The sequence below is a fragment of the Urocitellus parryii genome, chromosome 4 (genome assembly GCF_045843805.1).
Source record: "Urocitellus parryii isolate mUroPar1 chromosome 4, mUroPar1.hap1, whole genome shotgun sequence".
NCBI classification, from domain to species: Eukaryota; Metazoa; Chordata; class Mammalia; order Rodentia; family Sciuridae; genus Urocitellus; species Urocitellus parryii.
In genome coordinates, this window is record NC_135534.1 from 106,502,455 (window position 1) to 106,644,184 (window position 141,730).

At 53.0% G+C, this 141,730-nt stretch overlaps 1 protein-coding gene across 1 annotated transcript; it reads right to left on the reverse strand.

Moving 5' to 3' along the window:
* Positions 1 to 37,977: 37,977 nt before the first annotated feature.
* On the reverse strand, positions 37,978 to 99,468 carry Nectin1 (nectin cell adhesion molecule 1). The gene is made up of 6 exons (XM_026403506.2): positions 99,335 to 99,468; positions 54,006 to 54,356; positions 53,180 to 53,482; positions 52,794 to 52,911; positions 51,184 to 51,335; positions 37,978 to 41,835 (listed from the first exon to the last, which is right to left on the reverse strand). Exons 1-6 carry the CDS (start codon positions 99,411 to 99,413, stop codon positions 41,288 to 41,290), a joined length of 1,551 nt encoding a protein of 516 aa, XP_026259291.2. The 5' UTR covers positions 99,414 to 99,468; the 3' UTR covers positions 37,978 to 41,287.
* Positions 99,469 to 141,730: the final 42,262 nt, after the last annotated feature.

Sequence of the window (141,730 nt, forward strand, 5' to 3'; positions counted from 1 at the left end):
CCTCATGTGGTGCTCTGGCCACATGGCTGCCAGGCCCTGGCACTGCCCGAGCTCTCATGGAGTCTGCAGGCCTGTGGGCCCACACAGCCTCCCAGGGCCCTCTCCACCTGGCCTCGAGTTGGCTCGGGAGATGCCCCCTGAGCCAGGCCTGAGGGTTTGGGGTTACTGGAGGGTGGCCTCCTGGGTTGGTTCTCTCCCTGTTGGAAGAGAGCCGTGTGGGAACAGGACTGGCCCGGAGCTTCCCAACCCCCAGCAGGACGGGGAGTTCACAGTCTGGGAGCCCCTTGGCCTCCTGGAACTTCTGGGCCCTGAAGGGAGGCAAAGGGGCTTGGCCACACCCAGGTCACCCAGGCCCTGAGGGGCCAGCAGAGGCTGTGGTCTGGTCCACGTTGCTGAGCCCCTTAGGAGATCTACCACGATGGCTGAGATGGTGGGGGGTAGCAAGAAGGACCTTGGTTTTGAGTCTGGAGGGGATATGGGTGCTGGGAAGGTGGGGAACCGCCACCTGGGGTCAGCTCCCCTGCACTGAAGGCTCTGCTTCCCAGCGGAAGAGGGGTCTCTGGCTTGTGGCCTGGCTGGTGCTGAGCCTGGGAGGCCAAGGGGGAGTCTAGGAGCTTCTGTGAGAGGATGGGGAATGTGTGGGGGTGGAGGGCACCCCCCATCCAGGCTGCTCACCCCAGGGCTCTCACTCCACCGTTCACCCTTGAGCTCACCCCAGGAGTGGGGCTGATGGAAGTGAGGCTGAGGACCTGGAGGTCTACACCCCGCAGTAGGAGACTCGTTCCCTGGCCGGCCTGCATGCAGCAGATGGGTGCAGGGTACATGCGCAAGGAGCACAGTGGCCTCTCGCAGGGCTGTGTGGGCAGCAGAGCCCAGGGAGGCCAGCGGAAGGCGGCTGGAGGGGTGAAGCCAGGCACAGGTGGGCGGCCAGCTCCAGGCAACTGTCTTCTGGTATCAGCTCTGGGGTCCTGGGAGTGGGGTCCTCATCCTGGAGTTCTGGGGAAAGAGAGGAGAGGAAGAGGGAGGCAGAGGAAGAGCACTGGGGTATTGGATGCCCTGCCTGCTCCAGGCCCTGCAGCCAAACACCCTCACTGTTCACCTCTGTCCTTTCCACCCTCTCTGTGAGCCTGGGAGGTGGTCCTTATTCTCCCCCTCCATGCAGGTGAACTCCACCCAGGTCACGCATGAGTCATCAGGAGCAGGGACCAGTTTCTCCCCCGCACCAGAGTCAGGGGTCCAGAGGAACAGGTGGGAGAAGGGCAATCTCTCTGGAGAGGGGAGTGGGAGGCTGTGGGGGTAGTGAGTTCACTCCCGGGGCCCCGAACTGATATTCCTTTGGCTTCTCACCATCCTGAGCCCTGGAGAGGATGTCTGAGGGCGCTGGCCACTCTGTTCTGCCTCCCACCTCCACCCAAGTTTCTCCCTGTGGGAGCTGAACTTGGCGCAGGCTCCCCATCCATTCATTGTGTGGTGGTGGGGCGCATTTCCTGGTCTTCCCAGCAGGGGAGCCCTGCCCTCCAGCTGCTGTTCCCAGGGTCTGACAAGCCAAGGGGGGCAAAGCATCTGGAGTCTTCATTGTCCTCTAAGGATGGTGGGGCCAGAGTGACTGACCTAATGTCTGGCCAGCCTGCCTACCTCTGGGGAAGGCCTCCCAGTTCTCTTTCTCTCTGCTTCTGTCCGACCTTTGGGGATTCTGGCCTCCCATGAGGTTGAATTAGATGAGACCTAGACTTAGGCCATTAGGCTCCTGAGTCCCTCCCTCAGGTCTGGAGAGAAAGGACACCATCTGAGAGGCAGAGGAGCAAAGGCCACCCTCAGGAAGGGAAAGAAACCCCCAGCAAAGGTCTGGGATGGCGGGTCTGGCCTGTGCGGCTCGGTCTGCAGACCACTCAGGACTCAGGTGTTTGCCAGGCCACTGGCTTCTCAGGGCAGCACTGTCCTTCTGCTTGCCCTCCTTCTCTGTGCTGGCCACCTTGGGCAATGGGCTGTTTGGGGCTCCATGCAGGTTGCCCTGGGCTGGGGAATTCAGGAACCAGGAATTTTTCTTGCCCATCTCACCACCTAGCAGATCCCATGATCCTGTTTCAAAAATACCCATTGCTGTGTGCGCCTGTGTGAAGGGGCGAGGCCACACCCTCTCGGTGCCTTGTCTGTGCTGTCCAGTGTGGCAGCTGCTAGCTGCTCGTCTCTAAGATAAAATTGAATATCATGATCACAATTAATGACATCAGTTCCTTGGTGGCACTGGCCACAGTTCTAGGGCTCAGTGGCCTCATGTGGCTGGAGGCTACATAGGAGACAGCACAGGTATGGCTCCCACTGCTGCAGGCAACTCTGCTGGTCCGCCTTGTGCCAGCCTCTCAGCACCTGGGGTGCTGAAGTCCTGATTGTGGGTTGTGCAGCCAGGAGATTGGGCAGGGTCAGGTGTGTGGGGTGCTGCCACAGGCAGCCCTGGCACCAGGGAGTCGGGGAGGGGCATGGGAGAAAGAGGGTGGATGTCCAAGGAGGCGCCAGGGAAGGGCCTGGGCCAGTGCTGGCACGTGGATAGGAGGCAGGTGGTGCCCAGCTGGGCAGCCGGCAGTATGGAGTCTCGCCTATGCGCCTTGGATCCGAGCGTCCACACGCTTGTTTACAACCTGGGAAGAACAATCCCCATCACTTGGTGAAGGGAGGAGAACTTGAGAGGATGCAGGTTAGCTTCCCGGCTCGGTCACTACTCATTGTGTGACCTGGGGGCAGGTTCCTTCATCTCCGGAGCCTGGGTCACTTGCTTGGTGAAACAGAACCATCGAGCCCTTCGCCCTCCCGGCCTGGGGTTGCATGGGGTTCGGAAGGCAGTGAGTGTCCTCACCTGCCCGCTGCCGGGAGTGCACAGCCCAGAGCTCAGCGCCTCCTGTCTCTCTGATCCTGCGTGATCCGAACGCCAAGGTCCTTGAGATCTACCTCCTCAGTTCTCAAAAATTATAATGTGCATGGAGTCTGCCTCCTAAGGAGGATCTGAGGCAGCAGCTAACCCGTTATTTTACAAATGAGAAAACAAGCTTCAGGCGGGTTAGCGACTTACTCAAGCCACGTCATCCCCTAAGTTCCCTGATGTTCAGAGCCAAGAGCAGTTTTTAAGAGCAGTCTCTGCCTCAGCCCCACCTTCCATCCCATCCAGATGCCAACAGCTCCTAAGGGTGTGGGGCTGGCTGAGGGAGGAAGAGGTCTGGGGCCAGAGGCTCAGGGAGCATGGCTGTGGGCCAGGAGTCCTGTCAGGGCAGAGTGGATGTCTGGCCAGAAGATGACGGGGACTTTGAAGTGGCCACTGCCTCTTGCAAGGCCCAGGCCCAGAGAGTGGGTTCAGATGGAGCCTCTGTGTGGAGTGGGGCCCAGAACTGGGGACCTTAGGACACTATCCTTCAGGACAGCAGCAGGCCTTACTCCTTGGCACACACTCTCATTCCACATACTCTTATGTTGCAGGACTTTGTAATACTTGTAATAACAATAATGTTAAGAGAAACAGTTATTGAGCACCTACTATAAAAACAGGCATGGTGCTAGATATTTTACCTGTATTCTCTCTTTTATTTTTGTACCAGGGATTGAACCCAGGGATGCTTAACCCACTGAGCTGCATCCTCATCCTTCTTTTATATTTAATTTAGAGACAGGGTCTCACTAAGTTGCTTAGGGCCTTGCTAAGTTGCTGAGTCTGGCTTTGAACTCTCGATCCTCCTGCCTCAGCCTCCTGAGTTGCTGGGATTATAGGCATGCACCACTGCACCTGGCTTGCATTCTCTCTTTTAATTCACTCAACAATCCTGAAATTTAATAATAGCCCTATTTGTAACGTGATGTAACTTTGGTTCAGTGCCTTGCCTAAGGTCACGCTGTCAGGAGTCACCAGGCCATGTCACTTTTCAGCTGGTTCTGTAAATCCCCAGTATTGGAAGTTTCCCCCTAACCTAGTGATCTCTCCAGTCCAGGGCTTTGCTGGGAATGTGCTTCCCAGGGGGCTGGGATGCAGGACCCCAGCCTGTCAGGGAGAGTTACGGTCTGACAAGGGGTAGGGTGCTCCCGGCAGAGCCTGGGCTTTGATGGGGGAACTCAGCTTTGATCTTCTTTTGAAGTCCTGGCCAGCAACTTCAGGGGGAAGAGTTTGGGGAGGGGGTAGATGAAAAGGCAGAGGAAGCCAGAGTGGGAGAGGAGAGGAGGGGTACATGTGCGCACATGGGGGGGCAGGAGATGGGAGGGAGAAACAGATGTGTGAAGGAGAAGAGGGGAGCCGGTGGCTGGTGTGAGGGAGAGTGAGAGGCTGGGGGGGCGAGGACTGGGGTAAGGAAACTCCGAGGGCAGACGGGGAGGGCCAGGCTGGGCCAGGTGAGGGAGCAGAGGAAAAGGGCCCAGAGACAGAGACAGGTAGGCTGGTCCCCAGTTCCCAACCTCTCCTGCCCGGGAGTCTGGGCTCCTCTACAACGATGCCTTCAGCTCCCTCGCCCACTGTCCCCAGGCTCAGGGTCCTCCTCTCCCCAGGGACACACCTCTCTCTGGCTGGCTCTGCCATGGGCTGCTGTGGGTGTTCAATGGTCCAGAGATTCCAGCAAGTTCCTGGCCAAGGCCTCATGGGAGGCATCAAATGGCCCCAGGGATACCATGAGCTCACGTGGGCACTTTTCTTGGGGTCTGTGGCCCAGACCTGCACCCCAATCTAGGGGTAGGAAGGGGGGTGTGCAGGGAGAGTCTGCCAGTGTGGCCGTGTGGCCCTGCACCTGTTCCTGTCTGACAGCGGAGTTCCTCCTGTGGGGCTGCCCCAGGCAGGCAGTGGAGAACCGTGTGGGAAGGGGCTCCCTGGCAGACAGGGCTAATCCCCAGATCCGCAGCCCCCTCTCCTCCCCACTCCACCCCGCTCCCCAGCCCTGTCAGCTCGGGTAGCTCCTCCCCGATCCTGGGCACCCTGCTCCAACCCCTTTCAGATTCTGCACCTAAACAGAGCATGCCCCTCCCCCAGGGCTCTGTAGAGGGTGGGAATGTTTGGCAAGTAAAAACAAGAAGGGAGGTGGCAGAGCCCTCCTTTTTTGGGTTCCCGCCAGGAGCGGCTGGGATTATACCCACCCAACTTCATGTACTTCAGAGAGACTGGGAGGGCTTCCAAATTAGGATTTATAGGATTAATAGCTGTTTTCTGCCCCCCCCCCCCGCCCCCCAGCGTGCCTCCAGCACCGGGCCTTGCTCCTGCCGTTGGGCTCCTCCTGGGCCAGACCTCACAAGAAGCTGCAATGGCCCATCCCTGGAGGGGAGAGTTGCAGAGAGTCGCAGGCGCCCCCTCTCTGGGGTCTGCAGCACCACCTGAGAGGGGAGGATGAGCTGGGTTGGGGGAAGCAGGGCCTGGACCGGGCTCTCCTAGGACGGCTGTGCACATGACCTTGGGAGGCCCCTGCTCCCTCTGCTCTTTACTGTTGTGTACCCAACAGGGCGAGGCCAAGCGATCCACCTGTGGAGGTGCCGGAGACGAGGCCCTGCTGCGGTGTGATGGGCCAGCTGTGGGGGCAGAGCCCTGGCTATTGTGCTCTCAGAACGAAAGTGGATCCTGGGAGGTGGGAACATTCTCCGGGGTCTCCAGAGGAGCCCCTCTTAGGCCTGCCCCTGCACCGGGCCTCCCTCACACTCAGCACTGTCTGTCACTCCTGGCCAGCCTTACTGGCCCCTGCTGTCCTTTCCTCTGTCCCCTTACGCCTGCTCATCCCCCAAAACAGCTCGAGCACAAGGGCCTCCAGGCCAGGTTTCCTTATCTGGAGCCACAGGGTAGGGCCTTGGGCCCGAGGCTCCAGCACTAAGGAGAGTCAGCTTCCTTTGACACTCCCTGGGGGAGGGCAGGTGTTTCCTGAATCTCCTCTCATCTTGCCCTCTCCAGAGTCGTGTCTGGTTCTGTGCTCTGTGGCCTGCATGTAACTCTCAGGGTCTTCCGAGGCCCAGCTCACTACACACCCCCTGCAGAGCCCATGAGTCTCCTTCAGCCAAGCGCTTAGGGGCCCTGAGCTGTCCACCTTACTGGTGGTCCCTTGAGGCCAGGGGCCTCCCTGGACCCCAATCCTCAGCACAGTGGCTGGTACAAGCAGGTGCTCAATGAAGGTTGGTCAAATTTAACTGTTCACCTGGGCCAAAGGAGATCAAGGGGGAAATGTGAGCATGTAGTCTTGACCCAGAAGCCCCTTGACGAGAAAATGAAGTGGAGCACCCGGGTGTCCGATGAGGGCAAAGGGGCTGTCGTGATGCAGGGGGCGAGAAGAAGGAGGACTGTTGGAGCAGGAGGAACCCTGGAGGTTGTTCAGCCCATTCTCTTCATTTCACAGGTGGGAAAAGGAGGCTCATGGCACCAACACCATGTGCTTAGGGCGACACAAACTGGTGGCAGAAAGGCCACCTCATTCCAGACCTCTGAGCTTCTTCTGGTCCCCGTTCCTTCCTCTACACCCCTCTGGTCCCCACCCACCTTCCCCTTCCCACTGCAGGGCCCCAGCCTGGTCTCCCTTCAGCTGCCCACGCAGTTAGGGTACAGGCCCTGATGGGAGGGCCGAGGGGGGCCAGCAGAGCAGGCAGGTGTTGGGCAGGGTGTACCTGTAGTCCAGAAGCAGGGTGGGCCACTAGGGGTCGTGAGCTAGGGTGGGCTCAACTGGATGGTGGCATATTCCACAACCTCACCAGGGCCCGGCACAGTGTTCTGTGGCCCTGGCACGAGTTCCAGGGCTGAGGTGTCCAGCTCTGCATAGCAGACATCAGTGTCCTTTAGGCCAGAATCCTGGGAATGGGGCAGAGGGGGTGATGGCAGGAGGGGCATCCAGGGTCAGGCCGGGGATGAAGCGGCCCAGGGCCCACGTTGGGATGAGTGGGGAGATTGAGGGTGCCATGGGCACATAAGAGAGGATAGGGGAGACAAAGGATTGGGGGTGGAGAAAGAGAATCAGAAAATGAATTCATTGATGGCACACGATTGTATTCCCAGTTACTCAGGAGGCTGAGGCAGGAGGATCTCAAGTTTGAGGTCAGCCTGGGCAACTTAGTGAGATCCTGTCTCAAAATAATATATATATGGCTGAGGGTGTAGCCCAAGGATAAAATGCCCCTGGCTTCAATCCCCAGTACTGGGGGAGAAATCAATAAAAACAAAGAAAGACATTTAGAAGATGAGCAGGCCCCAGGCCTTTATGTGCTCTGCTAGGCTGTGCTCCCTGGGGCCCTGGCGTGGGTGGGCAGAGGCAGGTGGGTCCCACTCCTGGCCCCACTTGGCTCTGAGAGAGGATTTCGGCCCACCCTCTCATTTTGCAGAGGGAAGAAACAGACCTAGAGAAGGGTCGTGTGGAGCCCGGGGTCTGCAGCAGAGCCCAGAGGCATTAGGTGGACCGTGGAGACCAAGCATCAGGCTTTGGATTTTAGCTGGTCACTTGCCGTGGCCCGATGGGAACACAGCCTATCTTTCATTTGTAAACTGGAGAAATAAAATTCAGGAGCATTAGCCCTATTGCTACAGCCCGGGCTCCAACTCCCACCCTGGCTGTTCCATGGCCCTGCGTTACCTGGGCTCTTAGTCTGGGAATTATTAGGGTCCGTGGAAAAGCAGAGCCCTCCCTGCCACGGCTGGGGGTGGGCACTACTAAGTCACACTGGGGTGCCGAGCCCTTCTCCCTCCTGGGGCCTCGGTTTCCCCTTCAGCAGAATGTGAGGGTGGCTTGAGGCCCGAGGCCCTTCCAGCTCTCATCTTGGGATTTTTCCTCACAACCTCCTCCTCCTCAGCTCAGTGCTGAATGCAGGTGCCCAGGCAGACTGTGTCCTGACCTCAGAGCAGCACCAAGGGAGAGCTGGGGTCACCCAAGCTGGGAGGGCAGAGGCTGGAGCAGGATGGGGGGTCTGTGCTGTTGGAGGGGAGCCCCTGGGCTGGCCCCACGTGTGGCCCACTCTCTTCCCTTGTCTGGTGGCCTCCTGATCTTAGTTACCCTCTAGCAATGCCCATCTGGTGACTGAGGTCAGAGGCACATGGCAGGGCTAAGATTAATGCAATTAGCCCCTGATTTCTTACAAGTGAGAGTCATACCCTGACACCTTGTCCCTTGGTACTTCCAGAGCTGCTTGGCATGGAGGATGGAGACCTTTTTTTTTTTTTTTTTTTTTTTTTCCAGAAACTAAGAGCCTCAGGAGAAGGTTTGGGATATAGAAGGCCAGAGACGAAGGAAAAGGGTAGGACTGGACAGATAAGAGTCTGGGTCCAATCCATACATGGAGGGTATCTGTGGCTGGGAAAGAGGAGTCAGGCCAGTGACGTGGTGTGAGGAGGGGCTGCTGAAGAGCCCCCAGGAGGCAGCCTAGACTGGCCTCAGCCCATGGCCTCAGAGGCAGTAATAGCCTGGGCCCATTGTAGGGGTCCACAGGTGGGAAGGGTGGGGGGCCGCCACTCTGGGATGCTGTAGAACCATGCTGCGGAGGCAGGGACTGACACAACCACTGTGTCCCCATTTCAGGTACCAGTGGTGAGGGAGGACTGAGTGAAGCCCTCTCTTGTTCTCTACTATCGTGAGGGTGGCTGGGGATGGGAGCTCAGGTGGCTTAGGCCAGGTGTCCTGGAGTGGCCCAGATTCCACAGGTTCCACTGAGGCCGTTTACCAAGAGACCATCAGTGTCTAGGTAACTTCTCTCTGTAGGTGCTTCTCCACTGAGCGCTATCAGTAGGCACAACCGTGGCTCTGACCCCCAGCGAGGCCTGGGAGAGTGGGCAGAGATGACAAAAGGTAGCCTGGGAGCATCTCACCCAGGTAGGGGGAGGGGGCTTTCCAGTTTGCTCTATAGGTTCCAGTGTGCAGCGAGCCCTGGGCACGTTGCTTTCAGACTTAACAGAATTTGTCTCAGAGACAGTGGTGACCTGCAGCTCCTGCTAGGCGATGCCCTGATGGGGGCAAGAAGACAGGTACAAAGGACAAAGTGGAGATTAGGGTCTGGCTCACTCACTGCCTGGTGGCAGGAAGGACCCTGCTTCCAGTGGAATGCAGATCACAGAGTCCCTGGCACAAGGCACCAGCCCAGTGGTGACCTGGGCAAGCACACTGGTGGAGGGACACTCTCAGGTACAAGGTGTAGCATTCAAAAGGAATACAGGGGACAGTGCCTGCGAGGACAACGTGTTGGCTGGTCCTTGTGAAGTCATGTGGGCACCACTAGTGAGTAAAAAGAACTGAAAACCATCAAGAATGAAAACTTGGTGTGAGAGCCAGAGACCTTCTGGAAGCTTCCAGAGAGACCCCCATCTCTTGTAGTGGCGGGATGCAGCTAGGAGCAGACAGGATTTGAGAGCAGGAACCATAGAGCTTGGGAGATGCTCGATCAGGCAGGGTTATAGCACCAAGGTAAGGGCCCTGCTCAGTAGACCTGGGACCCTGGATTCTGGTGAGGGTGAATGAACAGCGCCCGGGGGATATGTCTGTCCCTCAGAGCAGGAAGAGGTGGCCTACCCTTCACTGGTGGGAACTGCTGCCAGTTCAGGCTGGAGGACGCGGCAGAAGTCTCTGCCCTGCAAGGTAACGGATACCACCCCGTTGAAAGCTGCTCCCACCCCTGTTCCTGGCCGGTGATCCCTGTCTTATCTCCATTCAGTCTGTCAGTCTGGCCCCTACAGAAACCAGATGGTTCCTAGAGAATGAGGCTTGAGGCTGTGGTCTGAATGTTGGTGTGCCCCAAATTCACATGTTGAAAGGCTAACCCCCACCATGATAGCTTCGGGGATGGGGGCCTCCAGGAGATGAGTGGGGTTAGTGCTCTTCTAGAAGAGCCCCAGGTGCCCATTTATACCATCTATGAACCAGAGAGCTTCACCAGACACTGAGTCTGCCAGCCTTGGCCTTGATACTCGGCCTTCTCAGAAGTGGGAGAAATACGTCCCTCTTGTTTATGAGTCACCCAGTTCATGGTCTGTTGTAACAGCAGCCTGGACAGACTACGACTAGAGGCTCAATCAAGAGATAGCTCCAGTTGCAGCTGCTGGAGCAGTTTTCTACATGCCATCTGCAGAACCAGCTTAGTGGCAATACTTTGAAAGGCCTCTAAATGGTGCTGTGTCCCCAAAAGGAAGAATACACAGGTCTGGGAACAAAAGATGAAAGCCAGAAGGAGTCGCTTTCCATTGCTCCCAGTGAATGAGTGGGGCATTCTGTGCTGGACTCTGTCTGCGTGGCAGAGGGTCCCATTGGGCTGGAAGCCAGGGCTGTTCTGAGATAAGAACTCTTGGACTCCATGTGTTCAGGAACCACCAGACAAGAAGGGGAGCCACATATTGTCAGGGGTAGTTGAGTCGGATCAGCAGGAGGAGATCAGGCGGCTGCTACACAGTCCGGGAAGAGGAGAGAAACCAGAAGCCACGCTTGGTCTATTTGGTTGCATCTTCTGGTTTCACTATGAAGGGACACACACAAGCCTGCACGAGAAGAGTGTGCTTATCAAGGACTCAGGGGCCTTGGGAATGGAGGTCTGGGTCACATCAACAGCTTAGCCACCAGAATCTGCTGAAGAGGTAGTATGTCAAGGGGATTTGGGGATGGATGAGGAGAGATGAGTACTGGTGGTGGCCCTAAATCTGCCCTAGCAACAGGGACCCCATCTTCAGGAGGAGAGCCTTACCGAGTCATGGAGAAGCTGCTCCCTGAACCTGGATGGATGAGAAGATCTCTCATTGTCGGGGTGCACCACAGCAGCTGTGCACACATGGCTCAGATACCCCATAGTGGGACTATGGTGGGCTGCAGCCCTACCTGCTGCTCCATCCTCCAAGGTCATGGGGGTGACTCATCTGCTTCTAGCCTGGGCTCTCTGTGCTCATAAGGCTGAGGAGTTGGAAGCCTCTCTCCTTGAGGGTAAGGCTGTGTCTCTCTCATTCTCTTGCAGACATGAGCTTTGAATCCTTAAGCTTTGAAGTCCTCCCTAAGATCTAGCCTAGATCCACAGGTTCTACAAATGGTACCTGCCACCTGACTCCTAGCCCAGAAACCTTGGCAGACATGAAGGAGAGCTATGGTCTTAGCACTCCAGGGTGTTTGTGCAGCATGAACCTGGTCCACACAAAGAGGGGCTTGGGCACACTCAGGCTAGGAGGAGGAGATCAGGCTGAGTTTGAAGTGAACTGGAACTCATAGCCCACTTTAAACTGAATTTAAAGGAACCTTAAGTTGGTGACTCCAAGGCTCCCTGAAGTTTCCCAGCTCCCCTACTCCCAAAGTTCTGCCTTTGTGGATGGTGCATGCTCTGCCACACTCTTTCTCACCACTTGTTGAGAAGGAGAATTGATGACAACATCAATAATGTGACTTGTATACAAGCAGCACTGACAACAAACCAGAGTACTGGGGATAAATCCTTCCCCGGCCCCGTAATTGCTCTGTAAGCCAAAAGGAATTACTTTCTTGGCAACAGCAAAGGAGCCTCCCTGGGATGCCAGGGTTTCCCTTCCCCTGGGGACCTCCACGCACCACCCCACAGACCATTCTTACAAACATCTGTCACATGGCCCAGGGCTCATGTAGGACCCAGTGGGGCAGATGCTCTCCTTGACCCATCATCTGGCCCCTCCTGCCTGTGGCTGGTGGATAGAGGTGGCTCCCTCTGCCCTGTGTCCCAAGAGGCTGTTGAATGGTTAACCTCATCTGGGGACTTCATCAATCCAACTCAGGCACAGCCCAAGGGGGGACGGCTGATGGGGAGGAGGAAGCATAGCCCTTTGCTGGGCCTGAGGCTCAGATGAGGGAGGAGGTGGGGAGAGGAGGGGTGGATAGGGGGCCCTCGGGGTGGATGCTGTCCTTGGGCTAGAGCTGCCAGTCACGGCCTGACTCCTTCAATATCCCCAGGGAGGGCTGTGCGTGCCAGGCTAGGGGGGCGGTGTCAGAGAGCGGGATGGGGAACTTGTTCTTGGGGACTAGGGCCAGCTGCAGCTGTCCCCTTATATCTCTGCGATTTCATGCTGAGCCTGGGCCCACTCTTCGGGGGTCCTCCTGGAGTCTTTCCAAATTGCTAACCTCCATCATATTCTTTCTGCACGCCTCGGCCCCCACTCCTTCTTCCTGTTCCTTCCTCCCACAGCTCTGATGAGTAAGGTAATGGACTCCTGACTAGAGGCTGAAGGAGAGGCTGATTTGGCAAACCCTGGGTGGGGCACAGCTTTCTCTGTACCGGAAACAGTGGGTCTCACCCTTCCATTCGACCTTGCCCACTTTCAGGGCTACCTGGCATGCTCTCTGGGCTCCAGGCAGCTGACCTGGGCTCTGAGGCTGCAGAGGGCTCCACATTCCCTGAGTTGCCACCTGTGGCTCTGGGCTTCTTTGTCTTCAGGTGAAGTCCCCACACCTCTGCTCCTCACAGTGGCCACGGCAGGGTCAGTGCCTGCACTTGGGAGCCAGAAGACCCTGGGCTTTTCCCAGTTGCTCACTGGGGAATCCTGGGCAAGCTCCTAATGTCATGGAGTTTCAGTTTCCTCATCTACCCATGGGGGCAATGAGAGACTTATTACAGAGATTGCTGTGAGAGCAGAGAAACTGAATTGTGTTTGAGAAGCAGCCTGCAAGGTGCCTGGTGTGTGGGTGCTCTGTACGACTGTGGTCTCTTTTGTTGGAGTCGGTGGGCCACACGGTGCAGACTGGGCCATGCCCTGAACCCTCAGATGGGGAATGGAATGGTCAGGGGTTGTCTGAGGAGTGGGCTTTGTGTCCACAGTGAGTTCTAGCCCACTTCCAAGTCGACCAGCTGGGGGTCTTTCGCCTCTGCATACTATCAGAAGGCAGGGGCCAGGCTGGTCTTGTGGGCCAGCACCCTGGAAGGGAGAGCCATCTCCCTGGGGAAGGGTTTGGCACCTCAGTGGGCCTTAGAAGGCACTTTCCGCCAAGAGGGAGGATGGCTGTACTGTGGAGACAAAGGCCCGGCTCACCCACCAGTGCCAGGAGAGAGGGTGTTATCTTCAGGCCCAGGCACTCTGGCCTGGGTCTCCACGCTGGCAGCATATGGGTACCACCCCCAAGCCCCATGCCTGCTGGAAGGAACAGGGTGTGGGCAGAGGTGGCAGCCATTCAAGTGGACGCTGGCCCTCTGAGCAGCTGGGAGTGGGGCCAGGAGGAGGGCTGTGCTGGCTTCCTGGTGGTCTTTGGCAGGACTGGGAACTGGGGTACAGGGTGCAGAACGGAGGGAGGGAGCTTAGGGGAGGAAGAGCTGGGCGTCGGGTAGGGCTCAGCCTCCACGGAAGCCCCACTCTCCCTCTGGTCGGCCCACTGTGCAGCACCCCTGTGCCCAGGGCACCTGAGCGGTTCCACCCCCGGGTAGAGGTTTCCGTCTATGGTGGGCTTCCTGTGCCCACGTTGCCCTGGCCTCCTCAGCCTCCTTTGCCCTCTCTTCCTCTAAGGCAGCTGAGCACCTGGCCAGGCGGGTGCAGCTGGGCTGGGAGCACTCTTCTCCCTGCTCAGTTCTCCTTACCAAGGGGCGGTAGGAGGGGGAGATGCCCAGATCGTAGTAGGGGGGGTGCAGGGGCAGCTTCGGTTCCTCTTCCTGCTGCTGCCTGCCTGGTTCCAGGTGGGGACTCTAGAAGAGAAGGAGATGAGTGCTGTCATGGCCTGCTCCAGGCAGCCCGCCACACCCACGTCTGACTAGGACTCCCTTCCTCCGGTCCCAGGAATCCCACGGGCAGCACCTACACGGTGGCTATCTGGGAGGGCGCACCTTGAGCCTTTAGTGTCATTGCCTCTACCAGGGACCAGCACAGGCCAGGCAACTGGCAGGGACCCAATGAACATTTCTTTTCTTTTTTACTTTTTAAAGACAATGTTTTATTTCTTGCATAGGATATATTGTCTTTGTCATTTTAAAAATCAGTTTTATTGAGGTATATGTTTATTATGATAAACATACCCATTTTAGAGAAGTCATCTAAAAAAATCACTGGAAAAAATTATGTCAATAGATATCAAATAATCTTCAGTTAAAGTGTTCCAGGTGGTGGTTCCTATAGCTTATTTCTCTCTCTCTCTCTCTCTCTTCTGGTAGAGCAAACCAAATTCATTCTTTCTTTCTTTTTCTTTCTTTCTTTCTCTCTCTCTCTTTCTTTCTTTCTTTTTTAAATGAACATTGTTTAAAATGAATAAATGGACTAAGAGGTAGGGGAAGAGATCCCCTAGGGGTCCTAAGGTAGGTGGAGACCTGGGCAGGGAGTCTTAATTTGCCATCTCTTGGGGTGAGGGGCAGGTTGTCGGCCTGGGCCTGGCCTATGCTGGTGTGATAGCTGTGTCCAGATTGGGCTCCCTTCCTGGGTCATCTCCCATTTTTCCTCCCTGTCCCCCTAGTCTAGGGAACTTGTTCTCTGTTGCCCTAGGCCTACCTGGATGTCCTCAGATGCAAGGTGGCTCTGACAGTTGGGAGGAGGCTCCAGCTTCTGGGAGGGGGACAGGTCAGTCCTGGAAGAACAGATGAGGTTGAGATCAGCACAGGGACTTATATGGGGGTCCCTGCCCCAGGCAGACTTCCTGACCACTACTGGTCCCTGAGCCCATCAAGATAGGCCCCAGGAAGCCCCCAGAGTGGCCAGAGTTGGGACTGTGGTGACTTAGCGTCGGGGGTAGAGACCGAGGGTGACCTGCTATGTGTCCACTCTAGCCCAGCAGCTCTGTAGTATGGGAGTCACGGGAGTGACTAGCTCTAGCTCCAGGGGACATTAGGAAATCCAAGAGATAAACCCAGGGCCAGGGGAATAAGGCCCCATATGCAAGGTGTTGGATACCCAAAATCTTAGCCATCATGATAAATAATATTTAAAGCAATATTTTTCAAAAAATTAATGCAAAATCCATGATGAACTAAATATCAACATTTTAAATAAAGACAGGATCAGTAATGGTGGCATGCTGAGCCATATTATAGCCTAAGGCAAAAGGAAAAAAAATCAGTAATTCTAATCCTCTCTTTATTTAAAATGTTGATATTTTGTTCATCATGGATTTTTTTGCCTTCATTGTGATCTTTAAAAATGCATTAAAGCTGGGCACCATAGCACACACCTCTAGTCCCAGCTACTGAGGTAGAAGGGTTTCATGAGCCCAGGAGTTGAAGGCCAGTCTGGACAATTTAGCAAGACCCTTTCTTTAAAATGTTATTTATGGGGTGAGTTCTCTCTCTCTTTTTTTCTCTCTCTCTTTTCTTTTTTTTTTTTTTGAGTACCAGGGATTGAACCCAGGGTGCTTAACCACAGAGCCACATCCCCAGCTTTTTAATTTTTTATTTGCAGACAGGGTCTTGCTTAGGGCCTCACTAAGTTGCTGAGGCTGGCTTTGAACTTGTGATCCTCCTACCTCCTAGCCTCCTGAGCTTCGGGGATTAGAGGTGTGCATCACTGCCTGGCATGAGTGAGGTTTTCAGCTCCCCCATTCACTGTAGGCCTCACTGGCCTCTCTGGCCCTCTGCCTGCCCTATAACTTGTCAGTGGCTGGGAGGAGGTAAAATCATGCAAGTTATTTAACCTCTTTGTGCCTTTTTTTCCTCATCTGTGGGTAATTGTGTACTTATTTCTTCAAGTTGTCACGAGGACAAAATACATCTACATGGGGGCTGGGGTTGTGGCTCAGTGGCAGAGCACTTGTCTAGCATGTGTGAGGCACTGGGTTTGATCCTCAGCATCATATAAAAATAAATACATAAAGGTATTGTGCCCATCACAAACAAACAAACAAAAAAACCTATCTGTCCCAGTGTAGAACTCGGGGTGGCACCTGGTGTACGGTAGCGCTCTTGAGGGTTACCTTTTCCTGCACAGGTGAGGTGGGGAACCTGGCTGATGAACATTGGTGATGTTCAGGTGTTCAGTGACGCTGGGGCCCCTGGGGGTGGCTGGCCAGCACTCACCCATCACTGCCCATTCGCAGTCGGCTCTTCTGCTGCCGGTGGTACAGAAAGAAGAATGCGAGAGCCACGCTGAGGATAAGGACCACGGCCACTGTGCCCCCCAGGAGCCTGGCCACACTTCCAGGGCCTCCCTGTGGGAGGGGCTTGTCTGGAACCAAGAGATCAAGGAAGAAAATCGGTGGGGGAGAAGGGTAGGAGGAAGAGAGGGAGAGGAAAAAGAGAGAGAGAGAGAGAGAGATTGATTCTCAACGGAACCAGGGAGTCAGTGAAGTGGGCAAAAAAGAGGAGAGTGAGAACATCAGATCCCGATGCAGGACTCTGCCCTCCCCTGCTCCCCCCACCCCCCAGTGCCAGTTCTGGAGGGGCTGGCTGTCCAGTTAGTGGGGGGCAGAACCTCATCCTCTGGCCCCCAGAGCTGTATCTGCAGACGGTGCTCTGATCCTGGGATCTGGGGTATGGAGGTGGGTTGGGGTGTCATTAATGGGGTCCCACCTTCTCATTCCATTTCTGGCTCTGCAGGGAAGACCCCTGTTGAGGAGCTTGATTACCTTCCCCTCCCCACCCAATTAAACAAGCAAATGAGCTCATTGGAGCTTTGTCGACCCCTCTCTGGAGAGAGGATGAGGATCATGAGGGGAAGTTGGGAGCGTGAGATTAGGTGGGGAAGGGGTGCCTGGGGGCTCCCGGAGGAGCCAAGTCTCTTCAGTCAGGAGAGGCAGAAATTCCAGAAGGCTGTGGCCTGACCTGAGGTGGCAGAGCAGACCCTCTGGGCCTAACTGGTCAAAGCACTGGGAGCCTTGCTCCCCGGGAGGGAGGAGGCTGGGGCGTGGGGCAACACCTCTCAACTGGCTCCTCGTGGGGCAAGTCACTTGACCTCTCTGGGCCTCCGAAAAGAGAGAAGAGGGCCCAGGACACTTGCTAGGGCTTGCTGAGCTCCTTCTCAGTCTGATGGAGCCACCAGTCTGCACCATGGCCAGGCACCTGCATAGCTTTCTGCTTGTCCAGGTGTGGCGTATGAAGCCACAGAGGTGCCAGGTCTTTTGTGTCCCTCCCTCTGCTGGGGCTCCATTTCTCACCTCTGACCTTTCCAACACCCAGGGAGGAAGGAACTGAGGAGAAAATCATATGTACTCCTTCCTCGGCTTCCTCCCCACCACCATATTATATATAATTAAACACGGAGAGGACCTGAATAGAGATGCTAAATTGCAGTTTGCAATAAACACCATGGAGCCAATTTTCCTAAAGTGGGATTGACAAGCACCTGCCTCTCTCACTCCTGTCTCTCTCCCTCCTCTCTCTCTCCCCTCCAACCCCCAGGTCCCGAGGAGGGCTTGTCTGGCAGAGACCTCAGCACAGCCTGGCTCCTGAGGTATCTGTAGCCCCACCCTGGTCCTGGCTCCTGGTCAGTAGAGGGTGGCCTCTCAGCAAAAGCTCTGGCCTCAGCATCCATCCATTCACCCACGTTGCTGAGCTGTGGCCCCACCGAGGGGGCCTTGTGGGAGTCACAGGTCCAGGCGCTGGGCTGTGGGTGGGTGTGCAGCATAAGGATTCCGAAGCCTCAGCCTCATTTCCCTTCTTCATGGACCCCTGGGGCTGGGCCCTGCACATAGTTAAACATCCTGTGTCCTTTCCTCTGAACCTGACATCTTGTCACCCATGGTTCTCTCTTCCACATCCTCAGCATTCCTGCTCTGCTCTGACTCTGCTGTCCCCTTGGCTTAGCGGTCGACAGGCATGGAGAACCAGCAATGTTGCCGCCCCTATTCTGACCCTGGGTGCAGAGATGCAGGAAGCACAGGCCTTGCCTCTGGATTCCATGACCTTCTTGAGTGGCTCCAACCTCCTGAACAGCTCCTGGGAGTGGCAACTCCTTCTGTCTCCAGGGTCACCACCCCCATGTCACCTGAGTTGCTGCCACAGCCTAACCAGCCACTCTGTTGCTAGTCCTGTCTCTTCTGAGCTGCTCTCCACTCTCAAGGGTGGATAGCAGCCCTGGAGCTGAGTGATCTTTTCAAACTACAAATCAGATTGAGCTCCCTCCTTGCTTACAAGAGCTTGTGGTCCCAGGGTACCCCTCAAGAGGCCCCTTGAGAACTGGTCTCTGCTGGTGCTGGAAGATATATCCCAATGCTGTCCCTTGCTGGCCATGCTCTAGTCAGCCTGGGCCACCTGCAGATCCCCAAAGACAGGAGTCCCTGCTTCCTTGTCTACTCAGGCGTGGTGGGAGCTGCTCTCTCTGCAAGGGTCTCCTTTTCTCCCCCTCTGCCAGGCCAAACCATCTCCAGTTTAACCTGGATACGCTTCCTCTGCTGCACTGGCTGTCCTCCTCTCTAACACCCCCTTTCTGCATCTTTTTTCCAGACTGAGCCCCTGGTTGACTTGTTTGGCACTATTCTGGGCAGGAAGGGCTGGGTGCTTGTTGAATGAATCCAGGTTTGGCTCAAGGAACTCCAGGGAGGGCAGCTCTGAGGGAGGGTCAGCAGAGCCTCTGGAATCTCACCGTCCACCAGGGGGCGCGCTCATCTTGAGGCCTCGGCCAACTCCTGTTTCTCTGGACACAACCCAAACTTAGATCTCGGGTCCCTGCTGCCGGCTGAGGCAGGTTGGGAGTTCCAGAGGGTGGGTTGGGAGGAGCAGTGGGGAAATGCACACACACCCTGTCTGCCTCACAGAGTTCAGGTTTCTGTCCTGCCATGGCCAGCCCAACTCTAGGGGTCAGTTCCTGTTCCTTGCTGTGGGGCCAGGCAGGGGGGGAGACCGAGTGAGCACTGAGGGCTGGGATCTCAGCCCCATATCTACTCTCTGCTTCTGGGAACTCTCTCCTGGGCTTTCACTCATCACCTTCTCTGAGGCCACTTTTGGGGCCATTAAACAAGAGAGGGAGGCAGCTGTCCTAATAAGGGGCCTTATACCATCCTTACAGAGAAAACCAAAAATACCTGATGGGTGAGTTTGTGAATGCACCGTGGGAATTAGGGAAACCAAGGGAAAAGAGGGGAGGGCCAGATCAGACCAGAACAGATAACTCTGAACTAACTTCCTTCCTTCCCTCTTCCTTCCTTCCTTCCTTCCTTCCTTCCTTCCTTCCTTCCTTCCTTCCTTCCTTCCTTCCTTCATTCTTTCCTTCCCTCCTTCTTTCCTTCCTTCCTCCCCCCTCTCTTTTCATTACTGGGGATTGAATCCAGGACTTCATGCATGCATGGTAGATAAGCACTCTACAACTGAGCTACATCCCAGCTCCCCATTACCTTCACATTTAAACAAAATATTTTTTAAAATTTTATTTTGAAACAGGGTCTAGCTAGGTTGCCGAGGCTGACCTTGAACTTGATATCCTGTTGCTTCAGCTTCCCCAGTTGCTGGAATTAAGAACCCTGGTTTTGTTGAGTGCGGTGGTACAACCCTGCAATCCCAGCAATTGGGAGGCTGAGGAGAATCTCAAGTTCAAGGCCAGCCTCAGCAACTGAGTGAGACCCTGTCTAAAAATAAAGCATAAAAAACGAGCTGGGGATGTAGCTCTGTGATAACGTGACCCTGGGTTCAATCCTTAGTACCAAAAATTAAAAATTAAAATAAATTACTCTGTGTTTCACCTTCTCAAGTATAACTTCCCTTGGAGCCTCTAGTTCCTCTCTGATCCACCTGCAGGGTCCCACACAGTGGAGGAAATAATCGTGGCAAGAAAAGGAGACACGGGGACAAAAATGAGGAACACAAAAAGAAGTTGGCCTTAAGTGTGTGGTGTGCGAGGCTCTGTGCTGGGCACCTTGATTGATTGGGGGTTTCATGTCAAGCCTGCAAAATTTGATAATTTTCTTCTCAATGAGCAAAATCAGGCTCAGAGAGGTGAAGCAATTTGTTCAGAGTTGTCCAGCTGGTCAGCAGCAGAGTGAGCACTGCAACCCAGGTGTGTGTATGTGACTTTCCTTAGCTCAGGCTTCTGAGCCCCTGAGTGGGAGCTTCTTAGAGGTCCTGGCCCCTCACTCAGCATGGACCTGCCATCCTCTGCTCATCTCTTTGCAGGCACAACTGTACCTACCCCTTTCCCTGAATGGGGGCCCCTGGTTGCTTTGTCTCTGGGCCTCCCCTTGACAGCTGTGAGGAGGGGGACTGGCGCTGGCCCCAGCTGGAGCCCTGGCATCGAGCCCCCAGACACTCTCTGGTTACACCGTGACAAATCTGTTCCCCAAGTCCCAGCTCCACAGGATTTAGGGCAGGGCCTGTCACCTGCAGGCAGCCGGGCATGGCTGTGAGAAGGACCTGGGCCAGGGCTGGAGCCTCGGGCCTGAGAGGGGTGGGGACAGCCTATGAAGGAGGGGAGAAAGGCCTCCAGAAAGCAGTCCTGCTGCTGGACCCAGTCTTTGCATGGGTCCCCCGAGGTTGGCCTTGTGCCCTTTACTCTGAGAAGGCTCAGAGAGGTCAAATGAGCTGTCTAAAGTCCCATGGCCAGGTCTGTCACAGCTGGACCTGGATCCAGGGGGACTTCTTTTGGGGGGTCTGTCCCCTCCCATCTTTATTTTTTTATTGCTGTGCTGGTGATTGAACCCAGGGGCACTCCACTACTGGGCCATATCCCCAGACCTTTTTATATTTTTATTTTGAGAGAGGGCCTTGTTGAATTCCCAGGTTGATCTTACACTTAGGATCCTGCTGCTGAGGCCTCTCAAGTAGCTGGGATTAGACCCACCGGGCCAGGCTGGCTTTCTTTGTCTTTCCCCTTTTTTCCCAGTGCTGGGAATTGCACCCAGGGGCTTGCGCGTGCCGGGTAAGCACTCTACCACTGAGCTACGCCCCAGCCCCCGGCTTTTGTTTTTGAGATGGACTTGCTATGTTGCCTAGGCTGGTCTCAAGCTCCTGGGTTCAAGCCATCCTCCTGCCTCAGCCTTCTTAGTAGCTGGGACATGGACATGCAACTGCCACACCTGGCTCAGTCCCTTTCTCCTGTCACGTCGGGAGGCCTGACACCCTTTGTGGCCTCCCTGGAGAGCCTCTCTCCAGGGAGGGGCAGATCTTGCTCTGTATTGGCTCAGGCCCCGGGATGGCCTCTGACCAATGCCCTTGTGATTCTGTTTATCTCTGGGGTCATGCAGGTGGCATTCCTGATCCTGTTTTCTCACCTGTCACAAGATGACAATATGTATTATTTTCTCATCCCTCAGACTGAAGAAGTGAAATCCATAGTTAGGGGATCAACACTCTTTTCTTTGGTACTAGGGATTGAACCCAGGGCACTTAATGCCTGAGCCACACACCCCAGCCCTATTTATTTATTTATTTATTGGTGGTGCTGGGGATTAAACCCAGGGCCTTGTGCAAACACTCTACCAACTGGGCTATATCCCCAGCCCAGCCCTTTTTAATTTTTGAGACAGGGTCTTGCTAAGTTGCTTTGAGCCTTGCTAAGTTGCTGAACCTGGCCTTGAACTTGAAATCCTCCTTCCTCAGCTTCCCTGAGTCACTGGATTTTAGGCATGTGCCACCTTGCCTTGCCTGGGTTTCACAGCGCTGCCTCTTTCCTGCTGCTCCTGACTGGGGAAAGAGACCCTGCCTTTTTCAAGAGTCTGACTAACCAGGGTTCTCCTGGGGATGGCCTCTCCTGAGCACCTCAGAGCAGCCAGTTGACCCTCTGTGCCGGTCTCTCCTGGATGGATCATCTCCTGTGAGGCAGGCCAAATAGGTGTTTCTGGGGAGCCTCAGGCTCCACCCCACAGGGTGTGGTCTGGAACTACCTTGGTGGGGAAGGGAGAAAGAGAGAACCTACATTCTGGAGGGTGGGTGTTTTTACTTGAGGTAGGATTGGCAGGAGGAAGAGCTGATTTCACTGCCCCTGGTCCAATGGGCAGAGTTTACTGGCCATTTCTCCAACCCAGGTGTGCAGGTCCGGCCTCCTTCCTGGTGGCCAGAGACTGGGGGAGGGCACTCAGCCCGTCTCATCTGTCAAGAAGGTCTGAGGGCAGAGTCCAGCCGTCTCACCAGGGACCCCAGCCCTCCAAGCATCATTTTAGCATCATTGCTGTATGAGAATGCAGCTGGCGAACAGGGGACCTGGCTCAGGGGGAGAAGCTTCTGACGGTACAGGCAACACCAAGAGGCTGCAGCGGATGACATTGCAGGGTGCTAGGGTGTCCATCATGGCCCTCCATATTCAGGGACCAGCAGTGGCCATCCCCACAGCCCAGTGGCCTTGGCCTTCAGACTCAGACCCTCAGACTGTCAGGGCCCATGTTCATTCCCCATCCTGGCCTCGTGCCATCTCCCACCCCGTGAGGTCCTGCTTGCTCTAAGTCCCTTTTCAGTTCTTTATTCCCTGGAGATGGCTGCTGCCCCGTCACACTTGAGGGTCGTAGGAATTTCCTTTTCCCTGTTAGGAGTGGATGTATCCCTCTCCTTCCTGGTTTAGCCCATGTAGGAGGGGACTCTTTCATGGGCTTTCCTGTGACCCAGGGTGCCAAGGGACCCCCCCTAGAGGCCAGGCCTGAAAGAGTCACAGAACCCTTTCCTTGGTCTGTGTACCCAGTGACTATGGGGCCTGGACACAGCCTCGCTCTGCTCTCTCTATGAAGCTAGAAGGCTAAGAGGCCTGACCCTCTACCTCATAGCCTGAGGCGGCCTGGGCTGATCCTCCTGCCTGTTTTGTCCCAGAGCCCCTGGCCCTGGTCACTGCCTCTGGCCTGGGTTGCACTTTAGCCTCGTGTCTAATTCATGGGTCCTTCAGTGCAAAAAGCCTTTTCTCTTTGGCTATAGAAGTTGCTCTGGTTCGGAACTTTGCAGTCACCTCTTTGGACCTCTGGCCTGGAGGCTGGCTCTGGGCTCGGCCGCTCCAGCCTCCTTTCCCCCTAGCCCCCGACTTCCGTCCATTTCCTTTGCCTGGATCAGGCATAAATTCTGTGAAGTGCTTAGCACAGTGCCTGGCACACAGTCAATATGTAATTAGTGGTTGCTATTTTTGTCATTGGCTATTCAATACATAGAAATTAATAGTGGTGGTGATGAAGTTGCTCATAATAGTGATGTTGCTGCTGCTGCTGCTGATTGGTGATGATGACGATGACGACGACAAAGACGCTGGTGATAATGTTAGCACTTCTCCCTTCCCTGAACGATTGGATTCTTCACCCAAGTGCCACTTTGGACCCAATTACATCTGTGGCCCTATTACCATAATATCAATTCTATCTTAACCTATGCCTTTACTTAAATTATCTACATTGACATCCCCATTCCTTTGTCTCTGTTGATAGATGCATAACAGGAGGCTCAGAGAAGGTTAGTGAAATGCTCAAGGTCACACAGCTCATTGATGATGGAGATAAGATAGGAATCCTGGCTTCCTGAGTCCCTATACAACTCTGTGTGGCCTGGAGGAGGATCCTGCCTGGGATCATTTCATGCCCCTTGCATTCTCCATCTCTCAGTTCCTCACCAAAGAAAGACCATCCAGATCAAACTTGAATTTGCCATGTCCTTCCTCCCTCCTTTCATCCCTTCCTTCTCTCCTTCCCTCCCTCCTTCCTTCTCTCTCTCTTTCTTTATCAGGGATTGAACCCAGGGGCACTTAACCTCTGAGCAGCCCTTTTTATTTTTTATTTTTTAGAGACAGGGTCTCACTAAGTTGCTTAGGGCCTTGGTAAATTGCTGAGGCTGGCTTTGAACTCATGATCCTCCTGCCTCAGCCTCTTGAGCAGCTGGGATTACAGGCGGGCACCACTGCACCTGGCTAAGTTTGCCATTTTATTAGCAGGACTCTCAAACCCTATGAGCCCCAGGGTCTCATCTGGAAAATGGGAATAAGAACAGCATGGTTGTGAAGGGTCGATGAGGTAATGCACATCCGAGTCCTTAGCGCCTGCACGTAGTGCTTACTGAGGCTTGCTTTTGTAGATGACTTGTGTCTGCTTCTTAGGCAGATATGCCTGTTGGCCTCTCTGACCCCTGCCCTCAGCTCTCCTTGGTACCTTTACATGATCCACATGCCCCAACCTGGCCCCAGTTTGTGACCCCCTGGGGAGGGTTGACGACAGCTACTTTCCTCCTGGCCTGTGATGCTCCCTCCATCTGGAATGCTCTCCCCAGTGTCACCAGCCCCTCCCCACCACCTCCCACCCAGCCCTTCACACCTTGAGTTGTCATTAGGAGGGAGGAGGAACCCCTCCAAGGTCAGGCCCAGCTGCAGAGCGTTAAGGGGATTTCACGCACATTCCTTGGGGGAGAGGAACTATCTCCCAGTCCTAAGTGTCCCCACCTCAAGCCCCGCAGGAGGGAGGGGAATGAGCAAGGGTTTCGCTCAGCCAGGTAGAGAGGACTGGGGGACATGGGGAGGCCATTTCTCTGCCATGTGCCCATCTCTCTCATCCTGTTGGTCAAAACCCTGGTCCTGCTCCTCTGCCAGCTCCTGACGCTCCCCTCCCAGCTGGGCCCACAGAGTGCTTCCTTGAATGGAGGAAGAAGCTCACATCAGAGAAGGAAGACTAAAGACCCCATTTTCGGCTTTCCAGCAGTGTGACCTTCATAGGCTGAGCCTCAGTTTTTCCTGTGTCAAATGGAGAGATGGTGGAAGTAAATGTGGGGAAGTGCGTGGATTCCCCGGCGTCGAGTGAGCTCTGTGTGTCACAAGAGAGGGAGGAGCAGGAGGACTTAGTAGTCCTGAAAAGCAGAGTGTATGGGGGCAGGGGTAGGTTTTGCATTTGCTGTATGGTGGTGGTGGGCCAGCGGCCTGTGAGTTCCAGATTCTTCTACCACCGGAAAGATCCTCTTACCTCACCCCCCACTGCAGGGCCTCCTGGAGCTACCATCTAGTGCCCGGCTGGGTTCTGGGCAGAGTAAAGGGCCCAAGCAAAGGAGCTCAGAACCAAACCTCACTGACCTGGGGTCAGAGTCACCGAGGAGCTGCCGAAACAAGTTCTAGGCCCAGGCCCAGGGAGCTGCTTGGTAAGGAGGCCTTGGGGGGGTGTGGGGTCTTTGCAAGGCCCCTTCCCTCCCTCAACGGTGGCACTGGAGTCTGTGAAGCTATGTTGTCCCCTGAACTCCCGTTCAGGGGGTCTGCGTGGCTCTGAGGAGGAGCCCTTCTCACTGCCTGGTGGGAACATTTACCTCCCTGGGCGCCTTCTTGGGGGACCAAGGCTGGGGCTAAGAAGGCCCTGGTGAGTGACAACAGCATCACCACAGACCCAGCTCCTCCCTGTGGAGAGATCTGTGCCGTCAGGAAAGCCAGTGAGTTCAAGGCCAGCGGAGGCAGCCCTGGGCCTAGGAGCTACAATAGCAAACGGCTTCAGAAGCAGGTTCCTCCCCACTGGGCCAGCCCTGGAGCTGGCCTGCCTGTGTTTGGGGAGGAGTGTAAGAGTTGGGTGCTGAGAGGAACCGCGGTCTGCCACCCCTCACCCCACCTCGACTTACACACTGCCCCAGGTCTCTTCTCTGAGCCCTTGCTCTCTATTTTGGGGGCCTATCACTCCCTCCCAATCGCCTTGGGGCTCAAGGAGACTCACTCACACCATCCAGCACTTTCTTGGATGGTTTGAGAGGTGGCCTGGGAAGGGCTCTACCTTTAGATCTTTCAAGCTCTTCCCTTGGTCCCCCTTTCTACAGGATCTGGCTCTTGGGCAGGTGGTGTGTGTCTCAAACCCCAGCCCAGCCCTGCCCTCTCAATCTGAGCTGCCCTCACTTCCTTCTGTGATGGTCATTCATAGCCAACAGGAACATTCTGTTTCACTTTACTCCATCTGGGACCAGAGGAGCACTTTTCAAAATGAATGTTAACGGGAAAGTAGGGAAATCAGGAAATACAAACCCAGCAATGGCAGAGTTCCTTGAGAATCTGTTTCTTTCTCTCTTTTTGGTACTAGGGATTGAACCCAGGGACACTTAACCACTGAGTCACATCCCCAGCCCCCTTTGAATTTATTATTTGGAGACGGGATCTTGCTAAGTCGATGGGGGTCTCACTAAGTTGCAGAGGCTGGCCTTGTACTTTGAGACCTTCCTGCCTCAGCCTCTGGAAAGGCTGGGATTACCACATGCGCCACCTCTAGCAGCTCTATCTCTTCTCTTGATGTGCTCTACCACGGAGGTCCATGCTTTCCAAAACCTTTACAAGGACAGTGCTGCCTGTGGAGAAGTAGGCTTCCTGGAAGAAGTGGGGTTCCTGCCCCTGGAGGTATTCTAAGCAGGTCCCTAAGGTCTCCTTGGTGGGGAATGACCTTAAAAAGTCAAAATGATGATCCTTTAATATGGGTATAGAGCTTCCCAGTTTGCAAAAAGCTTTCACTTGACCCTCTTCGTTATAATCCTAGGAAATAGGCAAAGCAAAGGTTCCAAACAGATGAGAAAACAGATGGGAGAGAGAAGTGGTTTTTCCAGAGTCATTGAGATAGTGATCAAGCTCACAGAGAAGCACACGAGGATCTGGGACCACTGACCCAGAGCTGCTCTGCCTTCAGGGCACCCACGTTTCTTGTCTTCTCTTCCTGTGGAGAAGCCCCTCCCCACCATCTAGGCTCTTGGTCAATGTACCTTCTTCTTCCAGGCAGGCCACCTCTGCAGATCACCTCTGCACAGTACATGGGCAGGTGATTCAGGAGGCCACAGGCCATCAATGGGCAGTGTGGAAGCGTAACCCTCCCACAGTAGGACAGACCTGAGCTCTCTCCAGGTTATCAAGAGAAGCTGGGCAGCGTGGGGACCTGGAAAGCTTTTGAATTCCCAAGACCAAGAGCGGGAAGCCTAGAATGTCTGCATTCCTGGAAATGATAGGTATTCAGTCCAGCTGCTGTCCATGGGGACAGGGGGCTTTCTGTCGCCCTATACTGTGGCCTCAGGTCCTGGTGGAAATCTTCCACATCAAGTATATTGGAGAGGAATCTCGACAAGGTCAGAAGTCATTGAAATGAGAGGAAGTTTAGACAGGTGAACACTTACGTCCAAGTGCAATATAAGCTCAGCACTGTGGCACATGCTGTTTGGGAGGCTGGGAGGATTGCAAGTTCAAAGCCAGCCTCAGCAACTCAGCAAAGCCCTAAGCAATGTAGTGAGACCCTGTCTCTAAATAAAATATAAAAAGGGCTGGGCTGGGGATGTGGCTCAGTGGTTGAGTGCCCCTGGGTTCAATCCCCAGTATCTCCCCCACCCCAGTCCTCTGGGGTTTCTCTGGGCTTGCCAAAGTAGAAGGTGTGAGTCCACCCTCCCCAGGAGGAATTCTGGAGTGTTTGGCGTATAGGGGGGCTATGGATGCAAAGACTTGAGAAATGCGGGGGAATTTTAGGACTTGAATATTTCTTGGGAGGCAATGAGAAGAGGGATGGATGGTTTAGTTCTGGAAAGTTCTGTGGATGGTGCCATGGAAAGCCTCAGAGAATGTTATTTATTTATTTATTTAGTACTGGGATTGAACTCAGGGGTTCTCTACCACTGAGCTACATTCCTAGCCCTTTTATTATTATTATTATTTTTTTCTGACAGAGTCTCGCTCAGTTCCTGAGGCTGGATTTGAACCTGCCTCAGCCTTTCGAGTCACTGGGATTACAGGCATGCACCACCAGGCCTGGCCCACTGGTTCATTTGTTTACCCTCTTCCCCAATTTGAGGGGGAAACATTAAGAAGAGAACCGGGGACAGATTTGGGTCTGTCTTGGGACAAAAACTGGATAAGGTCTGGTTGGGACTGGGGTGGGCATGGGGCTGGGTGGGGTGGTGTGGAGCTGTGTGTATGGTGTCTTATGTGCCCCTCACTGCAGCCCGGAAGAGGAGTCTCGTCTTTATACCACAAATCACCAAGCTCAACAGAGGCCCATGCAGTGATTGAACTTGGGCCTCTATGGCCCCCAGATTGGCCCACCTCCCTGCGTCTCTGTGTTAGGACTCTGCCTTGAGATTCCCCAACACTATTTCTGACAGGATGGCGTATGTTTAACACATTTGGTAATTTACAAGTCAATGGAAAACTGTGAGCCATGGTGGGTATTTTGTTTTAAAAATGATATTTGATATGGATTATTAGAAATTCTAGCTCAAATCTTTATTGAAAGTTTCTGAGGGAGGAAAGGAAAAAGGGAGGGCAAATCAGTTAATAAAATAGTATGTGAATGAACAAAGGAACATGCTTGTTTCAAGAAAATTCCATGAGGGCTTAAGTTCTGTTATGGTCTGAATTGTCCATAAAACTCTCGTGTTGAAATCCTAACCCTGGTTCCTCAGAACGTCTATTTTGTTTCCTTGTCGTGGGAGGTTGGCTCCCGTGCAAAGAGCACTTGGCTGGGAGTCAGAAGGTCTGGGTCCAAGTTCTGAGTCTACCACTCAACACTGTGTGACTGTGGGCAGGCCGAGGACATCCCCGAGCCTCGGGGTGATCGCCAGCTACCTAGGGTTGGGCAAACCCACCTCTTGCTTACCTCCCCAGGGGATTAAGAAGTTGTAGGGTTCCAGGGTCCCCTTCCTGCAGCTCAAGGGACCTGGCCTGTTCTCGTTGATGCTTGCTACAAACATGTGGAGATCTTTGCCCTTTCCCAGTGCTGGATATTCTACAATTTTCCACATCAGTTCCATTGGACGAAATCATCTCTGATGCTATCTTTTCCAGGAAATCTTTCTCCATGAGCCCTGCCTACCTCTGATGACTCAACGTGATAGCAAATATTATTCGCACAAGCTCAGGTTTTACTGGCCCAGAGCACGTGCTGATTTGTGAGTGAATTGAAACTTGTATGGGGCCCAGGCTCCCCGCAGACATAAGGCTGGTATGGTTCTCTCTCCTGGACTTCTGCTCACAGATGCCATGGTGTGGATCTGTCCCTTAGAGTCTCTATGGTGGTGGTAGCTCACAGAAAGCGGGGTGGGAAAGTGGTCAGAGGCCTGGGCTCTGGGGCCAGACTGCCTGGCTTTGAAGCCCAGCTCTGCACCAGCTGACTCTGTGACCCTGGGTTTCTAGGTTCTTCATTTCCCTGTCTTAGGGATGATGTAATAATAACACCTCTCTCCCAGGACTGAAGTGAGGATTTAATATCATAAAGCACTCTGAGCAGAGCCTGGCACTTAGTGAATGATATTATAAGTCTTAGCTATTATTAAAATATCTTGAGTCACTTTATGATTTCCAAATATTACATAAATGTAAAGAATTTTTACTGTCATGAGGCTCTTGAGTCTCAGGTTTTTCATTTGAGTGTTGGGGAAAATGATCTCTGAGGTTTCATCCGGTTCTAGTGGTTTGTACAGTCGGCCTCTGTATCTGTGGGCTCCACCGCCACAGATTCACCAACCTCTGATTGAAAACATTTAGAAAAAAATTGTGTTACACTGAACATGTACCATATTTTTTTTTCTTGTCATTATTCTCTAAACAATACAGTGTAATGACATAGCATTTACATTATATTACGTATTATGAGTAATCTAGAGATGATTAAAGCCTATAGGAGGATATACATAGGTATATGCAGTCATTACACCGTTTTATCCAAGAGATTTGCACATCTGTGGATTTCGTAGCAGAGGGGGGTCCTGTAACTAATCCTCTGCAGATACTAAGGAATGACTGTAATTTTAAAATTGGTAGATAGATCCTTGTTTGGGATTTGCGTGTCTTGAGCTGTAGGGACAAAAGAATAAGGGACAAGGCAGGACAAGCCGTGGGTCCAGACTTTGGAAGGGAGAGCTGGTCTCTAAGAGGTGGCGGCAGCAGTCATTGGAGGAAACCTTCCTACTTGGGCAGTCCCTGATGCCATCTTTACCCCAAGCCTGCAGGGAGGCTGGGACCAGCCAGGTGGGACCTCCAAGTGCCATTGGGGTTGGGGATTTCTCCTAACAGAATGTCATGGAAGGAACCTAAACTGAATAGATGATACCTTCTCTGGAGGAAAACCTTAGAAACAAATCACGGGCACAATTTTCTTGGGGAGGGGTCTGTCCCCGAGCTCCCCTGCTGCTGCATTCCTTAGTGGTGGTCAGAGGAGATGTGGGAGCCCAGTCCCCCTGGGTGTCTCTCTGGGAGACCCTTCTTTGCTCATCTTTGGATCGTTTGTCTTGTTAGCAGGGTGGATCCTTCACTGCTCTGCGGAGGAGAGCAGAGCGGGGGGCTTTCACCAGAGAGGGGAGGTGACAACAGCCCTACGGGGCTGCTGTCCCTGTCCTCCATACTCTTACTGCTGTTGCTGCAGACTGGACTCCTCTGGAAGTTGGCCCCAACACTGTCACCCCAGGCACCTAGGCTCAGCATCCATCGCAGCAGAGGCCACAGAATGGGATGTGGTGATTTGTCACTGTCACGGCCTCTGTGGAGCTCAGGCACCTGCTCTCCCAGCCCTGCTGCTTTGTCTCCAGGAGAGGCCATCAGGCTCTCAATTCTCCAGCTTTGTGTTTCACATGCAGAGGGGGCATGACCCAGGCCCCTACACCATGGAATCAGAGCGGTAAAGGGCTTTGCTCAAGGTCACTTGGTGAAAAGTGCCAGAGTTAAAAGCAGAGCCCAGCCTCTAAACCACTCCCAGTCCAGGCCTCTCTCCAGTAAGATCCCTACTGGGCCCAGACTTGACTGCCTGCCCTTCCCCCAACCCGCTGCAGTCCTCAATGAAGGTGCACCAGGTGTAGTTCTCTGTCCCCTCCCTTCTTTTTCTGAATCCCCCAGGAAATGTGTGTTATTTAAAAGTTAATGGAGAAAAGTGGGAGGTTTCCCAGGGAACCCCCTTGGTATGGTCACCACAGCACCTGAATGCTAAAGCCATTCTGTTTTATGTCACAGTTGCTTGGTTCTTTTGTGTGTGTGTGTGTGTGTGTGTGTGTGTACTAAGGATTGAACCCAGGGCCACTTAACTCCTGAGTCACATCCCCAGTCCTGTTTTAATATTTTATTTAGAGACAGGGTCTTGCTGAGTTGCTTAGGGACTCGATAAATTGCTGAGGCAGGCTTTGAACTTGTGATCCTCCAGCTTCAGCCTTGGGAGCTGAAGGGATTATAGGCATGTGCCACGGTCCTAGGTGGAATGCTTGTTTCCTGATTGCTGGTCCTTCCTTCCTGCTACTTTGGGAATCTCCAAAGAGATTGGAGACTTATCATTCTCCCACCTCAGGTTCTTGGCATCCTGTTCCAGCCTCCCCAAGGCCTCATAGGCCCCTGGAACATGGGCCTGTTCTAGAAGGACCCCAGCAGGGCTGGATGGACACCAACCCCTCCTCCTAAACTCCAGGGAACCTATGATAATGGGCTTTCAAACATTCTTTTTTAAAGTCCAGGATTCTTTCAAAACCCCAAATATCCAACAGTCACATGCAAAAGTGCTAGAACTATCATTAGTCATCAGGGAAATGCAAATTAAAGTCACAATAAGATATCACAAAGCCCTTGCCAGAATGGCTGAAACTAAAAGGACAGCTGATACCAAGTCTGGACAAGGAAGTCCCCAGCCAGCAGAACTCAAATGCGGCTAGAAGGACAGTATGTTTTCACAGCCCCTTTAGAAAACTGGTTGCATCTACAAATCCTAATTCTACTCCTGGGTTTGTATCCAATAGAAATGGTGGGCCCCAGAATTACATAGTGTTGCAAATTTATTCATAATTGATTCAAACTGGAGACAAATCCCACATCCACTCAAGACAGAATAAGTATAACTGTGAGCCAATCCACATGAGGGAGTAATACCCAGCAATGAAAAATAAACACCCCAGATGAAGCCCACAGACATTATGCTGAGGGAAAGAAACCAGTCACAAAAAAGTACACTTGGTAGGACTCTACTTCTGTGAATTTCCATAGTGGGGGTCTTGCCTGGTAGGGAATATGAGTGAGCCTGTCTTGATATGGGCTGTGACATGAGTGTATACAGTTGGAGCTGAACCCTGAAGAGCCATCCACTTTCCTGTTGGTATGGCATTGCCCAATAAGAAAAGCTTAAAAATTAACAATGACAAAGTACCAAAGCCTTACATGGACGCCATGTAAGGAGAAAGCCTGGGGTAGAATCCAGGGCCAAGTGCTCTACCCTTGACCTACACCCCATCTCTTGGTTCCTGGGAGAGTTCTGCAGATGAAGCTCTGGACCACGCACTAGAAATGTCTTTGCTTTGGAATACATATGTCCTCATGTTCCTGCAGCTGTCCCAGTTCCCTATGCACGACAGTAGCCTAGTTCCAGGATCCCAACCAGGGGACACATCCTCCATGCCTATATCCCTCCAACCACTGATAGGTGGTTGTTGGGGTGGTACAAACAGGGAAGAAGAAACCAAGAGGGTGCTTGTCACTGTGAAGCCAGGAGATGACACAGAGCTGGAAACTTGCCTCAGGTCTGGCAAGTGTCATAATACCTGGTATCATTCCCCTGACAGGTTATGTTTCCCCACTTAGGGGCAGATACCCAGTAGTGAAAAGTATGGTGAGAAATAATACCATCCTAGCTAAACTTAACTGAGCACCCATTTGGTTCCTGGCATTATACTGAATCCTTTACAAGGAATTTATTTTCTTTTAATCCTTATGGCAGCTGCCTGTGGTAGGTACCACTCTTACACGCTTTACAAATAACCAGCTCTACGTAGGAACCATCCTTTTATCCATCCCGCAGTTTATTCACACAGAGTGACAAATAAAGCTCAGGGAAGGCAAGCCATTTGCCTAAAGCCCACACAGGTGAGGAGTGGTGGGACTGGGGATTGAATCATGGTCAGTGTGACTCTGTAGTCCTGTCCCTTTCACTATGTTTTCATTCAATAAATGACTGCAGTGAGCTGAAGTGGTGATAGAATCAACACCCAAAAGGAACACAACAGGCTGAAATGTTTACCTCGATCATTAAGATAAAGCAGAGTAGAGATACATAAAAAGTCATCCAATTTTGGGGAAAATAGGGAGCCCATGCACAAGGCGAGTGAGTCCAGTTTAGAGGAAGCATGTGTGGAAATGACTCAGAGGTTCAACAGCCTTCCCATCCATCCATCCATCCATCCATCCATCCATCCATCCATCCATCCATCCCCATCTATCCAGAAACTTAACTATTAGGAGTGAGACCCTCTGGGTTCCATGCCAACCTCCTGGAGTCAGCTAGGTTGGCTGTGCCCACCATATGAGAGAGGGCAGGCCAAGGTCAGGAAGGACACACAGATATCTCCCCCTCAACTCCAGCTGTGCAGACCAGTTGTAGGGAACAGCATTTTAAACCTCTGGATCATTGGAAAGACAGAGAAAAGGTAATTTTTTTTAAAAGGAACACCTGGAATAACCCAGACTTTCTTTTTCTAAAATAGATTTTAATTTTTAGAGAAATTTTAGGTTCACAGTAAGATTGAGTGGAAGCTACAGAGATTTCCCAGGTCTCCCTGCTCTTACATAGAAACAGCTTCTCTGCTACCGACGATTGCATCCCACTGATTGAAATTGCCCACACATCATCATTTCCCACAGCCCATAGGTCGCTGGGATTGTGTGGTGCTGGTGTGAGTGCTCCCTCTGTCTGTGCTGGCCTTGGGATCGTGTCCTCATGTAGCTACTGACCAACTGCACCAAGGCTTGAAGCCAGGGTTGGTGACTCCCAGGGTAGATGCCTAGGAGTCCTGACAGCTGCATGGGGTTCCACGTGTGGAGAAGTGGACTGACTGGCGAGGAGACCATCTCCCAAGATCTGAAGGGCCGTCCTGGAAGGCCAGACGCAGTTATTCTGTGTGACCTCACAGGGATATGCTCATACTAATCATGAGACCTGTCTGCAGGACAAGAGCAGGGCCCCTCTAAGCGGTTGCCCATCACCTGGATGCCCGGAGGACAGCCCTGCCTGGGGGAGTTGGCCTCCCCCATCTGGAAGGTCTGTTTTGATCTCACTTTGACAGATTCAGCGTGGCTCCCCTTTGTTGGGCCCTGCTCTGTGCTGCTCCGGGTGCTGTGGGTGAGTAGGACAGGACCCAGCTCCTCGGGGCCGTGGCCTGCTGAGAAATGCTGCTTGTGTCCTTCCTGCACTTGCTGCTCCTTGTTGTCCTGGAGGCCAAGGAGGCTCTCTGGGGTCCTGGGAGTGCTGGAGCCCCAGGACAAGGAGCTGGTTCCTTTAGCTAAGTGGACCCCAGCCCCCTGGCCTCTGAGTCAGCCACCCCAGAAGTCTCACTCCCTGTGGCACAGTCTTGCTCTAGACCTTTGAGGCTCCAGCAGGGAGTGAAGGGCTAGAGAGTACAGGCCCTGCTACTGTTTCCTATGTCTCTCAGAGGGTCCTCCCTCACCTGCCTAAAGGGCCTCTAAGAGGGCTGTCACCTTCCTTCATGAAGCACATACACTTCTTCCAAGTTGGTGGTACCATGAAGCAAGACCCTCCCTTTAGGGAGGCCTATGCCACCTATTGCCTGGGTTTTAACTCAAAATGCTGCTTTCCCTTCTGGAAGATGCTCCGAAACCCAGTGCCCAGGAATTGTTAAAACTAGAAAACCCGCTTGACGAGGCTTATAGGAGTGGCTCCATCCTGGCCCCCTACTTGCCTGCAGGTGGTGAGCTCATTGCAGTCATTGTCATCCAAGATCCCAAATCTTGGAGATGAGATGAAGATGAAGATGATTGATGATGACTGATGATGACAACAGAAACAGCTTACTTGGCACCCAAGTCCTGTGTGCATTAATTCACCAAATCACCCAGCTACCCACCGGTTTTCCTAATCCAGGACCTGCCTCTTCCTCTTGGAGGCTACACCTGGGATGGCCCCAACTCCATGCCAGGGAAGCTCTGAGTCTGGGAGCTGTTTTTAGAATCTCCTGAGTAGCTTATTAAAATATATATCTGTCTAGGCCCTAGCCCCAGAGACCGCCCTGTTGGCCTAGGGTGGGGCCTGTTGTTTTAAAAACCCAGTTGATTCGGGTATATCTCCTGGGTGAAGTTCTCTGTGCTCAGTGGAGCCTGTGATGTACATTGATGGTCTCCAGCCCTGGTTCTCAAGCCAAGCACAACTGTCCAGATACCTTTCCTAGCATGGAGCTCAGGATGAACTTGGATACAGGGGAGCCAGAGGGCTGTGGAGAGGGTGTGTGTGCACACATGTGCACTTTCTGGGGAAGTGGTTGGCAGGGCGGGGAGGGAGGGAGGGATAGTTCTATGTCGTCAGCTGCTATGTGGGGGTTGATGGTAGGGATTGGGAGTGAAAAAGCATCCTCTCCTACAATAGAGGAGGGCTTGGCCTGGCTCTGCCAAGCCCACAATCAAGCAATGTCAAGCCTACAAGTCAGGGGAGAAAATAGTGTTTGGAGGCCACAGGAACCAGCACCAAAGAGGAGCCCGTGGACTGCTCCCCAGAAGCATCTGACTGTGGACACAGGTACAGAAGTGTTTCCACAGGAGGTCCTCTCTCCAGACCTCAGAGGTCCTACCCTCCTCATGCTGTCTCATTCCTTGACCTTTCCATTCTTCCAAATCATCTCAACTATCACCTTTTCCAGGAAGTCTTCCCTGATGAGCCCAATCTGACCCTGATGCCCACTCATCACTGAAGTGGCCCCTGTAAGCCCAGCTTAAACACCATGGGGGCTTTTGCTGGTTTGTGGATGAACCGACACTTGTAGTAGATCTACAGAGAACTTATCCTATCTCTGCCCTGCCCGACAGGAGTTAGATGGTTCCTCTCACTTCTCACTGCTCTCAGGACATGGCCTTGCCCTTGAGCATGCTCAGTGTGGGCTTTTTTGTAGTGTGGCTGGGCCAAAGCCTTTGTGTCTACTCTAGACTTCTGTTCTCCAGGTACAGAATGAGCATGTTGGACTAGGATGGTCACTTTCAGAACAACAGATACTAAATTCTCAAGTCTGCCTGGGATCATCTTAACCCACCTCATTCTGCAGAGACCCTACATGACTTTCAAGGCCCAGGTGATCCTCCTAAGCTACATCAGTGCCTCCCATCCTGGCTGCCACAGCGCTTCACACATGGCTCTGCTACAGTCTTCGGCCAGCATGGCCCTGGATACTCTGGAATCTGGGATCGCTAGGTCTCTGAATTCTTTCAATAGGGATTATCACATTATAGCAGTGCCTGGCTCAGGGTGACCAAAAATGTGACCTTAATGAATGAATGCGTGAGTGACCATATGAGTTCAGTCCTTAACCTCTGTAGCCAGGAGGAAGTAGGTAAAGGGGAATGGAGGAAGATGCCTCCAGGGGCTCCAGAGGAATCCTGGCTGCCACACACCCAAGAACTGGAACCTCCAGCTGGGATAGGGAAATGGTGAGCACATCCCAGGACACTTCAGCCACTCAACCAGGGACTGCCTTCAAGCCATCCAGCTTTGGGCCCTTTGCTCTGATGGGTGCCCAGGGGCAAGTGTTGGAGTCTGGGCAGAGGAGGAGCCGTGGCCTAACTAGCAGAAAGTTCTTCCTGAGCCTGACTCGACTAGAAAGCTTAAAGTGTGGCCTTGAACGCTTGGTATCTTTAAGGCCAGCAGCTGGGCATCCTGGTACCAGAGCCTGGAGGAAGGGGCCGGTGCAGGTTTCTCCAGCACAGAGCTCCACCCTAAAAGGCTGGACTAATTGGCTTGCCCTCTTTCTGCTGCCGATGGAGAAAGTCTTGGCTAATTTGCCGGAACGCTCTAGTTAAATGCCAATTAGGATGTTCTGTCCACTGCTTTCTTCCAATATATTAATAATGTAATTAAGCATTTATTGCCTGCGCAAATTAAAAATTAACTTAAACGGACAGCCTGAAAAAGTGAGGAAGTGACCGCTTAAACAACCAATTTGCATCTCATTGGAATATCAACATCTAAACACAGCCCTGTCCAGGGTGCCGGTTTGGTCTTCCAGTGAGGGGGGCCCCTGCCAGCTGCCAACAGCTGCTGGCGTCTCTTTCTTCACGCCTGACTCTGCCTGTCCATCGGGCCCCAATTCTAGGTGTGGGGGATGTGATCTCACCCCTAAACGGGCAGGAGGCTTTCTGCTAAGCAGCCCCCTTGGTTTCTATCATCCCACCCCCCTCTCCCAGGGGTCTGTGGTGTGGATTTCAGTGAAAAGAGATGCTCCCGGGGGCTGGCTGGAGGGGGCAATCCCTGAAGCCCCTGCTCCTCCCACCCCCAGGATCAATTTGTCCTGCATTCCAGCCTGGGAGATGGGGCACAGATGGTGCTGGTGTGGGGATGGGGAGGAAGCCAAGGAGACTTTCTCCCCAACCTACCTCTGGAGGGAAATGGGGGAGGGGGTGGGGGCTGGTCTCTAAGAACTGACAGGAGATGGGGTTGGGCAGTGTTCTCAGAAAAGATGAAAGGGTAGAACTCCCCTTTATTCTCTGTCCCCAGGGATCTGTCTCACATGGCAGGTGTGACACTGCTGGTTTTCTTCTCCTAAAAACCACAGGGGGGGACTTGGCAGGAAGGAGCAGGACATCAGGGAAGAGGCTACCAGGAGAACTGGGAGGGACAAGGTGGGTACATGCAGCCCAGGAGCTCTGGGTAGGAGGCTCCAGCCAGCGTGGGCCCTGCCTCTAGGCTCTGTCCCCTAGCCTTCTCGGGCTTCCCTTTCTTGAAGGGCCCCCTCCTGAGCTTGCAGAAGACAACCCTCCCTATGCCATGCTGCCAACCACTGCCCGTGGCCCTCCCACTTGAGTGGGAGATGGCTCCATGACAGCCTTTGGGCATTCTTCCTGGGGAACTCTTGCAAGGGCAGGTGAGATGCCTCTGGGGTCTGTGTCCCTGTCACGGTACCAAGGGGGAAGAGGTGAGGGCCCCCTCCACCAAGCTCTCCTGCAAAGCCGCCGTCTCTAGCTTTGCGGCTTACCCACCCCTGCAGTTACTAGAAGCCAATGGTTTTGTTTTAAACACTTTATTTATAAAAAAGTACATTTTTTCCTCAGTACATTTTTCAACCCATCATTTTTTTTTTATACAAGTAAAAGGGGGTGAGGCAAATACCCCTTGGGTCAGAACCAGGAGAATCTGCTGGGCCGTCCCCAGGACCAAAGACGAAAACGGTGACAAAGAAACTGAAGCAAAGGAAGCAAATCACACTCAGAGGTGAGGGTGGCAGCTTCTCCTGGATTTTGTTTCCATTTGTACAAAAAAAGAAAACGATTTTTTTTTTTTTTTTTTTTTTTGCGGCCAACAAGCCCATTCCTCACAGCAGGGGTCAGAAGAGCAGCAGCAGCAGAGGCCAGAGCCTCACCTCCTGGGCCTCCCTGGCCCGGGGTGGCTCGGCCTACCTGCCCCTCACTAGGAGAGGGTTTCTGTTGGCAGTCAGGCTTTGGGGGTCTCTATCTGGACCTCCAGAGGCCTGGGAGCACCCCCCTCCTCCCAGGAGAGGGAACACCAGTGTCTGCTGGGCTTGGGCAGGCTGCCCGCATCCACCTGACACGAGTCCCTATTCTGCCTTGAGGACAGCAGAAAGTTATTGCACCAGTGACTGGGGCACATGCCCAGGACCAGAGCCCCTGCGGGCCTCTCTTATGACCTGAGCACTGAGAGGAATCATTGTTTCTCCTTAAGGGCTTCTAGCAGCTTCTGCCCATTCCTGGGTTGCATCTGTGCTGAGTGCTCATTTGGCCACGTGTGTGCACGCACACACACCTGTGCTTGGGTCTGTGGGAGGTGTGTGTGTCCTCCACATGCATGCATGCTGGGCCTGAGGTGGTGGCACTTACAGGCTTGGGTTCACCTATTCTGTGCTGCTGCTTTTCAGATCCTTCTGGTAAAAGGGGACTCAGATGGTTGTTGCACATTAGAACAATACCAAAATCTGTAAGAAAACAGGGGCATAGGGGCAGCGGGGTGGGGGTAAGGACAGGGAGGGCAACAAGAGGCAGGATGACAACCAGGGAGGCCTTGGCACAATTAATACCAAGTTTATTTTATTTCTGGCAAAGCAGAAGCTCAGATCATGCTGGGGGCATGAAGGAGAAGCAAAATGTCCTCATCTCTCTGCTGGGCCGGACCTCCCTTTGCCAGATGGCTGTGTCTGCAGCCCAGCGGTAGTGCCCACTGTCCCACAAACACGGAGCTCAGAAATCTCCATCTCCCTAGTCTGAGTGCTGACCCCTGCTTCATGCCAATGCTCAGCCCAGGTTGGCATGCTGAGGCTGGACTCCTGGACCGTGCTGCATGGATCCCATAATTTGTGCTTTGCTTGGGGGGAAGATGTGGAGGTGTGTCAAGTGGGACTCAGTGCTTTGTCTGGGCCCGGGGCCTCCTCAGTCCATCACAGAATGAGGAACAGGGTGGCAGTGTAGGGCAAGGGAGATGTAGGAGGACAAGTCCCTTCAGTCTCATGATTCCATGGGGACAGGGAATGCCTCTGTTAGGCTGGGCCCTGGGCTGGCCTCCTGCCTGGAGAGAAGGGGCCAGCAGAGCGGCCAGAGTGGCATGAAGAGGGATGGGGCAGTGATGTAACATGGGAAAATCCCCTGCCCTAGGGGACACTAATACTGCTGGGAGAAGTGGCCCAGCTCCTCCTCCTCTCCCTCTGCCCTGTGTCTAGAAAGACCCCAGAATTTTCTCCCCTAACTCCACTCCATGCAGTGCCCCCAATGCTAAGAAGGGAGAGCCGCCCCAGGGCTGGCATGGCTTCAGACTTCTGCTACGTGGCTACTGGGCGGCCTGGCTGGGGCTGGGGCAGTAAGGGCTGGTGAGGGTGGCCCAGCTGGTGGGCCCAGGGTTGCCAGGGCAGAGATAGAGCTTTGCCTGGGGGTTTGATAGCAGCACCAGGGGGAGTGGGGAAGGGATTGGGGGCTCCCTTAGGAAGCCTATGGCAGGGTGGGTCAGTGCCCGTGGGGCACAGAGTGGTCTGCCTCCCCCCCGAAATAACATTTGTCATCCCACAGAGCATGATACCTGGGCTGAGGAGCTGGGATCCTGAGGGGTAGGCCGAGGGCCCTTGGAGCCCAGCTCTCCTGTTCCAGGGCCTTTCCCGTGGGCATGTCCATCTAGAGTGCCGGGGAGTTGGGGGGGCAGATGGAGGAACTGAGGCACTTTGATCTGGGAGACAGAGAGGGCTGGAAGGGGCCTTCTTTCACTGTACACACGGGACAGATGGTCCTGGATGGTCCAGAGGAACCTAGAATCCCATTCCAGGAGGCAATTGACAAAGGCCTCTCCCTGGTCTTCCCCTCAGCCCAGAATGGGCAAAGGGAAGCTGAGCAGAGAACAGAGTGGGTGAGCAGTAGGTCTCCTGGCTGCCCACCCACTTTGCACTTTCTTCGAGGCCTGTGACATTGTCATTGGCCTTCGTGTGTGAGGGGTTAGCAGTCCTCCTATCAGACCATGTTGGCAGATCTTCTATAGCATGGCTTCTTTCTCTTCTCCCCATAAACACTTCTTGGCCTCTAACTCTGGAGGGAATTCCCTTCTGGGAATTCAGCCCTGACTTTCCAAGAGAGTCAAGTGTTGCTAGCACTTGACAGATAAGGGAGAAATCTGAGAAAGCTGCATGCTGTAAGGAAAGGTAGGAGTCAGCCTGAAACCCTAGAGTGGTAGCATCAGGGAGGCCTCCTCCTAGCTGCCCTGGAAGCTTCTATAGGCTGCTGCTACCCTGATCTGGGAAGAGAGAAGAGGTGTGGGAGACAGGCCTTGGGCAGTGTCCAGCCTGGGAAGGGCATGTGAGCCCTGGGGGAGAGCAGGGGTAGACCGGTGGTGTGTGTGCATGTAGTATGTGCATGTGTTGGCAGAGGCATATAGGAAGTGTGGGCAGAGTCCACCTGGGGTCCCCCAATATGTGGGGAGCAGATCAGGGGTAAAGGGAGGGATGCACCTGAGCAGGGTCAACTCCACTCTGTAGGCCAACGAGGAAAACAAATGTAAAAACCACCCTACCAGGAAAACACACTGCCCCAAGACCCAGGTAGGGACCTCGACTTGATTCACTTAACAAACAAGACTCCCCTGGGTGCTTTGGAGAAGCCACCCTGACCCGGCTACCTCTGGGGTACACTTGCTGTCTAGACCAGGGCTCCAAACTCCAGCTTCCTTAGCCTAGGGTTGGGGGGTATTGGCTTCCCTCTCCACGGGAGGAGGAGCAGCATTGGGGAGTAGGGTGTGTGGGGGGGCTCTACCTCTTGGAGCCCCTTTAGCCCTCCACTCCCAATGAAGAGAATACAAACAGATTCCAGTGTTGGGGGGCGGGGGAGGGCTGGCTCCCCAAACCCTGGAGGGATGCCCAGGTACACAAGACAAGACAGGGCTCCCTACACATAGGGCCGTGGGTGGGGTTGTTAAAGGAAAGATACAGCAACACCAAGCCACAGTCGAACACAACACCATGGGGAAGGGCCGGGAGAGGGAGGAAATTAAAACAAAGCCAGGTCGGCTCTGCCCTGGGCTCCCCTGGCTCCCCAGGAGTTTGGGGCTGGCTTTGGGCAGCTGGGCGAGTCTCTGCTGGGCTCCTGGAGGAGTGGGTGTCGAGGGTGGGCAGGGGGCGTGCGGGTGGGGGCTGGGGAGAAGTGGGCACAGACAGAGGCTCCGGAAGGGGACTACACATACCACTCCTTCTTGGAAATGAAAGACCCGTCATTCTGAGAAACCATGTTCTCAGCCAAGTCCAGCTGCTCGGGGTCGTACTGGTAGCCCAGAGTCCGGTCCCCGTAGCCCTCCTGACGGGCCTCGGCCTCATCCACCGTGAAGTAGGGCCGCTTGGCCTCCTCGTCGTATTTGGGGTGCGGGCCGCCCATCTTGCGCTCGCCCCCTCCACCGCCCTCCTCCTCCTCTTCCTCCTCGTAGCTGCTCCCGCCCAGCGGGCCCGCCTTCTTCTCATCGTCCGAGTCATCGGGGTACTGCAGGTTCTGCGCCATGGGCGGGTGGTGCTGGGGGATGCCCGCCTTACTGTAGCCGTTGCCGTACACGTGCTTCTTGGTGCTGTAGTCACCCTTGAAGGTGTGCCGGCGCCGGCGCAGGGCCACCACGATCCCGCCGACCACAATCAGCACCAGCAGGACGCTCCCCGCCACGCCCCCAATGATGGCCGTGGGCACCGGCCCGGCGCGCCGCCCATGCTCGGGAGGAGATGGGGTGTAGGGGAACTCTGGGTGAGGAAAAGAGACGGAGGGGACAGCGTCAGCTTCGGCTCCTCGGGAGTCAGCAGGGTGGGTAGGGAGGCAGGGGAGGGAAAGGCCGGGAAGTGGGCCCAAGGCCCCGGAGAGGATGTTCACACCCGAGTTTGAGCAGCTCCAGCTCCAGAGGCCCCTTGGTCCCCAACGGTACCACAGCTGGAGCGAGACAGGCGAGAGCAGAAAGAGTCAGAGCAGCACCAGAGCAGGACCCGCAGCACCAGGGCCTTCCATCCTGACCATCTTGGGGGGGTGGTGGCAGCCCAGCTCCACTCCTATTTGCCGTGCAGAGGCACCTGGGCAGGGCCACCCTTGGCAGGTGTCCACTAGATGCCATTCACTGTCTCTAGAGGCAGGTATGCCATTCATTTCTACCCAGTACATGAGGGGATGAGGCTCGAGGAAGTTAAATAACTTGCCTGAGGCCACCCGGTGAACAATACAATCTTGTTTCTCTTGCATGTAAAGCCTGTGCAGTCACCAATGCCCCTCTGCCTGACACCAGGTGGTCATTGTGCTCCAACACCATCACCTTGGCTACTAGACCCAGAGCCCAGAGCCCAGAGCCCAGAGCCCAGAGCAGACTAAGTGTTCGGTGCTTATTTCATCTGCCCCCAGGGCACAGGGAAAATGAGTTCCTAAGTTTTGGCCTGGTAGGCACTCAGTGAGTGCCAATCAGCTGCCAAAGTGCCAGAAACCAGGGCTGCGGCTCTTGGCTGTGATCTGGGCCCATAGGGCAAGGTGGGGGCTTGGTGGTGCTGCCAGCCTGGGCTAGAGGCATGAGATACCCAGCATGGCAGGGCGTAGGCGCAGAGCGGAAGCGGGGAGTGGACACACGTGTATGCACCACAGAGACTAGGGCACATGAGTAAGAATGTGCGTGGAGCCACACGCCTATGCCAGGGTGGAGTTGTGGACTGAGGACAGAGCAGAAATGAGAGGTAGAAAAGGTGGAAAGAGGAAAATGAAGAAGAGTTGTCAGGAGAGAAGGTCCAGGGGGTGATTTCTGTGCCAGTGGGGACAGCACACAGTACGGTTCTACCCTATCTTTTCGGTGCCTGGGAGGGTGTGGAAGCCAGGCTAGAGGCCAGAGGTCCCCGGGTGAGGCTCAGGGAGGCGGTTCCCAGCACCACCACAGGGTGGCACCGGAGACCGTGGCTGGGTTTGGTCAGTAGGAGCCAGAGTGCAGCCCAGGGCTACCCCTGGGGGCTGACCTGTGCTGCTCTCCCTCCTCTCTTTGGGCCAAGGTAAAGTGTCTATCTGGGCCTCTGTGGTGGCCCCTGGGAGTCTGTTACTGCCAGCTCACTCCCTGATTCAGCATCACTCACTCCATTGGAATCGGCTCCTCCCATGAGCCCACTCCCTCCTCCTGGGTGGAGCTGGCCCCTGAGAGCCTGTGGGGTGCTGTAGGCAGCAGGCAGCAGGGAGGAGTGGGGCGGAGATTCTGGGAAGGAGCAGAGGCCTTCCTGCAGTTCAGGCTGGAAGGGCTAAGAAAACACAGGGGCCCAAAGGAGGGGAGGCCATTTGCCCAAGGTCACGTGGTGGAACTAGGGCCACCCAGATGCTCCTATGCCTGGAACTGGAGGAGAGAAGCCCCGAGGACTTAACTTCCATTTGTCGCTACTGTGTCCTCAGTACAGGTCACTGAGGAGCTGCCCCATAAATATTTACTGAATCTGTCCTGACTGCTTCTATCCAGAACAGTCTCCTGGAACCTCTTGCTTCTCCTGGCTTACCAGGTCCCATCTGTTACTGACCTTAGAATGGCTCCATACCTACTCCACATGGCTGCTGCCATCTTATGTGTCCTGGGGGCAATGGAATGTGTGTGGGGAACCTCGCTTCATCTGTACTTTCAACCTGCCTGCGACCCCTTTGCTTCTCTCTAGGTCTAAATAATCTCTCCTTTCCACACCTGCCTTTAGCTCTCTACTCACCATCCAATCAGCAAACACGCCTGAGCATCTGTAGTAGGGTACAAGCAACTACAGCCTTGCCAGAGAATCAAATGGCATGCTTAGAGTTGAGCAGTGAGCAGAAGTCAAGGGGTTGGACAGTGATGTGCTCAGGAGTGTTGGGGAACCAGGACGCTGTGGCATAGAGTTAGAAGAGGGGCTCTGGAGGAGGCTGGACTCTGCCTAACCTTGAAGGAAGCCATGCATTTGTAGAGGACAAGAGGACAGGTAGGGCACCCTGATGGAGGGATCTGCTTCCTGTTTTGGAAACCTGTCCCTTGCCTGACGAGACAGGATCCTTGGTCCTTGGTTTTCCTCTCTGGGTGTCCTCTCCACTGTGCCATCTCACTGCAAGCTCTGCCCTTGGACCTTCAGCCCTCACCCTGTTTCTTTTTTAGTGACACACCTGGTCTCAGTTTGACAGGTGAGCTTTATCCTCCTGGCACTTCAATCCATTTTGGGTACACAGTTCTCACCTATGCCAGGATGTTGTCCCCAAAGGCCCCTTAGACAGCATTCCCCAAACTGGTCCACGGAACCTCAAACCATTGGCTCGGGGTCAGCAAAAACACTGGGGTCAAACATTTTGGAAACTTTTGCTTAGGCAAAGCACCAGGGCCAGTCACCTTCTCACCCACATTGAGGGTCATGTGGGGTGGAGTGTTTCTCAGTTTCTTGGAGTGTGAACCTCCAGTCCCCTGTCTCCAGGACTATCTCAGAGGACTCCTATGTAGGGGCACACCTTTGAAAAACTGCCCATGACTACATCCTTCTTTGAAATTCTCATCACCAACTCAAAACCCATCTGTTCCAAGGCAGTTCTACATCTTCCCTCCAAATCCTTTCCATTCAACACATCTCCCTTGTGTCCTCCACTGCCACCAACATTTGTCCGCTCTTACATCTCAGAATCGTGAACATTGATTCTTCTCCACCTCCTAGGTCAAAATCTGTCATCAAATTCTGTTGACTCCTCCTGTTCATTTTCTCAGCATGCCATGCAGGTGTTTACTGTTGCAGTAGACTCCTGGATCTCCCACCTGCCCTGGGTCTCTTTCCCCCTTGCTGGGCAGAGGTTAATTGTCACTGTGTAGATGACTGACTGCTTTCTTTTTTGAAGACCAGCAGTAACTCCCACACGCCCTGGTGGGCCTTGCAGTCCGGCCTTCAAGGCTTCCACCATGCCGCCTCATCTTGACTTTGACCAGTGTGCCTTCCTTGCAGTTTGCTATGGTTTGAAAAAGTGACCTCCAGAGGCCCATGTGTTGAAGGCTTGGTTTCTGGCTCAACGTGCCATTGGGTGGTAGTAGAACATTTAGAGGTGGAGCCCAGTGGGAGGAAGTTAGGTCATTTAGGAGTGCCCTTGAAGGGGATATTGGGACCTGGCCCCTTTCTGTCTCTTTTTGCTTTCTGGCTGCCAGGAGGCAAGCAGCTTCCTCTAGCATGCACTCCCACCATGATGTGCTGTCTTGCACAGGCCCCAAAAGCAATAGGCCAACTGCCTACAGATTGAAACCTCTGAAATTGTGAGCCAAAATGAACTGTTTTCTTTTTATATTACCTCAGGTATTTTGTTACAGTAACAGAAAACTGACTAATACACTGTTCTTGCTATCCAAGTGGGTTCCTTATTGTAAGTCTTTGATTATGCTGCGAACCCTGCCAAGGATGCTGTTCGACCCTTTCCATCTACTGCATTCCCTTATTCTATTCTTCATGCAGCCTTCTCATAGTTTTCTCTGTAGAATTCTTATGTACTAATGATCTGCACCTCTTATTCTGGTTTAGACCATTGCTAATTCCATTCCATTAATCACAATTTAATACAGGATTGCAAGTAAATGCAAATTAGGATTAACTACTATTGGCTGTGGTCCTTCTGCAGTTTTCAAAGGACTAAAGCTCTTCTCTTTCACAGAAACTCAACAGGAAGCCGTGGCCTCATAATCTGGGATTGATTCATTTCAGGGGGTTGCAGCTGTGTAGAACTCTAGTTACCTTTGTGCTCTCTTTGACAGCAGAGAACCAATGGAAAACAAACTTCCCTACATTTTACTCAACTAGATTGGATTTTTTGACCCCACTAATCAGTGTAGAAGGGTTTACCATATTATCTGTTTCATGAGAGTGGTTGGTGTTCCAAAGGAATTTGTAAATTATAATCTGAATGAATTTAGAACCTGATCGCCTCTCACTACCCCTGTGATGACCACCCTGCACCAAGACACCATCGTCTCTCACTTGGAATATTTATTGCAACAGCCACCTCACTGCTCTCCAGATTCGACCCTGTCCCTCTATAGACTATTTTCAACACAGCAGCCAGAGAGATCCTGTTAAAGTGTAAATTACATCACACCACTTCTCCACCGAGAGCCCTCCAATGGCTTTCCCTGTTTCACTGACAGTAAAAGCCCAGATTTGCAGAGCCTAGAATGCTCTCCGTGACCTGCTCTCTGCTGCCATCTCATCTTGCTTTCTTGTAGGCTGTTCCATCCAGGCATTGTCAGTGCTCAGGGCCTTTGCACTGGCTACTGCACACCCTGGAGGACTCTGGAGGGCTCTTCTCCAGGGATCCTGGGGTTCACTCCATCATTAAATATCACCTTCTCATTGAGACTTCCTCGACTACCCTATTTAAAATTGCAGCGAATGAGGCCCCCATCCCCCAGCACTTGTGATCCACCTTACTCTGTTGTTCTTTTTTCCATTTCACCTTCAAAATTACTATATAAGCTTTACAAGGACAGGGACTTAGTCTGTTTGCTCATTGATGTATCCCAAGTGCCTAGCTTGCCTGGCATGTGGATGGAGTTCAAGAAATATTTGTTGAATGAAAAAATGAATTTTCTCATTGCAAGGCTGTCTTAGAGGAGAGCTAGCTTTAAGTGAGCAAGTTTTCCGAAGATACTCAAACCAGGCATGGGACACACTGGGGACCTCATTTCACTAGTCAGGGACAGGAGGAGTGGACCAAGGGTTTGGGGTCAGATTATATCAAGTTTCTTTGCCTTCCTGGCTCTCTGCTTAAGTTTCTCTCTTTTTGTTCCTTCCTAAATGCTAAGGAAGTTTACTCTTGCCTGGGTATCTTTTGGGACCCAAGAGAACCCTGGTTATTTTTGCTGCTGTAGGGTCAGGCCCAGGGAGAGGTAAAAGAATGGCTAAGATAAGATGACCTTCCAGAATTACAGACTTCAGAGTGAAGCTGCCAAGCAGAGGAGGCAGAAAAAAGGAGTAGATACGGAGACCTAATTCGTGTGCAGGCAGAAGGGGCGGTTTGGTGTGGATGGAGCATCCTTCCCCTCCCCCTCTGTCCCTCCAGCTGTCACATTCAGCCAGTAGTTCCTGTCTCTGTGCCAGAGCAGAGCTGCAAGGGCCGCAGCTGGGAGGAGAGAGAAGAGCTGGGCAGTGGGGTCATTTGCGCTTGCTGGCGGGGGCCCAGCCGGCCTCCCTCACATCCTTTTACAAAGCGGGCAGATTGGCCCTGTTCCTGAAGGGTGCAGTCTCCCGTCTGGGATCCCAGGCTGGCTGGAACCACAGGGTAATGGGGCTATCCATTTCTTTGGGGCCCTGGTTCCTTGTGAGGTGGGTGGGCTGATGTTGGGGGACCTCCGGATGAATCTGAGGTGGAATGGGGTTAGGGCTTAAAGTCTGGATCTGAATGTTTGGGCTCATTTCATTTCCAAAGCCAATGCCTGATGCTTCCTCAGGCAGGAAATGCTCAGGCATCAGATTAGGCCCAGAAGCTGTAAGAACTACACCTCCCAGCATGCAGTGCAGCTGGCCGCAGGGAGAGGAGGAAGGCCTGGGGTCACCCTCTGGGAAGCCCTGCTGTCCTCCTGCAGCTGCAGCAGCTGTGCATTGTGTCAGACCATCAGGCAGGGCTTCAGCAAGCTGGAGGAGGACCGGATCCTCCCAGAGGTACAGACACAGCTGCGTTCTCAGCCTCCCAGACACACCGCCATTTGCCAGCTTAGAGAGAGGCACGTTTACCCGCAGCACAGCCATGAGCTCCCATTTGCACACTCAGCATGCAGACAGTGGCTCGCCTGCCCACACTGGCTCACTGTTACACACTCACAGAAGCACACACCCCTACTCATGCCTGGGCATGCACACCTGCAGGCTTACCCCGCTCCCCTCCAGCTGGACAGTTCTTGGAGGCTCGCCACCCTTGGTCTGAAGAACCCTGGCCTGATGGGGAGACCTGTTACTGAGCCCTCAAAGGATGAGTCCTGCCTTCACTGGAAATGAGAGGGACAGACATCCTTCACCCTAGTGACCTCCCTGCCCTGCTCTTGGGAAGTGACAAGAGGCTGGGTCCCTGCCAGAGAGGCCTGGACACTTTCTTTCTAACACCTGCAGGGATAGGCACTGCTCTATTGGTCTTTTTAGTCTGATCAAGGTCATACCTGGGACCCCCTTCCTGCTCTTAGCATTACTCCTTGAGGAAGAAGGGAGGGGCTCTCCCTCCCTTATGTAGCTACCAGGCCAACCCCAGGAAATTTGCTCCTCAGCATAAGGGTCTGTGAAATGGGCTTCTCTGGGGGACCCAGGTACCACGGAAACCCATCAACAAATCCCACCGGGTTCCCCTCCTTGGTTCTCGTTCCCATAGCCACAGCCTGGGCCTGTTGTTCGCATCCAGGACTTACTATGACAGCCCCCCACGGGTGTCTGGTGCCACCCGCGGCCTCCTGCCTATGCAGTCTAGCCCACATGCCCACTTCACTGCTTCCCTGCTGAGCCCTTCAGAGGCCCGCAGGGGCCTTGCTCCGAACCCAGCCCCAGGCTCTGGTCTTTGCTTCCCACCTGCTCCATGCCTGGCTCCCTGACCTCTGCCTCCCCCACTCCCTCTCCTGCAGCTCTGCCCCGCGTGCCTGCACACGTGTGTGTTGGTGAACCCTGCGCTCGAGTCCCGGCCTTGCCCCAGCTGCTTTCATTGTCCTCTCCAGATGCGCCCCAGGCAAAGCTATTACCCAAACGGATGGCCAGAATAAAAAATTAAATTTCCACTTATCCCTCTCACTCATGCATTCCCTCCGGACCAGTGGGGCTTGGAGCACAGGGTATGGCTATGTCCCAATGGGACAAGCCCCTGGAGAATGTGGCAGCTCCTGGCGGGTGTGAGATGAAGGGTGGTGAGGTTTGCTGCTATTTGGGAGCTGCCCAAGGGCACAAGAATCAACAACCCCAAAGAGGCTCAGGCACCTGGCTGATGGAGGCGGCCCAAGAGACCCTCCCTGGGGAGAGCCAGCCCACAGTTGCAGCCTATCAGTGATTCACTAAGCGCCCTGCTTCCCTAGCTTCTGCCCAAGGCAGCCGTCAACAATAGAGTCGTGTTGTGTCCCTCTTCCAGCTGGAGCCCTGGGTGTCCCTGGCCCATCTGCCCCAACCTACACTAGCATGATGTGGGTGCAGGCAAATAGCACATGCTGCCACCCAGGTGGGACCACAGCACCAGGGCAGGTTAGGACAGCAGCTGGCGTGTCACGGCGGGTTTCTCTTCTCCCTCCCTTCCTGAGTCCCTGAGGAACAGTCCTGCACTTGTGGTCATCCTGCTTCCTCCTGGGGGTTGGGGGAAGGGAGGCTGTGACTCCCCCTCCCCCCCGGCCACTGGGGCTGGGCACACTACTTGGCCTAGCAGGGCCTCTGTCTGATCCTCTCTTGCTGGGCAGTAAGGTCAGTGGGAGGACATTGCTCTTGGGTTTCTTGGCTTCCTCCTGATTTCCCAATCAGCAGTCTCCCCAGAGAGCCTGGCTGGTGGAAGGGGATGTGGCACTGCGGTCCACCAACAGGAGAAAGCATTGCCCTGCTGGGAGCACTGCATGGTCGTAAGAAGCCTGAGAGAAACACAACCATCTCTGCATTATAAATAAGGAAGCTAAGGCTCAGAGAGGTGAAGAACTTGCTCAAGGCCACACAGTCAGAAAGAGCCAGCATGTGAACATACTTGGTCTCATATGATGCTTCCTCCCCAGGGGTTAGTCATGCTCCTTAGGAAGGTGGCACTGCCCTTCCTCATTTGCCCCCACAGCATTAGGGCCACAGCCTGGGTCTCTGAGGTTCTGGGTTTGGCTCATACTTACTTCAGGAGGGAGAAGAGTGTGACTCTGGTCCTCTCTTCTACCTGCCAATCTATGGGAGCCCCCAAACCCTAGCCTGCTAGGGGAGCTACCTCAGCCTCTCCTAAGCTCAACCCTGACACTTCTATTCCTGTAAACAGTCCAGAACCAGAGGCAGGGAGTGGCTCCCAGTTGAGAGGTGACACAACAGCCTAAGGACAGTTAGATGCAACACCTGGAGAGTTTTGGGCTCCTCTTTCTTGAATGTACTCACCACTAAGGTCTCACACTCCTGAGACAGGCTCAGAGCCAGCGAATCCTCAGAGTTTGCCCAAATCCTGTACCTGGAACCCAGGAACCTCCGCCCAGTTTCCTGTATGCCTGAGGTCACTTTCTGCACATGTTACTTCCTGTCTTCCTTGGCAGCAGCATGATGCCACTTCCCATTCTAGGAGGTTTTCTTTCTGTCACTTTCTCACCCTGCAACTAGTTCAGGTTCAAAGTTAGATGACCATTTACTCCTCTATTGCTTGTTTGGATGCTTCCATTAATCATGAGGATAATGACAAAGGTCACAATAATAATCATAGAACACTGGCTGTCTATCCACAGACTTATGCCAGGTGTAATTCCAACAGCTGACTTCCTTCCAGCCAGGTCACATTATCCCCATCGTACAGATGAGGCTTGTTCAGGGGCATGTCCCTTGTGCAGTCTATCTCTAGAACATCTATTCCTTGTTGTCCCTTTCCTGAGAGGGAAGGTAGCTGATCCACCTCATTGTGTTGACAGAGAAAGATCAGGGGAATCAGCAATTCAGCTGCAGGACACACACACCACTGTGGCTTTGGGCTATATCTAGTCTTCCTGCTTGAGGTAAGCCTCTCCAGGCGGCCCATACAGGTTTCCCCAACTGCAGGGACATAGCTAAAGGGGATGGGCTCCACCTACAAACCTGCCCCACCATGCAAGCCTCTTGTGCTTTGCTGGCAGATCCAGGGACAGGCCCCCTCCCCCACCCCATGCCTCCAAATAGCCCTGCTGCAAGCAACACTTTCTTCCTCCCTTTTAGAGCCTCTGTCCTCCCCTCTCTGATTGGGAGTCACCCTGATTGTCTCCCACACAGCCCTAAATAAAGCAAAGAGAAAAGCAAAGCATGACCAATGGCCAAAGCTCCGGGAGAACCAGAGAAGCAGGAAAAGGAGACACAAACTCCCTGTAACAATACAACTCAAAGGTGGGGGGCGCAAGTAGTGGAGGATCCCCAGGGTGGGGCGAGGCAGGGGAGGGTGCAACTTCCTACCTGTAATATTGACCTCCACCTGGCCTGAGCGGGTGCCAATGGAGTTGGTGGCCTCACAGATGTAGGTCCCTGCCAGGCTATAGTTGATGGGTCCTCTGAAGAAGAGTGTTCTGTTCTGGGCTTCCACGCCCCTGGGGAGAGAGCCATTCAGCCTGTGGGAATTGGGAGATATGGCACAGGGTTACGGATCTTCAGCCCCAAGAAGCCGTCCTTGGGTCTGCCTCTTGGCTGCAAGCCTACCAGCCCTTTGCTGAGTGCTTGTGGTAGGGTCTGTATTAGGAGGAGGAAAAAAACCCACAACAATGATCTCTTGCATTTGGCAGTTTTATATCATTCAGTGTTTCATATTTGATCACTCTAACACTAAAGTGTACATAGAACAGATGGGTACCTGCCCCATGAAACATGAAATCTCAGGTTCAAGGTCAAGGAAAGATCTACAGAAGTGGCAGAATGGAATCTCTAGCCAGCTCTCTGGACTCCTAGAGGGTGTTTTCTCTACTGCTCCTGGTTCCTTGGTCTCCTGGGTGGCTGAGGAACAGCAGAGATGCCTGGATCCTGACCCCAGGTTCTCCTGAAGCAGAACCACTGGGATGAGGGTCTGGCCATCTGCATTTTAAGAAGCTCTTCAGAGAGTGAGATAGGAATTGTTTCGGGTCATTATCTTGTGCTGCTGCTGGGCATGTCACAGGACTTTTTTGTGTGTTTCCTGGGAGTTTGCTGAGGATTGAAACCTTCCTTCCTCCTGATCCTGATGTTGGGGAACTATTAGTCAGTGGACCCAGCAGCTCCTCCATAAACAGAGCTGCACTGGTCAGCAGTCTCCGCCCACTCGCACCTTCAGAAACACTTTTTGTTGTGGGAAGTGGAGGATAACAGGTAGGGCATGCCAGGGCCCTCTGCTTCCTGGAGAATGGGTAGAGACTCATTCTGAGCCACTGTCTTCTGGACACCTATGTCACCCTTGATGGTTTTCCCCACACCCCTGCCTTTCTGGGTGTTCCTTCCAGATCTCTCTGGGAGGCACTTTGGCCCAGGCTGTTACAGCTGGCTGGAGGAGAGACAGGCTCCTCCAAGGGCTAGGTCCAAAGACCGTGAAGCCAAGAATGGGGCAGTGGGACACGGTCGGGGGGCATTCCATGAGCTCAAGCCTTCTAGGCTGATTGCTGCCTCCACCCGCAAAATCTAGAGGTGATGGAGAGAAGGAATAGGGACAAAGAATGATCTGGGATTTCCAGAATGCCAGCATCCCTGGGGACACCTTGATAAAAATAAATGCTGGGGGCTGGGGTGGGAGTGACTCACGCTGAATCACCAAAGGAAAATGACAAAATTATTTATTAGTGAGAGGAAAGGAAGTAGATTACAGGGAAGCCCTCTCGGGCAAAATGATTTGTTCAACAGACCCTGGCACTCAAACATGGAGATAAGTGTGTGTGTGTGTGTGTGTGTGTGTGTGTTCATGGGTGGGGGAGTGTCTTTGGGGTCACCCTTCTCACTGAGAAACCTGAGCCCAGACCCTAATTTCTTCCTTGCCTAAGGCTCCTGGAGGTTGGGCCCCTGATCCTACGAGGTATACTCAAGGCAGTGGCCAGCCCTGCGGCACTTACGTGGTCCAGTGGTACTCAGTGGCTGGGGGATTAGCGTCAGCTTTACACGTCAGCTTCACATCCATCCGCTGCAGGTACCAGTTGCCATCAAAACCCTCGATGGTCACCTCAGGCTCATCTGTAGGGTGAGGGATGGTGTTTGAAGAGGGTGAGATTAGGAAAGCAGAACTTAGGGTGAGGGAGCCCCAGATGTGGGGGAATGGGAGGAGGACACTGGAAACAGGTGGGAGAGGGAGAGGAAGGGCGGGGTCATAGGACCTCAGAAATGGCAAGGGGAGGAGGAAGGGAAGAGGGAGGAGACGGGCAGACAGCACCTCAGGAAGGAGGAAAGGATGAGAGGCAGAATCGGAGGGAGGGGGGCCGCCCTGGCACCCTGCCCCGCTCACACTGCACGTTGAGGGTGAGGCTTTCCCTGAAGCGATCCATGTGGTAGTTGACGATGCAGGCCAGGGACTGCCGGTGGGCTTCCCGGCTGGGCACCAGGCGGTAACGACTGATGACCGTCACTGTGCCGTTGGGGTTCCGGATCTCCTGGTACTCCGCCTCACCCTTTAGCCGAGTCTCCCAGGACACCACACTGGGAGGCTTCCCATTGGCCGAGGTGCAGGTGGCCACCAGAACCTTGTCATCCTGCCCCTTCTTGGCTCGAAGCACTGTCTGAGTGCCCTCTATCCAGTTGGTGGGTTTGGCTGTGGGAAAGCAGAGCACCATGGGATCAGCCCGTCGCCTCATCAGAGATGCAGAGGCACCGCACACCCTGCCCTGGGCCTTGTCTTCAGGTCATCCTGCCTCGAAGCTGGACTTCACCAAAGCCCCTCTCAGAACCTCTCCTGGGAAGTGCTTCGTGTCTGACGGGTCCTCCCTGCTCTACTATCTGTATCCCCTTCTGTTGAGCTTAGGCCTTCTTGGAGTCTTGGCATGCTCAAGTGACATGGCTCCTTTGACTTGCATCCTGGTCACCCACAAACTGTCCTATGGTGGGGGTTCCAATCTGAATACTGATCCTCTACTCTGCCCCTGCCTCCAACCCCTAAGTGAAGCGTGGGGCAGACTGGCTAGAAGGGACTGGAAGTGCCATCCCTGGAGCTATGGATGGGTGCATGCCCACTCCAGGAGGATATCTGGGGCCACTGAGGCACACACTGCAGATGGCCAAGCCCCCAGGTCACGGGCCTCTGGACAAGCAAGAAGGAAGGGCCCAGGCCAGCTTACCCATCACAGTGAGATTGAGCTGGCTCTCCCGATTGCCTGTGGGAAAGGTGGCAAATTCACAGATGTAGACACCCTCATCCTCCAGCTCCAGGCGGGAAAGGCGGATGGTGCCATCAATGTAGGAGGGCCTCAGGAACTCCACGCGCTCACGGTAGGGGGACAGCACAGAGACACCCATGGCTGGGTTGAAGATGGCCACGTTCTGCTTGGAGCCATTGGTGGCCTTCTGCCATGTGACCTGGGTGATCTTCACGTTGGGCAGTGGGTTGGCAAAGCTGCAGTGCAGCACTATGTCCGTGCCGATGAAGCCATACATGGAGTCGTTCACCTGTACCACCTGCGTGTGTGCCCCTGTGCAAGGGGATGACAGGGCGTGTCAGTGCCAGGCACCACCTTCCCCACCCACCCACATGGCTCCCTGTGCTCTGGCCTGGTATTTTATAGCAGTCATTAACTTTTAAATTCTTATAATAAAAATATTAATTACTTGTTATAAAAACACTCTGGGTAATACCGAAAATTCTGGATAAGAAAATGACAACATCCCATGATCCCACTGTTCAGAAATAGCACTGATAATATTATGGGATTTATCTTCTTTACCTCTGTTCTCTCTGTTTTTTAAAACAAATCAGAACCACAGTGTACAGATCATTCTACACACTGCTTTTTGACTCGGTGATATATCATTAATATTGCTTCACATAGTAAACACATGTCCACACCCTCATTTCTGATGAGCGGTGAGTGGCCTGCTTTCTAAGGAGAGCCCCAGTCTAGGAGCTATGAGCTGCTTCTCCTTCCTGGGCCTTGGTCCCTCCTCTGGTAAATGGGGCAGATAATCCAGTCCTCTCTACCCCACAGGGTTGCTAGGGGACCACATGGTATAATGGATGGGAGAGCGCGTCAGTGGTGACAGTGAGGACCTGTGATGGCTGTCATCGTGGCCACTGCTGTGGTCTTGTCCCTCATGGCTGGGTCCCCGTTCCCTGATGCACTGGCTTGGCCAGGCAGAGCGACAAAGGTGCTGCCCAAGGCCAGGTCTCCACTGGCTCCCTGTTGCCTTTACAATCAAATCTAAATGTCTTAACTTGGCTTTGGACATCCTTGTCACCTGTCTGTTCCCCACATCTCTCCATAAGCTGCGTTTTCCAGCCATATCCTAAGAATGGCATGTTTCCGGGTTTCCCTCTCTTCCTTCTCCCAGTTACCCAAGCACTATTTCCCGAGTGGCTGTTTGCCAGTCATTATCAGCACTTGGGTCCTGTCTGTGGGCAACCCAGCCCAGCCACCAAGGCACACCAAGCCTGCCCATGAAGGTCTCTAGGCTGTGGCTATGCAGTTCCCTCAGCTGAGGAGGCCCTTCCCCTTCTCCCTATGGAGTTCAGGCCGAGGCCACTCTTCTTTAGGAACTTCCCTGATCCTCCCAGCTAGAGATAACCATCTACCTCCAGCACAGCTCCTTCTGCCTTGGAATGTGGTGGTTGACCCTCTGACTTCTCCACTGGACTGTGAACACCTCCAGGGCAGGATCTGTGCCTTTTCTCAGTATCCCCAATGCCCAGCCCAGCATCTGACATACAATAGGTGCTAGTCAATATCTGTTGCCAGACTGCAATGGAAGCCAGGAGAACAGAGATTTGCAAGAAGGTGGGAGCGACTGACCTCGTGGCATGGATGAACAAAATCCCTCCCGTTGCTCCACTGACTATTTAATCCCATCTATGGTGTCTTCTGTTTGAACTTCTTTACACCTGAACTTGGCTCTGCTCACTTAACCTCTGGGAGCCATGCCCTGCATTCTAGCTCCATCCAGGCCCCACTCATCCCAAGCCAGTCAAGTCCCCACAACCCAGGTCCTTGTCACACATTAGTACACGTCATGTCCTTTTGTCTTTACTTTGCTCAATTTGTGCCATCAATAATACCAATGCTGCTGGGCCCTGTACTGACCCAGAGACAGGGGGAGGACCCCAAGGGAGTCTGGGATTCAAGAGTGGCAATTGGGGCTACAGCCTCTACACGATGGAGACGTGGAATCAGGGTGGGTTCCTCTGAGGGTTCCAAAGCACTGACAGGGCAATAAATGGCTCCCCAGTCCTCCCCTCCAGGGGGCACAGGTGACTGTAGGATCTCTGGTACTAGACACACAGTAAGCACTCAAGAAATGCTTGTGGAGGAAATCTGTCTTGGGTTCCCCCAAGCCAGGCCCTTGTCAGACTCTTAGTTTCCCTGATGTTCTTCTCTGTACACTTAGTCACATCCACATGGCCCTTCAAGGCACATTGCGGTGTCCCCACCCCAGCCTTCCAGCTGGTCCTTTGGAGTTGGTGCCACATTTGACACCTCTCAGGCAGAGGTGCTGCTGCTGGAGGAGTGGATGGGATGAAGCCCAGCCACGGCTGGGGGCTGGCTCCAGCTGCTTCTGCTTTTGGTCCCACCTTGAGACATTAGCCTATCACTTCTCCTTTCTGACCTTCCTCTCCCTCTGACAGGCTGGACTACCCTGTCTCAGTGCTCCCTCTGGCCCTAACAGTCTGATGGCAGTCCCACCTGTGCCCCACCCCAGAAGCAGTTGCACAGTGAGGTCAATGGGCCAGACAGTCCAGCCCGCTTGCTGACTGGCCAGCTGGCAAGCGACTGAACCCTCAATCCTCCCTGGCACGATGAGTGGGTGCTCCCTGCCCCTCCCCCAGCCTCCACTCCCCAAACCTGCTGGAGGCTGCCCAGCTGAGATAATGCGGGTATAATTGGGGAACTTGCACCACACAAAGCCAGGAACTGGAAAAGCCAGTTGGGAGGGCTTGGGCCATGGGTGAGAGTGGGGGGAAGGGATGTGGGCACCAGGAGCCATATTGGGATTAGTGCCAGGCTTGGTGAAGCTGTAGGGGAACAAGGCCCACCGTGTCCCAGTGAGCCCCTCTCCTCTCATCCCCCCGCAGGTGTGGAGGAGGCAGGGCCCAGGCCTTGATGCACAGGCTGACATTCATTTGCTGCCTCTGGAGTGACCTCATCCTTTAGGGCCATGTCAGTGCCAGGAGGGGAGATTGCTGATAGCATCTGGGCATGGGGGGAAGGGCATTGCAAGGGGCTCTGGTGCCCAGACAGGGGTAGCCCTTCCTCATCCCTGAGTCTATCTGGGGGAGCTGCTCTTCTCCATTGTGGCTGTACCAGAAGCAACCCTGGGACAGGGCAGTGAGGAAAGTTTCTGGCCTCCTCTTACTGTGCTCCTGGCCCTTTCTATCCCCAAGACGGGCTGGGTGGTGTGGGGCAGGGAGGACCTCTAAGGAACAGCATGCTCACTTTTGCTCTTTGCCTTTGACACAGCTGCTAAAAGGGTCCAGCGTGAGGGGGCTTTGAAATATGGGGTTTGAGTCACTGGGGATGGTATATCAGAGCCCTGGAACTGAGAGGAACAGGAAGACAGGCAAGATTGGAAATTCCCCTGTGGGCTCCCCTCTTCCCCACTCCAGGCGGAGGCACCTGGAACCCAAGCTTCTGCCTGGGGCTTTCTGTTTTAGTCCGATAATCTGGAAATGGACAAGGTGGCTCCCGCTCTTTGAAGGGCCATCCTAGCACATCTCCTCCAGGCAGCAGGCAGGGACGCTAAGAGCTGGCAATGTGGGCTTGCACTGCGCTTCTGCACGTCCTGGCTATCCAGCTGTGGATCAGTGAATTCACCTCTTTGTGGCTCAGTTCTCACTGAGACCACACTTCAGCAAGATGGGGATTCTAATAGTCAATACCTGCCCCATAAAATTGTTGTAAGGATTAAATGAAAGAGTACAGGGGAGACTCAGAGAGCAGCATTTAGCACAATTAATGCTCAATAAATGTTAGTTGCCATCACCATCATCATCTTTCATCTCAGAAGCAGTACACCTCCTTTCTGGAACTTCATTCGATGAATGTTTACTGAGCATGTACCCCACACAGGGCACTATACTGGGTGCTATGTAGTCCCCCTCTTCCCAGATACCTCTGTAGCTCTTTATTCCTTCTTTAGCTGGCACTTCTACTCATATTCCAAAAGCATATGACATGCATCTGTACCCCTTAATTTTCTGTTTCTTGGCATGTGTGTTGGGTCTGTGTCTCATCTCCCAACAGATTTCGAGCCCCTGTGCAAGGGGCAGGATTATCCTTGGGTTGCCTTGACCATGTCACCCCTGATGCTGGTGGGTCTAGAGCTTGGGGAATCCCTGCCGACCTTCTCTGCTTCCCCAAACACCCTTTCTCCTCCCCTGCAGGCTCCTGGGAACTGGGGTCACTGGCAAGGCAGCACATTGGAGCTCAATGGACCAAGCAGCCCATCACTTACCAAGTCCAAGGGGTTGGGTCACTTGCCCAGGGACATAGAACACCAACCTCAGTCTAGTACTCTTCCCACCCTGCCCCCAAACAGACTTTGGCTTAATCTAACTCCCCAGAGTCTTTGTTCTGGATTGTGTCCTTCCTGAAATGTCCCTCCATCACCCCTTGTGAGAATGACACAAACACCAGTTAGAATCCTGCAGCCACAGAGTCGACTGGCCACCCTGCAGTGGGGTCCAGTGACTGAGTGCCAGAAACAGGGGCTTTGGACAGCCCAGGCGGGGCACCTGCAGAAGGCTGCTAGTTGCAGAGCAGGGAGATCCAGAGAGCAAGGGGGTGAAGAGTGGAGATCCCCTGGGCACCTGTGCCCTCAGCAGAGGGGCCCTTGCATCCCAAAGATATTGAAAGAATGAATTTTTTCCCCTGTCCTCAAGCACTGCTTATATTCTTCCTGACCACCTTATGAACCCAGGGTCTGGGACATGGGTCCCTGGGGCTTGTGCTCAGGGGCCTCAGTTTCCCCACTAGTGCTCAGGTTGAACAGTTTGGGTGACCCGGCTTCCCAGAAGTGCTGAGACAGCACAACAGGCGTCAGGCCGCCCCCCCCCCCCCCCCCGCCCCGGAACGTCACAAACCTGCAAAAGCCCCAGCTCAGCAACAAAACACAAAGGCGCCTCAGTTGTGGCAGACAAACCTGCTCCCCAAGGCCCTGCCCTGCCTGCCATGGAGCTAATCTGCAGGCGGGGGCCACAGGTTCCCACGCAGCAGGGTGTGGCCTGCTCTGTTCCCCTAGACCCGCTTGGAGCAGTTTTTCTTCCTGCACTTTGAAACCTCAAACTCTCCTCTCCCTAGCCAAGCAGGCTGGGACTGGGCCCAGATGGCTAGGTGGGTGGGTGAACAGGGTACCTGGGGGAGTCAAGGGGACTTGGGCTTTCTGGTATGGATCACCTTTTCCTCTGTCCTAGCTGGGTCAACTCTTCCCAGACCCTGCTTTCCTGAGACTTGCCTGAGTACCCTCAGTTGGGTGGAGAGAGATGGCAGACCTGGCCTGGAGTGGAGTGGCAGCGCAATAGAGACATAGTGCAAGTCTCTTTGTGTAGGGAGCACTGGGCTCCTGAGGCCTCTGTGAAACCATCGTCCTTTGAGATCCATCTCTAGGGCTTTCCAGGGATGCTCCCTCCCTCCCCTCCAGGAACTGGCAGAAAGGAGCAGGACTTCCTGTGAGAAACCAGCTAAGTGCAAGTGGGAATGACTCACTCACTGGGGAGGGGGAATGCCTCCCCGAAACCCTGTTGAGTCAGCACAGTGACCTAAGGTTATGTGTCCCCCTGCCCCAACACAGCCTCTTCCCCAAATGTCACTCCTCAGGGCTGGCCAGCGGCTCACTTCCAAAGCCCCGGCTGGCTTCACCTGGGAGAAGCTGTCAAGGGAGAGGGTGAGATCAGGAGGCAATCCCTTTTCTGGGGTCTCCTGCTCTCAGAAGGTTTCGGCAATCAGTGTCACCTGGACCCAACCCTTCTGTCAGCCAGAACCCACAAGGGCGTGGCTCTCCCTGAAGTCCTTTGAACTTGTCCCGTCTCGTATCTGTGCTTCAGGCTCGGTTCCCCATCAGTCTGGAGGTCCTCAAGTGCCCAGCCGGCATGGTCTGCCACCAGACTCCCCTTTACACCAGGATGCAGCCAGAGTCGCCCAACTCAGAGACCTCAGTGAGGAGACAGACCCAGTTCTTAGCCAGCTCCCCGGCCAGCCTTCTGTGGGACTAGGCACATCTAGAAGGCACTGAGCCAGGGTGGACTCCAGTGCAGAGATGCTGGCTAACAGCAGTCAGGGCCAGGGCTAGACTCAAGTCCACCTGGCCCTGAGCTGCTGTTAGCGGGCATTTCTGTTCCCCTGTCTCCTGCAGAGCAGAAACTTTGGCTGGTGGGAGGTGGGTCCTGGAGAATTCTCCCTTGAGGACAGTGCTGCTAGGACAGCTCCAGGTATCCTGGGGACTCTGAGCCCTCTCCACACCCACCTTGCCAGCAGGGGTGATAACATCCCGGGATCCCACAGTCAGGGGCTAATTGCTACTGTCCAAGCCTAGGCGCCTCTGCCCCTCCTCTGGGGTCACAGAAACTGCCAATGTTTTCCTCTTGGCTGATGCTCCCCCCCCTCCCCACACTGAGCTGGTTAATGATGGGCTGTGGGGCCGGCGCCCGGCGCCTTGGGTGGGGGAGCACACTGCGTAGGAGAGGCGGGAGCGCAGCAGCCTGGGAAAAGGCCGAGAAGGAGCCTGAGCCCGGATCTTCCAGACAGGCCCGGCCAGCCCTTCTCTCCTGGCAGCGTGGAAACCCCAGTGTGGCAGCAGCCATAGGGGGTGTTTGGCAAGTCCCACCTCTCTTGAAACCTGGCAGGACAGGTTGGGGGACAGGGATGAATCAGGGAGTTAGGTTTTGCCTTCTCCCACTGAGGAGCGGGTGCTGAGGGTGCCTGGACTGCTCTTCCGCTGCCTGTTTCTTGCCGTTGCTGCAGCCCCAGGAGCCCTAGTAGGCAGGCCTTGGCCACCCCTGATTCTACCTTGGCACCCCAGGGACACAGAGCTTCTCTCTTAGCCCTGCTTTTCTCCATTTCTAGTTTTTTTTTTTTTTTTTTTTTAAACCAGGGATTGAACCCAGGGATGTTCAACCACTGAGCTACATCCCCAGACCTTTAAAAAATAATTAAAACAATTTTTTTTTTTTGAGACAGTGTCTCTAAGTTGCTTAGAGCCTTGCTAAGTTGCTGAGGCTGGCTTTGGACTTGTGATCCTCCTGCCTCAACTTCCTGAGCCACAGGGATTATAGGCATGTGCCATCGCACCCAGCTTCATTTCTAGTTTGCAAGGTGGCACCTATTATTGGTCAATTCTACTTCCCATCTTGTACCATACCTGCCACCTTTCCTCTGGGCAGGTGGAGACAAGACAGGGAAAGGCACCCACTGAAAATTGGGAGAGGTGGGCTCTGGTCTCCACTACCTGGTCACTGTTTTTGTCTGGCTTCAGGCAGAGCCAGTGTCCTTTTCTGTAAGATGGAAGTACTGGACTCAAGGATCCCTAGAACTGTACTGAGGTGGCCTGTCCAGCTCACTCTGCACCTCCCCTGGAGCTGCCTCTGGAAACCTGTCTACCAAGTGGCTCTCTGCCAAGCTCCACCAGGAAGACCTCCCAGATTAAGTGACATGCCAGGCAAATCCAAGTTGTGCTATGGCCAACCTAGGGCACATGGGGATCTTCTATAGCCAAGCAATCACCAAGGCCAGCTGACACTAGCTCCTAAGTAGCTTTTCAATTTTTCTGGCTCAAATTCAAACTTGTCCAAAGCCCTCTCTCACCAGAACACCCTCCCTCTCCCTCACCTCCAGCAGTATCTCACTTGCTCATTTTCTCAACACTCCTGGGCTGCAACTCTGCTCAATCGCTTCCCTTGGAACCTTAGCACCCACGATTTCCACTCCTTGTCCCTAGGCAGCCCCAATCATCTCTTACTAGTCCCCTAGAGTGTGACATTAAGTCTACAGTCTCCTGCCTGCAGCTCCCCCTCTAAACTCTGTCTCACCCAGCAGCCAGGTTATCTCTCTAAAACATTAAACACTGCTACTTCTAATCTTCCTGTGGCTACCTGCAATCCTCAGGGTCAAGCCTAAGGTCTTGTGGGCTCTGGACCTCATCTTTGGCATTTCCAGCCTCCAGCCAGCTCTTCTGCCTACGTGCCCTCCCTTCAGCCACACTGAACATTGTCATCAGTTCTCTGTCATGCTGTTCCGTTGGCTAAAAATGCACACCCTATGACTTGCCCAAGTCCTCCTCTTTGTCCTTCCTGAATCACCTTGGACTTGGCGTTTGAGGAGGTGATTCTCTGGAGAGCACCCCCAGCCCTGTGCCAGGAAGTCCCCATCGTGGGCTAGGTGTTCTTGCACCCTGAGGGCCCTGAGGGCCCCTGTACTGGGCATGCTTCTGTCACAGCAGTCCAGCTTCTTCTAGCCTGGCAAACAGAAATCATGAGGGGTCCCCACGTGGTTGATGGACAAGGTTCTGAGCCAGCTGGGGTCCTGGGCCAGGGTTAGCCATTTCTCAGGTCTGACTGTAGTCTCCTGGACACTGCACATTCACCAAGGGGAGGAGTTGGCCAGTGAGGCCTCACACCTGCATGGAAGGGACGCTGGCCAGGGTCCCAGTGTTCTTCCTTCACTGAAAGCAGAAAGCTACACCCTGACAGGGTGTAGGTCGGCCTGATCTGTTGGCCACCTTCTTGCCCCATATCCTACTTGTTTCCCAGTGCTACTTCTTAATTCGCTTCCTCTCTCCTCTGCCCCAGTTCCTAGCGGCCAGTCTCTCTTCTTTTCTCATGCCAGACCATAAGGTGAAAAATATTTTTCTCACCTAAGCGAGCTGTGGCCCTGAGCCCCGGTTCCCAAGGTCTGAGCCCTGTTTGTGTCTGCATGTTCCCCAGCTCCACGCCCCTCCCACCATGGCTGGGATTGCTCCAGTCCTGGCCTTTCTCAGTCTTGCACACCCTGAAGCCCTTGGCTCTTAAGGCCAAGATTCAGGCAGAGCCCAGACCTCTCCAACCCAGCTGTAGCAAATGACAGTCTCATGGCAGCCCAGAGTTCCCTCGGCGAGCATGCATTGCTAATGACATATTTTGGGGAGTGCAGCAGCAATCTCTTTGGAAGGCTAGTGTGGGGGTGGGAGAAGCTGGGGGCTGCTGAGAAAGCAGAGGGAGAATTCCCCAGGCTTCCCGGGGAGAACCTTTTAAAAGCTCAGTATTGATAAAGGCATTGTCTCAGCCCTCTGGATTCCAAGGGATCTTCAACACCCGTTTGAAAGCAGAGGGCTCCGGAATCTGCCTCACCCCAGGAGGGGCCAGTTGGCCCACCCCAGCATCCAGTTCTGTCGATGCCCTGTGCAGCTACAGGCAGGCAGCTGCCTGCACAGCTGGCTGCCGGAGGAGGCATTCAGGTGGATGCAAGGTGTCTGCCTGCAGGGAAGGCTCATTCTCAGAACACAGGGTTGGGTGGAAGGTACGAGAGGATAGAGAAGGGGTTGAGAGGAACGGGTATATCAGGCAATGAACCCATGAGCATCGACCTGAATTCAGATGGACCTGGGTTTGATTCTGCAATTTATTAGATGGGTGACTTTGATGAGTTGCATGAATTTCTTTGGGTCTTAGCTTCCTTATGTATAAAAGAGAGGGGATAATACTACCTCTAGGGCTGATAATGGCAGCATTCGGACAGTTCTGAGCGTCGTGCTGGGCACATGGGTATGTTATTGAAGTAGCTGAGCACTATAAGGTGGGGGAGACCTGCTAGGATTCAGGTGAGCCGCTCCCATCCCAGCTGTACCTGCCCACCATGTGCTCGTGAGCGAGTCCTTGCTGTGCCACCTCCAGGAGCACTACTGACCTCAGCACCACTGGCATTTTGGGCTGGATAATTTTGTGTTGTGGGTTTGTCCTATGCATTGAAGAATACTTAGTAACATCTCTGGCCTCTACCCACAAGATGTCAGGAGTACCACCTCCACTTGTGACACCCCAAAAAATGTCTCCAGACATTGTTACATGTCCCCAAGGGGGCAGATTGCTCCCAATTAAGACCACTGGTTGGCAGGGTGTCAGGCTCAGGCAGAGGTGGTGGAGTTCATGGTGAAGGTGCAGAGGGGAGTGGGGGGCCTGTTGGGGGTGCTCTGGCAGGGAACTTTTCTTGCATGTCCAGGGACAGAGAGCCCCGAGGCAGGCTAGGACAGTGGTTTGGGCGTTCCTTTCCGGAGAGTCTGGTCCTCACCTCTGCAGGAGGAGGGACAATGTACATGGGAGATGAGTGGGGAGAACAGGGGACTCTGGGGAGCTCGCTATCAGAACATGGGTTGTCGAGTGGCTTGCATGTCTCTAGAAGATGCAAGAGGACAGGGAAGGGACACAGACGGAGACAGGCAGAGGAGGTGTTGGCCGAACTCTGAGACAGGAGGGCAGAGGCTGCGAAGGCAGGGGCTGGGCTGCTTCTCAGAGCAGAAACGAGGTCAGGCGGCATCTTCCCTCGGCTGGTAAACTGCTATCATTTCAGAAGGATTTTCACCTCATTTGGTTCCTGCTTAAGTGAAATCCACAACATGTGTTCTCTGCATTAGTGGAGTGTTTGTGCTTAATTAGTGGCAAATTCTTTCATATTAAAGTCATTAAGTTTTGCCGTTTGCTCTCCTCATCCTGGGCCTGGCTCTGCTGGCTTTCCCTTTAATGTGGGAGGGTCTGATTGCAGACGCGCAGGTTGCTCCAGCCTCAGTCTCAGGAGGCGGACACACGCACGGGCGAGTGCACAGGTACATGCACACACTTGCAGAGGTGTGCACACGGGTGCATAAACACACACACACACTCACACTTCCTGTGGCATTTTGACCCTACAGCATTTGGACCTGTCATACCCAGGCTGGCATCTGTCACTCCCCAGCTCCTCTGTCCACACCTTGGGCACCTCTATGTGGCTGGCAGCTCTGCGTCTGTCTGCACTGCCTCAGCCTCTGGGGGGTTTTCTTGGTGGCAAGGCTTTAGACACAGAGGGACTGTCCAGGCTTCAGGGTGTGGGCTAGGGTCCTCCTGTGGAAGGGACAATGAGTAGAAAGCAACCTGGATTCTCAAGAGGCCAGGTTCACTTGTCCAGCAAGGCAGCAGGACCCAGAGCTACGTGTGCATTCCTGGAGCAACACAGAGGGTCACTGGAGGGACACCAGGTTGGGTGTGTGGGCAGGGCCTGTCTCTTGGCCCTGGCCCCTCAGGAAGGACCTGGGCTCATCAGCCCCTAGTGATGATGCTTCGGAGTCATAGAACCAGGGCGACCCAAACTCTTAGACAGGGAGAGGGTCATCAGTGACTAGGTCCTGACACAATCTTCCCTCTACCTGCCTCTGCCTGTCATGAAGCCCCACCCGGCAATGTCCCAACCTGACCCCAGACTGCAGCAGATCAGCACTCAACACATCTCCTGCTTCAGGGACGTCTCCATCCTACAAAAGCCCTCTCTGCCACCCTCTGAGCCCTGCTCCTGGGCCAGGGACCTCTGGGCAGAGGGCAGCAGTTGTCTGCTGCACTTTACTGACCTGGGTCTAGGGGAAGGCAAGAAGGGGAGACCAGAAATGGGACTGGCAAAGATCTGGGATTGTGTTTTTTCTTTGACTCCCTTGAGGAGATCCGGCAGTGGGTGGGAGGTGGGCCAGGACACAGTGCCCAGCCTGCAGGGCTGGAGAGGAGGCAAGACACCTCTCAATGCCCCAGAATTCAGACTTGTATCTGCTGGCATCTGCATGGGACCCTGGGGGCATGAGAGCTTTGTCACAGGACATAACAGAGGAGGTGAGAATGCAGGGACAAGGGCAGCAGCACCTTCTAATGGCTCTCCTGTCACGCCATGGCTTCAGAACCCATCTAGTCATGCCCCCAACATGCTTTCTGGCCCAGCTCCCATCTCAGTCCTGAGTCCCTGTGCTGGCCAAGCCTCAGTGAGAACGAACACTTCCTTCCCCTGCAGACACAGGCAATGGCCTTTGGTTCAACTGGTGCTGGGTCCTGCAAAGGCCCCCCCCAAAAAACAAACAAACAAACAAACAAACAAACAAAACAAAACTCTGAGAATCCCAGGCTTATCCACTCCAGCCTTAACCTGAAAGCATCCTCCACAGCCGCCCACGTAACCCTAGACCACGACACGAAACCTGGTCTTGAGCCCAGCCCTAACCATATCTGGGTTTCAGCCACAAAGTGCAGCAAACCCCAAGCACAGCCAGACTGCAGTGGTAGCCCGACGCTTGCTCTCTCAACACGGGGTTACCAGGGATAGCCCTGGACTCCTGGGCTCAAGGGATCCTCCGGCCTTAGCCTCCTGATCAGCTTTGGTGCTTTCTAGCGGTAGAACCCCTGACCAAAGCCTATGACCTTCCCTAAACCCAGCCTTTTCACCTGTAAACTGGGGCCTAGCATGTCCACCTTGCTTGGTTGGGGTGAGATCACCTGTGTAAAATGACCTCCTCCATCCCAGGCAGTCCTCTGGGAGACCTGTGGGCTGCCTCCTCCCCCTTCCTCAGCAGCACTAGATCGTCACTCTTCACTTGGCAAAGTGCTGAGAGGAGCACAGCCCTGCCGCTGCCACTACCTGTCCTCTTCCTGCCCCGCCAGGCAGGGGCATATGGGGTGAGGGGACCCCAGAGGTAGGGAGATCCCAGGCCTGGCCCCTCCCCCGGCTCTGCTGGCTCCCCCAGGCTCCCCTGGCTCTGGTGCCGGTGTCAGTTTCGAACGTAGGGTCTTTCCCACCCCCCACATCCCTCTGCCCAATGTGAATCTATCAGGGGCCTCGCCCAGTCCTGCTCCAGCTCTGACTTGCCAGGGTTTCAGGAGTCACTGGGTAGGGGCCGGCATGCCAGGGCCTGCTCCTCATCCTGCCCCGCAGAGAGAGCCAGCACGTAGGCACAGGGCACAGCGCCCAGCTATGGAGACGCAGCCCAGCCTCTGTGGCCACCTGCTTCCCTCTGGGCCCCTCCTTCCCCCTTCGTGCCCTCTTGGCCCTGCAGCAGCCCGTGGCCCAGATGTGTGTGTGCGCGAGGGGTGGACCTCATGTTCCCCAAGCCTGGGAAGAGTGCTGTCCCTTCATCTGCCCCAGGGTTGAGTCATCATCCCCTTAGCAGCAGAAGCCTAGGGTCTGCGGTGCTCTCCTTTCTCCCTAGGAGAGAAAGTACAAGAGGGTCATGTTCCTGCCAGGCCCCTCCCAGAGGTGTAAGAACAGTTAGCACGTGCGTATCAGCTGCCTGGGCCAGGCCGGGTCTGAATGTTTACATTTATTAACCCACTTAATTCTTACAACTCCAGGAGCTAAGTATCATTATTGTCTCATCTTAGAGATGAGGAATTCAGAGAAGGCAAATAATCTGCCCAGGGTCAAACAGCCTGTGAGGCTGGTTCTGATCTGGGCAGTCTGTCTCCAGAGGCTACACCTTCTGCCATCACACTGGATGCCTCAAGGCCTCACTGTGTCCCCTCCCTGGGGAAGCAGTGTCCTGAACCCCGTGAGCCCCCAACTCGTGGGTAAGGGTGCATGGCACATGCAACCTTTGTCCGTGGGTGGCCCTGGCCTGAGTCTGCTAAGGAGGTGGATGAGGGTGGACACCATCCCCTCCGCCTCTTGGCCTTGGCTCTGGGGAGAGGCCCAGCCTCCTGCAACTCCCCCACTCCCGTCAGAGCTACAGGCCAACCAGCCACAAAGGATAATATCTTGGACTCCAAACTCATAAAACCTTCCCTATGCCTAACATTTGGATTGAACTGCCACTTTTTGGCTATGAGTCTTTGTCTTTCGGCCCCTCAACTTCTCCACCTGGGAACTGCCAGCTTCTCCCCTGGGTGGGGTGGTGGTATCTCCTGGTATTGCCTCCTGGGGTGGTGGGGCTTTAAGGAGGAGTGCTGAGCACTTCCGGGAGCCTTAAAGGGCTAAGGCTGCCAAGTACTAAAAACTGAAGGTACCGGAAATTTAAATATATAATCTCATTTAATCTTCACAACCATCTAGGGAGGGGAGTCCCCTCAACCTCAGGCCCAGAGAGGTGAGTGACTGCCGAGCTCTGTCCTTTCCCAAGGCCGGGAAATGAAAGCCACCGGTCTTCTTTCTGTCCTCATTTTGACCCTGCCCCTCCCACCTAGCGTGCCCCTCTCTCTGGGTTATCAGAAGCCTGTAGTCCTGGAAAGCAGCAGCAGGTGCTCCTGAAAAAACAGCTTTTGTCTGAGAGAGGCTCAGGGACCTGAAGAGTGGACTTGGAAGTGAGCAGGAGCCGTCCCATCTCCTGCCACCGCTGCCTGTTGGCCAGCTCTACCGTCAGGCCTTCCCACCAGAGGCTGCTGGGATAGCACACCAAATTAGCTTAATGAGTGCGGCCCGGGCTTTAATTGGGGCCCTCTGCTTTGCAGCGACGATGCCTGCTTTCATTTTTGATGCCGGGAAAGGGTGGGTTTTCTCTCCCTCCCGTGCATTTTCACCCAGGCTAATGGCTCCTCGCTCAGAAAGGCCCCTATGACTGCTAATTGGATTTAATTACTGGGGTAATTAATGATTTGATTGGAAAACTGAAATGTTGTGGGTGAATTTTGTGTATAAATAGATGGGAAAGTCAAAGGGACGGAGAACTGAGACTGAGACCCAAGGAAGGTCGGGCTGGGAAGAAGGAGCGGGCTGAGATCCTTCAGCTGGCTGACCTTAGCGGGGGACCGGCTGGTCGCTCCCCATGCGTAGATGAGGAAAGATGGGCAGAGGTTGCAAAGAAGCTGTGGGAAGGGAACTGGCAGAGTCTGCCCCGGAGGAAGAGTGGTGGAAAGGTGTGACTTGGCCTGCCAGTGGCTCAATAACGTGATAATGGTGATCATGGTCATGAGCGCACCTGGGAGGACTTATCAGCCAGACACAAGCCCATGGAAATGTACTGTGGTTGCTGCTCTTGTTGTGGTTACAAAGGCCCTGCCTCTGGGTCAGGAGATAAGCACAGGGCTCATCAAGGTGGAGGCAGCCAGGTCCAGAGAGGGGGCAGTGGGCCTGTGGTGGAAGGCCACCACCTCTGGCTGTGCATGTTCTTCCCTTGGTCTCCAGATGTCTCCTAAGGCTCCTGGACTTGTTATCTTGTATCTTTCCTGCTTGGCTCACACCCACAGTCTGAAGTGATGGGGGCTGGGTGGGCAAGACATTTGTTCCTTGAACTTCACGGTGACTTGGAGGTTTTGTGTTATTCTGGGAAGAGGGAATTCTGGGGAAGGAATAGGAGACGAGAAGAACTGGGAGAGGACTGGCCATCTGGGGATGGATATTTGGTCCATGCAGCTGGGTCCACGTGGCTTGATGATGCTTCCAGGGTGACAGGGTCCCGACCACGTGTCCAGCAGCCATGTGCCTGCCCTGAACTCCTCTCCAGCTGCTCCCTCACCCCCACCTCCAGGGCCCAATCCGATCATTCGCAACATGATAGCCATTTGATTCCTCTTCCTAATTTCTAGGATATGGCCCTGGAGTTCCCTATCCTTACTGCAGCTCGGCTGGGAGTGCAGGCTCCCGTTTCTTATCTGGAGTTATGGAACCCATAACACTGAAGATAGCAACCCCAGCAGCGCTTCGAATCTCACTTCATTGTCACAGAGACCCTGTAAGACAGGTGCCACTGTCATGCTGGGAAACTGAGGCCCAGGTTTGGTGAACAAATCTGTCCAAGCCAACAGCTAGTAGGTGGATCTGAATACAAATCAGATGGAATGACGTAAGTCCTCCTCCGACTGATGGCTCTCCACTGCCCGGGGTAAAGCTAAGCCACTCGACAGGCCTTCACAATCCGCCTCTGCTGCCTAAGTTCCCAGCTACCTCTCCTGCCCTTCCCACGTCCCCACTCTCCACGACAGCCTCGTGGAAACTCCTCTTTCAACACAGTGCCATCCACTGCGTCCCCACAGACCCAGCCCCTTGCTCAAATAGCAGTCCCTGGTGTTGGCTGTGACAGAAATGGGGACATGTTCTTCTCAGAAGCCCCAGTGCCCATGCCGGGGCTCACAGGAGGAATGCGCTGAATCTGGTTCACTCATGAACTGGGAGCCTGAGCCAAATCCAAGGGAACAGACCAGGGATGCAGGTCCCTGTCAACTTCCCAGGTCACTGAGAGCTTTTAATTTAGGAAGCTGACGGATCAAAGGAGTGCCAAGGACATGATTATTTGAAAAAAGATTCTCTACAAGAGAAAGGCTAAGAGGCCACAGATGTGGGGATGCATTTAATTCCAGCTCCAGTGGGAAGAGGAAGCACCCCTCCTATCCTCTGCTGTCCAGTCTGGCTCGCCAGGACTGATCCCACCTGCTTCTAGTCCTGGGTATCCTGAGGGTCCAGGGTTCTGGAACCAATCAAGAGGAAGGTGTTGCCCACTTTGAAGATGATCAATTGAGACCCAGAAGCGTGAAATGACTTACTTGTGGTTATACAATAAAGTGCAAAGTCAAGGAGAACCCGTCTCTTGACTCTTCTACGTTCTTGGTTCCAAAGAGTGAAGACTTCTGGGTCAGGGTCTGATGGGTAGGTTGGTGTCCCATGAGCTTAGGGACCCAGGCAGCCCAGATAAAGGTGAAGATGGACAGCTTCCCACCCTCTGCCTCCCACCACCGTTAGGCCTCAGCAGCCCAGGCGGGGCCTTTGGTGGGTGCTCTGGAGTTCAACCCTGACTGTCTCCTTGGGGTGGGGTGGAGGAGGGAGAGAAGCCTGAAGAAGCAGGTCAGAGCCAATCCTCCCCACTGCCCCACCTCCCCTGAGAGTGCTCAGTGGAGCCTGTAGGACCAGAACCGAGGCGCCCTGTCCTGACATGTCTGGTAGGCACAGCTTGAGTGGGAAGTGAGGTACTGAGTCAGGGCTGGGGGTAGGGGGGAGCAGAGAGGGGAACAGGCAGGGGGGCAGGAGAGAGGTCTGTCCTCTTCAGTGGATAAGGAAGCCAGGGCTGGCAGGAAGCAGGGCAGGGGTGGGTGCCCAGGGTGGGAAGGCAGCTGGTAGGCTCATCGGGTCTTTGGGCCCCGGCCCTGGCTCTCGGGGTGCAGGCTCAGACAGGCCCAGGAGCAGGACTGCTGGAGGCAGGCAGGGGCAGAGTGGGAAGCAACATCTTGTCTCCATTGTCTGGGGCAGGCTGGGTGCTGAGGCCTGATAATAGCGAGGTAGCTGCACTACTGCACCTGGATGATGCATGACAAGCAACCAGAGGCCTGGAAGTCACCAGGCAGTGGGGGAAGGGGGTCTACCTGCTAGCATCCCCCATGGGGTCTGCCAACACCAGGGGCTGCCCACCGCAGCAGACAGAGGCTGGCTTTGGGAGTGGCAGTGCCCACGCTGCTCAAGGGAAGGCCTGGTGCCCACGGTGGCAGTTGGGGGGGGGTTGGGGTGAGGATTAGGCGGGGAGACGCTTTGAACCCCAGCAAGACTGGTGGGAACTGGTTCTTGACTCATGGCAGAGAAGGGGGGGCGTGGGGAATGGAAGGGTTTGTGCTTTATTATTTATTTTCTTTTATGAGATGTGAACTCAAGTAATTAAAAATACGCATTTTATTTTACACCATCTACCCTGCGGCGTCTCCACATCTTTCTTCCAGACCTGGTCCCATCAGAATGGCTGGCATTTCAGAACAACATTTCATTTTCAAAGTGATGGGGACAGATTGACTATGTGCCTGTTTTTATAAGGCTCAGCTCTGCCCCTCACCCTCCGCCGCCCTCCTTTTTGGAGTGTCCCTTACTCTTAAAAATAAATACTGGTGGACAGTATTTGTGCTTCCTGTCTCCTAAAATTCATGTTGCTCTATTTCCACCAGAACTGGGTGAACACCCTCTATGCAGTAGTTCCCTTGTGGGATTCCTGGTTTTCGTTTCCATCTTTTGGAGCAAGTCTTGATATTTTTGTTTTACAGAGGAGGACACAGAGACCCGCAGCAGGAGATCTGCCCCGGGGCACAGCTAAAGCAGAGTTGAATCAGAACTTGAAGCTCAGGATTCTGTCTGCTTTCCCCAGAAGGACGCTGGGGACTCTGCCTTTCTGACTCCTCAATTAAAACCTTCTCCTGAGATTCTAGCTTCTACCTGTCACCTTGCACAACAGCTTTACCTATGTAAATAGGATGGATGTCCCCAGAGGATGGGGTGGGCATCACAGGCTAAAGCCCTTGGTGACTTGCCCAGCCTGGATCTCCTCCTGGCACTTTTTCCAGGGACAGGGAAGGGAAAGAGCAGATGGGCTTTGGGGTGGCAGATCCCTAGTGTGGAGCCAACTGGTGCCCAGACAGGTAGCTGCAGACTGCACCTGCTCAGGCCCAGGCCCTGCCCTGCCTGACCTGCTGCCCCAGGCACCAGTTGGCAAGGACTCTCAAGTGGACTGAAGTAAGGAAGCCTGGAAGTGACACCCATGGTTGACCCTCTTGGCCAGGTGGCAGCAGATGAAAGTCATGCCCAGCCAGAGTTCTGTCTGAGCTTCAGAAACTTCCCAATCAGAGGTTATGGAGAGGGGCTGTCTAATACTACCCCTCTGTCTCTGGCACAGCTTGATCCTAAACAGTGGCCCTCGGGTGATTAAATCAGCCTCTTCTCCTTTCAAGGTCTCCATAGTAGGAGGTTCTACCTTGTTTCCTGGGAAATTGCTAACATGTTTTATATCCTTCACTGGTAGGAAAGTACTTCCTGATATCTGTCCTCAATTTCTCTTCCTGGAATGGAAGCAGACTCCAGTCCACAGTGCACTTGGGCTGACTGGGTCAGGAACCAGAGCTGGGGAAGGCAGCTCCTTCTCTTAAGGAGAGAAGAGGGGGTGGGGAGGGAGCTCGGGTGGCAGACAGACGTGAGGCTGGCTTCTTCCACTCACCAGTGAGTTGCCACAACCCTGTGAGCCTCCGTTTCCTTACTTATCTGTAAAACTGACTCAATATTTAATCTCAAAATGGCTACAAGGACTCGATAAAATAATGTATCAAGATGATTTTAGCCAAGTGCCTGACAGAGCAGTTGCTCAGGAAGTGGAGGCTGATATGTAGCCACTTTGGAGTCAGGGACAGAGCCACAGCTTGAGACTGCCCCTCAGGCTGAAGCAGGGCCCCTTCCTTCACCTTAACGTGGATTCCAAATCCTCCCCAAGCCAAGGTTCCTCCTGTTTGCCTGAATTCTCCAGGCTGCCCTGTGCAGGTCTGCAGAGCAAGCCTCAGCCCATCAACTCTCTCCCTCCAAGTCAGCACCCCCACTGGGGTCTCTGGTGCCTGGCCTGGTCCTGAAACCCTGTGGCCAGTGGAGGCCCAGGAGAGCTCCCCAAAGAGGCAGTCTCTCTGCAGAGGGTAAGGGGCAGGGCACTGTGTCTCTGCTGGCTGACTCCCTGAGCAGGCACACCGCCACCTGTATTTACACCATGGCATGTGACAGGTCCTGAGCGTGCGGCAAGAAGCATGGAGGTAGAGGACACAGAGGTCTGACAGGGTTAAGGGGGCTTTTCCAACCTCTTTCCCAAGTTCCCAGAGTCTAAGGAAATCCTGAGTGTCCTCACGGGAACTCTGGGGCTCTTTCCCATGTCCGGCCGGCAGATGCCAATGAAGCCAGCTCCTCCCTCTCCCTGTGGCTTTCTTCCCACCATTCTAGCTGGCCACACCCTGCTGCAGTGCCCAGCACTGAGTCCTGGACAATAGAGGACACCCTCCCAAGTCTCGAACTCTGGCACCTCTGCTGGGCAGGTGCAGCTGGGCCTCTGGGCCTCCTGTAGTCACAGAATGGCCAGGAGGTCTCCATTCCAACATTTCCATCTGCTCCCTCGTCACCCAAAACATGAGGGAGAGTGGGGGCCTGGAGGGGGCCTTTTTAAAGATACTCAGATATACTGGGCATTAGCACAGCCTGGAGATGCCACACGCCTGGCTCGTGAGGTGGTCAGTACAAACTTTCAAAGCAGGGATTATGAGACAGCTGAGGAAACCGAGGCTCAACAGCACTCAGGAACCAAAGCCAAGGTGAGCAGGGGCCAGAACACAAACCCGGGTCTGCCTCCTCTAGATGCAGCGCGAGACCCTGGAAGAGGCAGGGTCCAGCTCTGAAGACCCAAAGATGCGAAGCTCTGAAGACGTGGAAGACAGAAAAACTCAACCTCTCGGGGTCTCTGTTCCCTTCTGTAGAGTGGGAATCACAACTCCCACTACATGGCCCCGCAGGTCTACTGGGGCCATCAAATGCAATGCTCCCGGCCGGAGGTGAAGGAGCCCTGTTTCCATGGTTGGTGGGCCTGGAACAGGGTGCATGTTCCGGGTAGGGGGGCACATCTAGACTCACTGGAGGCAAGGCGGGCGGGCGGGGGGCAATGAGTGTGGGCTGTGACCTTGCCCCTGGACACTGACCTTGTGGTCTGACCCCATTGGGCATATGCCCACCTCGTAGCTCTGAGGGTCCCTGATGTGACAAATTTATTTAGTTGCAATGGCATTTATCAAGCACTGATACCAGGTTCACGACAGGCCTAGCCTGGGAGTCAGGAGACCCAGGTTCCAGTCCTGGTGCCGCCAGGAGCCAGTGAACCCGGAAGCTTCTCTTCCCAGGCCTGTTTCTGCATTTAAACGACGACAGGAAGGCTCGTCAGCTGCCCCTCCTTCAGGCTCCCTCTGGCCCTTGCTCAGCATCCAGCCCCCAACAGGCTCCGGTGTGGCAGTAACAAGCTCGCGCAGGCCCGGGGTCGGGGTGAGAGGCTCGCTCCCCACCTTTCCAGGCCCTGGAGGTGGGGCTGCCAGGTGGCGGCTGGGGCAGTGGGACCTCCAGGATGCTCTGGCAGCACAGCAGGATGGAGCAGACCGGATGCTGCTACCTTCCAAGGCAGGGCTGGGTCTCAGGGCTTCTCTGAGCCTGCTGTGGAGAGGGGCTTCTCAGACCTGTCATTCTGACATGGCAGGGCTGGGACCCCTGTTCTGGGATGGGGGTGGGTGAGGAAGGTCATCAGCTCCAGGAAATGAAGCCATGCTCTTGGTCAAGTCAAGGGGCAGCTGAGCTTCCAGAGCTGGGCTGGCACCTGGCCTGGGAGACCTCAGACTCACACCAGGAAGTGAGGTGGCTCTTAGTAAGAGAGACTCCCAGCAGTGAGTCAGGGCTCAGCAGTGGGGTGAGATGGGCTGGATGGGAGCTCAGGAGCCAGCCAAGGAGGAGAGTGCTTGCTCAGAGCAGCTCTGGTCATGCTTCTGCCCGTCACTGGCTGTGGGGTCTCCCTGAGGTACTTGACCACAGTGCTTCCTTTCTGACCTCCCTGAGATGGACACGCCACGTTCTGCTCCTTATCCCCTGAGCTCATTGCTAGGGTCAAACCCAAGTGAACCTGTGAGTCTGGGAATTTCTCAGGACCTGAGTTCTGTCTCCTAAGGTAGTGAGATTGACTAAGTACCACTTGTCATCAAACTTTGTTCCCACAATCCTAAATGTGGCGGGTACTGACAGCTGCTTCACCCACGAAGTGAGAAAAACCCAGGACTTAGTGCTAGGATTTTTTGGGGGGCTCAGTACCCACGGTAAGTGGACAAGATATATTGTGGGGTCTCTCTCATTTGCAGGCCCTGGAATAGGACTGACACCTCTTCTACCCTTCTGTGCTCTGGAGATAAGTACTGTGACCAAGAGGCCGGGCTGGGAACCCATAGGGCAAGACTGGCCTCTCCCAGACTCTGCCCTTCCTCCTGCTCCAGGGGGCATCTGGAGAGGAGACAAATCTAGGGGAGATGTTAATTAGTTCTGACAAATTAATAAAGAAAGCCTAATTTATTCTCCGTATCTAATTTCCTTCTCTGTGCTTTATTTTCCTGTCCAACAAGCTGCTCCTGGGGACAAGGAGGGAAAGGTGTGGGGGGTCAACCTGAAGACAGCCCCAACTCACCTGCCTCCTCCTCGCTGGCTCCCTGCCCCACCCCCACCGCACCCCTGCTCTGCTCCAGGAAGCCGACCCCAGACATTAAGCTGTCAAACTGCTCCCAATTATCTCCCTCTATGCCCGCCGGCTCCAGGGGCGACAGTTGTAGCAAGCTGGCATTGACTCATCCTGTCACCGGCCTGCCCTGCTCTGGGAAAATGCAATTTAATGAAGTCCAATGGTAGGGCGGGGGCAGGCAGGGTCCTAGGAAGTGTCGGGATAGCCAATGTTCTCCTCTTCCATCTGTGTGACAGGATCTCACCTCCAGACCCTGGAGGGGTCACCCTGTACCCCTCTCCTTCACTCACCCCTTCAACAGCCCTGAGCGACAACGGCATTACCCTTCCCCGGGAGGGCCTCCACCTCCCTGGGCTGCCTGTTTTAATAGCACATGGTCACGACAGCTGGGAAATCCTTCCTGCTGTTTAATCTCCATCCCTTTTGCTGAAGAGGAAGTCCATTGCCCCATGTCAGCCACTGCCAGACACCATCCAGCTAGTACAGAGCTGGGGACACGACTGTGTGCGTGGCACAGCCAGCTCCTGGGCGGGAACAAAGTGAGTCTTCCCTTTTGCTTTTGTCAGGCCAGGCCTGGCCCTGCCTCTTGCCACATCTTGCCTCACCTCATCAGGGGGTGCTTGTTGGAAATCTCTGTTCCATCTAGTTGTACAGCAGAGAGCCCTAGGTTCAAATCCCAGCTCTGCCACTTGCTAGCTGTGTGACTTTATGCTCTGTGTACACATTTCCTCATTTATAAAAAGGAAGAAAGAATAGTTATTTCCCGAATTGGACAAAACTTTCTTAGGTTCCTATATGAATACACGACCAATGTAGCTCCACATCATGTTCAACCACAAGAATGGGAAGTTATGCTCCATGTATGTATGTCAAAATACAATCTACTGTTGTGTATATCTAAAAAGAGCAAGTGAAAAAAAAAAGAATAGCTATTTCCTCACTGGTTGTTGGGAAGAGTAAATGAATTTTCATAAGCAAAGAGCATGGAGCTGAGCCAGGCACAGCGGAAGGGCCAGGTAAATGTCAGTGAGCCCCATGTGAACACAATGGCCCTGCCTTATCAAAGTTGGGTGCCCAGAGCCTGCCTGGGCCTGTGTATGGGCAAAACCCACAAGAATTGACTGATGCTAGGCATGACCAGGAGGCCAAGGTACCTCAGTGCTCCCTCAGTCCAGGCAGGCTTGAGAAATGTTCATGGCAGGACCCAACCACAAGTCTTCCTGTCTGTCCCCTCTCTGAGTCTCATGTGCTGGAGTCAGAAAGAGACTTCATGCAGGTCCCAAGGGGACAATAGTGAGACTCAGTAGGGCATCTCTAGAGTTCACAGTTTGGCTCAACCCACAGAAGTGGTGGCACCACCCTGTCTTGTACCCTGCCTGGTCTCTGCCTTGAAATTGACCAGGGGTAGGAACAGTCACTAACCCCAAATAGGTCCACTCTGCACAAAGCATGGGCCAGAAGAAACTCCAAGAGCTCCAAAGGAGCAACTAACCCAACACTTCTTTCATGTACACATAGGGAAACAGAGGCCAGAGAGTGCCCAGGGTGACTGGGCAGCCCTCCTAGCTCTAGGGCCATGCAGTCCCTGTAAGCACACCTAGCCCATGTTAGTCAACCACTTGCCGTCTGACTCCCACCCTGGATTTCTATCACCTTGGATTATTAAAGTAGCCCATACCCCATGGTCTAAGTGAGAGCCCAAAAGGATCAATCATGTAAAATGCAGGGCCGCTTCCTGCCAGGATAATGAAATGTGCAGCTCCGCCTGTCTGGCCTGTCAACTCCACTGTGTCTGTGGTGCCCGGCTTGGGACTGGCACCTAGCACCAGGAAATATTCTGGAGGAGAGATGACCCTCCTCACGCCTGTCCTTTCACACGGCTCAGAGCACACACTTACTCTGCCTTCCTACCATCTCTTCTTCAAGAGAGTGGCTCCCTCCCTGCAAATTTCCTGGGACCCTGTCTCAGCACCAGAGACAACTTTCCTTGGCTGGAAGGCCTCCGGTGTGTGATCACCCAGGACCACTTGTCCCGTGTCCTGAGCTGCACTATTTTTTCACATCTGCATAGGAGGGCCAGGGCTGTCTCCCTCCTTCCTGTGGGTCTTTGTTCCCTGAGGCAGTCAGGGCTGGTGGCGAGAAAGGGCAGACTGGGTCGGAGCCCATGGACTTGACTCCCTAGCCTGAGTGTAGGAAGAAGTACTGCAGCTCCCTGGTCCCCACTTCTCACCTGGGTTACTAAGCATCTGGAGGGCTCAGCAAGTCTCCCTTCCTCTTTGGGTTATGGGGCAGGCCTTGGAGGTGCTACAACACCCTGCGGCACCCTGGAGGGTCCCTAGGCAGGTGAACAGATGTACAGAAAGGACAGGAGGCTCAGCTGTGCCTGTGCGCCAGGGAGAAGGTGCTCTGGCCACGGCAGCAAGGGCCAGCAAGAGACAGGCCAAGCCCAGGCTGTCTTTGGTTGTGGGTGGGGCGCAGCTACCAGGGGAACCTCCCCGCTCCTGCTCCCTCCACTCCCCTGCTTGGCTTCCCTGCAGCCCCGTCAGGGTGTTAGGCCCATGGGTGGGGGACCCTCTCAGACATTCTTCCACTCAGCCCTGAGGGAGCTTCTGGGGAAAGTGCAGGCACTTGGGGATAGGCAGAATGAGTCCTGCCCCTGGTACGCATTTGTGGAGGTGTGTAAGTAGGCCCTTAACCTCTCTGACCTCAATTTCCTCCAACGTAAAATGGGATAACAGCCTTGAGCTCAGAAGCAGGTCAGGGGGATGAGGCGAGGACCCTCGATAGATACTAGTGCACATGTGGGTAGGGACGGTTTTCTAGAGCCTAGGACTTGCAAGGAGACTGTGTGTGTGTGTGTGTGTGTATGTGCACACGTGCGAGTGCTGGAACAGGGGCAAGGTATGCAGGGGCAGGAGGCAGCAGCTGTCCTCTGAAGCATTCATTCATTAATATATTACTGATAGTACTGGGCACCTATTAGGTCCTAGGGATACAGCATGGAACAAAATAGAAAAAAAATTCTCTGGGCTTGTGAAGTTTAGATTCTAGCAAGAGAAAAGACAATGACTGTGATCAAGTTTATATAGGACTATATTTTTATATAGGACAAGGGTGTGCTGGGAAGGCCTTAATGGGAAAGGAGAAAGGACATTTGAGCAAAGAACGAAAGGAGGTGAGCAAGCCAGGACTGGAACTACCCGGGAGAGCATTCCAGGTGGAGGGAGACAAGGTGCAAAGGCCCTGAGGCGGGAGTGTCTCTAGAATTTTTGACCAATGCAGCTGGAGGGGAGAGGTACAGTGGACAGATGATGTGGGCCCTGGGTTTCTAAGGGTCCAATGGGAGCCACTGAGGGGAAGGGGTCAGCAGAGGAAGGACCTAGCTGGGCTGTTTTAACAAAATCCCTAACAACTGCTGGAAAGACACGGTAGGGAGTGAAGGCAGGGGACTGGTGAAGAGGCTTCTGCCGTCACTGGGACATCTCTGTGGCCTGTAGAGTTTGAGGAGGGAGAGCCAGAAGGTAGGGGGTGCATCCAGGTTTGTGGGGCCACCTCTCCCACCTGTCCAAGTGAGACAGCTGGCAGCCCACACCCTCTGCCTGCAGACAAGCTGTCTTCCCTATCTGGGCCTTTGGGGGAGGCGGGAGTGGCAGGGTGAGAAGAAAGCCCTGCACAAAACAATGGCCTTAAGACAAGAGAGATGTGTGTCCCCCCTTATTTAGGATTGTTATTGGGAGAAATAAAGCCCCCGTGGTGGCCTCTCCCCGGGCGGGAGCCAGGCCCTCACGCCTCTCTTTCCTTCCACCTCCCCTGTTTTCCTCTGACAGAGGGAGAGATCAAATGACTTTTTATCAAGGGAAAGAGGCTATCTCTCCTTACCAACACCAGCAGACCCCGACTCCAGATTAAAAGGCAATTAGATGGCTTTGTTTTTATAGGGGCAGAAGGTCTGCTCAGCACCCTCCTGGGGAACTGGATCCTCCCGGCTGGGGAAGGCCAGTGGCTCCTGTGTCCCTCCCTATGGGACAAGCTGTGGCAGGCCCCTTGGCCCACTACCCCCCTCCCCAGGAAGGACAGACTTCCTGTGCTCTGAGAACTGCGGGGTGCCCACGAAGAGGGTCCTGGTTGGACCCTCCTAACCAGGGACTGGTATATCTTCTCTCTGCTCGCCTAAACCCTCAGAGCAAGGATGGGAGCTGTTTGTCCTCCACCTCCCCAGAAAACACAGGACTGACTGCCTTCGAATAAACAGCACAGAACCACTCCCACCAGGGCTCCCAATCCCTTGGAAATGGCATAACAGAGAGGCAGGTCTTGGGGACTCCTCCCGACCAGAGACCCCGGCCTGGGTGTCCTTCACTTGGTTGACCTGTGCTGACGGCACACCTGTTGACAAAGGCCGGCCAGCTCTTCAGAGCACCCAGATACATTATCTCAACGAGTCCTCAGGAAAACCCTCCGAGTTGGCGTTGTTCCCCTGCGTTATCCTCAGTCAGGATTTACAGAAGAAACTGAGGGTCAGAGGGCTGTCTGACCAAGGGCAAAAGACTCACATGTGCCAGAGAACCCAAATCACCCCCATGGGGCCAGAGGAAGAGGAGAGGAAGACGGGGGAACTAGAATCCATCCCTGGCCTTCTAGTAGTTTCCATCTGGCAAGAGCAGGAGGGCCATTGCTGCCCTTAGGGACTGGGTGGATGGGAAAGTCCATCCATCCTTAAATAACCTTGAAGGATGGGGAGGTTTCCATCGGATGCAGTGGAAAGGCCACTGCTCTTGCCTTGTCCCAAAGCTCCCTGGGCTATTGGGCTCCTGCTCACTCTGCCAGCCGAGCCTCCACGCTGCCCTCCTCCTCTGCCCCACGGGCTGCACCCCAGAGTATCTTAGGCGCTCACTCTCACTTGCCCCTGAGCCTTTGCATAACTGTCCTGTCTGCTGGGCGTCCCTTCCCCTGTATCCGCCCCACTCCTGTTTTCTGGCTAAAGGTCACTCCTCCTCTCTTGTGGCTGTTCCCCATTCTGCTCCCACCCCTGCCAGACCTTCTACCCCATCTCCCATGTGCCCCATGCCAGCGGCCATGCCCCTCCATGAAAGCTGTCCACCTTCCCTCCACTCTGACTACGCACAGAGGCAGGCAGGCAGCCATACCCACCTCGTCTCAGCCTTGCCAAGTTGCTGAGCCCTCTCCTCCTTCCAGATTCTTCTAGTTACATCTCCCAGATTCAACCCACTGACGCTGGTTCTCCTACTCCACTTCCTTTGACTTGCAAAACATGGCTGGGCACACACACGTGCCACACGCTGTGCCTGTGTTTGGGGGGAGCTGCCAGTAGCGACAACCCGCAGAAGGTGGAGAAATGAGAAAGACTAAGGCATTTTCTTTTTCTGTGGAAACTCAGCCTAACAAGGGCCCCAGACATGAAAACAAGTAATTACTGTGTGCTAAGTGCTGCATTTTGTTTATTTGTTTTTTAAAGTATGAACCAAAAGTGAAGGAGTGGGGCGGGGGGCGTTCTGTCTGTGGGTGATGGAGGATCCCAGCCGAGATCAAGTTTCTTGCTGGATCTTGTAGGATGAGCAGGAGTCCCTCAGATAGGACAGGGTGCCTTTGAAGCCTGGGTGTGTCTGAAGTGTCAGATATTGGGGGGCTGGGAGGTCTGAATGGTAGGGGCCAATTTAAAAGACCTCATTTTAGACAAGTGTCTGAACTTCATGTTGTGGGCAAAGGGGCATCATGGACATTCTAAGCAGGTACTGACCTGGCCACATTTGTGCTTTAAAAGGAGGGACATGGAACTTTAAGGGCAAACATGTCAGTCACAAAGGACCACAAGCTGTATGATTCCATGTAGGGAATAACATGTCCAGAACAGGCAAATCCATAGATGCATTAAGTGGATTTAGTGGTAGCCAGAGGTAGGGCAGGGAAGTGGGAGCGATGGCTAGCCCAGGACAGGGCTGCCTTTCCGGGAAGCAAAATGAACACTCTGGGTTGGTAGTGGTGATGGCCACACAACTTTGTGAATATCTTAAGTCACTCAACTGTATGCTTCAGGAAGAGTGAATTTTATGGTATATGAATTGTATCTCAATAAAAAGGAAAAAGAGGTACATGAAGAAAGACACGGTGGAGGAGAGCTAGGCTGGAGATCGGCAAGCCACCAGGAGACCTGTACAAGACTGCAGCACCCCCCAGACGTGGGCGAGCAAAGCCCTTCAGAGGTTAGAGGCCCACCTCTCTTCCCTGCCCGGGGCTGATTCTGCTGGGGAAGGGGACGCTAGAGAGATCCTGGACCCCACCCCCACCATAGCAAGGGTTTCTTGTGCGTATCCTGCATGTGATGGCTTGGACCAGAGTGACAGACATGTCACCTGACAAGACACACCACTTATTTTTGAAGACAGGCAGGTCCCCTGGTAATAGAGCAGGCACGAAGAGGCTCGGCCCTGGACAGGGAAAATTAGGGCAGAAAATAACACCATGAAAACAGAACTGGCTTTTGAAATGAGAGAGAAGCCCCCTCCTCAGGCCCAGGGTGCCAGGCCTGAGCCCCTGGGAGTCGAGCCATCCTGCTTGGTGGTCCACTGCCCCCACTGGCCCGGAGCTTCCTCTCTGCTGTGTGCCCTTGCTGGGGCGCTCTTCCGACTGGCAGCTGGGGACGAAGGGACCATCCTTTCTGTGGGGCCCTGAGTGTCTGTGCTGGGCTGTGACAGAGCACTTGCTTCCTGGGCTGAAGGCCCTGCGTCCCAGGCCCTATCATCTGGGGCTACTGGGTCCTGGAATGGGCCGGGAAGGAGGAAAAGCCATCAATCTTCTAAGACTTGCAAAGTCGGAGCAGGGTGGGGAGATTCTGAGACACCTGGGTAGGGAAAGGAAGTGGCTTGGAGGAGGCATGACAGAGCTTCATCCCACCGTCCAGGTCACTCCTTCCGCCTCAGGTCATGCCCTGTCCCAGGGTGGGGAGGAGAGCAGGCTGACCCTCCAGTCCCTGTGGGTGGAAAGTCCTGATGAATGGAAGGGGAGGGAGAGGGGGAGCGCGTGTGGGCAGCCAAAGCAGCCTGGGGAAGAGCAGGGCCGGGGGCTGGGACAGGGAAGGCTACTGGGGGGCTCTGGGCAGGGAGCAGGTTTATTTTCCTCTCTGAGTATGGGGTGAGGGCAGGGCAGAGAGGAGAGAGGGCGAGGCTCAAGAGTTCGAGGGGGAGGACCTAGCTGTTTTTCCCAGCATCCCCCAGGCCACTTCTCTTACCACAAACCTCAGTCTCAAGCCACTTGGTTGTCATGGAAACAGGACGGAATAGAACAGATGGTCTCCACTAGCCAAATTCCAATTAAACAGGGCAGAGATGGATAGGCAAGGGGGTGTGCTCCAGCTAGGCCACGCAGGGCTCTGCCCCCTCAACCCACCTGCACTCCCTGGGCCACCCGAGGGTGGGCAGGGGGCCTGGGAAGGGGCTCACCCTGCCTTCCCTACCTTCACCCCTTCACTTCTCAAAGGTGGGGGCATGGAGGTTAAGGGAATGCCAACTTTGCGGGGGCCATGTTGGGGGATGCACCTTTACATTTACAGAATCCCTGAAACGGATTCACATGTGTTCACACACGCACACCCAAGCACATGCATGTCACTTAACCAGCTCGTGCACGCATGTCTGTGTGCTCAGGAGCACACGGGAGCAGTGCAGAAAGGTTAAGCAAAGTCATTACAGAAGCACACTTTTAACACAGCACAAAGAAAATGCTTTGGAAAACAAAATCAGCAATTTATTCCTATTTATTTAATTAACATTAGTGAGACTCTATCAAGTGCCTCAGAGTGGGAATATAAACACACGCCTGTGACGGAGACGGTCCCGGGGCTCAAGGACACAGGCTAAATGAACTGTTAACAGAGCACTGCTCTGGCAGGGCTGCTCACCAAGTGCCACAACAGAGGGAGGAATAGTGAATCTGGGGAGGGGGATTAGAGGGATGGGTGTGTCCCAGAGGAGTAAGGTCTGACTGGGCTTTGAAGATGGGGTAGGAGTTCGCCGGGCAGCGAAGGCCAGCCCTCCCGGCACGCCTGCAGGAGGAAGGGCCACAGCTGACAGAGCAGATCCGCCCACCTGAGTGGAGTCTAGAGTGTCAAGCAAGGAGGAAACCCCAAGTCACAATGCTGGCGTCACTGGGGTGGCATCGTTTCTGACCCAAACACTGACACCCCCCACACAGACGCTGCCATCGCTCAACACCGCCTGCGAAGCCACACAGCCAGGCGCGGTTTCTCACACACACCCCACAGAGCTCCCCGTACTTAGCGGATGCTGAACAAATGGGAAAAAGATGATTTTGTTTGCTGCGAATAAAACGAGGTGGGTAAGGAGGTGTCAGGAGAAACAGAAGCATCAGAAGTTCCCCTGTCTGGGCTGCGGGTTAAACAGGGTGCCAAGAGAAGACAGAGAAGGAGGCCGCAGAGCTTATCGGGCCTGAGAAGCCAGCCGGCTCCCATCATTTTAATACACATTCATGGGGCACCGACTGGGTACAGGGCACTGAACTGGGGCCAGCAGAGATTTTAAGGCCCTTCCTTTTGGAGCTCAGGGTCTGGGGGAGGGGGAGGGAGGGGTTTAGTTCTAGGCAGGAGCAGAAGACCAGAGGAAGGGTCAGGAGGGAACCAGGCACTTCCCAGGTGGGTGTGCTGGGGCTCCGGCTCTGTCACCAAGGCCCAGGCAGGAGCGCCTGCGGGAGTGGGAGCACTCATTTTGGCTGGAACCTGTAGTGGGTCCACGTAGAGTTGTGGGAAGTACCTGGAAAAGTGGGCTTCTGGGAAAGGCAAGTGGTTCTCAACTGGGGGTGCTTTTGCCCCCGGGGGGACCTTCGGCAATGTCTGCAGACAATTTTTATTGTCCCACTGCATCATGGGTGAGGAGGAGGATGCCCCCTTAGTGGGAGGAGGCCGGGATGCTGCTAAACATCCTACAGGGCTGGGGATGGCCCCAGAGCCAAGAGCTGTGTGGCTGCACGTCAGCCAAACAGTGCAGAGGCTGAAAGCCTGGGCCTACGTCACGGCACCTGTACTTAAGTCAATGGCACTAGGGAGCCCATGAGGGCTCCAGAGCAGGAGAGGGATGTGCTCTCACTTCTCTGTGCCCACTCTGCTGGTAGCAGTGATGGGGCTGAGAGGGGTCCTTCAGAGAGGGCAGGAGACACAGAACTGACTACACAGCCGGTGCAGGCGGTTAGGAGAAAGAGCAGAACCGGGAGTCCCATTGCAGAAGTGGAAGCTCACCCTTTCAGAGAAGCCCCTGTGGCCCTCCCCCAGGTCAGGCTATGTCTCCGTCACAGCCCCTGTAGCTTTAACCACTGGAATAATTCTCAGGAAACTTTGTGCGTCACTGCAGGGGCCGGGAGCCACACCTGTTTTGAGGACAGGCCACCATTACTGGACTCAGCCTCAGTCCACACAAAGGATTGGGGCTGACAGGAGACCCCACTCCCAGGTCCCCTGCTTCAACCCTTGCCTCCTTTCTCTCTATTCCCTTTCTTTGCCCCTTCCTTCTCCCCTGACCACAAGGCTTTCAAAAACAGCTCTAGAAAACTCTTCTGACCACCATCAGAATGGGACTGTGCCCAGGACCCCAGGCCACAGGCAGGCCAACCTGGACAAACTCCAGCCAGAAGTTTCCCAGCAGTTAAGAGATGGAAAATGCCAACCCCCAAGACACACGGACCTCTGCGCTTCCTCACCCTGAGCCACCAGCGGAGTAAAGTCTTGAAGGTTTCTAGTTGCTTAAAGCATTTTTCCTCACATAGTGGATGTCCAAAGAGCATGTGTTGGTTGATTGACTGATCTCACCCAAAGGATTAGGGGAACATTTTCCACAGTGCCACCCATGACACTGCATGGTCAGCAGAAAAGGGCCCAAAGCCAAAAGAGTCAATGGGGCAGCAGCGCTGCTCGGGAGACCCTCTCTGGGTGGCCATGGGGCCTGTCCGTCCAGCAGGAAATATCTAGGGGCCTCCAAACAGCCTGTGGGGGAGGGCAGTGAAGCAGGTCACTAATCTCTCTTGGAGATTAAACACCACGATGGCTCTAAAGACCAGACCCAGCTGGGGGAGGGGGTGGCAGAGGGAGGGTCAGAGGGTGAGGCTTGGCTGGGCTGTGGTGACCCAGGTTAGGGGTGGGAGGGGTGGGGGCTTCTTTTCTGAGCCTGGACATAACCTAGAAAGATCTCTAGGGTTACAGGAGGCAGGGGAATTAAAATTGGGTAAAAACCCCCAATGATTATTAACCAGAGTTACTAATTATTTACCAGCGCTGACTCCTGGACTTGAGGCCCCGATTCTGGCTCCCTCACCATCACTGCTGAACTTCCCATGGGTCCTGCTTCCCTGTGCTCTTGACCATTGGCGGGGATGCTGGCCTGGCCAGGGGCTGTGTCCGTCTTAGCACAGAAGCCAAGCACCCCAGGGTGAAGACCCCTTCAGGGGAGTGGCAGGGCCTGCCTGGGGCCATTTCAGCGCCAGGACGGTGCTCATAAACTGCCTGCGAGGTAGGAACCCCTGGACTTCTGACTGCAGCATTTGCCTCTGGATCCTAACGTCAAAAGAGCTCAGCGCCCTACCCTGCAGCGTGCTGGGGCTCGCCCTCCCCTTGCTGCAACACGCCACAGAGCCGCTGCACTGGGTCAGGCAGCACTGGAGAATGACAGGAGAGGCTGCCAGGAGATCACCCCACCTGTGGCACTGTGGTGCACCTCCTTCCACTAGTCAGCACACCCATTTCAAAGCGGCTGAGTCCACCCCCAGGAGGGCCCAGCCTACCACCAGGGTTACTAATGTGAGCAGAGAGTCCTGTCCCCTAGCCCCACTACCCCCTGTACACACACACCCCTGGCCTCTGTGCACCCTGATGCCTGGCAATACGCTCCCTCTTGCCTCCCTTCTCTCCCCATCACCAGCTTAATTCCTTAATTCCCACTGGAGATAAGCAGATCTTTCGCTGCAATTTATTGTTAATCCAAAAGAAAACAGGGGTGGGAAGGGGTGAGGGCTGGAAAGGATGGGGAGGATGGTGAGGTGCAGACAGCGGCCCCCGCTGCCACTCTTAAGTCTTGGACAACTGTGGCTGAAGGCAGGCAATCAGAGGCCAATGTTCCAGGCTGCTCAGCCCACATCTGGAGCACCAGGTTCAATTCTGGGAGCAACTCCCCTGTGACTGGGGATCTAGACACCGAAGACGGCATCTGAGACAGTGAGGTATGAGACCGGATCACATGAGCTTATGGGAGTGGGGACACTGGAGCTCAGGCAGTCCAGGTGCCCTAGGGACGTCATGTGTGGGGTCAGATGTACTCAATGCCATTCTGAGGGGCGGAAACAGGACTGATGGGCAGCAGCTTCCAAAACATAGATCTTGGTTGAGTGTAGAGGGGAATGTGGGGCAGAGAGCACTATGGGGGTTTCCACAGAGGGTGGTGAGCTCCCCACCACTCGGGACATTCGTGTTCAAGTTGGCTGATCCACTAACTGGAAGGGATGTCGTTAAGAGGTTTTAGGATGTGAAAGGGATTGCAATGCTCAGACTCTAGGATTCAGACCTAACCCATCTCTGTCTTCCTCTGCCCAGAGAGGTACCTTCAGCTGTGCACCTGCTGGGAGACTCTTTTCTGAACTGGCCCTGGGAGGGGGACCAGCAGACTCTGCCTTGGGGGGTGAAGGACAGTACAGTGCTTGGCGTAGCCACAGCCGCGCCTGCATATCTAGGCAGGGAGGGTGACCCACAGGCCTTGGCTCTCTCTACACTGCACCTTGGGGCAGTCACAATCCTGCACTCCCAACTCCCCTGAAGGAGGCCCAGGCGGCTTGGCTTCAGGAGCCACTGAGCAACCCTGGTGACCCTCTGGGGATGGGGGGTGGATCTGCCTGCAAGAGCCCTGGGGCTTGAGTTCCTGGTCCACCCGTGTTGGCCACCCTGGTGAAGGGACCCCACAACATTCCAGGTCACACCTGCTGCGAGGGCTCTTCCTGTTGACTTCTTGTGAGCCTCTCAGGACCCCCTGCCCCCCATTCTACAGTTAAGGGAAGTCAAGTTTAGAGAAGACGGAGATGCTCATGTTAAGACTGACACAGGTAAGTCTTAAAATGCTGACATGATTTGGCTCCAAAATAACCAGTGGTTTCAATTTAGAGAAGAAAAATAGTCCAACCAGTTGTTTGTGATCAGACAGACAAAATAATGACCTAACTGACCTCAGCCTATTCTCTAACTGGAGGCTGAGGGCAGTGTAGACCCGGGCTCAGACGCTCATCGTCTTTGGCTGCCTCCCATCCTTTCCCCCTCCACCACACCCTGGCACCCAGGCTCTGCCCCCCACCCCAGGAGCTGGGTGAGAGCCCCAGCCCGTGAAGATGGCAATCAGTCTATTCAGGAGCAGGCGTGCATGCCCATGCCCGCGAGCACACACAGCATGTGACCACACACACACACACACACACACACACACACACACACACACACACCATAAACCTCCCTCATACATACACAGAGGACATAAAAACACTTGTAAAGAAACACATAAACCACACAGATTATCATTATAGAGCAAACTGTGTACACAAGGGCCAAGGGGACAGGGTAATGGAGTGACAGGAGGCGGGAGAGGGCCATCAGGGACATTTCCTAGGAAAGGTGTTTCCAAGCAGAGCTTGGGGCAGAGGAGGCCACAGACACCCTTGTCTGCTCTCTGTGCAGCAGCAGCCCCTGAGAGGTGGGCGCCAAGGACTGTCACTGCCCCCACCCCATCCTTCCTGCTTCTCTTCAGTCCTGATCCCAGGCCCATTATCTGACTCCTGGGAGGGCAGGGAAGGGTGCTATCGCCAGGGCAGAGTCGGGAGCAGGGAACAGTGGTCTGTCGCCTAAGTTCACCAACGGCCCATCCATCAAGCCAGTGGAGATAATCAGAGTGCTCAGCCAGCCCAGGACACTGATGACTCTCTGGCCACATAAACATGGGGAATAAATCTGGGAAGGGGCCAGGCAGGACGATATAGCAGGGCTGGTCACCCTCCCTGGGAAGAGAGAGGAGGCCCATCCATCATTCTGAGAGATGCAGCAATCTAGGCCAATGAGATGGAGACAGTTCGGGGGGCGGGGGAAGTGGGCAAACATAATAAAATCATCCAGTGCAGTGTGGCTGCTCTGCTCTGATCTTATTTACACTTGGGGAGATGCCTGTCCCTGCCTCTGCTCCAACTGAGACCTGGGAGCTAGTGCAGGAAGCTTCTGCTGTAGATTCAAAGCCCTACGAGGAGGTCCCGCTCCAGGGAGCAGAGAAAAGGGGCGTGAAAATGGTCTGGCCCACAATCAGGGAAGCCATCTGCAGGTCTGGTCAGGGGACCCTGTGTGCTTGCTGGTCAATCCTTGGATTTTGGAGGGACTCAGGAAGGGCCTAAGCCCACCTTCCTCCTACAACTTCCAAGCACTTCCTGGGTGCAGGGTAGATCCTAGCCCCCAGCACTATCACATGTCTATGGCTGGTGTCTGGGCCACAGGGGCCATGTGGTAATTCAAGCTAACGGAGCATGGATAATCTGGAACAGCAGAGGGTCTAGGAGGAATTTCTCTTTGGCGTCGAAACAGATCAGATGACTGTTCTGCAGCCAAGTTACCTTCCTAATTAAGCAAGGGAGTCTGTGAGGCCCGAGCCCACAGGGTAACCTAGGGTCAGAGGTTTGCAGGAGGAGCTTTGGGCCTGGGTGACTGAGAGGACATCGGCATGTGTACTGTCCAAAGTTGATGCTTAGCCCTTAGTTACAACATCAGGAAAGGGTTTTGGATTTTCTGCTCCTGTGATCTCTACTAGGATGTTCTCTACCCCTGCTGGGAGGCTGAGGAGGCCTGGCCCCAAGATCAACTGCCTCTATCCCCAGCTCCCTGTCCCTGGTCTGCCTGGGGCAGAGGAAGCACCAGCCCTTTCATCCCAGGAGATCAAAGCAGCCTGTGCAGGTGAACACCCTAAATCCTCTTCTTCCCTGGCTCCCAGGCAGGGGCCCCGCCCTTGCCATCATTTGAGATCTCTGGGAGAGGGAAAGAGAGACCAAAACCTTCCAGAAGCTTGGGATGGGCTCTCGCATAGGATCAGCTTGCTGAGTCCTGGACCCATTCAGGATGCGGGGCCAGCCTGGGACACCTGAGGGGGCAGTTCCACAGGTCCTCTTGGGGAAGCTTCTATGCCTGGCCTAGTCTTGCCACAAAACGTGGTGGGAGGTGATGTCCACAGACTCAGGGGATGAAAAAGGAACATCAAAACATTCCGCTCTAGCACAGCCACACGAAAAACCCCCAAGGTACAGCAGGGACCAGGGCAGGATATACCAGGGATATAACAATTGTATTTCTTTCTTTCTTTCTTCTTTTTGTACTGGGTATCAAATCCTGGGGCACTTTACCACTGAATTACATCCCCAGCCCTTTTTATTTTTAAAAATTTTGGGATAGGGTCTTACTTATTTGCTTAGGGCCTTGCTAAGTTGCTGAGGCTGGCCTCAAACTTGCAATCCTCCTGCCTCAGCCTCATGAATTGCTGGGATTTGGGGTGTGTACCATCATGCTCACTACAACTGTATTTCTAATACTTCTAAGCTATCCAAAGAATATAACAGTAACACTTACAAGACTCTTGGAAGATACAGGGCTAATAGCTCCCCAGGTGCTCCAGGGAATATACAATGACAGCACCAGATTATTCCAGTGCCATCAAGGGACACAGTGTAAACATTAGGTGCTATGTAGAGGTGGTGGACAGTTCTGGAAGCAGGGGCTCATGAGTACTCCAGGCTGTCTCCTCCATCACCCAGCCTCCCGCCTACCAGAAGATAGATGGCTTAGTCAAGTGGTAGGATCATAGACTCTGACCTGACTTTCTGGGCCTGAGTCCTGGCTCTGCCACTTACTAGCCTTGTGACCAATCGTGAGTTACCAGACTTCTGTCTGGGCCTCATTTTCCCATCTGTAAAAATGGAAAAAAAACAAAAGTACCTTCTCCATGAGTTGCTATGAAGATCAAATAAGTTATTACCTGTAAGATGTTTACAACAGGCCTGGCACCCAGGGCTCTCAATAAATTTTTTTTTTTATCATCATCACCAACAGTCATTATGAGCAACTATCTCTCCATGTGGCATGGACTAGTGGCCCACTAGGCTAGACCCCAGGGAAACCAAGCCACATCAGCAAGGGAACTCTCAGTACTGTGGAGAAGACAAATTTCAGGCTCAAAGAACTACTGAGCAAGGTGGAGAGTATCAGTCCACAGGGTGGCACAGCTACGGTGCTGGGGCTGTGAGTGAAGAGGTGGTCCTCAACTGGGAAGCCTGAGGACTTTCCAGTGGCTCCTGACCTCAGCAGTTAGTGTTTATGGGCTGGAAGGGAGAATGTGAGGGATCAGGAGGTACAGTGGCACTGGGTGGGGAAGCACCAGAGTGAGCAGGGTGGGGTGCAGGGAGGGCAGTGGGAGATGAGATAGCGGGGTGCAGCCATCATGTGCTCCAGGGCCTATGAGTGTCCTTCTGGGGTACAGTCATCCAAGCAGCAGTGTGGGCACACAGAGTCAGGAGTCTGGCTGCCAGTAATGATGTTGCTGTCACCTCCCCTGCAGTGGGACCCGTGTGAAGTAGTAACAGGGCTGGCTTGGCTCCAAGGCACCTCCTCTACCCTGCTCTTATCCTAGCAGCTAACCACATCTGCCCACAAGACACCATGACCAAGAGTGGGAGGGAACCGGGGGACCCGGGGCACAGCTCAGGGAGAACGCCATACCCGGCACCTACCTCCCCAATCCCACGTGGGGCTTGTGCTCCAGAAGAACTGCAGACAGGACCTTATGGGGTTGCTTCATGGGCCAACATAGGCCTCTTGTCCCCTATTCTCAGATAAGGACTCTTATCTGATCACACAGATTGGCGTCTGATCTCCGCTGACTCAGTTGATGGGAATAGCAGCTCCTCTGCCAAAGTATGAACTGACCTGTGTGACCACTTGTGGGGGTCAAGTGAGCCCAGGTGTGCCCAGAAGCAGTCATTTGGGTCTAACCTGCATTTTTTCCAAAAAGCCTGAGGCACCAAGGGAGGGGATGTGCTCCCCTTTGCTCTGGTCTTGTTTTTCAGTGACACCCACCAGGCCACGGTGGTGCTCTGGAAGCCGGGTGGTGGGAGAGAAAGAGACTGCAGAGGGGAAGATAGCGACAGGCACCAGAATCTGCTAAGAAAGAAACAATCCTGTCTCCGGTGGGTAGAATCCCAGGCCCTATCACAGTAGCCAGGGACTCAACCCCAGGGAGGAGACGGGACCAGGAAGCTCCTGACAAGGCTACCAGGTGGCCCCTGGTGGTGGCTGCTCTTTCAGTCCTGAGTGAAACTCCACTTATAGGTGGGAAAGAACTTCTGCCATGGGGTCTCCAAGTCCCCACCCCCTGCTTTTTGGATAGAAAGATGAGCCAAGATTCAGGCCAAGGCCACTGCAAGGATGTCCAATTCCATCTCTGCTCTAGCTGTACAGGTGTGATTGGGTATGCTGTCACCTGTCCCCAAGAGCCCTCCTCCAAGGAATGCTGCAGGCTGAGCTTCAGAGCCAGCTCCTTCTAGAGGAGGCAGACTCTTAGAACAGTCCCAGAGGTACTGCGTCCTTCTCCCCTTTAGGCCAGGGGCAGAACTAAGAGTTCCAGGGGGTAGAGAAACTTGGGACCCCAAGTTTCCAGGCTTGGGGAGCATGCATGCGGTGATTTCAGAGGAAGGGACTTCATGTAAGCTCATAGACTGAACTCAGCTGCCCAATGGGACTTCTGACGCCTATGGTCAATGGGCTATTTCCCTCTCAGGCCACGCCTGCAGCTGTGTCCCAAAGGAGCCACCAGCCAGCGGAACTAATGTCTTCTAATGAGATTCGGGCCAAAGTGGTCAGGCGGGTTTTATTGTCTGTGGCTTGGTAATGAGACTCCTCATAAACTGGGAATGAAATTGGGGTCTGTGCAGACCAGAGGAGTGGGGGTGGCCCAGGAGAGGAGTTAACTCTATCCACCAAATCTTGTCCCTCTGCCCCTCTTGGCTGTGCCATCTAGTCCACGAGTACCTGCCCTCTGCCCTGAGCCAGGCCACACCCTGCCCTGGGCCTGTCTGTACCCCGAGGCTCCACACTCACAGCTCATGGCCACGTCTCAGGCCACATCCCTGGAGTGGAGGAGGGATGCCCACGGCTCCCTTGGCCCTTGGCATCCCACACTCAGACCACCCTGGGTCCATGGCCAGCTCCAGCTGGGCCCTTCCCCAGCCTTCATTCTCAACTCATCCCTCACTTTCTCAGGGAGCTGCCATGCTCTGGCTCATACTGCAGGGGACTGAAGGTGGCGGTGGCAGGTGAAGTGGACGGCCATCTCATGGACACATTCAGTGAGGACACATCCAGCCTGGCTGTCCAACCCAGCTCATTTCATCTTCCTGATCTATTGGGTTTGCAGTCTCAAGTCCTGGCACCTAATTTGGCCATACTGGCATGAGATGGGCAGCAAGGTACCAAAACTAAGTCTCACTTTCCGCCCCTGTAAGGTGGAGGTCATGCTAGGAAGGCCTATATGTTGGGTGGAACAGTCAGGAAGAGGATGGATGAGCTGAAAACAAACACTGTTGTCACTATAATGTTGCAGAAGGGTTCCATCTGTGATAGGGAAGGCAACAGAGGAGGAGCAGCCCCAGGAGAGACTTTGCTACCTATCTGGCTCATACCATTTCACCAGGGGGGTAGACTACCCAAGAGAGTCTTGTTGTCTATCCTATCCTCAAATGTGAAAGTTTGAAGGAGGCAGAGGCCAAGTCCCAGGCCTTCCCTGCCAGCCAGGATGCTGCCACAGCCAGTGCTCCAGATGGGCAATGGCACCCCAGCTGGGCTCCAGCCAGGCAGCGAGGCGGGTGCTGGGAGAGCCCTGGGCGACATGCTGCAGAGCGGAGGCTGTGTAGCACCTGCTCCCTGTACAGTCCTCGACCACCACGGGGCAGGGGCATGTAGCCAGCCAGGCCACCTGAGCTTCCCAGAGCCCTGGCTACTCCCCAGTTGCTGCACCTGGGTTATTATGTCCAAGTGGGAGAAGGGACTCACTCTCCAAGCAGCACCAGGTTGGAGACAAGAGCAATGGGTGGGCAGTTGAGTGTCTCTTTCTCAAGGGAGCCATAAAGGTGATGCTACCTGACAAGCACTCAGGAGGCAAGAGCATTCAGAGGAAAGGAGTAGGGACAGAAGTCACCACCCTTTGCAGGATGCTTATCATATGTCTGGCACTGTGCTAAGCACTTTTCATTCATCATTCCCAATCTCATTTTCACAAGTCTTGAAAATCTGTATTGACAGAAGCCCATTTTACAGATGGGAAAATCAAGGCTTGAAAAGTAACTTCACTGAGGTCACTCAGCTAGCAGTTGATGGAGATGGATTTCAACTGAGCCCAGATCACCACCCTCTACAGTGTCACTATGCTGGGCTGCCAAGATGGGGCAACCACCAGGTGGCAGGGAGAGGACTGGGCTATCTGCTTCCCTGCTCTCCCTTGGGAACCTGAAAGGCACAATTCCCATTAAGACCCAGTGAATACACACCTATGGCCTCTCCTGAGCCCTACCCAGGATAAACCTGGGGTTATCCACTGCCCTGAAAATTCTACAGTGTGCTGTCAGAATGTCTTTGAGTCCTTTTTGAGTTCCTCTTGTTGCATGGAGTTCAGTGTTCCTAGTGGAACAGGTCGAGGTTTCAGATAGTGCCTGCTGTCTTTTCTCTTTGCCCGTCTCCCAGTTCCAAACAGTGAATGAGACTCCAGAGTGTAAAGAGTTAACTGGACTAAGGGGTGTTATCTCCAGCTCAGGGCATTCCCTCTGCAAGGTGATCCCTGCTCAGATCTTAAGTTACTCCTGCCCCAGCCAGCACATCTGCTACCAGTTCTGCAGACCTGGTCTCTATGGAGGGGGGCTGGCATCACGGGCAAAACATTTTCCAACTGGGCTTGGGCACAGGGTACTGGGCTCCTAGGACTATCCTCTCTCCACTCCTTGCCTCTCATTGCCACTTCCTTTCTAACAAGAGGGCTCCTACTTCCTGATGCTCAAACCCACCATGTTTCTAGGAAAAACTAAAATTGCTGACCTGGGCATGCAAATGGCTCTGCAGGGCTTTTCATGGAGAACTGAAGCCCTCTGTTCATGTTATATTTTTAAAATCCAGAATTTACTATCCCCCTCCCGTGATTCTTTCCCCCAAGTACCCAAGCAGGAAGCAAAGATGCTAAATCAGGAGCTGAAAACCTATCTCCCTCTGCCAATCCCAGCCATCCAGGGACATGAGAACCCACAGGGCAGGCCAGGGTTAACCCCAGGCTCAAACTCTGCCTGTTGGCCACGGAGAAAACAGAAGGCTGACAGGAGAGTCTCTTCAGGTGTTGTCAAGGTCTCAGGTGCCTCCTGGTGATGCTGAGGCCTAGACTAAAGCCAAGGGCAGAGGAGAAAAAGCAGCAGCTCCCATGGTACCCACCCACCCAAAGGACCTGGACCCAGACCAGGCAGCTTGTCCTGGAAGGAGCTGGCCAAGGGCAAATCCTGGGTCTCCTCCCAAAGTCACCCTCGCTGACACTCTGACATAGACACAGGCATTTTCAAAGCTTAGAACCACTCACAAAACCCATCAGCACGCCATAGGAAATCAGTTCTATATGCACGTACATTTGATACTCTATGGCTCCAGTCCCACGGTGACCAGCAGATATAGGTGCTCACACCTCCTCATCCTAGTCCCTAGAGAGCTGCACTTGTGATAGGGAACTACAGATCATCAACATGAATACACAAAGCCGTGCACACAACCACTCCAGACCAAAGGCAAGACTCTAAAAACATTACAGGCCAAGTTCCACAACTGGCTAAAATCCCTCTAGCCTGGCATGCTGGCTAATGATCAAAGTTTTTTAAAAAGAAAGAAAGAAAGAAATCAGTCGAACAGGTGAATACACAGACACCTCTCCATCTGCCCCTTCCCCAGGCCAGGAGGCATTCAATTTACCAGGTTAACCAGGAACGATACAATCAGAAAAATCGAAGATACATTCACACCTCCCTTGGGTGTTTTCTGTTTGTGCTGAACAATGAACATTAGTCAGGTGCTAAACAATGGCAGCATCATAGACACAGCAACTGGAGGCGACCCTCTGCCCCTCCAGCCTGGCCCACTCGCTCAGCTGTCAGCACTAGGGTTTTAGCTGGCTCCACCATAAACTCCAGCATAAACTAGGCCCGCAGGTCAGGCAGCCCAGGCTGCGGCCAAGGTGGATTCATTGTGCAGAGCCAAGTGGTGGAGAAGGGAACTGATGACACTCCTGATGTCAGCCAGCATCGGGCATCTGGGGCTACATGCTCAGGAGTCTAGGTAGAAAAGACACCTGCTAGGCCATTCAGCCAGGTCCCTGAGTCCAATGTCTCCTGATCCCTCCTGCCTGGATTAGGCCCTGATCTGATTCTGAGACACTCTCCACGGTGCTGCCTCAAAAACAGGCCTGGAGTCAGCTGTGGACACACACTGCAAGCCTTGGGCCAGCAGAATTGGTTTTGCCACAATGCCCTGCCCAGCAAGCCCGAGCACACCACTGTCTGTGAGAAATGGGGAGGAAATAACCCGACAGCTCTAACACTCAGAGTTTCAAAGTAAACCACCTCATGACAGTGAGCTGTACACAGATTGCAGAGGGGTACATGTGGCCCGACAGGTCTTCCGAGAGTGTGCATGACACCTGGGGTGTGTGTTCTCTTTCCAGACAAAAGGTGTAGGGAAGCCAATTAGGGAGGGTGTGGTGTAGGTGGGACACCTGCTTCTCAGGCAGGTTCTCTGCCTTCTCCTCCTCCTCCTAGGGCTCCCCATCTTTCTTTGGGCTGCAGTTCACATGCCCCACTGACCCTCTCCTCTAAGTTAACGGGAAGGAACCACAGAGTGTCAATGTCAGGAAACAAAGACAGGCTCTAGGGCTTTCACCACCCTGCCTGGTAAAGTCTGTGTTGTTGAAACAAATTTTCCTGTGTACACTCTAGTAGCTGGATTGGGAGTGTTTGTGGTCAGGTGCCATCAAACACACTAGGGGCTCCTCCCTCCCCACCCCCACAATGCTCCCTATCACAACCCAGGAGAACCCAGAAAAGAGCAGCAGATTGGCAAGTCCCCAGAGAGAAGCAGGAGCCAGCAATCAGAAAGGAGTGTGTGTGTGTGTGTGTGTGTGTGTGTGTGTGTGTGTGCAAGTTGGGTGGGCTGGCAACTTCTGAGCCTACTGGCCTCTATTCAAGGGTCAAACTGGGAACAACCATATCTACCTGCCTCCTTTCACAGTGGACTCCAGAGAAAGCAAGGCACGCAGGCAGTGGATCAAGGAGCTTGGTGAGTCTGGAACTTTGGCTGCCTCGAAAGCCACCCATCCATCAGTTACAATCAATCAGAGAACACTTATTAATTGCCTGTCTCTGCTGTGGCTCCATTTTTGGCACCCCACGCTCTCATTTGATTTGGTGAAGGGAGTGTCTACCTTGAGCCAGTTGAGGGTCACCTCCCAGTCCCCCTTCCTAAGCAGGTGGAACACAGCAGGCCTCTAGCCACTGAAGATGGAATTAACCACCCTTCAACATAAAACTGGGGAGAGAGAGCAACAAAAGGAGGGGAGAATGAGGGTGATTTCATCCCCCTCCCCAAACCTTCCCGCCCTTTGTCCATCCCAGGATTAGGTTAACCCCTAGTGTGCTAGAAGCAACCAGAACTCCGGGCAAACTCTCCCTCCTCTGGGTTGAATGTGGATGTGTGGAATCAAAGGATTCCCAGAAGCACAGATCCCTGTGATCAAGCAATTCCTGGAGTCCAAGCTTCTGTATATCCTGGGCTTCCCAGGCCGTCCAGTGTGAGATGTAGACCTCTTACTTCCATAAGGCCACTCTGGGGGAAGGGGGCTCAGTCATGGCCCTGTGAAGTGGCAATGACCAGTGAGCCCTGGAATTTCCCCTCTCCCCCTTAGAAGAGATGCATCCCAGGATTCAGGGGTGGGAATACCTCCTCCCCACACACCTGTTTTCACAAACTGCTCTCCCTGGCATCTGCCACCCAGCCAGATTTGTGGAGCTCCAGCAGTGAGCTGGCTGGTAGGAAAAGGGGCACAGAAATAATGAGGTCAGGCTCCTGCCTTTCAGAAGATCACTGAACCCCAAACCCCGACAGCCAAGCTGACCCCCTCTAACAAACTGCCTGGCAACTCTGACTGGAAGATTCACTGGAAATCTCATATTCTTGCCCCAGGGGGAACTAGTCTCTGTATCCCACCCCTCTATCCTGAAACTGCAAAGTGAGGACCATGTGCTTCAGTCAAGCTCCCCTTTGCCCCCCTCCCTCTGCTAGGGGCAGAGGTCATCATCTCAGGTTTCTTCCCAGAGGGCTACAAGGACCCTTCCCCCACCTTGACCCAAATTGGGTGTCCCACTGGGAACCCAGTAGCTTCCCCAGGGACACAAAGGGTTAAATCTAGGCAAGGGGAATCGGTCGGATTTGCCTCCTAAACGCATTTTCCAGTTCATTCCCCAGCACAATATGCCTGGGCTGGTCCCAGCCTCCGCCCCCACCCCACCCGTCAGAGTGGGCCACTGTGGGCCACCTCAGGGTCCTGCGCTATCTTAACCCTTTGGCTGCTGGCAGCCCGCACCTCGAGGAAGGAAGGATACGCTCGGCACCCTCGTGGCCCCTCGGGAAAGTGGGTCAAGCAGCCACCTGGCTGGCACGAAGCCCGTGGCACCTCCTCCCGGGAGAACCCCTAGCATTAAAAGCGGAGTTCCAAGGCGGAGCCCAGTCCCGCGCAAGGCCGAGTTTGCGATCCCCAGCAGTTCGGGCCTCACCCTCCAGGAAAGGAACCGCAGGTGAGCGAGGAACCGCCTCTGCAGCAGGAGCTGGCTCTCCGCGCCCGCGGTGGAGCGATGTGCGGCGGGAGGGGGCCGAGAGCCCGAGACCGTCTGGCAAGGGGACGACGAAAGAAACGAAGCCCCCCTGCCATCCCCCAAACCCACAGCCCACCAGCTCCCAGACTGACGCCCTCCCCCTGGGGCTGTTGTCTCACACCCCGAGACGGTGATTACGGTGATTATTTTGCATTTATGTAACATGCAGTGTTTCCAAACTGCTTCTCGAGCTGAGAACTGGTTATTAAATAAATAGAACGCTATTACATATTATTATTTTTTGTGAAGAACTGAGCGGAGAAAGTGCTTTCTTGCTACACAGAGACGTGCATCTAACTGCTTCCCTGCAGGGCAGGCTGTTCGGCTCCTCAACCTCTCTTTCTCCGCCGCGCCACCTCCTACTTCCCCTTTTATCCAAGCCCTGACCCAACTTTTGTGGTTCCGTTCACTCCCTGCAACCCAGTAGTGCCCGCCATCCAGTTCCCTGCCCGGGGGAAGCACTGGATGGGTGGGGGTGGGTGGGGGAGGCAGAGGTGAACGCGCTTACCTGGGAGGAAGAACGCGGTCAAGCCGAGAGCTAGTCCCCACCAGCGTCCAGCGGCGCCCGCAAGCCCCATCCGAGCCATCGGGGTCCCGGGGACCGATGAGAGGGGAGGCGAGGAGGGCGCTCCTCGCGCTCCAGAAACCAGCCCGGAAGACGAGGGCGGATCGCTGGCGGCCGGCGGGCGCTCGGAGGATCCAGGTCAGCCGCAGCAGTCGGCCGGGGCGGGGTGGGCAGGGTGGGATCCGCGCGGCCGCAATCCGGGGCCCGGGCTGCCGCCGGCTCAGAGGCTCGGCAGATGCCCGCCGCAAGTTGCACAAGTCATGCCCCCTTCGCCCCCTCGGCTCTCCTCCCCGCGCGGGTCCCCGCCCTCTTCTTCCACGCAGAGTCGGGCTGGGGCGAGGGACCCACCCCCGGCGCGCCCGGCTGCCCGGCTGCGCGGCGCGGGCTCCCGGCCCCTGGCGCGCTCACACCCTCCCGCTCGGCTCCAACTTGCAGGCGTCCATGGCCGGCCGTCCTCCGAGGATGGCGGGACGAGCCCGGGCGGCGCGGAGGGCTCGGGGCCCAGGCTGCGGGCACACGGCTCGGCGGCCAGCTGCCGGAGGGGCTCAGGCTGTGCGGCCGGCGCGAGGAGAGCGAGCCGGGTGCGCCGCGCGTCCCCGTCGCCGCTGCGCTGCCCGGTGCCGGCGATCCGCAACAATGTGGAGCTGCCTGGGCGCCGAGGCGAGCCGTGCTCGCTCCTCTCCCTCTCTTTCTCTCACTCGCCGAGCTCCAGCCTCTCACCGCTCTCCCGTGATGTCAGCCCGAGGGGGAGGGGTTAGCGTTAACCCCCTCCTGGCTCCGACGCACGCCTGGCCCCGCCGGGCCTCCGCCCGCAAGCTCGCCAGCCCGCGCCTCCTGGGCCCAGGCAGAGGCCGATGGGACGACGACCGTGGGGTCCCGTTCAGGCCCCCTCGCTCAAGAAATGCCCCTTTGGTCGCCTTTCAGCCCGGAGTGGGCCGGAGGGCGGGCTGCCCTCCCTGGTCGCTGACAAAGGGAGGTAGTGACCCCTAGCGGCCGGCGTCGGAGAGAAGCAGCTCTGCGGGGGTGGAGTTAAGATGGGGTGGCGGGGCGGCAGTGGAGGAGCCGTGCGGAGAACACTGGATTTAGCAATGTCAAAGCTGAAAGGGCTTTTATAGCCCTCTACTCCAACTCTGGACCCATTTCACAGATGAGGAAACAAAGGCCCAGTGGAAGGCTAGGCATCTTGCCCAAGCCAGAAAGAAGCAAAGCTGGAACTACACCCCGGTAGCCAGAGCTACCTCTCCTCTGCAGCGCTTGGACGCTGAATGGAGAGACAGTTCTATGCGCTGCCAACCGGAAGCTGCCAAAGAAGCCAGTGGTGGGCACTGGTGGGTGAGATCAGGCATTCAGGTTTCTGGCACGGTTTCTTTTATAATCGTTACTGAGTTTAGGGGTTCCTTTCCCCAAATCGAAGCACCCCCCTTTTCCCCAAGGGAACGCAAATCCGTGCCTCTCTTGATTTGCGGGATACCCGCGAAAGTGGCTCATTCAGTCAGTGTCCCCGCCAGGGCAGGGACTCTCGGGCCCCATCCCGTTCACCACCCACCACATCCGGGTGTGGTGGGCTTCCTGCCAAGGCGAATGCACCCTTCAGAGCCCTTGGCAGCCCGAAGCCTGCCCTTTCTCCCTTTCCTCTAGACCTCTTGTCCCTATCCCTGATTGGGGGAGGCAGACAAACAGGGTTTCCCACTAAAGCGAATCCTGACCAGACAATGCTCCCTTTGCCCTTTGCCCAGCTTCCAAGGCTGCAGGAGCAAGCCAAACAGCCTGTTTCTGTTAATAAGTAAATTATCTATCCTGAGTGTAGGAGGAACAGGAGAGGCAAGCAGGGCACCACTTTCCTCTTCTGGGGAACTGGCCCAGGAGTATCTCCTGAAGTAGTCACACTGGGGTCACATGGACACTCGCTTACTTGGATTCTTGCTCACTTGCTGTACCTTTTACATTTAACACGTATAACCTGGACTGTTTTTGTTTTGTTTTGTTTTGTTTTGCTTTTTTACCAAAACACTGTGCCAGGCTTGGGGATATACAGAAGTGGTCATTGTAATGTCCTTGCCCCAAGGAAGCCCAGTCTACCAGGGGGAAGCCAGACGCAGAAACAGATGATAGGAAGAAACATATATGGTGTGGTGTGGTTTGGTGGGTCCTGGGGAAAGTAACCAGTTTAGCCTGGGCAGTTTAGCAAAAGCTTAGTGGAAAGGGGCAGAGTGAGTCATCTATCAAAGCTGAGCCTGGCTGGGGAAGGCAGTCAGGAGACCAGATTTAAGGTAGGGGGTCAGCACAAGGAAAGGAATGAAGGTGAGCAACAGGGGAGGTGGTTGGGGCCCTCAAATGGTTGGTCTTAACCTGAGCCTAATCTCCAGGAAAGAACAGGCCTGGTGCTCTGTGAACCATGCCAAGTAGCCACCAGCAAGATTTTAAGCTTGGGAATGCCCCTCTCAAATGTAGTTTATGATAGCTGGTTCTGCAGCTGGGACTCTCCCATCTGGCTGTCAAGTGTTTTAAGGGCCAGGGCTGAATTGGATTCCTTGCTGAATTGGATTCATACTCTGTGCCTGGCATGGTGGAAGCTGAATGGATGGATGGGTTCAAGGGGACAATTCCAGATGCACCAACATCTGCCAGTTCCCTGCTCTTATTCTCTTACCCTCCCCAATTTGGCATGAGAATTCTTGGATGCTCTGCTTTTAAATGGGCTTCAAGAGTGTGTGTCTTTAGGGGAGGGGCAAGAATGCCTGGGGGTGGGTTGGTTGGAGAAGATGGTGGCAGGTAAATGAGATCATATAATTTTACATTCATCATCTTTAAAGAAGCAGAGAGGCTGCTGGAAGAGGTGATATTTGACTAGGGCCTTGAAGAATGGATCAGGTTTGGACCAAGGGAGGCAGAAGAGGGAATTTCAGGTAGGAGGCAGAGTTTGAAAAGAAGGTAGAGGTGCATAGAGGCGGAAGAGGTTCTGTTAGTGTGGGAACAGCAAATGTTCCCATTTATTTTCATCCTGGGGATATGTAGGAGAAAGAGACAGGTGGGTGCAGCCAGATTATGAAAGGTCTGGAAGGTTTCCTTCATGGTGGGAAGAAGCATAAGACAAAATATCAGGTGAGCGGGCATGGGTCCCTTGGAAAGCCCAGGAGCCATTTTTGCTCCTTCCTTTTTCTTCAGCTGTCACATTCCAACTCTAAAGCAAACCCCGTTAATTCTGTGTCCAATCTGTCTGATGTATCTAATGACATTGCTCTACTTCTGCTGTCACTCTTGTGCCTGCATTCATGATTTCTGGGTAGCCCTTACAGTATCCTTGGACCAGTATGGCCTGTACACACTGAGGGGAGAGAGTAACATGTATGGATCAAGCGCATGACACTGTACAACTAGGTTGCCTGATTTGAATTCCTAAACACCAGCTCTGACCCTTAGTAACTGTGCGTCTGTGGGGAAGTGATTTAATTTCTATGTGCTCAACATTTCCTCAACTGTAACATAGGGGGAAATAATAGCACCTACTTTATGGAGTTGTTGTGAGGATTAAATAAATTAAACATATTAAGTACTTGGAACAATACCTGGTGTATAGGGAAAATGGCTTAAGTGCTAGTCATTGTTATTACTATAATCTGTCTCCCCACATACAGTTTTGCTCCATTCTGCTAGAGGAATGAATATACATACACACACACCTGTGTGTGTGTGTATAAAACTTTTTTTGTTGAAATAATTTGGGATTTACAAAAGAATCACAAAGATGATTCAGAGTTTCTATATTCCCTTCATCCAGCTTCCCCAAATGTTAGCATCTTATATAATTATGGTACATTTATCAGAACTAAGAAGTCAGCATTAGTATAATGCTATTAACTAAACTATAGAATTTATTTGGCTTTCTTCAGGTTTTCCACTAATGTCTATTTTCTATTCTAGGAGCCAATCTAGGATACCACATTGCATTTAGCAGTGGATTATCTTCTAATGCAAATGATCAGGTTGATTCCTGAGAACCCTTCCTGAGTCTGCCTGACTCTAAGGCTGGTGTCAAGTCCTCAACAGGGCATATGGGGCTCCTGGTTGCTTCTGCAGCCTCATCTTGCCCCTCTCCAGGGCTCTGAGTAGGAGCTGTTGGGCTTTCCTGAGGCTCTAGCTACCAAACATGTCTCCTCTGCACCCAAGCTGTTCCATCTGCACCAACACTCTTCCCCTGCCTTTTGGTCAGCTACTTTTCCTTTAGGGCTCAGTTTACATTTGTCTCTTCCTCGTGGCGTCCCAGGCACATTCCCTCCTGTTTTCTCCCATGGCTCCTGTTGCATTCTTGTAACTGCTTCAGTAATTGTTTATAATGCTTGATTCACTTCCAGTAGGCTGTCAGTTTCTGCTGGACAGGGACCACGTCAGTTTTGCTCTCTTCTCTCCCTAGCATCTTGAACATGCCTGGTATCTGGTAAGCACTTAATGAGAATGTGCTGATTGATTCCTTCACATCCTGTGCCACTTTCTGCCAATCACTTCCCCTGCCTGGGCCTCAGTGTTCTCATGTGCAGACTGAGGAAGTTAGTGTGTTCAATGGTTTTCAAATTATTCTTTGAGAACCCTAAGATTTCTTGGGCTTTCCTTATTCCTTTACCACTGCTTCAGTAGGAGCCCTGTTTAAAGAGCATGATATTCTTGTGCACTGGGTTTGGACTTCTGAAAAGGAATTTTCTTAATGGATTTGAAGATTCTGCTGCTTAAAAAAAGTTGAAAACTCTTGATGGATTATTGTGTTACGTATTACACATAGTTATGTGATTTAACCACTCCATGATATATATACACATTTCTTTTTGTAGGCCATGGAGAGCCATTATTGGGATCTGTCGGATCTGTGCTTTCAGGAGATGAATCTGGCAACGATGTGTTTAGGATGGACACGTGACGATTGGTCAGAGAAAGTGGAGGCAACCTAGGAGAATGGGTTGTCATAGAAGCCAGTGACAGAAGGATTCAATGGAGAAGGTTGCCAATGGCATGCGATACTGCAGAAAGCAGTCAGGGACAGAAGGATTTTTGTTTTGGTTGGTTTGTTTGGGGTACTAGAGATTGAACCCAGGGGTACTGTATCACGGAACTATATCCTCAGTCCTCTTTATTTATTTTTTTTTTTCTTTTGTGGAAGAGTCTTGCTACATTGCCCATGCTGTCCTCAAACTTGTGATTCCCTTCCTCTGCCTCCTGAGTTGCTGGGATTCCAGGCAAGTCACCAAGCTCTGCCAGAAGAGGTCTTTGGAAACAGTGGCAAAAACACCAGTGACCTTTGAGAGGATGATATTGGTGGCCAAGCAAGGGCAGAATCCAGATCAAAGGGGGGAGAAGCAGCAAGTGGAAGCAGAAGCAGCAGGTGTCCTTCTTTCTTTTGAGAAGCTTGGTGTTGGACAGAGGGACGATCTGATCAGAAGCCTGGAGAGTTAGTGAGACAGGCCCAGGAGCCTTTTTGATGGAGAATCAAATGCTGCTGAGCATCTGGGAGTCAGACAGAAAGAGCCGGTGGACAGTGAGGGATTGGAGAAGCAGGTATCTGAAGTGAAAGGTGTCGTTTATGGAGCAAGCCCTGGACAGGGGTGGATGGTGGGCAAGAGGGGAGGAGAGCACAACCTTGGGAAGACAGATATTTTTCTGGAGGGAAGACAGAGAGCAGTGCAGGTGGAAAGTGGGGTAATTAATAAGGTCATGGCAGCGAAGTGGAAGCTGAAGTTGCCTGCAGAGAGAGGTTGGAAGGTGACTTCTTATTTCACAAGTGGGAAGGCCGAAAAGAGTGGCAGGGCGGTGTGACTAGTGATCTTCAGCACCTGTAGAGGGAGAGGCGCCACTGTCTGTGGACCTTCCTAGGAGAATCAGGGCCTGTGGCATCTGTTTGGGGGAGTAGATTTCAAGTTAGTCTAGGGATGACTGTGGGGATCCAAGCTGACTGGCCATGGAATGAACTTCCAGTCACTCTCAGATTGAGGCTGCTGGGTCATTTATCAGCCATGCTGTTGATGGGATCCTTGCTCTGGCATGGAGACGGATGAGATGAGTTCCACATGCCCTCCTGTCTCTGAGACTGGGTGACTGCTGGAATGACAATCCACTCAAAGCGCAGGCTGCTGGGCTCACCTTTCCCACACCCCAGAGCTGCAGTCAGCTAAGCTGGGAGACCAGACAGATCAGTCCAAGAGACAGGCGGTCCCAAGGACACTTTCCCCAGCCCCTCCCTCGGCCTGGAGACGTTTTCAGACAAGCACTGTTGGGCTTGGAAAAGGCCCAGAGTCAATACAATAATGACTTCCCCTCCCGGCCATATCCCAGGCCCCTCTGTGTCATTCAGTAATTGGCTAATAAAGCTCACTTTGATGTGAGGAAACTCTATGAAGAAATCCCCAAGATTCCCCAACCCCCTGGAAAGTGTTGATAGCAGAAGGTGTGTTGGAATGGTATGCCGAATGGAGGTCACCCCTTCCAGTGTCCCCAGTCCTCAATCAAGGTCAGTTGAGGTTGAGGGCAAGAGGAAAGGAAAGGAAGAAGAGGAGGGATCCCTCAGAGAAAGTGTGGCCAGAACTTGAGTCAACTCCAGAGACAGCCTGTCTAGGTACCCCTTTCCCTAAGCTGACAGGCCAACCTTGCCCCAGGCAGTGCTCCTCGGGGTAGTGGGGAAACCACAGCCCCTAATTACTGTTATCATCACAGTGGTAGCTGTGGTGATTATGATGGTGCCTCTGTATCCCACAGTGCTTAGCAACATTTAATTATTGTTATTCCTACCGAGATCACTGCAGAGCCTCTCTATTGCCATGGCTGCCATTCTCTTGGGGATGGATCAGCTAAATGCAGCTGTACCCCACCGCCAGGTCCAATGATCTAGTGTGTCAAAGTGGTACCAAGATGGCTAACAGGCAGCCAGTCTCTCCCCTGTGGGCTGAGGTGTCCCAGGGATCTCCATGGCTGTTGGGGCCATATGGAAAGGCACTAGTCCCATCTTGAACATCCATTTCTCCAGAAAAAAAATGAGTTCAGAAGGGGAGTTAGTATAGTCCCTGTTTCTATTCTAAGGGCTAAGCGGGGAGACCAGACAGAGATCAGCCGGAGAGACAGGCCATCCCAAGGACACTTTCCCTACCGTCCTGTGAACCACCACATCCAGAATCCTAGGGAAGACTGCAGGTGAGTGGAGGCAGGTTTCCTGCTTTGAGACTGGAATACTTAAAAAGAAGCTTCCACTGAGGCTGTGCATGGACCTAGGAGCTTAGATCATGAGGATGGGAAGCCACTTGCAGAGCTTCATCCTGGAACACTTCTGATGGAGAAGAATGAAAAATAAATTTAAAAAAAAAAGAGAGGACTTTGAGAAAGGAAGAGGACACTTAGCTTCCTGCCCTGTCTTCCCTTATATTTTGGTATAGGTGTCATGGTTGGGTTGACTGTCAGGATGGATTACTTTGGAGGAATGAGTATTTTTCTTTATGAGAGCCATATGGAAGTAAAGAAATGGAACTTGTTTTAAAGGAAGAGCAGAACTCCTTGGTCAGTTCAAAAGCAGCAGAGAAAACGCTCAGGGGACACTTGTCCTGGGTGTGGAGCCGAGGCTGGGGCTGTGGAGCTTCGGGTCTTAGCCTCAGTGGGCTGCAGCCCTTTTCAGGAAGGAGCTGATGAAAACTATGTCCATCTGCCCCGAGAACCACACTTCCGCACAAGGAGAGTGTTTCCCGGTGACCTGTGGAAGATCAGCTGGGGCCCTGAGCTGAGAATCCCTGCGGAAGAAGGCGTCCTTTGGAGAGGAGGCAGCCCTGAGCCCAGCATCCCTGTGATCTGGGCTAATGAGGGTTGTTGGTGACATAGAGAATTCTGGATAAGGAAAATCCAAGTCAGGTTTCTATAATGTGAAGTGAAAAGGACAAGTATAATACACATGCTGCATTACAATTCCATAAAAATAGGCATCTATGAAGAGGAAAATGGGGCAGTGACCTGGAAAAATGAAAAAAAAAATTGTGAATGAAGATTTTCCATTTTAATTTTATTTAAAAATTTACTTTAATATTATCACAAAGTTACTTTAATAATAGATTTAACTTTTCCCTATATTATGTAAAGAGCTTTTCCTGCAGAAATGAGCTTCTGAATTATATTTGATTTAGGTTAATATTAATGCCCTGTACTCCTTGAGCATGTTCTTCTGGGGAGAGGTGCTCCCAGAGGGTGGTGAGTGGCCTGGGGGGGTGACATCTAAAGGGTAGGCAGAGCCCATGAAGGTAAATGAATTCTGAGGAGCTGAATTTTGTGTGTTACTCAGGAGGCAGCTGAGCAGAGGGACGTGATGACCTGCGAGTTGGGATTATTAGGCTGAAGTCCTGAATCTGCCAACTGTGAAACCCGGGACAAGAAGGGTGACCAAGGACACGGGAATCTTGTGCTAAAGCTAGGAAAGCCCTGGCGAGCCTGGACAATTTGTTAGTTATTTGACCTCTTCAAGTCAGTGTCTTAGACTTGTGGAATGGTGCTGATGGCTCTCAGGATCTTGGTAAAAGTGCTCTGTAAATGTGTTATCTTCACACCTGTTGGGGGTGGTGATTATTTGAGGGGTGGGATGGAGGAAGGGATGGGGCAGACTTTAAACAGTAATTCATTCAAGGAATTTATGGGGGTTGGGGAATCCCCAGAAACACACACACACACACACACACACACACACACACAAATATTATGGACCAACTATGACCAGATACTATGCTAGGCCTAGTATAAAGTATTTAGGATAAAGCCCTAAACAACTGAGACTTGTTCCCCTCCTTCCTGGGACCAAAGTCCACTAGGATAAGCAAGGATCAATGAGGAAGTGGGACAGCAGGGAAATCTAGAGCCTGTGGGAATGTCAGGTGTGCAGGGACCTTTCCCTAGTTAAAAGGTCAGGAAAGATTGGGAAGTGTAACTTCAGAGGTGAATAGAGCCCGGGTGTCGGGGGGTACTATTGTGAGAAGGAAAGGAAACCAGGAGGCCCAGAGACTGGGCATGTCATCAGCCTTGTGTGCTGGAGGTGGCATGAATTCCTAGGACAAGGGGAGCCAGGGTGGGGCTGGAGAAGAGCAGGACTCTTTCACCCCCTCCACTCAGCAGCCTCCACGCTTACTATGCTAAGATGATGATCCAGGGCTGGGCACTGATTATCCTTTTGATCCCAGGTCCTCTGGACTTGATGGTGCTGTCTCTGTCCTGCCCTGAAGGCCCCTGAACTTAGCCCATCTGCCGAGCGCCCCTGCAACTCCAAACCTGCTGCATCAATCTGTACATTCCCCTGGCAGGGGCCCTGCCTCCGGGCACAGACCATGGCTCCAGAGAACAGAGTGGCACCCCTCCCAAGCTTGCTGCTGTCACCACAATGTGTCTGTGTGGGTTTGATGGCTGCATTGGTAATGGCACTCAGGGTTTGCTGGGGGCTCACAGAGCCCAAGCAGCTGATAAATAATGAACAATTATACTAATCGGCCCTGGAATAGGGAGGCAGGTGTGCACACACATGCTTGTGCACACATATTTAGATTCACTGACATTTATGCCCATACTTTTGTTGAAACTCTGGCAAACACATGGAGACACTCCCTGCCACTTGGAAGAGATGAAGAGACATTACATATTCATTACATCAGAGACACGCCCCTTCCAGCATGGACACACACATGTAGCAAATGCCATCTACACAACCTGTACACCTATGCTGGCCCACACCTCCTCATAAACACATCATGGGGATTTAAAAAAAAGCACCTATATCAAGTGTTTAGCTCAATGCCTGGTACATAGGACTGTTGCATTATCTTTTAGTATAATATTATTATATATAACTACATGAAAGCTCTTTAATGTGTGTCCTGGTGCTGGAAAACCCATAGACACATACATTGAACCACATGTGCTTTTAAAAGTAGGCGCAAACACAAGAACTCCACCCTTCCACAAAACTGGCGCATACACTCCCATGTAACACAAACAAGCTCACCCTCAGACCTGCAGGTTGCCATAATTTGCTCTTCCATTCGCACCTACACACAATCACAACAGCAATAATAATCTTAGCCAAACCAGGTTGGGTGATTGCTTTATATTTTTCCAAGGCCTTTTAGGCCTATAATCTCATTTGATCCTCGAAGCAGCCCTGTGGCGTAGGTGGGTGGAGCAGGCATTATTACCCCAGGTTTATGGCTAAAGAACCAGAAGCCAGAGATGTGAAGTGCGCCATCTGGGAGGCAGCCTGGAACCCAGATCCGACTTCATAGTAGTGAGCTTCCCATGGCCTTCAGATACCAATCTGACAAGCTCCAGCCCTCCCTATGAAGCAGGGCAGGGGTCTGCGGGATTCTTGATTCCTGGTCAAAACATTCTCCAGAGTCAATCCTAGTAGAGGAGTGGGAATTGGAGGCTGATAAAGGGAAACCACCATCATTAGAAATCCCATAAACTCTCATTTACAACTCCCTGTCAGATGAAAGGAGCAATTGAATGTGTTGGAGGGAAAAGCAAGGACTGATTTCCTTTAGGACAACCAGCCTCTGACAGTTGATCCTGGGAGGGCCCCCGGGAGGTCTGGGGGGAGTTTCCCTGTCCCATTTGGGCTCCCCCCAATTCTGTGCACTTCCTCTCCCCTCTGTCCAGGCTGGCCTAAGGGTCCTTAAGCTCCGGTTCCAGGGGAAGGGAGGAGAAAAGAACAAAGAAGGAGAGTCCTGTTCTCAGAGTCCCCCTCTCCTCCCACATTGCAGCCAGGCTTTCCTCTTGGTGGAGTCCCAAGCCCGCAGCACAGAAGGGGCACCCTGACTCCACCAGGGCTGGGGTAGGAACGGGGAGTCACCTTATATCTGGCCTGCCATGTCTTCCGAGGCCAGACCCATAGATCTGACAACTTTGAAAAGTGGTGAGGGCAGCTCCCTTCAAAGGCCCGTGCCCTGTCCTGGCGGAGCAGCCTGACAGTGAACGGCAGTGAGGGTGATCGTCCCTCCTTTTGCTGATGCTTCCCTCTGGTTTCATCATCACTGTGGGCCTTAGTTTTTACATCTGCAAAATGGGAAGAGTAGACCAAATTTGCTGTGTGGATGTGAGGAGACGAGATGAGGTGAGGCATGCACAGCCCACAGCACAGTGTCTGTCACACTGCTGGGCCCCACAGGGGCAGGGCCCATCCCCTGCCCTGGCAGCTTCCTGGGGAACACCTCTACTGTCAAGGCTGGAAGGGTAGCCTGGCAAGAGGGCGTCCCCAACCTCCTGGGTGTGCCGGCTCCGGCTGGGAGGTAGGAGGGAGGGGCAGGGAGGGGACATCTGTTTGACACTCTTGTCAGCATCCGTTACCTGGTGTGTATTTTCCCAGGAGCTGATTACATTACAGCATGTGTTGATAAACATTTGGAGTTGGAGCAGGGAGGAAGCTGAGCGGAATGCTAAGCGGCTGGGGTTTGGTCAGAGACACTGAGAAGGGGCTGGCTGTGATGGGCGGGAAAAGGGGACAAGGGCCCCCATCCAGAGGCTTCTCAATCTGCCTGGCCCCTTTCTGTTTCTGATCTCTCTCCTTCCCTATGTCCTGGCACTCAACTGCCATCTAGACTTGGCCCCAGAGGTCACCTGTAGTAGCAGAAGAGGTATGGCATTTGCACCTCAGGCAGCAGGGGTCCCAATGGTAGCTCTGGAGTAATGATTGAGCCAGGAGACATCCACCATGCCAGCCATGGAGTGCTCAGTAAGTGTTGGCTCTTCCTCATCCCCAGTTGGCCCACAGGAAGATGGCCACCCTCGCCTTGATGGTGCCCCAGGTTTAGGCAGCCCTTTCTTGTTTCCTTGGTTGGGACTGCAGAGGCAGCCCAGGGCAGTGTCGAGCACACTCAGGCGGCAGCTGGAGCTAGGTAATTGTGTGGTTATGTGCCTGATTCTTTCTCCCTAGTCGATGAACTCCTCCAGGACAGGGTAGTGTCTCTCTGGTCATGATGGAATGTTCAGGGCCTGGCACTGGCAGGAATGAGTGACTGTCATCCATCTGGTTTGTCTGGAGCTGCATGGTCAAGGTAACCTATTTTAGGTTCTGCATTGTCTTATTCCTCAGCCATTCTGAGTTCAGAGCACTGGCTGTGCCTCTCACTTGGCTTTTGGCATAAATTACCTTGGATGCCTTTTCTGCTGTGTGTCTAGTCTCTCTGAGGCTGTGGTCTCCTTGAGGATAAAGGCATCTAGACTTTCAAGAGGAGGGTGGGCAACTGTCCCTCTGTCCAACTGTCCAATTCAATAGGCACCTGTAAGTGAGAGAATGAATGAATGAGTGCATGAATGCCGCCTTCCAATCTCTCTCCCCCATCTGTGCGTCCTTTAGTAGGCACCTGCCACTCTCGCCCTTTTCCAGATGCGCTGGGTGCTTGGGCTGCTGCTGGGAGTGCCCTCAAGTGGGACGAGCACAACGGGCCCAGCGCCATCTAGCGGGCGTGGCGCCTGGGGATTGCGCATCTGGGTCTCTCCGGGTCTATAGGACCCGCTCTGGATGCCTCTGCTCATGAGGGTCCGATTCTCTGAGCTGAGGGTGCGGAGACCTTGGGAGAGCGTACGCCTCCGGGTTTGGGGAGAGTGGGGGCGGTATCCCAGACAGCAACAAGCCTGGGTCCTGCACCGATGTGCATAGGAGCCGGCCTCCCACCCCTCCCCCACACTTGGTGTCATAGCTCCCAGTCCTTTTCTGCCACAAAGAGGCCATTGATTGGGAAGAGTAGCTGGGCTGTGATAGGGAAGCTGAGGGGACACACGCGCGAACACACACACACACACACACACACACACACACACACCTCCTCCTGCAGCACCCATCATACTGGGCAGAGAGGGTGTGGGGAGGTAGCCAGTGTGCCAGTCTTGGGGAAAGCTCTGCCTCCTGATTGCCAGTTCCTCTTCCCCGCCTCACCCCATGCCTAATTTTTGCAAGCTCTTTTGGATGAATCCAAAGAGAGAGAGTGGTCCATTCTCCCGGGGCTGGCGCTACCTCCCCTCCCCCACCGCTCCAGGTGTGCTCTCCTCTCCCCAGCAAAGACCTTCCGTGGCACTTAGGGGCCCTTTTAATACCAGGCAAAGCCAATACTGTTAGGAAGGAGGAACTGCTGTAGCAGCTGCTGAATGGACAGATTATATGCAGTAATGCATCCCCAGCTGGCCTCCGGTTTATCAACACACCCCTCTCCAGTGGATGGCCACGGGTTGGCACACAGGAGAAAATGTTGTTAGACTGCGTGAGATGGGGACAAGAGGGGAGGAGTCCCAGACAGGAATACTTTTGGCAGCAAGGATTCCCCAAATCTCTCTTTTCCTACCATTGAAATTAGGAAAACTGCCCCCAATGTCAAGGTGAGGCTGGATTTGAACCTGTGCCAGAGGTTGAGCTTCTGACCCTTCTACAAACTCTTGCTTGGTTCCCTCTGTGACAGGGAAGTCTTTACCTCTCACAGAAGATGAATCCTGGCCTTTGGAAACCAGGACAACCTGGGCTCCCTATTCGTCCAGCTCAGCTGCATCAGAGGTGGAGTCCACCCTGGCTCTGGTGCCCATTGCTGGTCCCTGCCCCACCCTACTTCAGAGCAGGGATGCGCTGGAGGTGAAGGCGAAGGGTAGCTGCAGTTGGTACAATAAAGAAGGGACTGGGAGGTTCAGGAAACAGGCTTCTGAATATCCTCCTTGGTGCCTGCCTCAGAGCTGCCGATGGCCACCTGGTTGCGGCAGGTACACGGGCACTGGCCGGAGGAGAGGCTGGGTGGGGATGCTGGCTTGCTTGGTCTGTGGCCCTTCTTTCTGCTTCCAAGATTGGTGCACAGAGTGTGTCCCTTTTTGTGCGACATCTCATCTGGGTTCTTCCAGTTTCCTGGTGCCTGGCAGTTCACTCCTTTCCCAGATGGCTCGTCCCAGCAGATAACTGGAGGACCGAATTGCAAACTGTGCTGGGCAACCTGGACAGCACCACGCCCTCCACATACAGCTGCAGGAAAACAGGGCCAGGACAAGGTGTCAGGAAATAGTCACCACTGACATTTACTATGCTATCAGTCAGGAAATGCACTAAGTGTCACAGGTGAATTCACTTTCATCATTGTCATAAAACTCTAAAAGTTCATGTCTTTATTATCCCCGTATTATTGAAGAAGAAACTGAGGCATAGAGAAGATAAGGCACTTGCCTGAAGTCTCACAGCCAGAAAGTGGCAATGGTTGGATTCAAACCCAGAAATTTTGACTCTGTCTGAGTTTAATAAGTATGTCATATTGCAGGTATTATGGGGGGGGGTTGTGCACAAACATGCACACACCCATGTGTGTTTATTTTCACCACCATTTCTGGGCAGCAGAGCTCAGTGCTGCTATGAATCCCAGACTAGGAATTAAGGCGGGAGGAACTTCTGCTTTGTTTGTTTCTTTCTTTTCTTGCAGTGCAGGGGATGGATCCCAGGCCTGCATTTTTTTCTTTTTCCTCTTTCTACCCTCCCTCCCTGCTTCCATCAAGTGGTCCTCATCCTAGTCTAAATTCAAAGTTCTCTTCTCAGCATGCTCAGGGGTTCTCCTGAAGCAGGAGACCCTGTATGGAAGTTTCGAGGCCAAGACAGATATACTGGCCTACCCAGATGTTAGGGGACACACTCGCAATGAGGTAGTGTAGAATAAATGTGGTTGGTAGATGGGAAATAAATAGGGAAGATCTGTATTTATGTTCCACACCAGTCAAGGGTTAGCTGGTACACGGTTCAGAGAGTTTTATGTTCAATTTTATGTCTAGACAGAGTTTGAGATGAGGTTATCACTTCTCTCCTAATTAGTATAAGAAGGCCTCCCCAGGCACTGCTTTCAGGAGCTCTCCTGCTGTCTTGGCTTTGCCATCTGTCCCCAAGAGTAAGACTTGGGTAGACTGGAGTGAGGGAATAAGCACTGGATTGGGAGTCAGAATATCTGGGTTTTTGACCTCGGTTTTACCACCAGTTTGCCATGTGACCTTGGATAAATTACCTAACATTTTCTGGGTGTTCACTTCTTAACTTGTAAAATGAGCAAGACTAGACTAGGTTTTGTTTTGTTTTGTTTTAAACCAGGGATTAAATCAAGGGGCTCTTAACCACTGAACCACATCCACAGCCCTATTTTTATATTTTATTTTGAGATAGGGTCTTGCTAAGTTGCTGAGGGTCTTGTGAAGATGCTGAGGTTGGCTTTGAACTCATGATCCTCCTGCCTCAGCCTCCCCAAGCTGCTGGGATTACAGACATGTGCCACTGCACCCAGCATTAACAATAGTAGTCTTATCAGGCCCCTTCAGTGGATGCATTCCCTGGAGTCTATGAACTGGGTAGATGGTGCGCTCTGCAGACACCTGGCCAAGAGGTAGGTGGGGGCCTGTATTCAGCCTCTGTTCTTCTCGCCAGGCTGTGTGCTTTGGTGGGATCTGCATTCACCAGGAGAAATGGGCCACTTTTTCAAATTCATGCAGAGTCCACATGGACTAGCAGTGGCTTTATAAGGTCCTCATGCAGATTGACTTCCAGTGGTCGAATGGGAGGTGGTAAGGGGAGTTTCTTTATTGGAAAGTGATATGGTAACCTGGGGTGGAGGGAGGAACAGGGAGTGTTCTTCTGTCCATGAACTCACGTGGAGATGGAGCAGGGAGCAGTGGAAGACATCAGCTCAGAGCTAAACCTAAGAAGACAGGGAGGTTGGGGCAGAGAAGCCACCTCGGTTGACAGTGGGCACCCATATGGAGTGGGTCCTTTGACGGAGGTCAGGGTATCCGTCTCCCTCTTAGGTCACTGCTATCTCCAGTTCCCCCAAGGTGGCTAGCTGGTCTCTCCACGTGGCTCCTCTTGCTGAGCCCCTCTTTAGAATGAACTAGGAAGGGCCTGAGTTTCTCAGGGCCTCTGCTCTTTTTGAGAGTATCCCTTCTTCAACAGCTGGATTTGGGGGCCTCCTCAGGGCCAGGCCTTGTGTTGAACAGAGAGACATGCACCTGCCCGAAGCAACACACCATCTCACAGGTTCTAGTGGGAAATGGTCCATCCTCTGGGGCAGGGGAGTCTAGGGATTTGGGATGGTCTGGGCTCTGTCTGTTCTGAGACAAAGGCTGTTACCCTAGAAATGAGGACTATGGGAGGCCACCAATTTAGTTCTCATTAGCTGTTGATAAGTAGCAGATCAGCTGGGTACAGATTTCTGAGGTTCCCCAGTGTGCCCAGGGGATGTGTGGTCCCTGAAGAGGAAGACGGGGAGGAAGGTCTCTGCAGAGGAGGCAGGGGTGGGAGGCTGGGGGTTCTGTGGGACAAAGCCTCACTTTTACTTGGTTGGGGTGACGGAGAACGAGGTGATGGAGGGAGGAGGCACAGAGAGGGGCTTCTCTGTGAGCGTGACCCTCTGCTGGTCAGCCAGACTGTGCCTCTGGGGACCAAGTAGCACACAGCTATTCAGAAGTAGCCCTTCCCTTTCTTTCTGCCTTTTGAGTCAATCTGCATGATCTGGTCAGGGGAGAAAATCCCCAATTCTGTCTAACTCTAAGTCCTTCCGGCTGTGGGGCTTGCTCATTTCCATGAAACACATCAGGTATGAGATTTGGACCATTCTGATGGCAGAGACTTCCTGGGATTCTCTGTCTCCTTGGCAGATCGAGTTGTGTGGGGTGCAACCAAGCCCCCTGGCTGACATCTCTACAGGGACAGCTATAGAAATATCAGCATGGCTGTACCATGCAGGCCCACCCCTCTCTCCCTGGTGCCTGCCACTCTGTTCTTTAAAAGAAAGGGACTGCAGGGGAGCTGATCATTAATCTTATACTCACAGCTTGGCTGTGCCAAGTGACATTTTGTTTTGAGGATGTCCCTGTCCCTTGGCTTTCTTATATCCAGTCTCTGCTCCCTGCTATAGTGGGATATGGGCTCTGAGCAGCTCTCACTAGAAGCAACTGTGTGTTCTCCACCTGTATAATGATATTGATAATAAGAACAATGAGCTCACATTTGTTGAGCTCCTATGGTGTGCTAGACACTCTTCAAAGTGCTTACACATATGTATTAGTTTCCTGTTGCTGCTATAACAAATTATCACAAACAATATCTCGAAGCAGCACAAATTTATTATCTTACAGTTCTGTTGAGACTTAGAAGTTTCCCTGGGCTGAAAATCAAGATGTAAGAAAGGCTGCATTCCATTCAGGAAGCTCCAGGGTTGATTCCACTTCCTTCACTCTTATAGCTCCCAGGAGCCTCCTATCTACCCTGGCTCAAGACCCCTCCTCCAGTTTCAATGCCAGTCAACCTCGACTCTCTCTGCTGTTTCTTCTGGCATAACTCTTTCTCCAACTTGTTCTGGAAACACCAAGGACTTTTAGAGAATCATGTGATTAGGCCCATTTAAATCATATAGGATGAACTCACCATCTCTAGGCCATCCTTTAATTTAATTTGCAAAGTCCCTTTTGCCATGCAAGGACATTCTTAAGACCCAGGAATTAGGGCGTGGACATCTTTGATGTCCATTATTCTGCCTACCATAACATACTTAAATTTTGCATATCAAAAAAAAAAAGTTCTCAATGTAAGTAGTATTTTTACTTCCATTTTAAATATAAGGAAACTGAGGTACACAGAAGCTAAATCCTTTACCCAAGTTTCCTTTGACAGTAACGGTCTATTCAGAATTCAAGTTGAGGCAATCTGACTCAGCAGTTGTACCTTGGTCACTGTGACAAAAGTAGAACGAGAGGGCAAGAGGAAGGAGGTGACCAAGTTTCATGTGGTTTAAGGCCAGGTTCACCTGGATCAGATATGCAGTGAAGTAACATGTATTTATTGAGCAACTACTGTGTGCTAGGACCTGGGAGGAGCCCCCAGGGGTACATGACAGAGCTCTAACTGAACTCAGGCACTAAGCTCATTTTCTTTTTCTGTCCTATTGCTATGTGACTGAATGGGGGATCCTCCTGCAGAGGTTAAGTGGGAGAAAGGATTTGAGCTCTTGTGGGGGCTCATACAGGGGTCTGAGCCGGGCTCAGGTGCAGGAGGATAGAGCTGGGTGCTCTATTCCCTGCAGGATCCTGCTGGATCAGCTCGGTGCCCATGGGGCTGGCTCACGAGGATATTTCTGCTCATTCATCATGATGGGGAATGGGCCCTGGGTGAGCCTGGGACCTGCAAATCATGGAAATTAAGACCAATTAGAGGGGGATCTAGCAGCCCCTGGCAGGGCTTCCGGCCACAGAGGCAGCTTGGGAACTTTGTGGATATTTCCTCCCATTTTGTGGTCCAGCTGGGAGGCAGAAACTTGCTAACGCAGCACAAGGCCACCTCGTGATGCTTCTGCACACTGGTGGGGTGGGGGGTTGTCACCCCAACAGGGTCCACAGCCCCTCCCTAACCTGCTGCCTGCCCTGCTTTCCATCCACCGGGACCACTCCTCGGCACTTAGTCTGCAGGACCCCTTCTCAGACCAGCACTGGGGACTCTGTGCACCAGCTCCGTCCTCCACATGAGACCTCTGGAAGGTGCACCCAGAAGACAGAGGGTAACAACCTCAGTCACCTCAGGGCTCGCTTGGCCAGTCTCTGCTTCTGCCTCCTCGTCCCTCCTATCTGGGTCCCTGCTTTCCTGCCAGGCACAACTCTTGAACAAACTCTCCTTCTTATTTATTTTCCCCAGGGAAGGGTGGCTGAGCTCAGGTGAGCAGACTAGAGGAGCCCAAGTACAGTTCTGGAGTGAGCACAGCTGGGTGCCAGGGGCTGAAAGACAAAAGCCCAAGGAATTCTCTAGTTTTCCAAGTCCTCTAGCCTCTTTCCTTCTTCCCCATCGCTCTCCTTCATCCTTGACCTTGGTGAGAGGGACAGAGCTGGGCCTGTGCACCAAGAGAGAGGCTGGTGCCTCAAGAGGCCTAAGAAAGGCAGAGGCTCATCTGGGGTGGGGGCTGGTGGATCTGGGACCTGGGAGAGCTGGTGCTGTGCACCCTTCTCTGGGCGGGAACCATGACAGTCGTTGCAAGGGGCACCCTGGCTCCACTCAGCCCTGGGTCAGGACTTCAGGATAGATAGGTCCACTGTGCTGGGTTGAAGTCACTGTTTTGAGTGAGAGACTCGAGGGGGCTCTGCCAGAACCTGCCAGAGGCCTCTGAGCTGTCACCAGGAGGCCCATTTCCAGCTCTGTGGGTGGAGCACTCTGGTCTTCCGGCCAGGCTTGACTCCGCTTCAGATGAGGTCTTGTGGTGGGGGTCCTGGGCCAGTGGAGGGAGACACAGCAGGACAAGGCAGTGGCCCTCCCCTCACCCGCATGGGCAAGCTGGAGTGAGAAAGGGGCAAAGTTCTAGGGGAAGACAAATCCCCTTGATTCTTGGAAACCTGGGTAGAGGGGCACCGTGTGGAGCTGCAGGCTCTGCCCAGGGTCCTCTGAGCCTCCGTCCCAGGACTGCTAAGCATCTTCCCAGTTTTGCCATTCTGTGACTCTCGGAATGGTGACTTTCACAATCGGCCTTGGGCAGGTGGCTTAACCTCTCAGGGCTCAGGTGGAGGAGGACAGAGCTGGGTAAGTATCACATGAGCACCTGTCTCACTAGGTGCATTATGGGGATTGTGTGATTTAAATATATGAAATGTAGAGCACAGCACCAGCCATGTAGAAAGTGCTATGTAAGTATTAGTTATTGTAATAAGGATTATTATTCATGTCATTTAAAGGACCATATTATGTTGTTGCAGGGCCACAGGGTCTGGAGTCAAGCAGACTTGGGGTGGAGAACTTGATGTTCCCCAATCGCCTCCGTGACCTTGGGGAAGTACCTTTGTCTTTCTGAGCCTGTGTGCTCATCTGTAAAGTAGGGGTGAGAGGAATGACACTACTGAGGTCCCAGAGTCGTGATGATTCCGTGACACAATTGAAAAGATTGGCTAAACGAACCGTAAAGCACCTGGCACGAAGCATGGCTTCGTCTTACTGGATGGAGATCAGGTTTGGGAGCGTCTCTCTTTGGGAACAAGTAGAACTCCTAGAGAACAGCCATGACCCTCAGGGTGACCAAATGATGTGGGAAGTTGCGCAGAAAGTGCAGTGTGAAGACTCAGCAGAACATGGGCCGGGTTCCTGGGCCACCCTGGGACCCAAGAATGTGATGGCCTGTGACGTGATGGAGCCTCGGCCCTGTTTGAGCGTCTCACACCTGCCACAGCCAGACGGTGAAGCACTGAGGCTGGGCTTTGTCCCCGTCAGGTGCCTGCCCATGGTGATAGCATTGGACCGTCAGGCAGCCAGAAGAGCCAGATACCCTTGTGAGATACACCCCCTCCCAAGACAGCCTTCCCTCACCTGCCAATCTCAGGTTGGTCCCGTGTTAGAGGCCCTCACAGTTCTTATCACAATTTGTTAAATAGGTAAATATTTACATGATTATCGAAAGATCCGGCTGTGTGTAGCTCAGTGGTAGAGGCCCTGGGCTTGATCCTAAGCACTTGATATATATTAAGCAAGTTAAACCTCACAATACTCCTATGAGGTATCTATTAATATTATTCCTATTTTACAGAGGAGGAAACTAAAGCACAGAGAGGTTAAGTAACTTGCCCAAGACCCCAGAGCCATCAGTTGGTGGTGCTAGGATTTGAGCCAGGCATTTTGGCTGGTCCCTGGTCTTCCAGATGTGCGTCTTCCTGCCGGGTGTCTCTGCACCTGCCTCAGCATTTCTCTTCCTACCAGCTTGGTTGCTGGCACGTGGTGCTCTCTCCCAGCCAGACCCTCCCTGCCTTCCCTTCCCACACCTCACCCCTTGCCTGTGCACTGGCCCCTCTTGGAAGCCTGCCATGCTGGGTGTGAGGAACACACACAAGGAAGGCGCTCTTCCCTGGGAAGCCTGCTCAAGGGGGTGGGGGTGGGGCAGGTCTCTGCACAGTCCTGCTGTCCTCAGCACTGTTGGTCCTGTGGGCGATGACTGGGGTGAGACAAGGAGGGAGCCAGAGTCCTTCTAAGTGGCAGGTGTGGGGTGGGGGCATCTGGCTCCGTGCACAGTTTCAGCTTTGCTAAGCTCAGTGCAGGTCTGGGCTGGAACCAAATTGCTCAGGACTCTCTAGGGTGTGGCCCTGTCCTGCAGAATCCTCCTTCTCCATCACTGTCTCCCCATACTTCCCAGGCTCACCATCACCTCCAAACCAAAAGGGAGCCAACCTTCCAAGAACATCACTGGGAATGACCTCCAACTTCAGGTGCTTGGGAGTGAGTCAGGGGACCTGAATCTGGTCTCAGCTCCATGGTTAACGCAGCACACAGACACCCACACATCTCTAAGGGCCCAGGGTCTTCATTTTCAATGGGGCTTGGACCACATGACTTCTAAGGTCACCTTCAGCTTCATGATTTCCAGAGGATGCTGTTTCTGGGACAGCCTCTGGGGGTTTTCAGCATTGACTTTCCCCGGGAGCTTGTCCCAGAGGCCAGAAAGGAACAGAAGAAATGCGGGCTTGGAGAAGCCTAAGTAACATGCTCAGGGTTACACGGCGTCAGAGGCAGAGACAAAGTCAGTTGTCTGGCTGTGACTCAAAGTCTGTGGAGGGGACTGCTGCTTGGAGACACTCAGGTGAGGTGGACGGACTGGAGTGGAGCAGGTATTTGATGGCTACTGTACTGATTTGGGATGACATCCATTGTCTCCAGAGCAGAAAGACTTGTCCCAGAGCTGGGGACTGTCATATTTAGTGACTTTAGCCACTGGAGAGGAAGGAGGATACTCCCCAGCACAGGGGTGGAGTGGCGCCTGGAAGGTGAAGGCAAGAGAGGACATGAGCCGAGGTCAAGGAGGGCCATCAGCAGGGGTCCCAGGGAAGGGGACTCCAGGGGCTCCTGGTCTCCAGAAGCGTGAGAGCATACCTGTGGGGGTGTCTAAACCTGTGGGCTGTTGCCTGTAGGTGTGCCTCGGGGTCCCCAGGGCATCACCCACCCTGCACACACGCACAGGCATGCTCTAACCTCTGTCACAACCTGCTGCCACAGGCCTGTGCCTGGTCTTTGTGACAACACTTCACCCTGTCACTCACCTTGGCTTTCCTGTTCCTAGCCCCCCTGCATCGCGGCTTGATTTCAAGAGGATGTTGCGTGCAAGTGCGAGTGTGCATGGGTTCCACCTTCTCTGTCGTCTGTTGGCTTCTCTTGGGTTTGCACAAGCTTGTGCACAACCTGGTAATCTCTGTCCACTCTCTTTTTCTTATGAGTGTGTGTGTGTGGCACAAACACAATAACACACACACACACACACACACACAGCCTCAGTCTATCCTTCTGCTTCTCAGCTGCATATCTGCCACTCTTTCTTTCTCTGTAATCTGTGCACAGCTCTGTGTTCCCAAGAACCCCATTAATCTTTAAAGGGCCTGGGCTATTTCTCTTCCCTACTGCCTGCTGCTTTCTTGTGGGCTAAAACTGTTAGGGGAACTCTTCCAGGCCTGTTACTGTCCTCTCAGTCCCTGTGACCTCTTGGGTGCCCTCCCCAGGCTCCATGCAGGCTCCCCCAGCTGGGTCACAGAGCAGGGCAGGCTCCCTTCTGGAGGTGGCATCCTCAGGAGCAGCTGGCTAGAAAGTGGCTATGTGGGTGGGGACAGGCAGGGCTGGAAGGGATTTGTCTGCGTTGGATGCTTTTCTGTAAAAATTTTTGTCTCTTTGCCATGATGTTCCATTCATTTCAGCTGATGTCACTCTGGTGCGTGGGAGTGGCTTTGACATCCACATACAGCAGGGGCACAGCCCTGACCCAAAGGTCAGGAAACCCTGGTTCTAGTTCCAGAGGAACCCCAGTTCTTTATCAGATACGTGAGGGTTTGGAACCATTATCATTAATTTAGTTATAAAATTTTGAGTGTTGAAGAGACTTCTTTATTTAGAATCTATCTGCACCCTGATCATTCCAATTAGCTCTCTTTGTAGCTTTACTTGTCTACAGACATCATACATGCACACACGCACACACCCATATGCAGCTTACTTTGCAGGAACTTTCCAACTCAGCTGGACCCCAGACCCTGTCTCATAGTGGGGCTTGGAGCAGAGGAGAGTGACTCTGTGTGTGTGTGTGTGTGTGTGTGTGTGTGTGTGAGAGAGAGAGAGAGAGAGAGAGAGAGAGAGAGAGAGAGAGAGAGCATGTGCAGGCACACACACACTGGGGTGCATACTCCATACCAATTCATGGTACCTCCCTGATTGAAATGTGCCTCGCGGTGATAATGGCCTGGGAACTCACCAGAGTCTCCATTCATCTCTGTAACCCCTCCCCTAAGAGTAAAGATCTGAGTCCTGATCCCGGTTCTTGCTGTCCTGGCCCCTTGGCTGTGAGGAAGGAAAAGGAAGCTGGGAAGCCCCTAAGAGGTGCCCTATGATCATAGGGTCCTGGAATGTCAGAGCTGGAAGGGACTTCCCTGACCTCTAGTTTAATTGAAAGCTTTCCAAATACTTTACTTAAAGCCTGGAACCTTAATTCTAACCTACCTGGACGCTTAGACAAACAAAACCCATGAAAACCAACTGCTCCTGTTTGCTGGGTGCCAGCCCAGCTCAGCAACCCAGTGGCCACTCCCACCTGCCCCGGATGTGAGCTTCCTGCAAATAAAGCTTTAGAACCTTGACAAATACAGCTTAACCCCACCCAGCCAGCCCTGCAGGATGGGACAGCTTCCTGGTTCTCCAGTGTGGTCCCTAAGCCTGCAGCATCAGTGTCCCTTGGAGACGTATGAGACATGTAGATTCTCAGATTCCACCCCAGACCTGCTGAATCAGAAATCTGGGGGTGCCCCCCCACCCCGGTGATCTATGTCTATAAATTCTCCAGTGACTCCGGTACCTGCTGTGGTTTGAGAAGCACTGGGCAGGGGCAACCCCTTGCTTTACAGAGAAGCCCCTGAAGCTAGAAAAGTGCACCTTACCCAAGGTCACAGAAAGTGGCTTGGGATGTCTCCAGGCCAGATTGCTTGTCTGCCAGCATCTGTGGTGAGGACAGGGATCATTTCACCCTTCCCTCCCCTTGGCTGGTATGAGTGCTCAGTGATGGCAAAGTGGAGACCTTTTCCTTCAGGGAGGGTGAGAGGCAGCCCCCGAGGGCCTGAATGCAGGAGGAACGTGCTCGAGGGCCTGGTTGAGGACAAAGACTCAAGATGTAGCTGGTTACCGCTGGGGATGAATCAGGGGAGGCTTCTTGGAAGAGGCAGATCCAAGAGAAGACCAGACTTTAGGAATCAGCATGTTTGAGCACAGGCCAGAGTGGCGAGCAAGTGTGGCCTGAGGAAGAGATTCCTGGGGGGGCCGAGACCTGGAGTGGGGCTGGCAGGGGAGGGTGCTGGGGTGCCGTGAGTAGGAGTAGAAGCCTTAGCACTCAGCTCACCGGCCCTGCTACCAGGTCCCCAGAAGCCTGGGGACTTCTCCCACAGAATTAGGAAGCGTTTAACATCTCCAGCTAATTAGCCACTGCCTGCTACCGACAGAGAGGAGAGGGGAGCTCGGAGCCAGGCAGCTTTGAAAGGCGGTGCTGCTCCTTGACAAAGCCGGCCGGCAGAGGTTTCAAAGACAACTTCTGAGCGGCCTGCACGTTTCATGTTCATTAGATCCTGGCTTCCCAGGCTCCAAAGACAAACAGTAGGATTTAAGGGTTTTCTTCCCTTTTTGGAGACATTTCGTTCTGAGCTGAGCTTTCAACCGGGGAGGAGGCAGGGTGGCTGATGTTTCCTGGCTCCTTCAAATCCACAGCCAGAGCAGAGCTCAGCCCCATCTTCTTTCCAGAGGTCTCCAGAAGCTTGGTGTGTCCCCTGCCCCAGGCAGATACCCTTGGTTGGTAGGGTGTGGGGGGTGAGGGTGGGAGATGAGGGGTACAGTGCTGGATTTTTTTAAAAAAATCATGTTTTTTAGTCATTGATGGACCTTTATTTAATTTCTTTATTTATATGTGGTGCTGAACCCCGGGGCCTCACACCACTGAGCCACAACCTCAGCCCCTAGTGCTGGATTTTAAGCTCAGTGAGAATAGAACCCTGAATCTTCATTTGTCTTCATCTTTTTAGCACCTAGGAGCTCAATAAACATTGACTGAACTAGTGAGTGAGTGAGTGAGTGAAAGAATGAATGAATGAATGTGTCAATCACGATTATTTGTCCATTGTTCCCAGATTCCTTTCCTGCTGTTATTCCCTGCCTTGTTTTGTGTTGAAGGGAAATACATTTCCCAGACTTCCTTCCTTCTGGCTTCCAGATAGGTTCAGCCAATCAGAGAATCTGGAAGAAGGTGGATCATGGAGAAAGGAGGCTATCTGCCCCCTGTGTGGCAGGCCAGCTGTCTGACAGAGGTCTCTCCTCTGGTTCCTGCTGATCACCTTCCCAAAAGGGCCCAGCTCCCTCTGCAGGCCTGCAGTGGCTGAGCTCCTGCCCTGGGGCCTCTGTGTTCAGGCTTTTAGGATACTCCCTCCCCCTCCAGCCCCAGGAAGGGGACAGCTTCCTGCCCTTGCTGACTTTGAGTTGCCCTTCCTCTTCTGTCACCTGTACAACCAAGCCCCTCATTTAATCCCTCTGCTTGAAAGGTCTGGAGTGGCTTCCATGTTCTCAGTGGACTCAGAGGAGAGAATGACATCTTCCCTTAGAAACAAGTGTGAACAGTCAGGTGTGAGTGAGTTTGATCTGCCCGGGATCTGGGATCCTAAACCTGGGGCTGCCTGTGATGCTCTAGCCCAGGGGACATTGCCTTTCTATTCAAGGACTGTTCATTCCCTCTGAGTTTGGCCGTGCTGCATGCTGCCAAACTAAAAGATGGTGTGTCATGAGCCAGCCTTGGGCTGTGTATGAGCTATGTGCATTTGAGCACATGAGGGGACTGGACCGATATTGCTGCTCTGACTGGGCTGTGTGACATATGTGTCCTTTTCCCTTGCTCTGCCTTTGATCCCACTCAGCACTTGAGATGGGTGTGGCCTTCCAAGATGTCAGTCAATCTGCCGACTGCAAGACATCACCAAGCAACCCCCTGAAACCCAATCCCTTGCCTTACTTGGGTTGAACTTTCTTGAATGTCTTTCCCCCAAATAAATAGGGTTTTAGGCATGCCCTCTCTTTCTCTCTCTCTTTTGCCTGCCTCTCTGGCCTTCCTTGTGGGAACTGAGATCGAAGAGCCATCACTGAACCCCCCAAAAGGTATTTTTTGTCTCTGTGTGGCTATTCAGAAGCCAGCCCAATTCACCTGGAGTGACCTTGACTGATTCGGTCATGTGTTGCTGCAGATGTGGCCCACTCACACCCATTAGGATGACTTCCAGCAAAAAGAGAAAATAATAAATATCAGTGAGAACCTGGAGAAATTGGAACTCTGGTGCTCTCTGGGTGGGAATGTAAAATGGTGCAGCTAATGAGGAGAACATTATGGTGGTTCCTCAAAAAAGCCAACACAGGATCCCATAGGATTCAGCAGTTTCACGTCTGGGTATATATCCAAAAGAATGAAAAGCAGCAACACAAAGATATTTGCTCACTCATGTTCATAGCAGCGTTATTTGCAATAGCTAAAATCTATAAGCAACCCAAGCATCCACTGATAGATGAATGGATAAGCAAAATGAGGTATGTAAACACCAAAGACTATCATCATCATGAAGACAGAAGGAACTTCTGACGTGCGTTACAGCATGGGAGAACCTTGGGACATTATGTTGAGTGAAACAATCCTGACACAAAAAGACAAACACTGCATGATTTCACTTGCAGGAGGTACCGATAGCAGTTGAAATCACAGAGACGGAAAGTAGCATGGTAGTTGCCGGGGGCTGAGAGAAGGGAAACAGAGTTATTGTTCAATGGGCACAGAATTTCAATTTTGCAAGACGAAAGGAATTATAGAGATGGATGGTAGTAATGTTGCACAACATTATGTATTTAATACCACTGAGCTGAGCACTCAATAATGGTTAAGATGGTAAGTTTTATATTTATATACTAAAATTTAAAAAAAATTAAAAACCCAAACAATCTAAGATATGGCATAAAGACACAGCAAGATGCAAAGAGGAAAAAACCCATCTGCTGCCTGCCAGACCTGTTCAGGCCTTTTAGTCTTGTCTCCGAGGATGCTCACAATGGCACCGTTGGGTAGATCATCTTATCCTCATTTTACAGAGGAGGAGACATTGACTCTAAGAGCTTAAGTGACCTTTTTCCTCTCTCACAGCCAAATGGCTGCTATGTTCTATCCATTCCCTCTCACTCTTCTGCTCTTTTTGCTGACCTGCCTGTCCTTACTGTTCCCGCTTGTTTGAAATGCTCAGACCCTCTGCAGTCTCCTAATGTGCCTGCCTGTCCCAGGCTCGCCTTCCTCCAGCCATCGTCCTCGCCCCTGCCAGGGCCATTTTCTAAAACGCAAATTGAACTGCATACTTCTTTGCTTAAAGCCCTTCAATAACTCCCATCACTTAAGGAATAAGGTCCACTCTTCCTGGCAAGGCTGCAAGGCCCTCTGGGAAGTAGTCCCAGCCCCCACTCCATCTCCAGTGGTGTTTCTTTTCTTCTTCCTTCCCCACCCCAATAACCCAGCCTCGGGAAGCCACAGGGTCTCTCATATGGAGCTGTGGGCCAGGCCTCTTTGTCTTTCCAAGGTCCTCTCCTTGCAAGTGGAGACCCTGGGACAGTCTCTGGAGGTTTGGTGTCAGCATCTACCTCCCTAGGACAGCCTGCCCAGCTCTCCTGCTCAGGCTTGGATTCCCACACCCCCTCTGTCTTGTTGTAATGCATTTGTCACACCTATTACAACCAACCCGTCTGTATCTATTTCTTCTCTTAAAACCTCAAGCTCCTTGACAGCAGAAATGATGCTTCACTCATTCATTTATTTCAAAATATCTATGGAGCACCGACTTTATGCCAGGCACTTGCCAGACCCTCGCCTACTTGGATCATGCCACGGAGAGGTCTGGTGTGGAATGACCAATTGCGCCATTAACAATAAAGACAGACACATAATTATAGATTATGAAGGAACAGTGAAGGCCTGATATCCTTCAGTCTGGTTCTAGTAGGTATGGAATACATTCTGCATTTCAGCCCCTGCCCTGTCCCTGGCACCAGTGGGTCCCAACAGCTCAGTGCATTTATACCACTGCCCCCCACTGGTCTGCAAGTTTCCTGTAGGAGGACTCTGTGGTTGCAACAGAAACGAGAGCATCTTGTGTGAATGAGAGTGGGACTTGCTATCTGGAGGAGGCCAGGCTTCTGGACATCAAGACCCAGGCTCTGGATGGGGTTGCCCTTCCTCTCTCTGAATACTCTCCCCGGGGGCACTGAAAAGAGGAAAAGAGGAGTCCCTCCAACTGTTACTCACCAGCTATGTGACCTTCAGCAAGTCACGTAGCCCCTCTGAGCCTCCATCTCCTCATTGGTCCAATGGAAGTACTAATAGCACTTACAGCTTAGGCTTCACTATGAGGAGATTTAAGTTACTACACAGAAGGCATCTGAGCAATGCCTGGCGCGGAGTGCGTGCTCTATAAATCTGGGCCATTGTTGTTATTTTTATGGCAGGTTCCCAGCAAGGGCCCTGCCGTCCTGTGCGTGCATCCTGCATCGTGGGCGTGCGGGCTCTCACACAGGCCCCGCTCCCTCTGGCCCGGCACGCGACTGGAGTCCCATCTTTTCCTCTTGCTAAGAAGCTGTGGGTAACTGGGGCTTAATTAAGCACGCTTGACTGGGGTGTGATTAGCGGCTGATGTGTGAGTCAGCAGAGAGGGCCGGGGTGGGAGGACAGGGATGGAGCGAGAACAGAACAGAAGGCTACGGGTACCCGGGGCTGTATTCCGAGGCTCAATGAGCCTGCTTTGTTTGACATTGAGGGGACAGGGTGGACATCCCTCAGTCGCTCTTGTCCTCTAACGGTCCTCCACCTTGGTTAACGCTCAGAGCCGTGGCTATGTGGCTCCTGCCACCCACCCACTCACTGATTCTGCAGCTTCTGTCCCATGCCAGGCATTGTCATAGGTGCTGGGATGGCACTGTGACACCTCTCATGTAACACACTGAAGGCAGTCTGAGAATAAAATATCCTGTGACATCTGCCACTGTGTGAGGGGGCACTCAGGACACCCCCTGGGAAAGCTCCCTTTTCCTGCCTTTGAATGTCCTGTCCTGCATGGCCTCACACCATGCACTAAGGTGACATCATCTCCACACCTGTCTGTCTCTCCATCACACCATGGGCAGCCTAAGGGCAAGGACCGTGTGACATCTGCCTCTGGGTCCTAATGCAGGCTCAGAAAAGACTAGCTGCAGAATACTGTTTGGAGGGTTGAATGGACTCCAGCTCAGCAAGAAGCTGGCTGCTTGATCCCCTGGAACAGAGGTTGGCACACGATAGATAGCCTCTGGGCAAATCCACCTGCAGCTGCCCTATTTTTATATGGCCCTCAAGCTAAGAATGGTTTCTATATGTAAGACAAGTTCTTAATTGACACATAATGACTGTACATACTTATGGGGTGCTATGTGGTGTCTCCATACATGTATGCATCGAGAACTTGTCCATTTTTAAAGGGTGGGGCTGTTAAGATCAAAGAACTGAAGTGCTGGGTGCTGTGGAGCACATCTGTAATTCCAACAGCTTGGGAGGCTGAGCAGGAGGATGGAAAGTTCAAAGCCAGCCTCAGCAACTTAGTGAGGCCCTAAGCAACTCAGTGAGGACCTGTCTCCAAATAAAATATAAAATAGGCCTGGGGATGCCCCTGAGTTCAATCCCTAGTTACCACCTCCTGTCCCCCCCCCCCCAAAAAAAAAAGAACAGGAGCATGGCATAGACACATACATATAAGTGACCCACAAAGCTTACAATATTCTGTCTGGCTTTTTGCAGAAAAGCTCTGCCCACCTCTGCCTGCACCTCAGTGTCCTCGTCTGTGAAATGTGTGGCCTGACTTGGAGGTCACAATGGTGCCAAGTGATACAGTCCTGTATTCCACAGTCCTTGGCTTTGTCCTTGAGGGTCTCTTTGCACTTTCTGCCCAAATCCTGAAGGTAGCAGGTGCTCAGGAGATGCAGGCCAGTAATCAGGGGGTTTGGTCACCTTCCTGTCCCCAGACCTCCCAGGTTGTATAGATGTGCAGGGCTCATGTACAAGCAGAATCCAGTCCACGCTCGTGGCTGTATCTATAGGCTTCACCCCTTCCCAGGCCAGACCCCTTCCCTTGGTGCTGGGAACCAAGTCATTAGTCACACTGTCCTTGGTGGCCGTTCGTTGGGTGAGACATCTGTAGGGCAAGGTGAAGAATTTCAGGGGTATAAAATGAAAGAGAAATTAGAACTTGCTCTGAGCCTATGCAAGTAATTAAAAACTCTCTGAGCCTCTGTTTCTTCACCTGAAAAATGGAGATAATAATTCAGCACTCACTTCCTAGGGTTTATGAAAATTAAAGGAGATAATGAAAGGGGAGGGGCTTAGGAAACTCTACAGCACTGTACAAATGCCAGGTTCTGTTGTTACTGATATTACCAGACAAATTATGGTGCTCTGCTTTGCTACTTAGTTCCGTTTGATACAATTTAGCTTATAAGGTAGTTCTGATAGGTGGTCTGGTTCTTCAAGGTCAAGGAAGAATGTAAAACTGCTCATCAGGGTTCAAGGTGAGTGGGCTCAGGGATGGGGACATGGAATATACATGCTGCCAGGGGACCTGGGTGTCTCAGCCTACTCCTTTGGTTGCAAGGGCTAAGAAAGACTTCAGGGAGAAGACAGCCCCTGAGTCTTAATCCCTAAATCCTCGTGGGAATAAAACCAGAATCAGGTGGCAGTATCACCATTGCCTCTGTAAACTGGGAGGAGAGTTTGATTTTGCTGCCTAAACAGCTGGTTCCTCCCATTTTCCTGTGGATCTAGCTTCATCTCTCTGTAACCTTGACTGATCTTGGTTTAGCATGTTATTTTTCAATGAGCTCTCTTATATGTCATTCCCTTTGTTTACTATAAGAACACCACGTGATAGGACGATTACCCACCTATCTATTATATAGATGAAGATACTGATGCTCAGAGAAATTAAGTGCCAGAAGTTACTCAAAGGGATCATCCCAACTTCCAGCGTTCTTTGTGTGATACCAACTGTCTTTCTTTACCTGCTTAGGTTTTTCCCTATGAATCTGCCTTCTTCCTGCCCTTCTGGCCCACAGGCCTGGGAGAAACCCCTTCTACCCACCTGTGCTGCTGTAGGTGCATGCTGCTCCTGCAATCTAGACCCACTGTGATAACAGTGAGGATTCAGGACTCCCCCTTGCCTGGTTCTGACCTCCAGGGTCCTGGGGTGGAGAGGGCTGTGGAAGGCACATGCCAGGGGCACCAGGGAGAAGATGTCAGACTTGGTTACCATGACATGGAATATTCATGCTGCCAGGGGACCTGGGTGTCACACTGCATTAAGTTGGTACTCAGGGCCCACTCCCCCTAGCCAAGAGATCTGCTGCTTGGCCCCTTCTCTCTTTCTTCTGCTTGATGCCATACTCAATGGCATTCCTGACCCCCGGGGATGCAGTCAGGGCCACTTCATAGGGTCTGAGTGTTTGACTGGTGCAGGAAGCCTTGACCCCTCAACAGTGCCATCTGGGCTGCCAGGAGCCAGGCTGGCATGATGGGTGGGGGGAGGCCAGGGTTCAGCTCCCAAGAGCTATTCAGATGCCAGGCTAGATTATAATGGGGAAGAACTTCCAGCCTTGCCACCTCCAAAGAGAAGACCATTTTGGGCCTGTGGGAACCTGGTGGCCTCTCCCCACTGCGGTGGCCACTCTCTGCCTCTCTCACCTTCACCCTTATCTCTCAGCTCCCCGCTGTTTCCTCCATTAGCAGCATTAGGTTGGGGGTGTTGGGGTGGGCAGCCAAAGGAGGGCAGAAAGGACCCAACCACACTCCCAGGGGAAGGAAGTGGTGTCTTGGGGGACACATGGCTCTGTGGGGTGCCCAGCATAAAGAGTGATGGGGGTGCAGGGGTCATGAGATAGGAACATGCTGCCTGCGCTGCCCCTCCTCACGAGGCCACCCTGACTGCCCCTTCAGGGTCTGACCCAAGCATCCCTTCTGGCTCCATGACTCCAGATGCCATTATTGCTCACCAGGATGCTCCCAGAGCCCTTCCCACCACCAGCCTTACCCCGTGCCCCACAGCGTCTGCCATGCTGCTGACACACCCTGTGTGTGTCCAGGTCCCCTCCCTGACCTGGGTCCTTCACTACCTCCCCATCACTAACTTTTGAGCATGGCACTGTGGCCCAGCACACTAGCCTGTTTCCAGCCCCTGCTGTCCTCTGGGTCTTCCTTTCTCCAACGGAGGCTGGAACTCTGCTTGTGGAACCGGGCAGCTCTGGTCACAAGGTCTTGGCATGGGCTGACCCCACTGCTCGGACTTACTATGACCCCCTTCACCACCCACAAAGAGTCTCCGGGTTCTCCTCCAGAGGACGGCCTCCCCTCCCTGGCCTCTGTTCTCACTGAGCTGGCCTCACAGTGAGGCACACGTTTTCATTTTAACAATCATCTGCAATGGCTTGCTGGTGCTATTTCTCCCTAACTCTTGACAGTCAGCCACGGAGTGTTGAGACGACGTCTTTATCACGTCCGTACTCTCCGGAACAGCTCCATGCTTGGCCTACATTGATTATATTTAATTTGTTTGTAAAATGCTTGAGTTAACTAATGAAGTTCGGGGGCCGTTGGAGAGGTGCTCCAGGAGTTCTTCTTGTTCTCTGCTCCTTCCCCCTGCTCCCACCCCACCCCGGGGGACAGGGGGAGGCAGGTGTCAGACCCCACAACACAGGGTGTCCATGAAGGGAAAATCAGCTACTGGCCTCCCAGAAAAAGAGTGGAATCTCTTCCAAGCTAGTGAGGAGCTAGTGTCCCCCTATCCCTGCCCCGTCACATGCTGACATCCTTTGGACAGCGCTCTACCAAGTTTCTGGCATTTCAAGCTGGCTCCAGCCTCAGAGGCTGCTCACTAAGCCCATCTGAGGAACTGCAGTTGCTGTGACGTCATCAGGCTTGGCCAGCTCCAAACTAGGTCAGGGCCTGTTGGCAGGAGGCGGCTGACACCGACTGCCCAGCACACTCGCCACGTGGCTGCAGCTTCTGGCTGTTGTAGTGGGTGGAGTGGCAGGGCAGGGCGGGCAAAGGTGGAGGAAAAGCTCTGATGCCAAGGCCAAGGCAGGTTGAGACGCCTCCCTGTCCTGCTCTCATGAATTCATGAGCTCAGAAGCTAGCTGTTCTTTCACTTTTTTTTTTTTTTTTTTTTTGTACCAGGGATTGAATCTGGGGTGCTTTACTTCTTAGCTACATCCCCAGTCCTTTTTGTTTTTTTGTTCTGAGGCAGGTTCTAAGTTGCTGAGGGTCTATGCTAAGTTGCTGAGTCTGGCCTTGAACTTGCAATCCTCCTGCCTCCGCCTCCCAGGTTGCTGGAATTGTAGGCCTGAGCCTCCTTGTCTAGCTCTTCTTTCACTTTTTTATTTAATGAATATTGGGTACTTGCCTTTTGTCAGGCACTATACTAGGTACTGGAGTAGAAAGAGGTCTTTGTCCAGAAGTGGGGCAGACACAACCCATCACAATATGATGAGCCAGAGTGACTCCAGGGAATGTGCTGATGCTCTGGGCTGCCTAGGGAGGGGGACAATTGAGAGGGTCTATGGAGGTCAGAGAGCCACTGTGTCCTGAGGGCCAGTTGCTTGCACAAATGCTGACCTTAAAGCCCTTTTACTCCCATATACACCCCAGCCCGTATGTACTTAAGATCCTTCCTCCAAATCAGACTCCAAAGAAACCTCCCCCCCTCTCCTCTCCTTTGGTGACCGCAGTAGCCTTTCAGTAGGGCTTCTGCTTCTGCTTCTCATTTGCAATCTATTCTCCATATGACAGTGAAAATAATCTTGTTTTCAACATACATTTTGTTTTTAAATATGTAAGAAATAGAATGATCGGTACAAAATAGAATGATTGAGAACAGTTGGGAATCAGATCATGTCACTCCTTTTTTAGAATATACCCAGTGACTTTTTATCCACTTGGAATAAAACCCAACCCCCTGCCTGATCTACAAAACCCTTCTGACCGGGGTCTGCCTGCCTCTATGACCACACTCTGCACCACATGGCCTTCCCTGGAAGTGAACCGGTCTGTTTCTCAAATGGGCCAGTCTCCTTCTGACCTTGAAAGGTAAACATAGATTGCTCCCTTTGCCTGGCATGCTGTGCCCCAGACTTCTTCTGGGCTGCTCTTTCTTGTCAATCAGAGATCAGCTTAATGTCAGAGAGGCTTTCCTGATGGCTAAACCAAGGTAGCCGGGAGATACTCTCTATTCTATCCCTGGATTTTAAAAGGCAGTTTTATTGAGGTATAACTGGCATATAATATACCACACATATTTATTAACATGCTCAAGTGGATTCATTTTGACACATATACAACCTGGGAAACCATTGCCACAATCAAGATAGTTTAGGAAGCCATCACCTCCTGAAATTTCCTCATGCACCTTGGTAATCCTTTCCTCCTGTCCCCTTCCCTCCCCAACCCCTGCAAACTCTGATCTGCTTTCTGCCACTATAGATTAATTTGCATTTTATAGAATTTCATTACATAAATGGAATTATGGTTTTTTTTTGAGGATATGGCTTTTCTTACTCAACAGTTACTTAGAGATTTACCCATGTTGCACGTATCAATAATTACTTCCTTTATTTTCCTGAGAAGCATTTCACTGAATGAATGGACATACCACCATTTATCACTCCATTCACTTGTTGATTGACATTTGGTCTGTTTTTGAGTGCAGGCTATTATAAATGAAGCTGCATGAACAACTGTGTACGAGTTTTTCTTTTTGGTAAATACTCGGCACAAAAGGGCTGGACCATACTTAATTTTTAAAGAAAATGCCCAGACTCTTCCCCAAAGTGGTTGTATTATTTTACATTCCCCTCCAGCATCTGTGTATGTATGTATGAGAATTCCAATTCTTCCACAATTAAAATTGGTACAGTCAGTCTTTTATTTTTAGCCTTATAATAACTGTGTAGTTTCTCATTGTGATTTTAATTTGTATTCCCCTAATGACTAATCATGTTAAGGATTTCTTTGCCATGTGTGTATCTTCTCTGATGAACTGCTCAAATGTTTTGTGAGTGGTAGGATCAACTTTTTATATTCTGGATACAAGATATTTGTCAGATATGTGATGTACAAATATTTTCTCCCAGTCCATAGTTCGTCTTTTCATTCTCTTGACAGTGCTTTTCAAAGAACAGAAGTTCTTAATTTTTTAAAAGATATTTTTAAAAATATATTTGTCACATATACAAATGTAGATGAACACACAGTATCTTTATTTATTTTTATGTGGTGCTGAGGATTGAACCCAGTGCCTCACACATGCGAGGCAAGCACGTTACCACTGAGCTACAGCCTCAGTCCCCAGAAGTTCTTAATTTTATTGACCTCTAAATTTATCAATTTCTTCTTTAATGGATTGTGTTTTTGGTGTTCTAAGAAATCTTTCCCTAACCCATTGGTCACAGAGATTTTTTTCCTGTCCTCTTACAGAAATCATATAATTTTAGATTTTACATTTAGGTTTATGATATATTTTGATAGTTTATGATACATTTTGACTTAACCTTTGCATTGTTTTACAGAATGATTTTTCACTTTGGGTATTATGTTGTGTAGTATGGGTAGAATGTCTTTCTCTTTTTTTCCTTCATACTTTTGTAAAACAGCAGTTGACCAGACACACAGGTCTATTTCTAATCTTTCTATTCTGTTCCATGGATCTATTCATCTCTCTTGATGCCAATACCACATACTGAAGTTACTGTAGCTTTATAATAAGTCTTGAAGTCAGGTAATATGATTCTTCCAACTTTTTTCTTTTTTCAGAGTTGTTTTGGCTCTTCTGGGTCTTTTGTGTTTGCATATGAATTTTAGAATTAGCATGTCAATTCCAATTTAAAAAAAAGACTGCTGGGATTTTGATTGGGATTGCATTGAGCTGATAAATCAATTTGGGTAGAATTGATGATGCCCTAACAGTATTGAGTCTTTGAATCCATTAACACAGTGTACCTCTGTGTATATTTAGGTTTTCTTTAATTTTTCTCAGCAATATTTTGTAATTTTTAGTGCACCTGGCTTACATATCTTTGATTAGATTTATCCCTAAGTAATTCATATCTTATACTATTGGAAAATGTATTATTTTTAAAAGTTTTAGTTTCCAGTTGATTGATGATGAAATATTTTTGAATTTCATATACTAAGCTTGTATCCGGCAACCTTGCTGACTCGCTTATTAGTTTTTATAGATTCTATTGGATTTTCTACACAGATGATCCTGCCATCTGTGAATAAATGTAATTTTACTTCTTTCTTTACAATCTGGATTCCTCTTCTTTCTTTTCCTTGTCTGATTGCTCCAGTACCATGTTGAACAGGGGTGATAAGAGCAGATATCTTTGCCTTGTTTCTGATCATAGGGAGAAAGCAAATCAGTATTTCATCACTAAATATGATGATAACTGTATTTTTAATAGATGCATTTATCAGTTTGAGGAAGTTACATTTTATTCCTAGTTTGTTAAGGTTTTTTCTTAATCAGAAATGGATGTTGAATTTTGTCAAATGTTTTTTCTGCATATATGGACACAATCATATGGTTTTTCTTTTGTAGTCTCTTCAAGGTAAATCACATTGAATGACTTTGGAGTGTTAAACTAACCCTGTATTCCTAGGATACCCCACTTGGTTGTGATGTATTATCCTTTTAATATATTGTTGGGTTGAATTTGATGAAATTTGGTTTAGAATTTTCGCAGTTGTGGTTATGAATGATATCAGTTGATACCTTTTTTTTTTTAATGTCCTTGTCTAATTTTGGTATCAAAGTAATACTACTGGCTTTGTGAACTTTGTAGTAGTCCTTCCTCTTCAACTTTCTGGAAAAGGCTGCATAGATTTGTTAGCATTTCTTTCTCAAATGTTTGTTAGAATTCATCAAGGAGGCCATTTGGATATGAAGGGTTTTGTTTGTTTTTTATTTTTGAAAAATTATTTGAAACTACAATTTCAATGTCTTTAGTAGACACAGGAGAATTAGGGCTATTTCTTCTCGAGTATACTTTAGTAATTCTCTGTTGCTGTATTTTTAATTGTTTACACAGCTCTTTGCAATATCTAACATGTTCTTATTTCCTTAAATTACTTATTTTTTTTAATGTTTCTCCCCGACAAGACTGACCTCCAGAAGTCAGAGATTGTCATGATCATGTCTGTACCTGGCACAGAATATGAGCTTGATTAATAACTGTGGAATGAATAATTAACATTTTAATATTTACATATTATGTCACGGAGAGGCTCATTTTATACCTGTGGAAACTGAGGCTTAGAGAAGTAAATTGACCAGTATCACATAACTTCACAAGTGGATCAAACACATGAACTTGCTCCTGCATAGTTTTCTCTGGAAATGTTTATGCATTAGCAAAGTAAAAGAGTGATGTTGCCCAGAAACAAGTCAGGGGTCTCAAACTTTGGCATGTGTGAGACTCACCTGGAGAACTTAGGAAAGATGCCAGGAACTGCATCCCTCGCAAGCTCCCCGGATTTCGATGTGCATCTTGGAGAGACCACACTCAACTGTGGCCAGCTGTGCAAGTCCAGGGGCAGGAGCAAGGCTGCTCTGTTCAGAGAAGGAAAGGATGTTTGGTAGGAAGGGACCTAGAGAGGGTGGCTGTGAATTCTGAGTACTCAGGACCGCAGCCTTGAAGTCAGGGCATTTGCAGATATGTGCAAACCAGCCCCAGAGCACTAAATCAACCCCAGCAAATCTCAAGTTCAGAGTCAGTTATGAGCCAGTTCCTTAGATTGTACTCCTGTGTTTCCTAAGTGGTAGATGTAGGGCTAATACTGTTTCTCTGCTTTTAATAAAAGGCTAAAGTATAGGGGACTTTCAAGCTTTCCTTGGATAAGTTCCCAGAAATCTCACCGCCTCACCTAGCCCTATTCCTTACTCCCTGTCTGGCTCCATGGGAAGGTGGGACCAGGATTTGTGGGAAGGAGGACAGGGGAACAGGTCCTGGGCTGCTTGCTGGGGAAAGGCACGTTTAGCGGCTGCCCCTCCCAGGGGCTTGGGCACAACAGTCCTCTTGGCATATTCATGGAAGAAGGAGCGGGTAGATAGAGAGACCTAGACCCTGCAACTCTGCCCTCGAATTTGCTTGTCATTGGAAATCCCCCTCCTCGTCCTCAGCCTGTGCAGATAAGGAAAGAGCTGGGGGGCACGCAGTGGTGACACGAGAAATTGGGGGCAGGTGCTTGGGTGATGGGGTTGCGGCGCATGCTCTGCCCCCACCCCCTGGGCCTTGGTTGCTCGTGCAGCCCACAGCCTCAGCTGGTTTCCCGCCCCTCTGTCCTCCAGTGTCACATTGGGTGAGCCTTCTGCAGCAATAAGGCAGAAGTGGCAGACACAGGCAGTGAGGACGGGTGCCCCGTGGGGCAGACGGACAGGGAGGGCCAGAGGGAGAGCACCGAGGGAGGGGGCAGAGGGCAGGCGTCTGAAGTGGGTCTGAAGTGGGTGCCAAGGTGCTCCGCTGTGGGTGTGGGAGTGGGGGGTCCTCCCGGAGGCAGTTGACATAACGCTCGGCTTGGCTGTCAACTGGCCTGGAAGCTGATAGAGTCATTTGCCTGCCTTCACCACATTGGCTGGGACAAATGGAAGGGCACTTGTCCCCTGGAGGAGTCCCTGCCATCCCGTGTTGGAATGGGGCTGAACAGATGTCATTGCCTTCATGTGGGAAAAGGCGACCCTCCCTGGGCAGAGTAGCCGCTTGTCTTTGTGTCCTAGTCTCAGCGACAGGGGTCCAGGGAGGGGTCTTGGTCAACAATGGTAGAGGAGGGAAGTCACTGTGCTTGGTGTCAGAGAGTGACACAGGCAGAATCCCCTCGGCAGACATTATGAACGTGAGGTGGTTGATTCAGTTGGGTGTTTGTGTTAGTATTTCTAGAACGGACCCATAAGAGCCCACGAACGTGTCAGCTTAAAACAACATACATGTTGGCCTCCTGCGTGTCTGGGGATCAGGAACCCAGTGCGGCTTAGCCAAGATTTCTGTCCAGGGGGCTCACAAAGCTCCCGTCCCAGCATTGGCTGCCCTTAGCACCTATCTGGGTTTGGGGCCAGGCTCCTCTTTCTGGCCACACAATTGTTGGCAGGATTCAGTCCCCTAGTGATCATAGGATTGAGGTCCCCTGCTCTCGCTGGCGGCCATCCAAGGGCTTCTCTTGGCTCCTAGCAGTGCTCACAGGTCCCAACCACGTGACACTCACAGGCTCTCTCATGCAGCAGTTTACTTCCTTACAGTTGCCAGGAGAAGCTGGCTCTCTCCTGGGAGGGACCAGACCCTCTTTTAAAAGGGGCCATCAACTGTTTAAGTGAGGCCCACCCAGGATAATTTTCCTTTTAATTAACTCAAAAATCAACTGATTTAAGACCTGGATTGCCTCACTCCATCATATTCAGGAGTCCTACCCCCACTGCAGAGAGGGAGAAATGTAGGCATATTTACAAGGAGGCAGGGATCTCGGGGGTTGTCCTAGAATTCTGCTAGCATGAAATTTAACTTCATTCTTTGAGAGGGAGAGAGAAAGAGGTGTTTGCATTTTTAAAGATGAGCGGAATGGTGGGTGCTTGCTCCGTGTTAGCAGAACAAAGGAGTTGTAAAAATCCCACCTGCAATTCTGTTCTGCTCTGCCCTACCCTTCCTTGCTTATAATGAAAACAGTTGATAATTCAGAATTTTTACTATAAACAGTGACTGTTGCATGGATAGGAACCAAAAAGAGCATTTGCTGTATGTGCTCATTTCTTACAGGGAATTGGTGGGAATCAGCTCAGCCAATGACTGCTGCTGTTGGCCATCTGCTGGGACATGCAAATAGCTTATAGAATCACAGAGCCACAGACTGTCGGAGCCAGAAGGGCTTTGGGGATCTTGTCATCCAACCCATTCGCAGCACAGATGATGGAACTGAAGCCCAGAGAGGGGATGTGAGTTGTGCAATGTCACACAGCTGGTGGGTAGCAAGGTTTACTGGGAACCAATCAAGGGCCACTCATTCAGCCTGCAGGTCTCAGGGGAGAATGGGGAGGGGGAGATGGGTCCTAGGCTATCTCATATCCTTTCTATCACACCAGTCGGCCTCATTATCCAGTCCCTGTCCCTTCAAAGGGACTGGCTTCATAGAGTCCTTAAAGTGTGAAATATTAAGCAGCAGGTGCCTTCCTTCTGCTTGGCCATGGGGAGCAGACAGAGGGGACTGCAGCCTGACCACAGATGGGGTGGCAGCAGGAGGAGGGGCTCTGCAATCTGCAGAATGGCAGTGCTCGTGCATGGGTGTGTGCGTGTATGTGCGCACGCATGTGCGTATCCAACTGAGATTAAGCCCCCAAAGCAAACCTGGCCGCCCCTTCCCCCGTGCAGTCACAGCCTGCCTGTGACTATGTCACCTCCATCCCTCCAGCAGCCTTTATCAGTATCACAGATGCTGATTCACAAGATGCAGGTTGCCAAGGAGGGTGATTAATGGTGGTGGCTGTGGTCCCTCTTACTCCCCCAGCCTTCCTGACCTTGTTCTGCCTCTCCTCTTTCCGGCTCCCTTGTCCCCTCCATTCCCCAAGGAAAGTGATAAACATTCAAGGATGAGCGGGGAGGGAAGGGACTCGGCCCCGTGGGGAGCTGCCGTGGGCCAGGCCTTGTGCCAGGCTCTTTTATTTGTTCTGATTTGACAATGCACACGGAGATGCTGCTGGGTGTGGTGGGACGCAGAGGGGACTGTGTTCTTCCCATGTCTCTGGAGCAGACAGTGCCAGGCAGGTTTTTGTGGATGTGTCGGTCCCTCATTGGGCACATATGCTGCTCCTGTGTCTTCTGGTGTGCATGTTGTCAACATGCCAAGCTCTCCCGGGTGCAACCATGTCACCCAGGAGCCTTCAGGTGGAGGCTGTAGGGACCTTTGCCCTCATGCACTTTACTGGGAGGGTGTAATCGAGGCCCAGTGGAAACATGACTTGCTCAAGGTCACAAAAGCTGGCCTTTCCTAGAGGCTGCCCTCGCATCTAGCTTTCATTTTTCCTGATGCACTTTTATTCTTCTCTGGGAGCAGGGACATGGCTGCTGAGTCTGAGCTGTAGGCAAGAACAGGGAGATTCCAGCCATGAGGGTGGCATCTCCCAACATCCACCTCCAAGCCGCTTTGCCCAGCTTCCTCCCTGATGATGGACCTGCTGTCCTGGTGGGTACCATGGACTGGGCACTGTGTGAGTGCCTGTGTGTGTGGCGGGTGGCACAGGGCTGCCGTGTGTGTTCGGCTGCAGTGCTAACATGCACACAGAATGCCAGGGCCAGTTCCTGATTTGTAGGATGTGATAGTGAGGCCTTCATCTCTTACAGTTTTGGGCCACCCAAGGAGTCCTGTGAATGGGTGACAGGGTCCAAAGCAGTAGGGCCCAGAGGTGTTTTTCCTGCCTTTGTTAGCTTCCTCTGGGTCAAGCTGAGAGGCAGGGGAGAGGGTTGGGCCAGCCCCCATTTTCCTGCCCTCTGTATCTTGGTGAGAAAGAAATTAGATCAGAGGATGATCTAATTTCTTTCTCACCTTCTAGACCTAGCCCAGGTCTAGAAGGTCCGAGAATGCAGGCTAAGCTGTGTGGCCCCTTGTTCTGAGGAATGTTTGGTTGGGTAGGAGTCAGGCAGTGTCCCGCCCTCTCAAGGCCTCCAGCACAGTGACTTCAGCACCTTGGACAGGGCCAATGGTGGCTGGGACTGGGGGGGGGCAGGGAGGCCCTTTATGCACTTTGGTGCCTCTGCCAGGCCCACATGGGTGCCAAGGCTCCTAGAAAATCCAGGTGTGGGCCCCCAACCTACTGTGTGGACTGGACCTTCAAGACTGAACTCTCAGACTTGACTGCTTAGAATTGGGCAGCAAAAAGGAAGGGGTCTGGGTGGACCTCATCTTTGAGGGGACCCTCGGGTGTGCTGCAGGACTGCCGTGCTGGGGTGAGCGTGGGTGGCCAGAGCACCTGCCTGGTAATCTTCTGCCTCTTTGCCTACCTGCTGTGAGCTCCTTGAGGACAGGAACTGGGTAGGTCTCATTCATGCTGTGCCCCAGAACCTAACAGAGCCCCTGTTGGGTTCAGCCCCTGACTGAATGCTGAGGAGCCAGGCCACAGGGAGGGAAGCCTGGCTTGGAGCTGGTTGGGAACAAAGCCAGGACATTGGAGGGGCCTCTACTGGGACATGTCCATGAG

Coding starts and splice junctions, on each gene's coding strand:
- Nectin1 (XM_026403506.2), bottom strand. CDS start 99,413: ATGGCTCGGATGGGGCTTGCGGGCGCCGCTGGACGCTGGTGGGGACTA. Junction 54,357..99,334: donor GACCGCGTTCTTCCTCCCAG/GTAAGCGCGTTC, acceptor CCCCTTGCACAG/GGGCACACACGCAGGTGGTA. Junction 53,483..54,005: donor GCTCAATCTCACTGTGATGG/GTAAGCTGGCCT, acceptor GCTTTCCCACAG/CCAAACCCACCAACTGGATA.